General features: G+C 44.2%; 6 protein-coding genes, 9 non-coding genes and 1 pseudogene across 15 annotated transcripts in view; 8 read left to right on the top strand and 8 right to left on the bottom strand.

Annotated features, from left to right (window-relative positions):
* Nucleotides 1-3,497: 3,497 nt before the first annotated feature.
* Nucleotides 3,498-3,690, top strand: LOC137146381 (U2 spliceosomal RNA). Its single transcript, XR_010917919.1, has one exon. It is a non-coding gene; the product is annotated as a U2 spliceosomal RNA (small nuclear RNA).
* A 986-nt stretch (nucleotides 3,691-4,676) lies between these two features.
* TRNAT-UGU (transfer RNA threonine (anticodon UGU)) lies at nucleotides 4,677-4,749 on the top strand. The gene has a single exon. It is a non-coding gene; the product is annotated as a tRNA-Thr (tRNA).
* A 747-nt stretch (nucleotides 4,750-5,496) lies between these two features.
* TRNAP-UGG (transfer RNA proline (anticodon UGG)) lies at nucleotides 5,497-5,568 on the top strand. The gene has a single exon. It is a non-coding gene; the product is annotated as a tRNA-Pro (tRNA).
* A 2,278-nt stretch (nucleotides 5,569-7,846) lies between these two features.
* Nucleotides 7,847-7,919, top strand: TRNAV-AAC (transfer RNA valine (anticodon AAC)). Its single transcript has one exon. It is a non-coding gene; the product is annotated as a tRNA-Val (tRNA).
* An 823-nt stretch (nucleotides 7,920-8,742) lies between these two features.
* On the bottom strand, nucleotides 8,743-8,824 carry TRNAL-AAG (transfer RNA leucine (anticodon AAG)). Its single transcript has one exon. It is a non-coding gene; the product is annotated as a tRNA-Leu (tRNA).
* A 4,952-nt stretch (nucleotides 8,825-13,776) lies between these two features.
* Nucleotides 13,777-13,848, top strand: TRNAP-UGG (transfer RNA proline (anticodon UGG)). Its single transcript has one exon. It is a non-coding gene; the product is annotated as a tRNA-Pro (tRNA).
* A 14,209-nt stretch (nucleotides 13,849-28,057) lies between these two features.
* TRNAR-UCU (transfer RNA arginine (anticodon UCU)) lies at nucleotides 28,058-28,162 on the top strand. Its single transcript has 2 exons — nucleotides 28,058-28,094; nucleotides 28,127-28,162. It is a non-coding gene; the product is annotated as a tRNA-Arg (tRNA).
* A 3,456-nt stretch (nucleotides 28,163-31,618) lies between these two features.
* TRNAR-UCU (transfer RNA arginine (anticodon UCU)) lies at nucleotides 31,619-31,723 on the top strand. The gene is made up of 2 exons: nucleotides 31,619-31,655; nucleotides 31,688-31,723. It is a non-coding gene; the product is annotated as a tRNA-Arg (tRNA).
* A 383-nt stretch (nucleotides 31,724-32,106) lies between these two features.
* Nucleotides 32,107-32,213, top strand: TRNAR-UCU (transfer RNA arginine (anticodon UCU)). Its single transcript has 2 exons — nucleotides 32,107-32,143; nucleotides 32,178-32,213. It is a non-coding gene; the product is annotated as a tRNA-Arg (tRNA).
* A 10,099-nt stretch (nucleotides 32,214-42,312) lies between these two features.
* On the bottom strand, nucleotides 42,313-68,884 carry LOC137146380 (olfactory receptor 2AG2-like; the record flags this gene model as incomplete). Its single annotated transcript, XM_067537638.1, has 3 exons — nucleotides 68,856-68,884; nucleotides 65,851-66,228; nucleotides 42,313-42,900 (listed from the first exon to the last, which is right to left on the bottom strand). Coding segments are annotated over exons 1-3 (995 nt in total), but the record flags the coding sequence as incomplete, so codon positions are not given.
* Nucleotides 50,256-58,858, bottom strand: LOC137146373 (L-amino-acid oxidase-like). Its single transcript, XM_067537629.1, has 7 exons — nucleotides 58,846-58,858; nucleotides 57,655-57,878; nucleotides 56,486-56,592; nucleotides 53,721-53,922; nucleotides 52,432-52,485; nucleotides 51,313-51,443; nucleotides 50,256-51,100 (listed from the first exon to the last, which is right to left on the bottom strand). The coding sequence occupies exons 1-7, from the start codon at nucleotides 58,856-58,858 to the stop codon at nucleotides 50,287-50,289; spliced, it is 1,545 nt and encodes a 514-aa protein (XP_067393730.1). The 3' UTR covers nucleotides 50,256-50,286.
* Nucleotides 68,885-69,725: 841 nt separating the features above from the next.
* Nucleotides 69,726-80,002, bottom strand: LOC137146374 (L-amino-acid oxidase-like). The gene is made up of 7 exons (XM_067537631.1): nucleotides 79,990-80,002; nucleotides 78,690-78,913; nucleotides 77,651-77,763; nucleotides 73,237-73,438; nucleotides 72,217-72,270; nucleotides 71,244-71,377; nucleotides 69,726-70,539 (listed from the first exon to the last, which is right to left on the bottom strand). The coding sequence occupies exons 1-7, from the start codon at nucleotides 80,000-80,002 to the stop codon at nucleotides 69,726-69,728; spliced, it is 1,554 nt and encodes a 517-aa protein (XP_067393732.1).
* A 7,104-nt stretch (nucleotides 80,003-87,106) lies between these two features.
* Nucleotides 87,107-100,350, bottom strand: LOC137146375 (L-amino-acid oxidase-like). Its single transcript, XM_067537632.1, has 7 exons — nucleotides 100,338-100,350; nucleotides 94,230-94,453; nucleotides 93,123-93,229; nucleotides 91,406-91,607; nucleotides 90,350-90,403; nucleotides 89,355-89,488; nucleotides 87,107-87,920 (listed from the first exon to the last, which is right to left on the bottom strand). Exons 1-7 carry the CDS (start codon nucleotides 100,348-100,350, stop codon nucleotides 87,107-87,109), a joined length of 1,548 nt encoding a protein of 515 aa, XP_067393733.1.
* Nucleotides 100,351-106,961: 6,611 nt separating this feature from the next.
* LOC137146378 (olfactory receptor 5A2-like) lies at nucleotides 106,962-112,002 on the bottom strand (annotated as a pseudogene).
* Nucleotides 112,003-112,589: 587 nt separating this feature from the next.
* LOC137146376 (L-amino-acid oxidase-like) lies at nucleotides 112,590-127,407 on the bottom strand. Its single transcript, XM_067537633.1, has 7 exons — nucleotides 127,395-127,407; nucleotides 121,852-122,075; nucleotides 120,709-120,815; nucleotides 118,164-118,365; nucleotides 115,120-115,173; nucleotides 114,122-114,255; nucleotides 112,590-113,403 (listed from the first exon to the last, which is right to left on the bottom strand). Exons 1-7 carry the CDS (start codon nucleotides 127,405-127,407, stop codon nucleotides 112,590-112,592), a joined length of 1,548 nt encoding a protein of 515 aa, XP_067393734.1.
* Nucleotides 127,408-141,163: 13,756 nt separating this feature from the next.
* LOC137146379 (olfactory receptor 2D2-like) overlaps nucleotides 141,164-142,913 on the bottom strand; it is a 5,111-nt gene continuing 3,361 nt past the window's right edge. Inside the window, exon 2 of the mRNA XM_067537637.1 lies at nucleotides 141,164-142,135. Coding sequence (XP_067393738.1) covers nucleotides 141,164-142,135 — 972 coding nt within the window. The remainder of the gene's footprint in view (nucleotides 142,136-142,913) is intronic.

The raw sequence follows: 142,913 nt of genomic DNA on the forward strand, positions 1-142,913 counted from the left end.
TGTTTGCTGAGCTGGAGCCAGTTCACTGGTAACATTGCAGGGCTGGAGGCTTTCTTAAAAATGTACCACTAGGGCCCTTTTGCTTGTGTGCAGCATCACCCAGAGGAACTGCGAAGCTGGGATCATTTCAACCCTGGTGATGTGGGCAGATGAATCTTCTCTTAAAGAAACAATCACATTCCAGCTAAAATAGAAGTGTCAGTGCCAGCAGATGAAAATATTCATAAGAACGGCCATACTTGGTCAGACCAATGGTCCATCTAGCCCGGTATAATGTCTTCCGACAGTGGCCAATGCCAGGTGCTTCAGAGGGAATGAACAGAAAAGGCAATCATCATGTCATCCATCGACTCTTACCCAATCCCAGCTTCTGGTAAGCAGCAATCTCTGCCTGTCATAGTCATTGACAGGGCCCAAGCATAATTTTTTCAGGCCCATACAAACTTGTTACATGGCTCCCCTCCGACAGACATGCCACAATCCCTCATCCCATACGTACAATCTCATGAGCCCTGAAAAAAGTTTGAATTCTGCAATGGGGGTTGCAGTTTGGGCCGGGCCCACAGGGCCTCTGGGGCCCTGGTAAAGGGTACCCTTTTGTGGGCTCTGGCCATTGATACCCCTGATCACAATACTTATCATTCATAAAACCCCACCTCCCAACCTCAGAAAGCAGAGAAATATTAGATGCTTTCTTCCCCAGTTGACGAGGTCATTGAGAGACTGCACAAGGTCACTTCAGGTGGAACTGGGAAGAGAATCAAGATCTCTAATATGGAATGCTCAGGCACTAGCCACTCATTTCTACTGCCTTTGGGGATGAATACATACAATAGATACGACCTGGTTATCTGTCACCACCCACCACTGCACAATGGAGCCAGGAAGAGAACACGAGAGTCGTGCTCTCTAATATTCTAATCTGTCCAGTAAGCATTTGTGCCTGCTGGCAAAGCATGTGACGAGTCCCCCTCTGTTGTCCATCGGAAGCGGAGTCCAAAATTCAGGCCGCACCAATGTGGCTTCAATCCTCTGTCATCCCCCAACCCAGCTTGCCCTGACACCAGAGGCAGTGCCAGCCTCTTGCCGGGGGACCCAGCTCTGGAGCCAGCAGGGGGGCAGTGACTGCAGGAGGTGGGATCCAAGAGCCCGGACCGGAGCCAGTCACTTCAAGCCACTGTGGGGAGCCTGGGACCTTTCACCTCTCCTGGGCAGCACAGCCCCAGTGACTCAGGAGGTGGGATCCAAGAGCCCGGACCGGAGCCAGTCACTTCAAGCCACTGTGGGGAGCCTGGGGGGGAACAGAGGCCAGGGGTTACTCTCGGGTGCCCCAGGCCCTCCGCCTGGGCTTGCTGCTGTGCTGCTGCTGGTGGCGGCGATGCCTGCAGAGCTGGGCGGCCGGAGAGCGGCGGCTGGTGGCCAGACACCAAACTCCAAAGGCAGCACCACCCCCTGCAGCAGTGCTGAAGTTAGAACGGTGTAACGTCTGACCTGGGCACTGAGAAGGGCGATTGCAGAGGGGATAAGGCAAACTTCGGGGTGTCTCTAGCCCCCTCAAGTCCCGCCCCAGCGAGAGACTGGTATCGGTGGCCTCCCTTTTGGTCCTATGTCTTATGTCCAAAATCTCCTAGTTCAGGGATCCAGCTGGTGTCCTGCAGGGCCAGGAAAGAAATACCCCTTCCCTGCTGCATTCCGGGATTTATTTTTTCTCCTTCCTCTGAAGCGTGCAAGATTGGCCGTGGCAGGAGATGGGACACCCACCGGGACGGCTCTACAAATGATCTTTTTCAGATGCTTGGCTGGTGTGTCTTGCTCATGTACTAGGGAACAAACATTACGATTTTTGGGGCCAGGAAGGAATTTTACTCTAGAGACTTTGGGGTTTTTTCCACCTTCTCTCCAAGCCTGGGGTGTGGGTCGCTTGCTAGAATTATCTGGGTGTAGCTCACCCAATCAATTCCCTGCCATTGCAGGGTCTCAGGCATTGGTGCACCTCAGACCCTCCGTCTCTCCACCTGCGGCAGACAATAGTTTAGAATCCAGATGATTGAACTCTGTGCAGCAGTAACTGGGTGAGGTGTAGTGGCCTGGGATGTGTAGGAGATCAGATCAGATGATCTGGTGGCTCCTTCCGGCCTTAAACTCTATGAATCTGGCTCAAACAGCCTCTTCTGCTCCTATACAGTATTCCTAATCTGGGCAAAACCCAGAGACTGTTTCCTAAATTAAAACAGTGGTGGTTTTCTCAAGGTGAAAGGGAGGAAATAATTCTCTCCGGTTGAGAAAAGCAGGAAATCAACATCAAATAGAGTAAGCAGCTACTTAACTAAGAACCCACAAAGAACAATAAAGCAGAATCTGCAAGTACTCTCACAATATTTAACTAACGTTAAAAAAAACTCACAGAAGAAATCTAAACTAATCAAAAGCACATCCCTATTAGAAACACTCCACTGTTTTTTTTTTTTGACCAGAGTATTTCTCCCAAGAGGAGAGATGCACCATTCCTGGAAAAATTGTCATTAATGTCTGGGCCAAATCAAGTGTAGTTTTGACAAACACAGTGTATATGTATAGAATCCTCTTACGGAGATGGAGGATGCATCAATTCAGACTAAGATGATGGTGGAGGGGGTGTGGGAGGTTACAAAAGTTTTATCAGATTAAACTGACAAGAACAGATTTAAAAAAAATTATTGAAGATAATGTTTTTAAAATGATCAGGTACAGAGTTTAAACAAAGAGATTCTGGACATCCAAGCATAATGTACAGATTATCAGTGGGTATAGATCCAGAGGGGTAGCCGTGTTAGTCTGTATACAGCAAAAACAACAAGAGATCTGTGGCACTTTAAAGACTAACACATTTAATATTTGCAGACATAAGCTTTCGAGAGTTTAGTGGGTATAGAGTTTGGTTGGACCTTGGAGAGTGCAAGGAAAGCATAATCTGCACACAGGCCAAGAATCAGAAGGATTGAGGTGCACCAATGCCCGAGGCCTAGCAATGGCAAATGGCAGGGAATTGAGTTGGTGAGCTCTCTACACCCAGATGATTCCAGCAAGCGACCCACACCCCATGCTGATTGCATGTGTCGGCTGGCTCTGCCAGAGCTGAAGCGCACAGGGACTGCGGCAGGGCACCGGGACACAGTTTCCTGAGCTGTGTCGCTGTAAGAGTTAAGGGTGACAGATGACGTACATGGACATGGGCGGGTATATGCACATTAGGAGCATCTGGTGGCAGCTGCAGGGAAACCAGCGAGAGGAACCAGACTAAGGAGGCTGACAGAATTCTCTGTCTTTGAGCTGAACTCGGTGTGAAGAGTTCTTGCTTTCAGTGAGTGCAGGGGAGTCACTTGGGGGCAGCAATTGCCACTGAGTTACGTCACTGTCAAAGTCTTGTTCACGGTGTCCGGTGCCGGTCTGCCAGCTCTTCATTGTGATGTGGAAAACAGTGGAAGCAGGAGGGCTGCATAGTGCTGCCATCTAAAAGTATCGCTTCTCGGCCTTCAGTGGCTAAGATCAAGCGTAGTATCTGTTCTTATCAGTTTAATATCTGATATGTTCTCTATTTGAGAACTCTATATTAAATGGATTTTTGGAACAGGGAAATGGAATAGGAGCTTGCTCCATCCACTCCACGCATCAACCTGGTATTGCAGTTTTTCCAGGAATGGTGCATCTCCCCTTGGGGATGATTGTTTGGTTTAAAAGAAGACAGAAACTTGATTGTTTTATTTAGGAAGAGTTTGTGTTTCTGAATAATTTATAATACTTCAGTGAAGTATTTAGCTTTTCAAGCCTAGTTAAGCATCTACTTAATTATGTTTTGTTGTTGTTGTTGTTGTTGTTGCAGGTGGTGTGTTTTTTAATTGGAGAGAGTTATTCTCTTCCTTTCATCTTGAGAAAACTTCACTGTTTTAGTTTAGGAAACAGTTTTTAAAAAATGTTTTGTCTGAATTAGGAGTGGTTTATAGGAGCGGAAGTGGAGCACGGGATGTAGAAATGAGGCTGCATTCCATGCTGGATGGCATTAATAAACCGTGCCTATGCAGTAAACATCTTGGGGAGGCAGTAATGCCTATGGGTTGGAAAAGGGGCTTGGGAAACAGGCATCGTGGATTCTCTTCCTCGCTATCATGACATAATCTCTCTGTTACCAATTGAATACATTCTTTAATCGAAAACTAGTGAGTTCTTTGAGGAAAAAAAGTGCCTATCAAGTCACATGATGATCTATGATCTACTCTGTTTGTTGTATGCGAATAAAGCCCAGTGAACCCAGAAGAAGACTGCAAACTCTTATTTTCCACTTCTGGGGAGCAGTATTTCATTTAGCCAACCTTCAGGGTGCAATACCCGATCCGCACAGCAGGTGGGAGCGTTCGCATTTATTTATTTTTTTCCAGGCAGGGAAAGAGTCAGCTGGACAGAAAGTTGAGTTACTTTTCCGGTTTCTTTCTCTGAGCTGCCTGAAGGGCTTGGAGGACGATCCCAAGGAGGCTTTTAAATGCAAATCTGGCAGCAAAGATCACTCTCCTTGCATTCCCATCGACTGCTGGTGCATAGGAACACTGTTCACTGGGAGCAGAGCACCGGTCAGAATCTGCGGTAAGCCCAGGTCAGGCGATCCTCCTCACTCTATGCAAAGCAGCCGGCACTTAAACAGAGGCGGCTCTATAGCTCAGGGGTTAGAGCACTGGTCTTGTAAACCAGGGGTCGCGAGTTCAAATCTCGCTGGGGCCTTGTGTCACTTTTCTTGCTTCATTTGTAGTTTTTTTTTTAATTTATTTATTTATTTCAACGCAAGCTCCTGTCTCGCTTTGCAGGAGATCGGTCACATTCCTCGACTCTTTCAAATGTCAACCACTTTCTTGAGGAGCCACCACTAAATTATATGAGACACAAAATAAGCTGTGAAGCAGACCTATTCTGCAGGTCCCTTTCCCTCACAGAAGCTGATCCAGCATGGGACGTTCAGACTCCCCCACCCTGGCTGGGTGATGTCCTCGGGGTACCCCTGCAAGCGGTAAATGATCTGTTACACATGCAGGGCGTTGGATCAGCTAAGCACCTGCAAGGATGGATTTTAAAATGTTGGTCTGTCTTTCTCTACAGTCCCTTTTTCTCAGAAAGAAGGTTTTTAACTGGAAGCAGTTCCTGCCTCAGTTTATAATTATAAAAAGAATGGGGGGGGAATCTGCCAATGTTATCAGACGTTTAGGAACTGGCAGATCAGATTAGTCTGTATGTTTGTGTCTATTGCAGTAGTTTATGTTGTTAGAAAGGAAGAATGGGGGGAGGGATTAAAGGAAAAAAGAAATTAAAGTTAATTCTCTGTGATTGGAAGCTCAGTCACTGAGCAGAAATGGGCACTGAAACGTCGGCAGAGGAAGAGGAAAGTGTAAATAATTCTGGAAAAGTATAATCCGAATTCACCACTTTACCTACATACAGTATTCAAGTAGTTCTTCAGTTGGTGTTATGCTAAGCGGCTCGTTGGTCTAGGGGTATGATTCTCGCTTTGGGTGCGAGAGGTCCCGGGTTCAAATCCCGGACGAGCCCAATTTTGGTTTTTCTTTTTAATATTTCTCAATTCAAAAAAAATAGGCACGATTTGCCTCTGGGCATCCCAAAAGCGGCGTGGTTTAATTCCACCGTGCAGGAGATCTTGTCTGGGGGTGTACAGCTGTGTAATGGCGAAAGGAAATCAGCTGCACGCCTTCTTTCACTGTGTTTATAAGGCAGTGTGCAGCGTGTGACATCCTCGGGTGTGAACGTGGATTTTTTTTTTAATAAACAGCCCCCCTCCAGTCCCCCCCTCCAAATACACAGGGCCAGGGCAGTGATGGTCTTAGCCTGTGCTTTCGCATTTGCTGTTTCTCGCCGATGCTGGAGACTTGCCACATTTTCTGAGTTTGTGCAGCTCCAGGCAGTGCAGAGAGGGACTGTGCGACCGAGCGAGAGGCTTGCAGGCTGGGGAAGAAAACAAAGCAGATGGGGCAGGGGGTGCAGTTAAAGAGGGAGAACCAAGCTGAGGGGGAAGTGGGGAGCAGAGAGCAGTAGGATCAGGAGTGGGGCTGGGAGTGGCTCAGGAAGATAGATCAGGCGGCTGTAGATAATACGTTCCCTATAGGTATCAGGTAACCCAGATAACCTAAGGGGCTCCTGGTTCCCCATAGCTAGAAGTAGCATAGGACCAGGGAATGCAAGAATCGGGGGGGCTGAGGGATGTTCCTGGGGGCAAGCCGCCCAGGGCGGTGATCAGCTGGGATTTCCTGGGGGTAAACCCTGCAAGAGGGGAATCGCGGGCGGGGGGGAAATGTTTCCAGGGGTCGTAGCAAAGAGCGCCCCAGGGGAGGAGGAAATTAGGGTGTTTAAAGGGGGAGCAGGGTTATTTTCAGAAATGGGGGGGCGAGGTGCCCTATGGCGAACGGGCTGCTTAGTACACGGAGCGGGGGGGTTGAGTTGCTTGAATGGAGACATGCACAGAACAAATGGGGGGGGGGTGTTTTGCTGCGGGAGATGTTGGGGGGTGGCTGAGTGGAAGCAAGACTGATGATTTCTGCTGTAGTTGGAGGAACCCGGACAAAGCATAGCAGGGGGCTAGAGAGAGAGAAGGAGAGCTAAAGGGGGAAATCACTTAAAGGGGGGGGGCACCAAAATTACGAAGGGGGGGATGATGCGTTACTCACTTTAATCACAGTCATGCCCAGCTGAACACGTGCGGATGGAGAAACAAACTTCACAATCACACTGTCACACACACAACGTGAAAGGGAACACGCACACAGCCACAATAACGCCCCACCACGCACGCAGTCACAAGAACGCACACACACACACAATCATTGCTACATCTAAAAACATGGGGAAATCACTTTCCTGTGCCAACACCTCTCATAGGCGCATGCACACAAATCACACCAGGCGGATTATAGGCAAATGCAAAAAAAAATCACACTCCTCTATTCACATGCAGAGCATGCACGGTCTTGGTAGGCAAAGCAATTCCGTGCAAAACTGCAGGCTAAAGTGCACGCCGAATTACTGGGGTTTCTCTTTTCCACCCTATCAATTCTACATATAAATTGCCAGGATTTTGGTCAGTGCAGTGGAATTTATGTGTAATGCAACGCACACAATCAAACACATTCGCACGCATAAAAGTACAAGTGCACATAAACCACACAATCTAGTCACACTATTGTGCACGCGCGCACAGAGCAGTATTCTTGGGCATACAACCTATTAATCTGACTAGCACAATGATCTTGCTCAGGCTCTAGATATTAGCATAGTACAAAGGTATAATAGACTAATGAAACTGTCATATTAATCTACATACATGCAAATACAAAAAACACACCTGCATACAGAAATCTCACATAGGTGTGTATACACAGCCAGCACATACCTAGAGCCATAGACATCACAATCACTCAGAAACACACAGGATGGTACAAGCCACAGGTTAAGGATCACAACCAAGCACAGACGTATTTTTTTAAGCGAAATCATACATATGCACAGGCACATACGCATGCATGCACACGTTTAAAATGATCACACCTACACAAACAAAAGCATTGCAATTTGCAGACATGCACAAAGCGTCCCCTGTGTGCTCATTCACAAACAACAGCAGCATGCGCTCTCAGCCACACACATTTACAAATATCACACCAGTTACTCATGGGACGTTGATGGACACGGTGTCACCATACACAAACACTCATGGAGACCAATATGACAATCACAACCATTTGCAAACACAAAAACTCAATATACAGCTGATTGAGGAGAAATATCTAGACCTCCAGGGGATGACTCTTTCAGGTGGGTTTCTGTAGTGTAGTGGTTATCACGTTCGCCTAACACGCGAAAGGTCCCCGGTTCGAGACCGGGCAGAAACAACGGTAACAATTTTGATTAAAAGCATTGGGTTTATGGGGGATCAACAAAGACGGGTTTTGGAACATTAAAGCTAAATACGTGTGGCACCGTTGCTAAATCTTGTCTGCTACAGTGAGATAAATCCTGGTAATTGGATCAATTTCTGTCAGCAAGAGACACAAGCTTTCTAGGTAACCAGATTCCTCTTCTTCCAGTCTGGGCTGAAGGATCTGTGTGTGGGTTATTTCTATCACCAACAGAAGTTGGTCATCTAAAAGTTTTTAACCTGACCCTCCTGGTCGCTCCAAGAGTCTGTGGATACAACTACAATTCTACCACACACACAGGAGAAATCCTGGCAATTTATATTTAGATATTTTGCGGTGAAAAGGGAAAAAGACAGTCAGCTGTGGTGCATTTAGCTTTCAGGGAATTGTTTGCCTATAGTGCCAAAGAGAGGGAGCATTGGTTAGGCTGAAATCCACATTCTCCTAATTTGCAAGCCCCTTTTCAAGTGAGACCCTAACAGACAGAACGCTTTGCAAGGATCCACAGACCTCCTTCTGCTAATGACCTGTCTAGTTGCTGTGCTGCAGAGTAAATCAAGTGAATCCACAGCTGTCCTGCACAGTTGTTTCCCAGCAGCTATGTGTAGCTCTGTGCAAACCATCTACAAAGAGGACCCTCCTTAAAACTGACCCTCTCTTCAATTAATGCACAGTCCCCCCCCGGGAGGGGACGTCAGGCAAGTGCAAATGCAGAGCTGCACATTAGGACTGTGAAATTAAAAATCGCTATTTAAAAGGATGGCCCTTGGAGGAAAGGCAGAGTGTAAAATGAACCTGGCAGCGGTGGGATTCGAACCCACGCCCCCGAAGAGACTGGAGCCTTAATCCAGCGCCTTAGACCGCTCGGCCACGCTACCTTTCTGGTTTACTACTTAATGAGGTTACTCCTTTCCTTCATATAGGGTCTTTGACCTGTTGACAGCATTGTAGTTTGAGTGTCAAATGCAATCCGACCCAGCGTGCTGCATCATACTTGATGCACCATGGAAAAAATACAACTCTATGTTGTACAGACATTTCTTATGCTTATTTCACTGTCAAATCTCTGCTGCATTTATCTCTGCCTTAGGCTCGTGTGCAAGGTAGATTCACGCAAAAATTGGCACACAGAAAACTAAACAATTGAAGTAATAAAGATTTTTTGCTAACCCATGGTTAGATTCCTACAGCTGGGGGAGCTTGTTATTGAACCAGAAGAGCAGTGGTCTATCTTTTGACATAATTATTACCTGGATGTATTTAAAAGAAGAAGAAGAAGGAGAGAGAGGGGGGAGAAATAAATTAGTAGTAGTAGAAGTAGTGAAGGTTTTCCTCCAGAACTGAGTGATATCCATGTCGTACTGGGTCACTCTTTTCCCCCTCCAGTAGAAATTATCTGAGATGTCAATGGCAAACTATTTTAATAGCTGGATTATATTACTGAAAGATAACTGAAACAAAAATAGGGAAGAATTCCACCAAGTTCACTGCTTTTCACCATTACCTGCAGCTGAGCCATTCACATTCTGCCCCAATCTACACTGACCATGTAGGTCGACGTAGTGCAACTTATATCGACCACATAAAGTCTGTGTCTCCACTGGCATATCAATTCCACCGACCTAAATCGAGGCAAAATTCGACTTAATAAAACCACCTCCGCAAGTGGCGTAGCGCTGAAGTCGAATTCTATGGGTCGAATGAGTGTCAGTGTAGGCAGAGCGCAATGTAAATCGACGTCATTGGCCTCCGGGAGGTATCCCATAATGCTCTGTTGTGACCGCTCTGGACATTTGCCCTCTGCTGCACCAAGATCATGTGCACAGGAAACAGCCTCTCCCCTGAAGGCCTGGGGAATTTTGAATGACCATTTCCTGTTTGGTCAGCGTGGAGAGAGCTTTGTAGCTGGACTGCTGATGGCAACTGCACGCCCCAAACGTGCTCCAGCATGGAGTCGACCTGAGGTCTTGGATTTTATCAGCCTGTGGGGCGAAGAGTCTGTTCTGGCTCAGCTCCGAGCCAGGAAAAGAAATGTAAATATCTATGAGAAGATATCGCGTGGTATGGTGGAGAAGGGCCACAACAGGGACATGCAGTAGTGTCACATTAAAATCAAAGAGCTGAGGCAGGTATATCAGAAAACTAGGAAGGTGAATAGTCGTTCTGGCTCCTCACTGAAGACTTGCCACTTTTATGAGGTGCTGCATGCGATTCTCGGTGGTGACCCCACAATTGTGCCACCACGCAGCATTGGTACCTCCAAAGAATCCCAGTCCAAGATGAATGAGGAGGATTCTGTGGATGAGGAGAACAGGGGCAGGAGAGAGGAGTATCCATTCTCCCTGAGAGCCAGGATCTGTTTGTTACCCCAGAGGAGCCCAGCCAGACACAGGACAGTGTTACTGACTGAGACGCCAAAGAAGGCACATCTGGTGAGTGTGTCTAGCAAATCACATTTCTCTGGTTATGTCCCCAGTCCAGCTTCTTATCTGTGGGGAAAAAAAGGAGTCTGTGTTTTTGTGGGGATGGGCTTCCTGGGTGTTGGTCCACTAAAGCAGAGAGTTATCCCCGGAACAGACTATTTATGTGCAGAGGTATGCTCCAAGAATCCTCTGTGGATATCTCCAGGAAACTTTCATGTAGGTACTCTGCAATCCTTTGCAGAAGGTTTCTGGGGAGGGCAGCCTTATTTCTTCTGCCATGGTAGGACACTTTTCCCCGCCACTCTGCTATTAAATGAGCAGTCATCATTGCGGAACACAGCATAGCCACATAAAGGCCAGGTCTGCACCCCGATGCTTGCAGAAAATCTTCCCTTTCTGCCTGCGTTACCCTCAGGAGGCTGATATCGCACATGGTCACCTAGGGAAGATGGTGCAAGTTTACAGTACCTGACCAATATGGATGGGGGGGGGGGGGAGCACATTGCATCATGGGAGGAAGACAACTTTCCCAAAAGGCACTGCGGGTAACTGCACTATGGGATAGTTACCCACGGTGCACTGCTCTGATTATCAATGCAAGCACGGCTGGTGGGGACACAGACCCCCGACGCAATGCACGTGGTGTGATCACGCGCCTCCAACTTCGTAAGTTCGGCGGGTGAAAGTCGATAGAAATTAAATCGACTTCACTCTGCAGTGTAGACATACCCTCCGTGTTTCACATGCCCCTTCCCCTACTCGACCCACTGTCCTTCACTCACTCACATTCTGAAGAGTGTCCTTCCCGTACATACACTTTCTTCTTTACTCCCTCCAATCTATTATTGTTATTTTTTAGTCTCCTTTTCTTATGCCCCCTTCATTCCTTTGCTTACAGCTAAGCACAGCTGTAAGCACATATGCTGAAGTAGCTGTCTGCTGGCAAGTGCCCTAGCGGTTATCATGTTACGCTATCTTTAGCTGAGAGATTACTTCTATAGTTCACTGTATTGGACTAGACCCAGCTCCTTAGTGTGAATGACAGATGTTATTTGACCTGGATTTTTTTTTTTAAATTGTCAAGAAGCCTAACATATTTTATTCCGTCCTGGGAATCCTCTGATTGATGATGGATTGATTTAATGATGGTTGATTGATTGATGATCTGATTGATGAGATCGGGACACCAATGGCCAAGAGTTTGAGTAATGTCTGCTTCAATTTATGGAATCTTTTTTTCACTTGGACCAGTTTGGTACCTATTAAAGCACACTGCTAGCTTAGGACTTGAGGCAAAGGTATTCAATAATCTGCTCTTCCAGGGGCTTCATGAGGAACCTGGGAAAGTCTTTTTCAGAATTCCTCCTCTGTAGCAGGGAGATAACAGTATTTCCTCACTTCACAGAACAAAGGAATCTACCAGGACTTCAGTAAAGCATTTAACATAGTTCCATATGGGAAATTACTAGTTCAATTGGCACAGTAGGGGATAAAGGTACAGAGAAGGGCAACAAAAATGGTTAGAGGTATGGAATAGCTTCCATATGAGGAGAGATTAAAATAACTCAGACTGTTAAACTTGGAAAAGAGACATCTAAGGGGAAGGATATGATAGAGGTCTATAAAATCAGGAATGAAGAAAGTGAACAGGGAAGTGACGTTTACCCCTTCGCCTGACACAAGACCTAGGTGTCACTGAATGAAATTAATAGGCAGCAGTTTTAAAATTAACAAAAGGAAGTGGTTCTTCACACAACACACAGTCAATGGGTGGAATTGATTGCCAGGGGATGTTGTGAAGGCTAAAAGTATAACGGGGTTAGAAAAAGAGTAGATAAATTAATGGAGGAGAGAGCCATCAATGGCTATTAGTCAATATGGTCAGGGACGCAACCCCACACTTTGGGTTCTCTAAATCTTCATCGGCCTGAAAATGGAACTGGACAACATGGAATGAATCATTCAAAATTGCCCTGTTGTCTTCAGAGACAGGACACTGAGCTAGATGGACCACTGGTCTAACCCAATATGGATGTTCTTATGAATATTTTATTTTGCAGCAAGTGGGAAAAAAGTGATGGAGATGTTGTGCTAAGACCGCCGCCTATAATACTGGCAAATATTGTCTCATTGTTTCCTTGTGCCTCCCAGTCTGGCTATAGTCACTTGTTGTTTTCTGTCTTATACACACAGTGGAAGTTCCTTGGGGGCAGGGACCATCTTTTTGTTCTGTGTTTGTAAGAGCCTAGCAGTGATCTACGATTAGAGCTCCTAGATGCTATACAAAATTAAATTATTATTGTTATTATTATTACTACTACTACTAATACTACTAATAAATATTTTTTCAATTTTCCTTTATCAGGATAAGATTATTTTCTTTATTCTTATTTTCCTAGGAACAGAGGTGGCTTAGTGTACATGTGTTTACTGAGTCAATGATAAAAATTACCAGTCAAATGAGCTTTGGCTCTGAAGTTAGCAATTATGTTTTCTAAATACCTTCCGAACAGTTTGTTCTTAGATTATGAAAATCATTGCCAGAAGATAGCTATGAGGCCGAAAAACACATTGACATTTCTGTGAAGAATGTTCCAGGTGAAGATAAACAAAACAAAACAATATCTGGAAATGTTAGATGAAAGGCTCTCAATTAATTGCAGTTAATGCATGCGATTAATGCTAAACAAATTAACTAGATTAAAAAAATGAGTCACGATCAATCACAGTTTTAATTGCTCTGTTAAACAATAATAGACTTTTGGATGTTTTTCTACATTTTCAGCTATATTGATTTCAATTACAACACAGAATACAAAGTATACAGTGCTCACTTTATATTATTTTTGTTACAAATATTTGCACTGTAAAAAAGATAAACAAAAGAAATAGTATTTTTCAATTCATCTCAGACAAGTCACCTTAGTCCTACTTCTTGTTCAGCCAATCACTAAGACAAACAAATTTGTTTACTTTTACCGGAGATACTGCTGCCTACTTCTTATTTAAATGTCAGCTGATAGTGAGAACAGGCATTCACATGGCACTGTTGAAGCCAGCACTGCAGGTATTTACATGCCAGATATGCTAAACATTTTTTGCCACTTCATGCTTTGACTCGTAGGCGCTATAGTTTTACAATGTTTTGGTTTTGAGTGCAGTTATGTAAAAAACAATAAAAATTCTGCATTTGTAAATTGTACTTTCACGATAAAGATAAAGATAAAGATAACTTCTGTTGGTGAAAGAGAGACCCTTTCAAGTTCCATAGAGCTCTTCTTCAGGTCTTTCACCAAAGGAAGTTAGATACCATTTGAATCACCTTATAATTTTTGCATTCTAGAAGCAAGAAAACTACAACAGTAATAAGAGACAAGAAGTCTGTGATGGACCCCTTTTAGCCAGTTGGCTTGTTGGTCTAGGGGTATGATTCTCGCTTTGGGTGCGAGAGGTCCCGGGTTCAAATCCCGGACAAGCCCAACTCTTTAGAATAAATCTTTCGGTGTTTTATTCTATCATCTTCAGAACAATTTTTCTGTTGCTGACTGATTATCTCAGCTTTCGACAACTTTTGCTACCAACTACCTAGTGGTCTGATTGTGACATTACAGGAACTGTGAGTCTGTCCAGTGCAATTTACGTGATCCCTGATTTGGGGTTTTAAAAAGCTAAATCTTCCCAGCGTGCACACAGTTAACTGACTGGGGTTTCAAGTCCTGTGGGGAAAAATGAGCAGCTGTTTGTTCTTGTGGTTGAGTTTTCTGGTGCTTTCCCATATCCTGTTTTGCTGAGTTGCTGGCCATTTGCCCTGCTTGCTAGTCATCTGCCAGTCCCACTGCCAAAAAGGGAGATTGTAAAATAGACTGGGGTGAGGTGATTGCTTGTTCTGTTAATTCCTTCTAAAGAACTTCACATCCACCGCTGTTGGAAGACAGGATACGGGGATAGATGGACCATTGATCCGACCCAGTATGGCTGTTTTTATCGATGCCAGCGGCCTGCTGGTGTGACCTGGTGATTCCTTTTCATTTCAGAGCCTGAGGGATTGAGGATGGGCTTCCCCCCACCGTAAAATGCATAGGGAGAGGAAAGCGGGTTAGAACAGGAAAAGAACAGGTGGGAGAAGGTGGCCTCAGCCAAAACCCATTGCAATGAATGGGGATGCTTTAGGGCAGGACCTTGCGGAAGAGGAAGTACAGGGGTGCAATGCTGTGGAGGAATTCTGCAAGCTGGCTGTAGAGGAAGGTCACAGCAGAGGTGGGGGGAGAAGAAGCGGAGCGTTTTGGGGTGTTGGAGGGAGTGGGTGGGCATAGGGGTGGTGTATCATCCCAGCACAGCAGATGAGGCCTATGAAGGGTGAATAGAAGGGGCTGCTGGATCACTTCAGGGTGCTTCAGATAAAGAGGTGCAGCAGTGAGGAAAGGATGGGCTTTTGGGGAGCGGAGAAGCAGGGGTCTTCAGGGGGAACACGTTACCAAGCACTGCAAGGGGCAAAGGAGCAGATGATTAAGGGGTGCAGCAGGGAGCATAGGAGAAAATTTCAGGCTGATGCAGAGACTGGGGGAGGGAGGGCTTAGGGCTGTTGGAGGCTGGGGTGCTGTCAGAAGCAGAGGAACCATGGGGGCTTTTTAGGGGTTGTGAGAATGGGGGTGGGTGGGTGCTGCTGGGAGCAAGGCAGTGGCCGTGTGTAACGTGATGCGGGCAGTATTGAAGTGGGGTGCCATAGGGTGGGCTGCATGGGAGTTGATGGTGGAAGGAAAGCCACGCGCTGAGGTGTTCTGGATGTAGACAGGAGCACAGATTAGAAGAGAGGCGCCTGGGCGGGTCGGGTGGGGGCTGGCAGAGCGGTTAAGGGATTATGGGACTCCGGAGACCAGTGCAGATCAGGTGGCTGCTGTTGCTGGGGTTATAGGGAATTGTGCAGAACAGTTCAGGGGAGGCAAAAAGCAAGTAACTGAAGTGGGGACGGGATGTCACTGAGGCCTAGCGTGGGCTTGGCTAGCTAAACAGGCAAAGAAGAGGGCTCTCCTCAGGCGAGCACAGCCTGGAGGACTAAATCTCAGGAAAAACTTCCTAACTGTAAGAAGAGTAGGACACTGGGACAGACGGCCTAGGGAGGTCATGGAAGCTCCCTCACTGGAGGTTTTCAAAAGGAGGATGTGTAGCCATCTCTCTTGGATGGTGTAGACACAACAAATCCAGCATCTTGGCAGGGGTTTAGACTAGATGACCCTTGCGGTCCCTTCTAATTCTATGATTGTACCGGGAGTGCAAAAAGGGGGGATTTGTTGAGACCATAGGAGATACAGGTGGAAGCACAGGAGTTTGGGGAGCTGAGCAGAGGGGTGCCGGAGAGAGTTCAGGGCTGGAAAGTTAAGGATGACACAGGCTGGGAAGTTGGACTGAGCGGGTGGGTAAGGGGGGGTGTTGATGCAGATGGGAATACAGGAGAGATTTTGGAGAGCCGGGCTGTGTTGTGTGGAAGGGAGGTGTTTAGGGGGCACAGGTTGGGGTTTGGGGAGAAGAGACATTTCTAGGAGTGGGAAGTGGGGAACGAAGGTGGAGGAGTCAGTGGGGGCGCTGCAGGGAACTTGAGAAAACTGATGGGAGTTGTGAAGAATATGGGGGCAGTTCCTGAGTGAATGAGTACAGTGTGCTCCAGGGATTTGGGGGATTTTCCAAGGAGGAGTCAGGTGAGGAGATGCCCTAGGGAACAAAGCAGCAGGTGACCAAGGTGTTCAGCAGGGGACAACAGGGGAGGGAAACATGGGATGGGGGAGTTCTGGACCAGCAGTGAGTGTGTGCTGCAGGGAATAAAGGCCATGAGGTATAGGGGGTTTTCCCAGGGCGCAGAGGATTAGGGGGCTGGGTAGGGTATAGGAGACAGGATGCTGAAGGGATCCTGGGGGATCCGATGGGGTCCAGGAGCGGGATGGGAGAGCAGAGGAATGGAGGGGATGTGGGGGTAGAGGCACATCAGCAGGACTGAGCGGATTTTGTGGGTGTGGGTGGACAAGGAGGGTTGCATTAGAGCAAATGACCCAAGGTTATGAAGGCAGATTTGTGAGTCATCCACGGGTGCTGCAGCCAAACGGGCGGTTTGGGAGACACACAATTTAAGGAGATTTCTTTGGGGAGCATGGTCCAGAAGGTGGGGGCAGTTAAGGAGCAGAGAGTGAGTTGTTGTGCTCCTGGGAACCTACAGGGGGCACTAGAGCAGGATTTAGATTGAGGTGCAGAGAGCCCAGGGAGGGCTGGTGAGGGGATGCTGCACACAACACCAGGAGAGGAGCACATCAGTGAGTTTAGTGATGCGCCCTTGAAGGGTGAGAGGTTATGGTGCTCCACGAGGCACAGGGATAGGGTGGGTGATAGGTTAGGAGGCCTGGGAACAGGGTATGCAACGAGATTTCAGGGAGCGAAGCTTCCTGTCGCAGAAAATGATAGAGTAAGAAATGCTGGGATTAAATGTGATTACCAAAGGGACGAGGAGATCCCAAACCCATTCCTGTTATGAGACAACCACTGATCAGGGAATTCATCAAAGGAACCTCCATCTCGCAGTGGGAGCGAAATATAATCTGACAGTCATGCGTGAGTGTTCAGAAAACACACCAAAAATACAAAGCACACACACACACACACACACACAGTCTGCACGTGCAAAACACTCCACCCATACAAACACACACACACACACACACACACCCAGCACAGATACACAGGAAAATACACAAGCAGAGCGCATGCAAAACCCAAAAAAGAGAGGGCCACACAATTTCACATACTTCCTGACACACAGCCCCTCTGCAGCTGGATAGATGCAACCACCACAGATATGCGAGGTCTAAATTCAGCCAGAAGGGGGCAGTACACACAGATAAAGTTTTTTATTGAGTGAATGTTTCAAAAAATAACAAACAGGTAACCCATAAAGTTAAAGGGGCAAAGTTATAAAAACATCCAGGGACAATATGCAGGTTATCAGGGGGCACGGGGTGTGATTGGAAGTCAGGGGAGAACAACAAGGGATAAGCTGTGGGACCCTGGATGCGGGGTGATAGTGTGGGCGCTAAGAGATACAAGGGGATATATGGGAATGGGGGAACGTTACTAAGTATGTGGGTTACGTTAGGGGTGTTTAACAAAGAGAGTAAATAAGTCCATACAAAGTGGTGCGTCCCTCATTAAGTCCGATGGTTTATCGCCTGCTGTGACCGTTGGTGTGTCCCCCGCCGCGTTTAAACTGTTCCTAGTCCATTACCAAATGTTAGATTACAAGGGGGGAAAAAAAACACATTGATTTCTGTAAGGTAGTGATTATCATGTTTGCCTAACACACACAACCGCTCCCTGGTTCAAAACCAGGCAGAAGCACCCACCATGCCTTTTTGCAGTGGTTACTTTACTTGTGTATCTTAAACTAACAACATTTAAGCGCCTACATAATATTCTTCTATTTTATGGAATGTCAAGAACCTGTTTGAACCTGTAAAACAGGCTCAATCAAGTTACAACAGATGAGTCAAAGGTATCTTGCCACAGAGGTCTACAAGGAAATTGTTAAAATATATATTTAGATTACATTGTTTGAAAAGAAAAATGTGGCTATGAAATGCATTTTACAATAAAAAAAGGACCACTTGACCTCATTTTGATATTATTTACACTGGGCTAAATTATTAGGAGCTCCATTTATTATTATTAGTAGTAGTAGTAGTAATCATCATCAAGGTCATCATCCATATAGCATCTAGTAACCCCCGTCATGGACTGGGGCTAGGTATGGTATAAACACAGAACAAATAGTGGTGTTGTGTCCATGCTGGTTCCAGAATATTAGAGACAAGGTGGGTGAAATAATATCATTTATTGGACCAACTTGTTGTGAGAGAGCTTGTCACCCACAGAGGTTGGTCTAATAAAAGATTACCTCACCCACCTTGTCTCTCACAGAACAAATAGACAGTTCTCGGCCCCCCCCCCCCCCCCCAACACTTTACAATCCAGAAGTCAATGTGCAAAATCAGTGTGAGAGGAAAAATCAATCCCAATGATTGAGGGGAGAACTAAACGATGAGTTTCCCTTCTTAAATAAGGATGATTACTTCTTTTGGGGATGGGGAAATATAGGAATGAAACCAAGAGATTTTTTTTTTAAACTAGATATTAAATAAGATTCTAGCAAAATTACACTAAAAACCTACCAAAGTTAACAGAGAATGCGGCTGTTATGTCTTTGGAGCATGGACTGGCTCTTACTATGTGTTTACATAGGGCCTAGCATAACAGGGCTCTGAGCTGGATTGGGGCCTTTGTCATCACCCTTACCTAGGAATCCCTACAGCCACCTCCATTTGATACACAGATACAGAGATTGTCTCCTATCACTCTAATTTTGGTGGGAAAGCTTTGCTTGATGGATCTTATCCAAAGTCCATTCAAGATAATGGGAGGCTTCCTCTGACTCCACCGAGTTTTGGATTAGTCCCTAAAAGAGGTCAGATTTAGATTTAGGTCTTGGCTACACTAGAATGGGTTTGCCAACCCATGATAGCTATACTAGCAACCTTTTTAGTGGAGACACAGCTTATCCCAGCAAAATCATTCTTTTACAGTAAACTGTGAAGCAGTTCCCCAAACAGAATAAGCTATGCAGGCAAAAAATCTTTCTCTCTTTACCCAGTTTAACTGAGTCTACAGTCAGGCTCTTGCCAGCACAGCTTTGTTGGTTACAATTGTGATTTTTTTTCCCCACAGGTGGGGGGAAAAAGTCACCTTACTTTCTCTGCTATCTGGCTACCACATTAGCCCTCTACTCACTACACATCCTCATTCTCTAAAGCTTAATGTTCTAAAAATCTATCCACCTCAGTAATTTCACTTATTAGAGATTGTTATTTCTTAGTAGAGAAACCTCACGGCTAAAAGTAGATAGAAAGTGCTATCATATAGTAGATGAGTTCAGCTTTAACAAGCACCTAATCAAAGAAAAAACTCTTAGCAGAACCTTAATTAGATCTATCAATAAACAGAAAAAATAAAATTTTAAACAAAGCTCTAAAATGCTCAGGTAGACACCATCCTCCTAGACAAAAGGTTCTATTCCCCCTTCCTGTTAACCTATGTAGGGTGCTGGCATCCAAGCCCCTTGCTTAGCCAGTTCTGTTCAGATGATAGTGACCCATCAATCAGGACAGGCTAAGCACAGTTCTGCTGCCCTTTGCTCATACAGTAAGGGGAATAACATTTCCTTATCTCTGCCTTTAAAGTAATTTTAACCCAACACCAGCCAAAGGGATCATTTGGGCAAAGCAATCCCATCATGCTGAGCACCTAATCAGGGTGGGTGAGCCCTTGTAAATACCAGCTCGGCAGGGAGAGTCCATTCAGACCCTGCCTTGGAAAGAAAGAAAAGAGATAAATAAATTATGTGTTTGATTTCTGGCAGAATTCTTTCCTCTGGTCTGTAGCAATACCTATAGTCCCCTTCCCATCGTAGGTTGCATTTCAAAATATATGCACAGACTGAAAACAGCTCACAGTGAATCACAGCACAGCCTCAAGGGTTAGCTTGTGACTTTTTGGTATTATTGTTTTGTAAGAGTTGAACTCTGTGGAAAGTATTGCATCAGAGGGGTGTATTTGTTTGGGCTTTTTAAATTGTCATTCATTGGTGCATTAAAATCTTTTTGTGGAGAGAATCTTTATCTCCATATCTATTTCTTAACAGGGGTATTAGTTATGATACAAACTCACTTTGTTAATTACCACTATGTTTAAGGTTATCAGGGTTTTCGTTTTAATGACAGATTTATGGTAACTCATAGAATGAATACTTTTCAGAAAGATTAATTGTAAGTGGAGATTATATTACATTTCCCTAGTCATCTGTTCCTTTTCTCACTCTCTTTCCCTCCCTGAATTTCTTTCCTTTTTTCTTTCTTGTTCTTATTCTATCCCTTTCTCTCCTCTGTTCCATCCCATGACATTTTTTTATAACTGAGTTAATGTTTCTGGATTTCTTCTCCATTTTCTTCAGAACAAACGGTGTCAGGAGGGAACTAGAGAGGGTGTTTTCATCCTTAATATCAAAGAAATCTCATTTCTATGCTATCACCTTCTCTAACCTAAGAAAAGAATATGAGTCCATTGGAAATATTAAAATCAATGAAATGCGCAAATTCATTACCAATATATATATATTTTTTAAACCACGAATAAAACAGGGTGAAAGGATAGACTGATCTGCATGGAGTGGGGCTTAATGTCCTAAAAGAATGATAATAAATAAAAATAAAATGAATAACAAAATTAATCCTCAACTCTGTCATTATTCACCCCTGTGAAGAAGTGACGGCGCAAAGACTATTCACTGCTAAAAATCTCAAGCTAGAGTTTATGTGGGACCTAAGTGGTTGCTTAGGCCTCTTCACTGGGGTCCAGCTCACCCAAACTGAGCATCACCTAGTATTTTCTATAACGTCTCTGTTCAGGAGAGTACTTCAGCGGGTACTCGAGAGGGAATGTGAACTGGTGGACAGAGCACAGGCATGGGAATCTGGAAATCTGGATTTTATACCCAGCTCTGCAACTGATCTACAGGATGACCTTGGGCAAGCCACTTCCCCTTTCTGTGCTTCAATTTCCTCACCTATAAAATGGGGATAATGATAGTGTTCCATCTTGGTAAAGGGCTTTGAGATCTACAGTTGTTAAGGGCTTTAAAAGAGCTGGGTACTTTTAAGTCTCATTGACTCCAGTTAAGTTGAGCACATGCTTATCTGCTTTCCTCAGTAACGGTGCTTGCCTTAATCAGCTTTGGAAAGTTCTACCTGTGACTTCTGTATATTTGTAGCCAACAATTCAGCTGAGTTAGCACGTTCTGAAAAGTGTCCTTGGAAGCAAAAATAGTCTTGTGCCATTTTTATTTGTATATTTGGTGCTTTGTTATGATGTAAACTTTTTGACTTTCTGAGAAAAGTCTGATTTTAAAAAACAAAACAAACAAACAAACAACAAATTAGGAGTATCAAACTGTGAAGTGAGGCTAGCTCTCTGTCCCACCTCTTTCACTCATGGCCCCGTCCACACTCCACCCCGAGCCCTGTCCCGTCCCCACTCAGCTCCCCGACCACCGGAGGGATGTGGTGAGCCATGGGCGGGGGTCTCGCAGGGGAGAGGGATGAGGGATGCAGCAGGCACAGGGTCAGGAGGCATGTGGGAGGGGAGGAGGGACGTGTGAGGCAAATGGCGGGGACCTCCGGAGAGGGAGGATGGGGTGGAGGAGAGGAGCAGCCAATCAGTGGGGGCCTCGGGGAAGGGACGGAGCAGGGACATGAAGAGGTGGCGCCACCACGGCCCAGGTGTCCAGTGGCAGGTCAGTGGCAGCTGTGCCAAGGGAGGTTTAGACTCCCCTGGCTTATTATACCATCTGATGGGCAGTGGTCTAAATTTAATTAAAAGTGAGATCATTATTTTCCCACCCCCCATTTATTTTTCAGTTGTCCAGTTTGAAATTTCATCAACATTCATAAAACTCTGAACTGCCTCCGTTCTTGACTATCCAGCCAGTCTCGCTGATGTCGAGGGCAGTCTCAAGTGTCGAGCATCTAACAGACTCGGTCCTAAGAAAAAATGATCTTGTTGGCAGCTTATAAAATTCTGGCGTTATTTCTAGATCCGAACCAGAGCCCAGGCATAGAATTGTGTGCATTATGGATTTTTGGTTCACTGACAGTTCTGAAAAACCAGGGAACACGAATTGTTCTGGTCTGAACAAAATTTTTCAAAAATTTCAGTGGATCAAAAGGTGAAAAAAAAAAAAACCAAAAAACCCAGAGTTTAATTTTGTAGCAAAGAAAATGTTTTGTTTGACCCCAAAATGAAACATTTTGTTTCAGTGCTCAGCATTTTTAAATGTTTTTAATTTAAAAAAATAAATTAAAGGACATTTTTAAACAAAAAATCCTTTCAAATAAAAAACCCCCCAAGATCTTGCATTTAGAAAATGACAAATTGAAATATTTCATTTTTTCAGATTTTTTTTTTTAGGGATTCTTTTTCTGACCATTCAAGAAGGAGGCTGATAAATAGGAGAGGGTTCAGAGAAGAGCTATGAGAATGATTTAAAGATTAGAAAACATGCCTTAGTGATCAACTCAAGGAGTTCAATCTGTTTAGTTTAACAAAGACAAGGTTGTGGGGTTACTTGATTGCCGCCTATAAATACCTACATGGGGAACAATTATTTAATAATGAGCTCATCAGTCTAGCAGAGAAAAGTATAATACAATCCAATGGCTGGAAGCGGAAGCTGGACAAATTCAGATCAGAAAAAAATCATAGATTTTCAACTGCAAGAATAATTAACCATTGGATTCTCCATTGCTCATAATTTTTAAATCAAGACTGGATGTTCTTCTAAAAGGTCTGCTCTAGGAATTATTTTGGGGAAGTTCTTTGGCCTGCGTCATGTGGGAGGTCAGACTAGATGATCACAATGATCCCCTCTGGCCTTTGAATCTATGAAGATAAGGATAATGAACTCAATCCAGCCGACCATGGGGAACCTACCTTGTAGCAGGCTGAGTTCCATATTGTGTACTGCTAACTGGCAGGGGGTCATCTTGGGGGAACTGTGAACCAGGAATCTGCTACACACTACACAGAGGCCTTTCTGCTCCTGGTGCTCACTGCCCAGGCTCTTCTCTTGTTTGGTTTCCCATCAATTCTTTTGCCAGCCCCAACACTTTCTCCAGCTGGGTACTGTGTTGGATGGCCAGCTTTTTCATGCATCGTGGCATCACAAGATACTTCCTTGCTGTGATCACAGTAGTACGTGACACAGGCCTGGTAGAAGGTGTGCCTGCAGTCTGTGGTTCCTGCCCCTGTAGATAACCTTTTTTTTCCCCCAGCCTCATCTGAGTGACAGATGCCATGGCTCTGGGCTGAGGCTGAGAGGTTCAGTCCTCCCTGTGCATATCTCTTTGTTCCTTGTTGAAGGAGAGGCTGGTTCGGTTGCATTCCTGTGGGACGATCCCTTCACCATGGCCTCCAGTCATTTTTACTGGGTGCAGTTTAAAGGCAAGGCAAATTATTTCATAAGCACTGCATCTTTGCATCACTATTTCACTTTGTCACAAGCCTTTACTCAGCTCTTTTGAAAATCAATCAGATTATTGAGATTCCTACATACACCATTAGTGTGGGATTTTCAGAAGCACCTAAGGGAGTTAGGAGCATAAGGATTTGCGCTCCTAACTCACTCAAGTTGCTTCTGAAAATCCCACCCTTTATGTGTCTTTCTTTAGGCAGCTCAGGTTTTGGTCAAGCTTTTCCAAAAGTGACTATTAATTTTCGGTGCCTCAGTTTCCACTAATCACAATTGAAACTCTTGTCTTTTCTTTGGTTGTAAGTGGCTAAGATCACAAGGCAATGTCATAAAAAGAGCTGCATGAACACTTTTCAATGAAGAATTTCTTTGGTGAAATTATCCCATTTTTCTATTGCAAGTTACCCCTGGACAGACCTTGTTTGCTTCGATCAGGTCTTGTTCTTGACTTTAATGTTTTTTTTTTTTTAAAGGATCCTTAATGCCACTAATGCTTTTGTGCTCAAAATATAATTTGAAGGATCTTCCATGATTGGTACTACAGTAGTACCTAGATGGCTCAAATAAAAACAAAGAACTCACTGTTTTAGGTACTGCACGCACACGTAGATTGACACTATCCCTGCCCTGGAAAGTTTGCAATCTAAATATATGAACAAAAGGTAGAGGAGGAAAGAATGGCCCAGTGACTTGCCAAAGGTTAACAGCAGAGCTTAGAGAGAACCCTGGTTTACTGATTTGCATTCCGTGGCCTTCTCTACTAGCCCACAGTACTTCTTGCAAGACCGGGTGGGCTAGAGATCTTGAGCTTAAGAGTTGCGGAATCAGGGTGGTTGCCCTTTGAGTGGTGGTTCGACCTGTCAGAATGCTGATTGGGCTGATTTTTGGTTGGGTGAGGGATCTGCCACTCCAAAGATAGCTGTTCTCCACCCGTCTCCCGGGCACAGGATTTCCCACCCTTCCAGTCCAAATGACTGAGGATGCTGCCAACCAAAGTCCTCGATGACAAGAATTCAGGTGACCCTGATTCTATCAGACCACCAGCATCACACTACGACAGAGTGGGTCTAGTTAAGGGAGTTGCTGGGAAGTGGCTGGAAGAGGTGTTTGGAGTGTGATGTTTGCTCTCAGCAGGGATAGATGGAAAAGTGGGACAGGACAGCACTTAGGTGTGGGTGTGTGTGCATGTAGGGAGACACGGAGGGGTGTATTAGAGAGCACAGGCTGGCTAGAGACAGACACCATGAGTTTCATCCAGCTATTCTCTCAACGCTCTTCTGCCAGGATCACTTTCTATGGATGACAGGCCCAACTTTATAAAGGGTCTATTGCATTTTCAGGAAACGACTTAAAGTGTTGTCCATTATTTATGTGCCAGGGACTAGCCAGCTACCCATTGCTTCGGGTGGTAGGAAGGAGTCCTTCTCTTCCACATGTCCCCTCCCCCAATTCACTATGCATTTTTCCCATGGAAGGAATTTTCTCTCTCATCCCGATTTCAGTGGGAGGTAGGCACTGGTGTCTATCTGCATCTCTAGGGGACTAAATAGTGTTAAAAATCTGGTTTGTGGTCACTGGTTAAATGGTTTCCAAAAGGTCCCTGGAGTTAGTGTAGTAAACTTGTCTAATTTAGGCTTGAGCTGAGATTCCTGTTAAGGCCGCCAAATTTGTATGTTGGACCTACTCAATATGTGGCTGGGTGCTCTGACATATTAGAAATCTGGCTTAAATGTGCTCCCTCCAAGGAGTTATATTCTCCCTTCCACTCCCTTCCAACTATGTAAATTGAGGCCTCTGTCAATTAACACAACAGAGCATCTAAAGATGTTTGTCCCTTGCTTTGTATAAAAGCCAATAGTAGAAAACTTCACTTGTCAGGCTCATACATATGGATCTTCTGCTAATGTCTGTAAGGAGATGCCTACGCTTCAAGCTAATGGGATGGTTCCCAGTTCGAAGAGACATACTCACACTAGATCTGATCAAGTTAGTGTGCTAAAAAGAGAGTGCAGGCTAGTTACCTGCAGTACGTACCCATCCAAAACCCTAGGCACGTATTCCAGGCAATTATTGCATCCTGCCACTTGGGCTGCAAAATGTGCAGCTCCCTCAGCGCTAGTATAGGTTGGTCTCGAGCTGGAAATGGCACCTCCAGCTCCAAGTGTAGCCACACACTGATATACAGACACCCTGAGCGATTCAATTTTACATTGTTTGCCAAAAAAAAAGTAGCATATGTAGGCGAGAAATAGTCTCTTAAGAGTCAAATAGCTCTCCAGGGCCCTTTTACGTTTTCTTCAGACCTACACTGCAACGGTTCTGTGGTGCCCTTCATTGGTGTGCTTGGCTGTTAAATGAAAAGTTGGTAGTTTGTCCTTTGAGGATTTTTACAATGACTATCAATTCATAAATAGGTATAAGAGTGACACACTGCACCCTCACGTGCACTCTTATGGTGTGATTGCGTATCATTCATGTTCATCCTTCTAGTCTAATTGTGTACTGTTTAATGCAAAGAATGTCACGTAAGACGTTTTTGGAATGCTCATGGTGCGCTAAACATTATTGTTGTAGTGGTGTGTCTGTTCCAGTGTCATGTGTATGGTTATGAGGCTTTGCGATATAATCTTCCCAAATATGTGTCTCATGGCTTGAGACATATCTAGGCAAAACTCTACAGAGCTGAGAAACCATTCACACCTCACTGAGACTTGTACAGAACAATCCAGCTCAGCATTCCAAGAACAAAGGACCAGCCCAGGCATCAACAAGTGAATCCACAGTGTCTTAGGACAGTGTTTCTCAACCTTTTAGGTAGCAAGTACCCCCTAACTTCTGAAAATAGTAATAAGTACCCAACACTCAATTTTCCACTCTGAGAAATACAATCTTTTCTCCCTTTACTGCTGGACGACTGTATTTCTCGTAAAGAAGGAGTGTTCTGAGTTCTGCAGTGCTGTGTGGCTGTGGCAGATCACAAAACCCCCTTCTGTTTCTCCCCTCCTTCCTCCTCCCCTTCCTTCATAGAGGAGCAAAGGTCAACACCAGCCAATCACTATGGCCTGATGGCGGGGTCACGTGGTGTTCTCCTCACACAGGTGGGAATTTGTGAAGTATGAACAGGCACAAGCGGCCCACTAGAGTGGATAGCAGTGTTCCCCATGGCCGTCCCTAGGGGGGTGCGGACTTGGGGCAAATCACACTGTGTGGGCCGCCTGCCTCCCACGTGGGAGCTGGTGGCTGACTTTTATTTACTTTTGATCAAATCTGACCTGCTTTCCTCTGACTTATAATCACTTAAAATCTTTCTGTACTTAATAAATGTGTTTGCTTGTTTTACCTAAAGTAATACATGTGGTTTAAGGTGTGTGGAGACTCTATTTGAAGTAACAAGGCAGGTGCATATCAATTTTTTTGATCAATTGACGAACGGAATATGAGCTTGCATTATTCAGTGGGTAGCACTAAACATTGTAAAACAGAAGTTCCTAGGGTTGCATCTGGGACTGGGGATATTGGCAGGGGTCATACTATTGCATGGATCAGGGGAGCTCCATTTGAAGAGGAAACCTCCACCACTAACAATTCCAGCCAGCCGGTCAATCTCTTGCGTCCAAATGGTTGAGCTGGCGGGCCTGCAATTAGTTCCCAGCCACCCAGCAGCTCATACCAGGGCTCCCACAAGTGTGGGAGGCAGCTGTGGAGGGTGGCAGGACTGTTGGCCCGTGCTCGATTGGCCCTGGGCTCTTCCCAAGACCCCAGAGATGGGAAGAGAGGAAGTGGCCAGACACCTGTCCTGCCAGGTTTGCCTCGCCTGCCGCCTCCACCAGCTGGACCCTCCTCCTGCCATGCCTGCCTTTGGACCCTTCCTCCAGGGTCACCCTCCCCACCTCCTGCTGGGAACCCGAGGAGGGCCAGGCGCTGCGGTGCACTTTCACATCCTGCTGGTGCGTCCCTCTGGAGCGCAGGGTCCTGGGAGAAAAGGCAAAGGCTTGTCTCAAAGGCTGATTTTCAGGAAATGGCAGCCAGGCAGCTGCTTTGCGTGGAACCAAGGCCCAGATTTCCCCTTCTCTATTCAGAGTGAAGATCAATATGAAGCCACCTTTAGCCTTCATGGAAGGTTTCTGTCCTCTCTGCGCTGGAATTATGATACCTGTGTTAAGATTTGGCTTGTGTAGTGCTCCAGTCAAAGCGGCAACCTGACTGTGTTCCCAGAGCAGGCAGCAACCGGCCTGCAACGGACACTTGAAACCAGCCACCAGAGACCCTCGGGCTTGCCCCCGGCCTTGGGGGAAGTGAAAAAAACAGCAGAGTTGATGACGTCCCACCCTTCTTTATCAGAGTCACTTTGGCTGCCCTCTGGCTTCAGTCAGCAATACATACTCTTGGATGTTGAGGCCTTTGGTAACTCACTGCTAGTGCACTAGTGGTTAATATAATTGCTTTCTAAGTAGTCGTTCTGGGTTCAACTACCAGCCAACGCAGAGCTTTCTTCCAGTCTCTCTTCTGTTTTACTACAGCAATTGCAATGTTGTAAAGTACAGAGAGGAGAGGAAGCTAAGCCCACAGTGAAAGGCTCTGTGGCGCAATGGATAGCGTGTTGGACTTCTAGGAAATTGCTCATAAAGTGTAAAAAGTCAGCTATTCAAAGGTTGTGGGTTCAAATCCCACCAGAGTCATTTTAGCTGCTCCCTGGGTCCGATTGAAGCTGTTACAGAAGAGGGAGCCACTTAAGGGTGGCCAAATGGGGCCCAGATAATGGCAGTAAGGCGTGTCAGGCTTCCAGGAGGTAGAAGTCTCTGCCTCTGTCCTGGCAGCATGGGGACATGTGCTTTCAGCACTAGAGAATTAAGGAAAAATGGGGAGCAGAAAAAGTAATCATCCTACTTCTCGTGGCTGAGACAAGATGCAAGCCTTCTGGAGTCACAGAGCCCGCCTCACACGTGTGGCTACTCAGCCAGGGACTCACAGCATCTTTCTGCAGCCGCCAGTCAATGAATGGTTGTATTGACGTGGCCTGCCAAGATCAGTGGAAAGCGCCTCCTTCGCTGAAGGGGCTCTTGACATCAGCTCTGCCATGAGTGGTAAAACGTAATGACATTGATGAGGCATGGTGGCTTCTGCTGGCCTTTTCCCTAACCCCTTAGCATGCTCCCCTTTGTTCGGGAGCAAGCTGAAGACCAGCTGTATATAATCCTGGCTGAGCAAGTCTGGCAGCTTCCATCTGGTGGCTACAAGCCTCCATACCTGTCGGGAAAAAAGACAGTCCACCAAAAGGTGGTCCATTGTCTCCTGCGGTGCCAAAGTCCAGTACAGCGCCTGTGGGCAGACCCTGGTCAGCAAATGACGGCCATGCAATTTAGCCTGATCAGGCAGTTTCTTGGGGAAGATGTGCTACCATACATCCCGGTACCTAAAGGACATTCGTCTCATTTGCAAATATTTTAAGACTCCTGTCATCAGGTGCTGGAGACAGTTGCTCACCTTCAGAGGGACCTCTCTAAAATGGGTCTGCCTCACCCACTGGTATAAAAAGTGCCATGCTGACCAAGCCGAAGGGGGGCCTCGCTACTGCATCCGGTGCTGCTGGTGTGTGTGGGAGGAGCACTGTTGTGGCTTGAACCAATCCGCAAGCACTTCCCACCTAGCCACCCACTGAAAAGCCTGTAGGATGTAAGCTGGAAGTGGATTGGACATGTGGGCCTGATGGTGGCCCTTCTGATCTGCTACCCCTTCTGACATCACTGATCACCCCAGACCCGATGCGTCACCCAGTGGGCCTAGAAAATGCACGGCAGATGCAAGCTGTCAGTTGCGGTCTATGTGACGGCACCACCTTTTCCCTCCAGACTGTCCTGCCCTCCACCTCAGCCACCCGCTGAAAATTAAAAAACAAACTCATGGAGCCAGAAAAGGTTTCAAAGCCCACCTGGATCAACCCCTCCCCTGTCTATTGCTGGCAGAAAAGCCACACTTCTCCTAATTAACACCAGCCCACTGCCCACGGAAAGTGGAAGGCCATCGTGTTCAGTCTCTGCAGAATTCATGTTTCTGGGGGAAATATGGGGCTGAGGAAATTTCCCACATCCAAAAGATAGGTCTTGAGCATTACAACCTTCTGGGCCAGTCTCAAGATCCACTTACTCCACCGGCCGAGACAGTCCAACAGCTGCCACTACCAGGGCATGCTCCCTACATCGTCACTGACCCCACACTGTACCACCACGGTGCCCATTACCCTCAGGGAATTCCTGGTGCGGCTGGTTACTGACTGCAAATCCCTGATAGAATCATTGAATCATTGAAGATTAGGGCTGGAAGGGACTTTAGGAGGTCATCTAGTCCAACCACCTGCTCAAAGCAGGACCAACCCAATGGGAAAATGAAAATCCCCATCAGGGCCCAATTCTACCCACAGGGCACTGCTCTATTCAAGGTTCACCACAGCTCCACTGCAGCTGAATACCTCGCCAATAGTGCCTCCAAAGGCTGACAGACACTCAGGGAGCTTACTGTCACGGTCACGTCATCTGCATGAGCGACCGCCTTCAATGCATCAACTCCCAGACCCCCTAGGCCCTGGGCAGGGCAAACAATGCCGTGCATTGCCCTGCTGCTGTAGAGTTCTCACAGAAAAGGGTCCAAAGAGAGCACGCACAGAAGGGGACTCAAGGGAAAACCCTGTCGTATGGCCGAGCGCACTGGGATTTTGTTCCCTAGCCAATCGTTTACCAACAGGCAAACTGTGGCCCATTTATACAGCACCTGCAGCCAGCCAATAAAGTTCCCAGGAGTTCCATACTGTCTGAGCACTCACCAGAAATAGTCCAGGTTAACTCGATCAAAGGCCTTGGATTCTTCCAGAGCTAACAAATAACCTTCCCACTGCTTCCAACATGCAAATTCGCAGACCTCCTGCATGCTGCATAGAGAGTCCAAGACAGTCCAACCTCGCACTGTGCTGGACTGGGTACAGTGCACCAGTCGGTCTGCTACCCCTCCCAACTTCCGCTCGAGTACTCGGGCCAAGATCTTGTAGCTGGTTTTCTACACAGCAACAGGCCTCCAGTTTCAGATCTTGTTCAGGTCTCCTGTCTTGGCAAGTAATTCCAGTACAGTGTCGTGTTGCAATGGACTCAGTGGCCCCTGTTGGAAGGAGCTGTTGAAGACATTCGTCAATACTGGCGTCAAAGGCTCCAGCAGTTCCCAGTAGAACTCTGGGGACAGCCCATCTGGAGCTGAAGATGTGCCGGTTTTCAGGGATAAAATCGCTTCCCTCACCTCACCTTCCTGGATTGGCTTGATCAAAGTCCTCTGGTTGTCTACTGACAGTAGCCATGAGCAATCCCTGGCTGGGGAGAAAAACAGCTCCTGTGCCTGTTTAGCAAGGTCTCGGCTCTGGAACAGCTCCCTATAATAGGCTTTGACAATGGCCAGCGTTCCTCTGTGGTGCTGCTCTACCAGGCCTGAGGGTAAACCACGCATGAGTCCCCGCACCTCCCTGCTTCATCTCTGTTCCCTGCAGGCCGCAAAGATGTCTGGGGAGGCCACCGCTCCCTTCACGCAATGGTCCTGCTCATATCTCCCTCTGCTCGTGTGCTCTGCGCTGTCGCCAGCGGGTCTCCTTTCGGATGTGCCACGCTTCTGGATAGTGCGGAACACGTGTCCCTGCCTCCCACACAAATTACAGCGGATCCCCCGCCGACAGTCCTCGGTACCCCGTGGACTCACAGCTCAGACAGTGCAAGCTAGAGTACCCATAACTGAAGTGCTCGTATGAGCTGCAGTTGAAGCAAGCCTTTGGCTGTCCTGCGTACCGGCAATAGCCCCACTCTGAACTAATATCGAACATATTAAAAACATGTTGTGACACTTTGTAGTCACCCCTCCCTACGGTCATTTGTCTGCCATGTGGGTGAAGACCGGTTCTAGGTAATGCATATTTTTGGGTCTTCAGACCTTCTCGTAATGCAGCGCTGGTGGTACAGTGGTTATCATGGCTGCCTTCTACGCGATCAGTCTGGCTCCAATTCCCAACCAACACAGAGGTTTACTTAGCTACCCTTCGTCTTCCATTACAGCAGCTGCAGTGTTGTAAAGTAGAGAGAGAAGAGGAATTGTAAGCTTTCAGCAAAGGCTCTGTGGCGCAAAGGATAGCGTGTTGGACTTCTAAGCAAGTGTGTCTAGCATGCAATGGTTGGGCTATTCAAAGGTTGTGGGTTCGAGTCCCACCAGAGTCATTTTAGCTGTTCCCTGCCTAGTAAAGAGTGTGTTATGCAATTGGGAGCCACTTGAATATCGCCAAATGAGGTAGCCCCGCTCTGAACTAATATCGAACATATTAGAAACATGTTGTGACTCTTTGTAGTCACCCCTCCCTACGGTCATTTGTCTGCCATGTGGGTGAAGACCGGTTCTAGGTAATGCATATTTTTGGGTCTTCAGACCTTCTCGTAATGCAGCGCTGGTGGTACAGTGGTTATCATGGCTGCCTTCTATGCGATCAGTCTGGCTCCAATTCCCAACCAACACAGAGGTTTACTTAGCTACCCTTCTTCTTCCATTACAGCAGCTGCAGTGTTGTAAAGTAGAGAGAGAAGAGGAATTGCAAGCTTTCACCAGAGGCTCTGTGGCGCAAAGGATAGCGTGTTGGACTTCTAAGCAAGTGCGTGACTAGCGTGCAATGGTTGGGCTATTCAAAGGTTGTGGGTTCGAGTCCCACCAGAGTCATTTTAGCTGTTCCCTGCCTAGTAAAGAGTGTGTTATGCAATTGGGAGCCACTTGAATATCGCCAAATGAGGTAGCCCCGCTCTGAACTAATATCGAACATATTAGAAACATGTTGTGACTCTTTGTAGTCACCCCTCCCTACGGTCATTTGTCTGCCATGTGGGTGAAGACCGGTTCTAGGTAATGCATATTTTTGGGTCTTCAGACCTTCTCGTAATGCAGCGCTGGTGGTACAGTGGTTATCATGGCTGCCTTCTATGCGATCAGTCTGGCTCCAATTCCCAACCAACACAGAGGTTTACTTAGCTACCCTTCTTCTTCCATTACAGCAGCTGCAGTGTTGTAAAGTAGAGAGAGAAGGTTGGGTTATTCAAAGGTTGTGGGTTCAAGTCCCACCAGAGTCATTTTAGCTTTCACCACAATTGGGAGGAATTCTGTGGAACTAATATCGCAAAGGATCATTTGTCTGCCATGTGGGTGTTGGGCATATTTTTAAGCAAGCTGTGTCTAGCTGTGCAATAAAGGTTGGGCTATTCAAAGGTTGTGGGTTTGAATCCCGCCAGAGTCATTTTAGCTGCTCCCTGATTATGATTGAGGCTGCTAGGGAAGGGTGAGGGCCTTAAATGTGGCCAAGATAATGGCTGTAAAGGCATGTCAGGCTTCAAGGAGATAGATTCCTCTCCCTATGTCTTGGCAGCCTGGGGACCTGGGTTTTCAGCCCTAGAGAATTAAGGAAAAATGGGGAGCAGAAAAAGTAACCAGTCCTTTTTGTGGCTCAGACAACATTCAAGCCTTCTGGAATCCCAGATCCCTCTTCTAACTAATGGCTTCTCAGCCGGGCACTCACAACATCTTTCCTCTGCAGCCAACCAATGAACGGTTGTATCGATGTGGTCTACCACGATCAGTGGAAAGCACCTCCTTCGCTGTAGGGGTTCTTGACATCAGCTCTGCCATGGAAGGTATTTGACGACATTAATGAGGTGCAGGATGTCACACACCATTCGCCCACTAATCTGTGGCTGCTGCTGAGAATGTCCGTGCAGTGACTTACACTGGCCCTGCCCTTGACCCTTGGTGCATGCCCATGTTTGTCCGAGAACAAGCCGAAGACCAGCTGTATATAACCTGGGCCGAGCAAGTCTGGCAGCTTCCATCAGGCGGCTACAAGCCTCCATACCTGTGGGGGAAAAAGATAGTCCACCAAAAGGTGGTCCGTTGTCTCCTGCAGTACCAAAGTCTAGCAGAACGCCGGTGGGCAGACTCTGGTCTGCAAATGCTGGCCAGTTTCTCGGGGAAGTTGTGCTACCGCACGTCCTGGTACTTAAAGGGCATTTGTGTCATTTGAAAACATTTTAAGGCTCCTGTCAGTAAGTGCTGGGGACAGTTGCTCACCTTCAGTGGGACCTCCCTAAAATTGGTCCACCTCAGCCACTGGTACAAAGAGCACCGTGTGGACTGAGCTGAAGGCTGCCCTCGCTACTGCAGCTGGCATTGCTGGTGTGTGTGAGTGGGGAGCACTGATGTGGCTAGAACCGATCTGTAAGCACTTTCCACCTAGCCACCCACTGAATAGCCTGTACAATGTAAGCCAGAATTGGATTGGACATGAGACCCGGCAGGGGACCTTCTGATCTGCTACCCCTCCCACCACCACTGACCACCTCAAACCCGATGTGTTACCCAGTGGCCTAGAAATTGGACTGCAGATGCGAACGGGCGGTTTTGGTTATGTGGTGGCCCCAGTGTTTCCCTCTGGCCTTTCCTGCCCTCCAGCTCATCCACCCGCTGAAAATTAAAAAAATAAAGTGGTGGAGCCATAAAAGGCTTCAAAGCCCACCAGGCGCAACCCACTTGTCTGTTGCTGGCGGAAAAGCCACCGTTCTCCTAACTAATGCCAGCCCATTGCCCCACGGAAAGTGGAAGGCCATCGTGTTCAAGTCTCTGCAGCATTCATGGTGAAATATGGGGCCGAGGAAACTTCTTTCCACAGCCAAAAGCTAGGTCTTGAGCATTAAGACCTTTTGGGCCGGTGTCAAGGTTCGCTTACTCCACCTGGTGAGCTGGTCTGCACTGGAGAGGGAGAAAGCCTAAGGAGCGGAGCAGCAATGTGCCCACCAGAAAGTCTTGCTTGGGGCACCCAGTGGAGACCCCTCTCTACTGTAGCCAAACTGTGCCGCTGCCAATTAGTGGACGGCTGCAGTCCCGCAATCGTCGCCAAACATGCTGTGATCGCTGGAAAAGAAGCTGCTGTTGCTGCCGCATAGAACTTCCTCTTTGAGGTGGGGGACCCTCTGGATGGGACCCCACCCCTGGCCCCAGTCCAGAACACTGTTCTGCATCCCTGCCTTCCAGATCTGCCATCCCATGACCTCTGCTGTCTGCTGCTCAAGCCAGCAGGTACAGTGCTCAGCGCTGAGTCAGTTCTCTTCTACTAGGATGTTTCCTTGCTTGGGCAAACTAGCCCCCGACTGTTGCACCCCAGCACCCGGGGTTCCACCCCTGCCCCTTCCCAAGGGCAGCTCAGTCCCCATAAGCACTCCCAAGTCTGGGTGAGTGGCTCCTGGTGCTTCATTCCCCAGCTTCACCAATTCCACTCTCTCCTCCCTCTGGTCTGCTGACAATGCTGGCCCCAACGCCGGGCTGGACCCAAGCTCCCCAGGAACTGGCAACACACAAATCTCTTCCGCATTCAGAAGAGACCAGTGCTTTGATCTACCCCAAGCAGAGCCAGGGGCAGGCCCAGCTCAGAGCTCACACGGGCTTCCTGGCACAGCATACAGCAAAGCAGACCTCCCTCCGCCTGGAGAGACACTCACAGGTTCATTGCCCCACGCCAACACAGCCCTTCCCCGCTGTGGCTCAGCAAAGCTCTCTGTGCACCCCGGTCCGGGGCTAGCAAGCTGGGCTAGCTCAGGAGACTGTGTGGTTTACGTGGTCTCAGCTGTGCTAGCATCACAGCCCCCACACACCTCCCAGCCCATCTGCTCATTCACTCAATGCATCCCAGGTATGTGGGTAATTCTGTATTTGAGTGGCACTCCTTCCCAGCCAATCAGCTTTGTGCGGAGCAGCAAGGGAGAGGGAAAGGGACAGCGCTCTGCCACCAGCTCAGCAAAAAGGGGCAAGTCCCCCATGATAGCAAAGCAGGCTGGAGAAAGTGGGCATTGGTCTCCGGCTCACTCTCCATTTGAGCTAATTCCCTCAGTCTGTGCCCAGCGTTTCAGCCACCACAAGGAGGGCTGGGGATGACCAGCTTCCCAGCACACATGGGCTGGCTTTTTGGAAGTCCAAATGGGGTGAGGCACGAAGGCCACTGGAGATGTTCAGCCCTTGGGTTGGCAATGCCTTCTAAAACAAGAACAAGGGCAGCTACTCCCCTGCCCCAGCAGAATGCGGGCATGATCCCCCTACTTCTCGGAAGCAAAGTGAGCACTCTACCACTTGAGCTAATTCCCCTCCTGGGGCTTGAGCCTCCTCATCCACCCATGTCATTACGGAGGCCACAAAGTCTCTGACAGCCAGTGCCTCCTTTCTAAAGGGCCATGCTAGAGCCTTTGCTGCATGGGCCTACTGGCTCTGCAAGTTAAGTATGGGGTTATTAAAGCCAGGATTGTGGGTTTGAGCCCTGTACTGTCCACTCAGTGAGCTGGGGAAAAGTGCCTGTAGCACTCTTGGCTGACGGTTACTGGTGAGGAGCCTCAATGGGGAAGAACAGATGGGCTGAGGAAATTTGCAGAGAAGAGGCAAGAGTCCTCATGGGAGGAGGATCCAGCCAGAGCAAATGCTGGGTGGGGGAGCTGGGTTTGGGGTCACCTCTCCAGCCAGTAAGGACTTCTAGTTTAACCAGGTAGCTGAAAGTACATGGGTTGGGGGAAGGGTAGCCTGGCCAGCTGCTGTCTCCCCTCCCCTTGTAGGAGAAAAGGGTTCAGGTAGATTCTCTGGCCCAGTGGGGCAGGCAGCTGTGGTCTTGGGCATGAAGTCTGTTTGGCTCTGCCCAGGACTTCAGGCAGGGGAAGAAAGGAGGTGGTTAGACACTCCTGATGCCATGCCTGCCTTTGCACTGTTCTGCCTTGTGCAGAGGGCCAGGTGTTGCATGGCCCTTTCACATCCTGCTGGAGCATCCTGGTGAAGCACAGGTCTTGGGAGAAAAGGCATTTTCAGGAGATGGCAGCTGCTCTGCTTGACACCAAGACCCAGCTTTCTCCCCTCTCTGTTCAGAGTGAGGATCAAGATGAAGCCACCTTTGGTCTCCCTGGAAGAATTCTGTCCCTCCGAGCTGGCCTTAAGACACTCACATTAGGATTTGGCCAGTGTAACACTCCAGCCAGAGTCACAATCTGATGGTGTCTGATGGTGTCCTTGGACTGGGTGGCAACTTGCCTGCGCCGCACACTTGGAACCAGCTGCCAGAGCCCTTGCCCCTGGCCTCAAGAAGGAAGCGAAAAAGGCAGCAGAGTTGACCACTCGCCCCTCCCTAAAGTCATTGTGCTGCCATGTGGGTGAAGACAGGCTCTAGGAAATGCATATTTTTGGGTCCTCAGGCCTTCTGGCAATGCGGAGTTGGGGGTGTAGTGGTTAGGATAGCTGTCTTTCAAGCGATCAGTCTGGATGCAACTCCCAGCCAACACAGTGCTGGGTCCTGGTCCCAGCTCCTGGCCATGGCCTACTCCCAAGCCCCAGGCCCTGGGCCCCGCTCCTGGCCAGCCCAGGCTCCCAGCCACAGCCCGGGCCTCGGCCCCATTCCTCACCCCAGGCCCTGGCTCCTAGCCCCATTCATGGCCCTGGCCCCAGGACATGTGGCTGAAGCTCCATCCCGCAACCCAGCCTCAGTCACAGCTTGGGCCCTGGCTCCCGGTCCTGCCCAACCGCGGCTTTGTCCCCACTCTCGGCCCTGATTCACGATTGCAGACCAGGTGGGGGGGGCACAATCCCAAACATTTGGGGACCACTGCTTTAGAGACACTAATAAATAGACACTAAAGAGATACTGTCGTTGCTTCGTCACCACTCGTCTGGCTGGTCAGCACTTCCTCTGCTTTACTCTCATTTACTCACGAGCTGCCACAATGAAAGTCAGTCAAATTAATTTATTGTACGGCAATGCTACTTTAATCCTGTTTGCCATTCTGTGCTGTAATAGCAGGGATTATGGGTGTAACAGATTACATAAACAACTCCAGGGGGAAACAAGCAAGCTGCTACAGAGAGAATTAAGGTGTAACATGTTTATGTTCATAGATCTTGCCAGAAGTCTTAGCACCTCTTTGCTGAAAGTTAGCCATATATGCCTATGGCTAAACTGAGATATGGCATAAAACGGCACAACCCTGCTGATTTCAGAATATTTTTGTTCCCAGCCCCGCAGCAAGGACTGTGGCCTTTATTAATGTCCCTGAAAAAGAAATGATCTAGAAAATACAGGAAAATATGAGCATTAGTGACACAGACACGGTATCAGATATGATCATGAGTCCCATGGGCACAGACGATGATTTTGTTCTGTGTTTGTACCGCGCCCAGCACAACAGGTTTTCCCTAGGCCCCCTAGGCACTATGGCAATACAAATTATTGACCAATATATGCTGGCCATGAGCCAATGAGCACAAATATTATAGCAGTTATCTAGCCTAAATCAGCTTATACTTGTACTACAGTTCTGTGTACTTATGCTAAGTATCCCATAACACCTTGCATTAGCCGAAGTAAGCTTTGGCTTAAGTAGATATGTGAGCTGTCAGGATCAGGACATAGGAGTAATTTATCATAGCGACAGATAGGGAGTTTCTCTCATAGGCTAGTACTAGCGGTTCCAAAGGAAGAGAAAAAGATATATGATTGTTCTACCTTAGTACAAACCTAGGAACATGGGCAGCAGATATAATAGGCCAGGGGAGGCTTAGTTGAGGTGTCCTAGGAAAATTTATCTAATTATTGCAGATGGTTCCAAAACATAGTCAAGGAACATTGGAGGCTATCCACATCTATCATTGGCGTTGACTCAACCAAACCCCACATCATTAATCAGTGCAAAAGGAAAATGTATAATCTAATTAAAGTTAAACGAATCACCATCTGGCTTCAGTTTATTCACAAATATGCAAATTTAGATTTACATATATTAACCTAAAAATGGAATATGATCCTCAGACTCCTGAGCATATGTGTGTGTACTTGTTGTTTAATATGCTGCCATTCTCATGTGTCTAGACTTGAAGTCCATCAGGCTGGTGCAGAGCTGGTCAGGAACAGTCTGGCGGTAATATTGCATGGTGAGTGATTTTTATGTTTAAGTAGATAGCGTCACTCAAGGCTTAGTCAGAGCACAGGGTCTTAGTTAGCTTGATGCATACAGCCAAGGCGCACATTACATAGCACCGCTCTAAGTGATCAACAGCTTGCAACTGGTGCATCAGGGATGATGTTACCAGGATGAATCTGGCCCTACCTTGTTCTCAGTGGCCTGCCTTGTCCCTGCTGCTCCAAGCGCTAGGCACTGGTGGGTGATTTCAGTGGCACTAGGAGCTTACTTATTTAGCCCCAGGTATCAGCTCTCAGCCTCTGGGCTCACCTTCTGCTGATATCTTCTCAGCAGACAGTCCCTCTCATAATCCTCTCCTCTCTGCATCGCCAGCCCAAACTGCTGTCTCAGGAGGGAGCTGCATCTTATATTGCCACCAGGAGGACCTGGTTGGGAACTGACTGTTTGGGTAGGCGGAAACATCCCATTTTTCCTGATTGGTCAGAATTCCTGACTTTGATTAGTTTTAAGTGAGCCTTGCTGATTGGTCATCTTTTTTCCACCAATCTGGGGCATTCCTTTTCAATCCTGGGTTCCCGCCCTAACAACTAGTACTCACATAGTGAGGAGTAACAACTGGGGGCTGTCACTGATATTTAGAGAAGAATCATCTCCAAGGAACCCCACACCCTCTAAAGTTGCTATCAAAACACAACCCCTTCTTACTCAATAACCTAAAGATCTGTAGGTGAAAATCAACCTGTTGCAGTGAACATATCTGGGAACAAACTGAACCCTGATGAAAGCCAGAACAGCTCCAATGAATTCTTTGTGGATTATACTCTATTGTTAATTTACTAATTGGAAGAAAGTTGCAATGGGCATTGTTAGTTATGACTTTTGAGCCCTGTATTAATTGGTTCCCCAGGTAAATTTCACTGGGGGATGCTAATGTTATGAAGACACAGAAGTGAAAAAAAAAATCAAAACTTTTTCAAAAAAGACTTTTAGAGTCAATGGGAGAATGTGTGAGTGAATTTCTCTTCTGTGCAAAAGACCAGCCAAGAGCTTATGAACCACTTGAGAGCTATTGGAGGGAGTCGCACTGATTTTCAGTGCGTGTAAGCTCTTCAGTCTTTTACGTGCTTTTGAAAAATTACCAATCTTTTTAGGAAACCCTGTGTGTGGCCTCATAGGCAGTAATCAAACCTAAGAGAACAGAGTAAATTAAAGATACAAGTCACATAGGGCAACAGTCAGGGACTCTGAATGAAATCCAGATTCTGCCCTCTGTGAAAAACAAATAAACAAACAAACAAACCCAGCCATTCTGCTTAAACAACACAACACTTCCTGGAACGATTTAATTATTTAGGTTAAACCTTTGAAGGATGATCTCTGATTTTGGGTGTCTTCATGTTTCATGTCCAGCATGAGACACTTTTAGCTTGAATTTCACTTCTGACAGGCACCCGTCAATGCAAATGAAGTCACTGGAAAGTACAGGCACTCAGCGTTGCTGAGAATATGTATACATGGTCAAGATTATGCACAATGTTTCATGATTTTTGGTGCCCAATTTGAATCCCATGTCCTTCTCCTACTTTTCCTCCTCCTCGCCATCATAACCATCATTATCCATATCAATTACTTCATTATTTATTTATTTAAATTGCTGCCCCGTTGCCAACCAGAAGCAGAATTTTTAGTCCTGAAGATCATTTTTCCATTTGGAGCAGAAGCCAGCAATGCAAAGTCAGGGATTTTCTTCGTGTATGTTGTTTGTTTAAAAGATGAACAAATTTTTTTTTTCACAGCAGTGGTAATGAACTTCGCACAAAAGCTAAGTATGCAGAAATTTCAGGTCAGGCACCGGTACCTTGTTCCGAGGAATGGCTGTCTTTAGCCCTTGCCCTCGCCCTCGCCCTCTCTCTCTCTCTCTCGGGTTTTGTTCACATCTGAAAACTTCTCAAAACTATTTTCTTTTCTTACCCTCGCCAATGACCTTTACATCTAGGACCAAGTGCTATTCCAGTGGCACACAGGCCTGTTCCTGACACTCTGCAGAGAGGTGACATTCACATTTGTTTAACTTTTCTCACGACCCATTGTCCCATTGAAGTAAATGGGACTAGTCTGGACTAAAGTTACGCCACAAAGAAGAGCAATTTAGGGGCAAAAACATCTTGAACTAATTTCAGTCTTGATGAAAGCAGGCAAAAATTCCACTGACCTCCATTTGGTCCAAGTTCTATTGTGAACTCTGACCTGTTACCAACTGGAGGAGAGTTGCACGAGGGCTTCATTGCTTTTGAGACCTGTAGTAACTGGTTGCTCCATTAAGTTTCACTAGGTGAAGTTACAGCCAGGCCCACCAGTGGGGGTGGGCTTAGATGTTGCAATGAGGAGCATTCCACCAGCTAACTTCCAGCTGCCCTGCCACCTAGCAGAATTCAGAACTCCGAGCGACATGAATGAGGTGCTTAAAAAGTGATCCACCAAAGGCAGCACTTGGAGAAGGCAGCTGCCTAGGATAGCCCATGGGAAATGTCTCCTAGCCCTGTCCCTCGAAAAGATCTAGATGTCTACCTCTGGGCTGGAGGGATGCACCATCCCTGTTGGGGATTCAGAGCCATGAACTCTCCCCTGGAGTTAGGTGCCTAGGGCAGATTGAGTCTTTCTCATGACAAACCAAGGAGGGGCAAGGGGATGATTATACTCAACAGCCCAGTGGTTAGAGTGCTCACCTGGGATGTGGGGAGCCCCGTGTACAAATCATTATTCTGCTTGATTTGGAGCAGGGACTGGAATCCAGGCCTCCCACATCCCAGGTGAGTGCACTAAACAATGAACTGTTGGGTATAAGTGGGGGAACACCCTCCTCCTGGTTGTCTTTTGGGCTGAATCGGTGTGCTCAGAGAATCCCCACCAGACTGGACTCTGCAGGAAAGATAGCTGGGGGGATGCCAATATTGTGAATCCCACTGGGGCTTAGGTGTGAACTAGATGCTGAGGTGCTCTCTGCCATTAGGATGTAGGTGCATGCACAAGTGCGAAACTGCTTAGGGGACTATATCAGCAGAAAATCAGGTACTTAGGGCCAGATTTTTAAAGGTATTTAGCCATCGCTGTTCTCAGTCTTGCAATACCTAACTGATTTATGGAGCCTAAATCCCATCAGCTGTCCATGGGATTTTGGCTCCTAAGGGTACATCTCAATGGTCCATGGGATCTTGGCTTCTAAGGGCATATCTTAACTTTAAATGGGATTTTGGCTCTGAAGGTCATAGGCCTTTAAGAACCAAAATCCCATGGACAGTTGATGGGATTTAGGCTCCTCAATCAATTAGGCCCAAATTTGAAAAGGTATTTAAGAGTCCCTGTGCTCAGCACTGCAGTGCCGAACTGATTTTGCAGTCTCAATCTCATTTTCAAAGATCTTTCCCTTTTGTAGATGGGATTTAGGCTCCTACGTCAGTTAAGGCTTGCAACGCTTAGTGCAACAACACCCAAACACCTTTACACATCTGAGACTTAGGGGATTCAGGTGCTGCTGGGGGGGGGGAGAAGGGCAACAGCTAAGCGGTGGTTTTGTGAATTAGGTGGTGCCTAAATGTCGGACTCAGGCACCTAAAGGGCCAATCAGGCACCTACGTCCCTCTTGTGAAACTAGCCCCAGGAGCAAAAAATGTCAAAAAGTGCCATAGAAACGTAGGAGCCTAAGACACATTGATTTTCAGTGGCACTTGGGCTGGTAAGGAATTCTGAAAAGTTCACCCTACAACTAAATCTTTAAGGAAACCCTATCCCTAGTTGAGTAGGAAGTGATCAGACCTGGGACGCAAGCCGTCAGTTACCTTTCATATCCACGTTTCTGACAGACTATGCATTTCCCAACCAATGTTCTTAGCGTTGCTAAGACATCCCTGTTTCTCAAGGTGTAGATGAGAGGATTCAGCACTGGGGTGACAATGGTGTAAAACATAGACACCATCTTGTCCTCCTCCGGTGTGTGGTAGGAACTGGGTCTCATGTACATGAAGATGGCTGCTCCGTAGAACAGCACCACCACGGTCAGATGTGAGGAGCAGGTGGCCAGTGCCTTTTGCATTCCTTTGACGGAGCTCATCCTCAGGACTGAAGAGAGGATGCAAGTATAAGAAGACAGTATGATGGTGGAAGGGATGAGGAGCAGTACAATGCCGCTCACAAAAATCACAGTCTCGTAAGTGGAGATGTCAGAGCAGGACAATTTCATCAGGGTCGGGATCTCACAGAAGAAGTGGTTGATCTCTTTCACGTTACAGTAGGGCAGTCGCATAACAAAAACAGTATGAATCAAGGAATGTAAAGATGCACCAAACCAGATGCCAGCTGCCATTCTTACGCAGGCTCTCTTGTTCATGAGGCTATGATATAGCAAGGGATTGCATATCGCCACATACCTGTCATAAGACATGACCGCCAGAAGGAGGCATACTGCTCCTCCCATGGTTATTGTGAGAAATATCTGGGCCCCACATCCAGCTAGTGAAATGGAGTTCCCTGGGGTCAGGGAGTCCATTGTCATTTTGGGGACAACGCTCAGGATTTGACAGATATCCATAAAGGCCAATTGACTGAGGAAAAAATACATGGGGCTGTGAAGGCTGGACTCCCTTTGGATTAGAAATATGAGGAGACCATTCGCTGACAAGGCAGTAGTGAAGGCAAGTAAAATCACAGCCGTGAGGAAGGGGTGTGTCTCCGCTTGGTTAAAGAGTCCCAGCAAAATAAATTCTGTTGGCAACGTTGCATTATTCCTCTCCTTTTCCTCTTCATGTGGTTTGGCCTGGAGGCACAAGAACAGAGATCAGAACAAAAAAAAAATGTGTGGAATATGCTCACATTGTACATAGGGTAAGCCTGATGAAGTCTTATATACTAGTTAGCATCTCCCTTCATCTGAAGAAATGCCAAATATCTTGGTTAACATGAATATTCTCTCACAGATTTTTTCTGTCCGTGTAGGAGCACCACATCCCTGATTAAGTTGACGGAAGCATTCTCCCATCAAGTTAGCTGTGTCTATGCGATGGCTTAGGTTGGCGTAGCTACGTTGTTCAGGGTGTGGACTTTTCACACCTCTGAATTCCATAGCTATGCCATTTACATGTAGACCAGGCCTACGGCTCCAGTTTGCTTTCTATTTTTTAATTTTTTTTTAAATAACATGTAATTTTGGAAATCTCATCACTTGGGTATACAGCTTCAGGCCTTGTCTATATTTAGTGTTGCTGTGGTTGAACTAAAGGTGTGATTTTAAAATGCTCTTAATAAAATGGCACAAAACACAATTTTAATCTCCCAGTATGAGCTTAGTTTAAATCGAATGATTCAATCATTCAAATGAATTCATTAAATCGTATGGTTCATTAAAATTTGTCTGGGTACGGCTTTTGTTTTGTTTTGATTTGGCTTTGTTTGGTTTGGTTTTTTTGGGGGGGAAAAAGTCCAAACCCCAAAACAGCACACTTTAGATTCAAATGGGATTTTTCCTTTACTCAAAAAGCCATTTTCCACTAGAAAAAAAAAAATCTTTCAACAGATAATTTTTGACTATTTTTGGTCCACACTGTGTTTTTGTCCCAGTTCAACCAAACCAGGTTTTAAATCAAGTTAAATTTAAACAGTGCAACTTTTAAATAAGACCAGAGGCTCTTTTGAGCTTGACTTTAGCATGTTTTAAGCATTCATTAATCCAGCTGAAGTCACTGGGAAATAAGGGTGCTCAAAATGTCTGAGAAACAGCATGATTTTATAAAGTAACCAATGATTGTAGTCACCTTCTATAATAACGAGAACAAGAATAAATTATCTATCTATTTACAGCAGTACCTAGACACTCAACTAAAATCATGGCCCTTTTGTGCTAGGCAATGCACTACACAGGAATGAAACAACCCTGCAGCCTGAGCCCCGTGAGCCCAAATCAGCTGGCATGGGCCAGCTGCTGGTGCTTCACTGCTGTGTAGACAGAGCCATAGAGGCCCGAAAACCATGGTCACTTCTCACTGTAGACTGACATACAGCCTGTGCCATGGAGAGATGACAATCCCCCTCCGAGTCAATTCCTTTTACACAGAAGTTGTAAATATTGCAGATCCTGCTCTGAGCTCTTTCCCACTGTTTGAGCTTTTCTCTAACAAAATATACCTTAAGCTGTGAGTACAGGAAAAGGGCTTGCACAGTGACAATTGCAACTTTGTGAGCAAGACTTTAAGGCAGAAGCTTTCAAAAGGGACGTGTGACTTCAGGTGCATCAGTTTCCTAATGCCCAATTTGAGACACCTCTAAAAATACCTGAATTTCAGAAGGTCAGTGATCAGCACCTTCGGAAAGTCAGGCCTCTGTTGGATGCATTACACCGGGCATGCAAACCTGGAAGCACCCAATATTACAGGTAAAGTTAGTAAATGTTGGCTATAGACTATTGAAAACAAGAAGAGAAACTTTACATGTGCCAGTCGACCCATTGAAGTCAGTGGGACTTCTCACGATGTGTAAAGCATAGTATGTGCATAACCCTTTGCAGAATCAGGGTTTTACACAGCCCCTCCTTCAACACAGGCAGATCCTAATAGCACAAGCTGGGTAGAAGATGTGAGGCACACAAAGTCTATGGTGTTTCCTTCATCAGGATCAGATTCCAAATGAATGAGAAATTAAAATTGATTATATGATATCATAAAAAACAGTCTCTATCTATTTAATATATATTTTAAGACCCTAAAAGTGTCTTATATGTAATCAGTTGCTACCATGATTAATGGTAATTATAATGATTAATTATTTCTATGTAGCATTTCTAATTGTAATGAATGTTCAAAAAGATAATGGGATTATCTGTGAGGTTACGTGTATGATACGTTGTCGTCATCATCATCATCATCGTGACAAAAATTAACTTGAATGTATATATATACTGATAGAAAAAATTATATACTCATGTCTCTGCTATTTTTCTGTAAGGAATTTTATGGACAAGAATGGTGCTTTTCAAAAGACAAAAACAACTACCAAAGCCTCGAGAGTTTGAACACATATAGTCTAGAAACAGAAGAAACCAGTAAGTGCTTACCTCCATCTTCCCATCTTGTTCTGTGAGTAATTGAGAAAGGAGAGAATTTTTCACCTCTTTTGGAAAAATGCTGCTATTTGTTTCAAATCAAACTGTTGTTCTATTGTACTGCACTCTATTATATTCTTAGAATCTATTTGTCTCCCCATTATTCTGGGATCTGGTCATTCATAACCAACACACATTGATGAGCTGAAAATGATTGCAACAAGTAAATAAATAAGCAATCCACTTAAAGTTCTTCTTTGTTACCTTTACTTTTACTGTTGAAGTGTGAAAATACTGCCTTGTAACAGGCACAGGTAATGACTGTTTTAATTAACATTGTATTCTTTTAATATAGAGCAATAATATTCTCTAAGAGAGAAAATTAGTTAAAAATCTTGAAGACATCTATTCCATTTATTCTGAAAAAATAAATAATACCATAAATATTCATGCCTGCACTCTCAAAAAAACAAACAAACCCACAATGATTTAAAAAAACAAACAAACTCCAATCTGTAGGAACTGCAGTCTGTAATCAGTAATCAGAAATATAGCACGAGACCTTTTATATCTGACTCTCTAACATATTTCTAAAGCTACCCCAGTCAATTCCTTGATGATGAAAAATGAACAATAAGTGGTGGAAGGAAATACAGTATTTAAATAGTTTGAGTCAAGGTTGGGACCATTACATCACTCCAGCAGCTCAAAATTAACTATCTAAGGGGAAATATGTATCTAAAATTTACCAGGGGAATATTCTCCCAAGTCTTTAATTAATTTGCAGTTACAGGAGCAAATGTTGCCCTGAAATTTCTTCCCCCTCAGGCACATGCTTTGAAACAGCAAGTTTCTGCTTGTGGTTCTTTGCATTCTTCTGTCGTGAGATCAGACTGAGTTCACAGACCCCCAAAGTGGTGTTGGCCTTCATTTTCAGAGTCAGTAGAGGGTTCTGCGCTCACCCAGCAACACACTCACCCACCCAAATCACAGATCTCTGGAGATTCACAGAGATCTGGGAGATGGGTGGAGTTCAGGAACATCCATTTAGCTGTTTCTTGCTTGGACATTAGCTAGTCTATAGAGTCAGGGTCATCCATTCTGACATCTTCTGACTTCACACTGCTTCTCAGCCTTATATTCTTACCGTGCTTCATGGGCTATCACTAGCTCCCGCATTACCTGGTGCCTCCACTATCCTCTCTATCCCTTCCCCCTAACAGTCTTAGAAGATATCCTGATAGGTTTTGCAAGGGGATGCTGCTTTGGAGAGTTTTGTATTCCAGTCTCCAGTCCTCCCCATCTGTAGAACCCAATCTCTGCAGACCAGAAATTCACTCCTGCACAAGGCTCACTGTTATGTACCCCTTAAGCTCTGATTTGCGGGACCCAGAGCTATTGCAGTGGTGCACAGACCTGTTCTTGACACTCTGCAGAGAGGTAATGTACATGCTTGTTTGGCTTTGCTCATATGACTAGTCCCATTGAAGTGAATGGATCTAATCTTGGCATTTACTTCATAAAAAAAGAGCTCTTGAAGAGCAAAAACAGCAGGAACTAAATTCAGTTCTGATCAAAACAGGCACAGGTCCATTGACTTCAGTTTTTCCCCTATTCTATTGCCAAATGCTGCTAACTGGAAGAAAGTTGCACCGGGCATCCTTAGTCATTGTTTTGAGATCTGTAGTAACTCGTTGCCCTGGAAAGTTTCGCTGAGTAAAGTTAAAGCTCTGGAGACACAGAAAAGAAGAAATAGAAAAACTTCCAGGAACGACTTTGATGGTCAACGTGGTCACTTGTGATCGAAATTCATCTCTGGCCACAGGATCATCCACCGCACAGGAAACCCTCTCATAGTTCAGAGACACCTTAGCAGCATCCACTGCTTCTTTCCTCCCCCTACTGGCCTGGACAGCATTGCTGGGGAAAAAGGGGATGAGCTCTACACCCCAGAGGTCTTTGGGTGCCGCTGTAGGTCATTGGCAGCTGGGATAAGGAATAGCAGGTGTGATTCTCCTCTAGTTTACACCATAACAGGTCTGGGAGAGACAGGTCCCTCAGATTAGGGAGACAAAAAGCCACTTGTCCCACACTCCTTCCAAACTAAACTCAGCGCTTGTCTACACCAATGCAGCTGAGGCGCTTCAGTGAAGATGCTACCTACGCCCCTCCCACTTTTTATCTGTGTTAAGGGCCAGTGATAGGGGATGGGATAGGGGAGAGGAGCGAGCGGGAGGCAGTGTCTCTGGGGAGAGGTGGAGCGAGGGCAGGGCCTTGGAAGAAGAGGCGGGGTGCGGGCAGGGCCTTGGGGAAAAGGGGTGTGGATGGGAGGGGAGGGCAGGAGGGTCAGGGCCTCAGGGATGAGGGGAAGAATGGGGTCAGAGGCCACAATATGGGTACTGGTGGTCCCCCCACTTTTATGGAGCTTCTGGCTGCATCACTCAGGGGTGTAGATTTTACACACCCTTGTGCGATATAATTATACTGACGCAATTTCCTAGTGAAGACCAGGCCTCAGTCCAAACTCAGACACAGCCCAAGATCTGCCTTTCAATAGGTGAGGGCCTACATTTCAAGGTTGGGAACTGTGCATTAGGAACAGCCCAAGGGCAGAGGACAAGGGGGTCCCCAGATAGCTGGCAATGAATTGCAGCTGGCTTAGCCAGTTCAAGTGTATTCCAATTCTATAAAGTCATGAAAGATATCTGATAAGCATCACGAGAGTCGTCATTGTAGAGCTCATGACTCGCAGGTTATAAAGATCATTGCGTAAGGTAGGTACAAACAACCGATGCAAAGTTATGGACATAAACTGAAATTATAATTCATCAAATGTTTTCGCCAGCCATTCAGGATTCATCCCACCCAAGACAAAGGGATGTAGTTTCCCCTTCTGAGAGTTACTTCCAAAATACTTTGAAAGACAATGAAAATGTATTGATCTATCATGTAAACAGATCCATCAAACTAACAAGTGGTGGAGGCAAATTTCACACGATCACAGAGGGAAGAAAATTGACAATCACATGTCTAATGTCCATTCAATTACACAGGGAGTTGAAGCAGGAGGAGACTGGATCTAAATAGTTTTCATTTCATCAGACAACCCCAGCAGGGGAAGAAACAGCAGGGCAATTTCCTTCAAGACAGACTCCATGTTGTCTACTTCACAGCTGGAAATAGGCTTTTAAGTGGAGGTATCCTTTTAGAAGAATCCATTTAAAAGATTCAGTGATTATTCAAGGACCTTGAGAAGTCTTTCAGTCCAGTCCCCTGCACTCAAGGCAGGATAAAGTATTGTCTAGACCATCCCTGGCAGGTTTTTGTTTAACCTGCTCTTAAAACCCTCCAGTAATGGAGATTCCACAACCTCCATAGGTAATTTATTCCAGTGCTTAACTATCCTGACAGTTAGGAAGCTTTTTCTAATGCCAACCTAAACCACCCTTGCCACAATTTAAACCCATTGCTTCTTGTCCTATCCTCAGAAGTTAAAGACAACAATTTTTCTCTCACCTCTTTGTAACAACTTTTTATGTACTTGAAAACTGTTATCATGGCCCCCCCCCCAGTCTTCTCTCTTCTCCAGATGACGCAAACCCAATTTTTTCAATATTCCATCATGTCATGTTTTCTAGACCTTTAATCATTTTTGTTGCTCTCCTTTGGACTTTCTCCAATTTGTCCACATCTTTCCTGAAATGTGGCACCCAGAACTAGAAACAATGTTCCAGATGAGGTCAAATCAGTGCAGAGACGAGCAGAAGAATTACGTCTCGTGCTTACAGCACTCCTGCTAAAACATCCCAGAATGATGTTTGCTTTTTTTTCGCAATAGTGTTATACTGTTGATTCATATTTAGCTTGTGACCCACTATGACCCCCAGATCCCTTTCCGCAGTACTCCTTCCTAGACAGTCATTTCCCATTTTGTATGTGTGCAGCTGATTGTTCCTTCCTAAGTGGAGTACTTTGCATTTGTCCTTATTAAATTTCATCCTATTTACTTCAGACCATTTCTGCAGTGTATCCAGATCATTTTGAATTTTAATTCTATCCTCTAAAGCACATATAAATAAACTGGACTGATATTAAATGCCCTAAGACTTTGTTGATGCAAAGTAAAAGGTTGCCCAGGGATACCTTGTAGAGTTCTAGTATGTGTTAAAACAAAAGAGGATTAAGCTAAAATGAACTAATGCCACTCTACTTCTGAATGAGAGTGTCCACAGAGCTTTCTAATGTGCATTAATGGGCTTTAACATCATATCTGTAGTTATTTTGTCTTAACTTTCCTGAGTGTCCCCATGTGGATGGGCCTGAGATAATGTTAATGAGCTGAGGAAAAAGCCAAAAGAATCCTAGGCTACAGTGTGAGCGTAGCAGTCTACTACTGGCATAGGCAGTTTCTGAACCATAAAGCTTCACCTAAAGCAAAATTAGTGCTGCACTATTTCATTGTGCTTCCCTGTCTGTCTGTATCCATCTATTGTCTTTTGTTATATACTTATATTATAAGCTCTGTGGGGCAGGCACTGCCTTATTTGTTCTGTGTTTTTAGAGTGACACACACAATGGGATCTTGGTCATGACTGAGATACCCAGGTGCTACCACCAACATAACCACAACAACAATAAAGGTGCTTGATGATTAGCAGTGTAAATTTTAATTCCCCAGGCAGTACCCAGTATATTTCTACCTTCACCAAACACCCTAAATCCATTAAAGTTGATTTTCCTTCAGCTCGTTCTGATGCCAGCCGGGTGATATGTTGATAGCGCCATGGATGTTCCTTGCCGCTCTCACAGCAGCTTTCATAGCAGTTTCAATCCAGGCATGAGGGTGGGCTGTGTATTCTCCTGCAAAATAGATCCTCCCTTCATTCTGAAACAAAGCTTTGGAGTAGTCTGTAAACTGGTATGGGGTTAATGAAACATATGATCCCATTGCATATTTGTCCTGGCCCCATTTCTTTACCACATGTTTATCACAGACCTTCTGGATATAATTCTTGGGCAACTGGTGGATTTCTGCCAGGTCCTCCAGCACCACATCAACACACTTTTCATCACTGAGGGGAACGAAGAATTCAGCATCATCATCCCAGGTGTAGGAAGCCAAGATCACCCCCACGCCACTGGAGAAATTGTGGCTGGGATAGTAGATGAATCTCGATGGGCGATCAGTGATTGACCTACCACCATGGATTCCATCCTTCTCCCAAAACTTTTCAGTGCAGGCCAAAAAGATCTTAACGTCCTTTGAGTAGTGGAGGGAGCGCAAGGCATGGGTCTTGTTAGTTGAAAGAGGTGGAGAAAATTTAATATGCCGTGTGGCTTTTGCCGTGGCTGTGACAAGAACATAGTCGGCTGTCACTGAGAAGGGGACCAATGTGCGTGGCCTTTGATATAACACTCTCACTTGGTCATTGTTGTTTAGTATCTTCACTACATTGGAGTGAAATAGAACATTCCTATCCATGTCCTTGTAGAAAGCCTCTGGAAGCTGATCAAATCCCCCAGTGATCTCATCAAAACTGAAAGAAAGGTGGGGATGGGAAAGATGATGGTAAAAGAATTACGTCATCTGGCAACAGTTGTCTGAGTGAATATCACAAAAACACTTAGCTGAAGATGCAATTTACAACAGATAGATGTACTGGAAGATGGATGGATAGATAGAAGATCAACCATAGATACATGTTCTTCCCCATATAAAGCAAGAGATTAAAGATACATTTTTCCTTACCCTTCTTGGAATGCAACATAGTCCATGACAGAATAAAGAAAAGCCAGGTGGAAACTGCCATCTTCATTCAGCAAGTCACCAATCATGTCAATGGCTCCCCTACTTAATTTTCCTTCTTTAATCAAATATTCCTGGGTGGGGAAGAGAGGAGGGGCAGAAATGATGGCTGAAGAGATATTTCATTTCAGATTAACATTGGAATTATTCCGTACCCACAAGTGATAAGCAGATGTCACACCCATTGAGATACAGAGACCCCTTGGCAAAGGCTCCCCTGTTCTTTGCAAACATCTCTCAGCTCAGACCTGACAAACTAACTCCGCCAGACACATCTTACAGGCTGTTTATCCATGAAAAGTAACATGTGAGGTATCTGCAGAAATCTCATAACTTGCCAAGAAGACTCATAATCCTGGCAAGATATTTGTATGGGTAATATTTAAGGAATAATGTATTTATACTGAAAAGATGCTTGATGGACTTGGAGTAAAAATTAGTCACCAGGGGTAAAGTGTCTAGGTGACGACTCATTCAAATAAGAGGGACTTGTCCCCTTCTCCCAGTCAGCCAGGATGGAGAGCAAGGTTTTATTATTCCCTTCCCTGGCCACATCTTGGAACAGATACTTGCAAATGATCAAAATCATGTGGAAGTGCAAAGGACCGTTATAGCAGGCAGGAGATCGCCTGGCTATGAATCAAGACAACAGACTGTTTCAGTATAATAAAATGCGGGGAAAGACACTCTGGATTCATTCACTGTGGAAACTCCTTAAGGCGTGGGGTCCTTTCATGAACAGTTGCATGCTGGTTCTCCAGCCATCTCTGCAACAGACTGAGCTTTGCCGGGGAAGCCTGCTTTGGTATATTGGAAAGGTAACTGCTGATAAGTGTATGCCCAGGTTTGCGTTTTATGCTTTTTTTGTGTTGTAACCATTTGGCCCCAAGAAGATCCACAAGGCAAGCGTGCTGGCTGCACAAGCCAGGAGGTTTAGGAGGATTTGGATGTAATACCTCCTCCCATGCACTGTGTGTACATAGAAGACCAATCCCACAAGGAGTCCCATTTGCTAATGGGAGGGAAGCTTTAGGAACTCAGGCTTACTAGCACGCCAATTACCTTGATGGAAAAGGAGTCATATTTCTCTTTCAAAACTCTGCAGTCTGTTGTCACCTGTGGAACAACCAAGAAAAAAGTCATTTGTTTCATGAGCATGGCTCTTCCTTTGCAGATTGGTTATTTTCCCTGCTTGTGATCATGTACTTTCAGATGTTAACCTAGTGCCTACGCACAAAGAGGCAGAATATGAAATGACTGATTAGATGAAAGAGCTGTTAACAAGATCTTTTTAATGGAGATAAGGAGGGATAGTTTTTGTTTTCCAGTCCTGCAGTTCTCCATCTGACTGAGTTGCTTTTGCTCAGACTTTCAGAACAATAAAATAAATAAACTAAAGGTACAATTTTCAACTCCCATTTTCAGAAATTTTCAGAAATATCTTGAGTATTTAGTATCTTGAGTATTTAGCATCTTGAGTATCTTGAGTATTGAAAGTATTTAGTATCTTGAGTATTTAGGGAACCAGATTGTCAAAGGTATTTAGATGTCTAAAGATGCAGCTAGGCAGCTTTGGGATTTTCAAAAGCACCTAAGTGTCTTTAATCCCACTGAAATCAATGGGAGTTAGGTTGCCAGGAAAAGCTACTGGTGTCATTGTGAATACTCACTGAGAGCATTGCTGGATTTGTTGCATGGAGCCAGAGATAGCTGGTGCTGAAGGCCCAGTCTCAGGGTCTTGGAGACCTCTGTCCCGCCCTGGTAGAATGGTGTGGGTCATTGGAACCCAGCACAGTAAAAGAGTCACTGCCAGGAGACTGGTTACAGGCTGGGCATAGACCAGATCCAGTGACTCAAGTTAGCCTTCCACAAGTGTAATCAGCCATACTACAAAGCCAGACCCAAGGTATTGTGCCCTCCCTGGTGATCCATTCACCCATGTGTCTATTGCGAGGACTTCTGGGGACTTTTTCCATGGGTCTCTGTACTTCAGTAAGCTGAGCCACTCTGTGGTTCTTTCCCTGAGCTTGACTGTATTTCTAGGCACCTGGGGGGAATTGTGGGAAGGCATTGGAGGACTATCAGAACTTGAGGGGTTTAGCCTGCATCTTCACTGCACAGTGCATTGGTTACCAGCTCAAGTGAAAGCAGACACTGGGCTCTAACCCATGCTCTCAGCTATGCCAGCTAGCCTGTGTTGGAAGGACTACTAAATCTTGAATTGGAGGGTTTTGTGTGTGGATGTGAGGGAGAGAGGTGAGGTTTAAGGCCAACATCCAAGTAAAAGCCCAGGCTCACTCTTTAGTGAAGACATATCTACAGTGCACAAGTCCTTTCCACAACACACTTACTTTATCCAGTGTCTGATCATAAAGTTTACTGGCAGATTTCCCCTTCTCAGAGGGATGCACAGGGTATTGCAAGATATCAGGGTTGCGTTCAACATCTCCAGATCTTGCCCTGACATTGTTAACTAAATACCAGCCATTGTCATCCGTATTATAGAATGGGTTCAGTTTAAGTTTAAATTTGGTAATAAATTCACGCACAATCCTAAAGAAAAAAGAGAGAGGAAAAAGAGAAAATTGCCAAAATGAGAAAGAACATTATACGTTTGTTCATGATTCTAAGCACGAATTGCCCAATACTACCTAAGTAAAGGGCATTATTTGTGTGTCATATGACCCCAAATCCATATTTTACCAAATCCACATTGAACCATGCTTTGCAGGCAATTTCATTGCTTTGTGATAAAAATGTTGATAACCATGTCAATCACATTTTAAAAATATGTTCCAAATAAAAATTTTAGTTAAATGTGTCATAAATAATTTTGCTAAAAACTGAAACAAAAATATTCACTAAACATTTGTTTTCATCCCAAAGTGGGATTAAAGGTTCTGAACAATGTATATTTGGAAATGTCAAAACCTTTTGACATTCTCAAATCAAAAATTTTCATACTGGTTGGTCGACATGAAATTAAATGTTTATCTGCAACTGCTTGAGCAGCCAGAGTGACTTATGGGAATCGTAGTTCAGATGCTTTGTGCCCCTATGGGTTAGACTCCATGGTCAGACTACATCTCCCATGATGCACAATGATTTCTCCCTCTGGCTGAGCCACCAAAGTGCACGTCGGGAGTCCCAGCCCCCTAAGGGAGACATGACGAACCTAAACTGCAACTTCTGTGAGGTTCTGGGGCAACTCATGAAGACAGAAATTAATGTTGACTGAACCCAAATAAAAATGAAATGTGTTCTTTTGATTGTCCCAACGGAAAATATAAAAAAATTCTGTAAAATAAACATGTTCCTGTGGAAAATTTCAATTTTGCAGAAACCACATTTTCCATAGAAAACAGCATTTCAACAAACATTCCTGACCAGCTCTGCTCATCGTAGCCACTAGAGAGGGATAAAGAATATGTTATCAAAGTTACACACAGGCACAAAACACTGCAGCTAATAGGCCCACAGTGCACAATGAAGAATTGAATTGTCCCCAAATTTATGAATAGATCATCCCATCATAGTCTTTTCTTCCTACAGATCCTCAATTCAAAGGGACAGAATATCTGCTGCTTCACTCCTGAAGTAAACTCCCCTGATGTGCACTGTCCCTGCATAGCCGTCCAGTACCACAAGCCAATGCAGGAATGATGAAAACACATCCCTGACCCCTTTGGATTGGCCGGTGTCACACTAGACACTAATAGGGAACAATCTTTGCACTCAGGTTAATTCAGGGAATGCAGCTTTTGTGCAAGGGTGCATAGGGAGGGAAAACGACCAGGTAATATTTCTCTTGCATCATGACATCTAATATATACCATAACAATGTGAAACATGTTCTATATACAACTATATCACTAAAATATGTGTCCACACAATTTTTTTTCTTCCCATTCACTCTTCAGTCCTTCCTCCATTCCTCACTTTTTTATGAGTGAAATAACCTTCAGTTTTGCAGCTAGATTCAAATAATAGATTTTAATTGCGTTGGTTTAATTCTTGACATGGAGTTTATAATCAAAATGGGCAGCCCCTTTCTTTAGAAATGTGAAGGACTAATTATTTTTTATATTCATTTGATAATTTAAATCCAATCCAAAATTGAACTTGTTGGATTTGTTGATCTGATACTGAGTTCATTTAAATTTGATAGCTGTAATTTTTTACTGTTAGATTAGTTTACTATCGTTAATGATACTGTTGGTGACATTCTGTTGATTGGATTTTAGTTTGTTTAAAAAAAATGTCTCCCAAAAAATTATTAAACTGATGCTAAGTCATGTTTTTTTCAATAAGCAACATGGATCCAAAACCTTTGAGGACCTGGCTGGTTACCAGCGGGTCAGTCTAAAAGCTGCACAGCTCCCCCTAATAAGTCCTCAGAAAGCCCTTTAAAAAGTCCATAATCCTAAACCAGCACATTTTACAAAGAAGGTATGAAAGGAATCCTGGCTGGAAGATTGCAGGCTGGGGTCTCTGTGGAGCCAGAACAGTGGTAGTTTGGTCTTTTATATGCTAAATTCCAAACCTTCAGATATTTTGGGTTTCTTATAAATTCTTATTGATTTCCTGGGTTGTTAATTGTTTTAGTTTATTCCTGTTCTAGCCAGATTTTTCCCTTCTTTTACTGATATGCGAGCCCAACCTTAATGTTTACTTTACAGCTCAGTTGTGATGTGGTTCTGCAGTCCAAGAGCATACCAGGGACTTGATTGTGATTCTAATCTCTGGTTCCACTTTGTTTCAGTGAGAATGAACCTGGGCCAATCCTAGGCCCTGGGCCCTCAGTGCTGTTTTTATCTGCAGTGGCTGGTGGAATAGATTGCCAGAACTCAATCCACTCCCTACCTCCACCCGCTTCGTCCCATCCCATCTATGCAGGAAGAGATAAAGATCCATAGAGATTTTTCTCCTTGCACACAAACTGACTACTTGATGCAATGCAATTAATCCAAACAAGGAGGCGAGGAAGCATTTTAACCAATTCAAATTTGAGCCTTCAAAGATGTTTTTTTCTAGGAATTATCATAAAAGTATTAAAAATAGGGCTTCCGCTGTTCTGAACAAGGTTGGTGGCTGAGGAGAGAAAACTGTATATTACCTGTGGTCTCTTGGCAAACGCATGGCTCCCAGCTCTGCGTACCAATCTCGGTCCCTATAGGTCAAGATGCGTCCTCCCACACGCTCACTGGCTTCTAGAATAAGGACCTAGGAGCAAAACACCGGTCATGATTTTCAATCCCTTGCTGGTTACTAGGGGCTGTACATTTCTTTCTTAAACGATAGGGGTTGATTTATCCCATGTCCTTTCTTTTGCCAATGGCCATCAAAGAAAGAAAATTAATATTTTATAAAAGTAATTTCAGGCAGTATGTAAGCACTCAGGACTTGATGCAGGAAAGCAAGTATGCATATGCTTATCTTGAATTTGAACTCCATAGGACTTCAGCATGTACTTAAAATTAAGCATGTATTCAAGCACATTTTCAGAATTGGGCTGTATTCTTGAACTGGGTACTCAAGGAATACATTCCGATATGGAAGTTTTCATAGTAATAGTAACCTTTTCCATTTATTGTTATACTGGATTTTCAAACAGCGAGGTTTTAAACCAATTAAGCACTTAAAATTTAAATATACAAGCTATATCCATTGGCTTTCCCAGCCTTTGGGGCCGTAGTTATGGGTAGTTTTGAGAGGGGCAGTAATGGACACATAGGCAATCTATAGGGATAAATGAATTTCAGTCTTTCCCATGGCCCACAAGAGAGCCAAGACAGTAGTTCCTTCTATGAAAAAAACAAACCAAAACTAACAAAACAAACAAACAAACAAAAAAACCAAGGGTGAAAATTAAAGTTGCTATGGGATACTAACATCAGTTTTCAGAGGTAAAGAATTTTGTCAAAAATATGTGAACTATTGAATCTTTTAGAACATTTCCTTAACTAATAACTATTTCCATAAATTGTAGTGACTGGAATTTTTTTACTTGCAGCATTCCCTTTCATATAGCTATGTTATTACTTCCCTAATAAGCTTAACTTCAAGTAAATGAACATTTTGTCTGGAAATCAAAATAATAGAAAGAAATTATCTTTCTTTCTTTCTTTCTTTCTTTCTTTCTTTCTTTCTTTCGCAATTCACCTAGTTTACTTAAATTCCCCTTCTTTTGCTCTTCAGCTACTGCTTACTCTATAAAAAAAGAAATGATAAAAACTATTTCAGAAGAGCATTGACTCCCTGGCTTCTCTTGGTCATTATAATTACCTTGCAACCAGCATCTCTCAGCAGTTTGGCAGCAGTGAGTCCACTTATTCCTGCCCCAACGATTACCACCTTCTTTGAATAACATCTTTTTTCCAGTCCATTTTTGGCAATAGCCACCAGTTCTTCATAGTCAGGGTCAATAAAGCATTTTTCCCACTCCTTCAGCTTGTTAGGGAAACTCTCCAAACTTGGGATTGCCACAAGGAGGAAGAGCTGAAGAAATACTAGAAAGAGTTACGCAAAAAAAGAAAAAAAAAACAAAAACGAACAGATGACACATATGGTGAAGCAACTCACTCTCTGAGACCATGCAGCTCAGCAACATCACTGACATGACTTTCTTCACTTCTAGGGAGAGGCTAACAGCTTCAAATGCAGAGTTTTGTTATACTAACAAACAAGGACTGTTGTTACGATCAAATACAATGAGCGTACAAAGCCAGGGAAAGGAACATAACATACATAAGAACAGCCATCCTGGGTTAGAACAGTGAACCGTCTAACCCAGTATCCTATTTTCCGACAGTAACAAATGCCAGATGCTTCAGTGGGAATGAACAGAACAAGTGGATCAATTGATTCATCCCCTGGTGTCCATTCCCAGCTTCTGGCACACAGAGGCTAGGGACACCTCAGAGCATGGCTTTGCACCCTTGCCATGGTGACTCAAAGGAACAGTTCCAAAGAATCCCAACAAGAACTTCAGTAGCATCAGGACCTTGATTTTGAGTAAATTTATTTCAAATCTCAAAAGCTATTCTTCTCTGTACAAATAAATATGTTTAGCACTGAATTACATATAACCTTATTGTCCCTTCACTTGATGAAAATATAATTGTTCTATTCACATTTCTAACTGAATCTAAGCACCATGCCACATCCCTGGAAAGAGCAAATATATTATACCCATGTCCCACAGTAAAATTGATTTACTGTGTAATTGAGACCAAATGCAACCTGCCATACTGGTACTTTTTTTCTCTCCTAAATTCACACTGGCACATTTAAAGAGGAGTAGAAGATTTTTCCGGGAGAAAATCAATTGAAATCAAGGAATTAAAAAACAGAAAAAGGATGGTGATAAGAGAGAGAAAGATGTGAAACACGAAAGCCAACTGAGAAAGTAAGATGTGCCCAAAAGAACAATATATCCCATCAGTCTGAAAAAGCTCAAAGAGAAGTTTCACTCACAGAACCTGTCCATTTCAAATGGTGGAGGAAGTCATCAAGTCAGCTCTCTCATTTCATGAACACTTTTATGTAGGCTGGCTGATAAATATCGTAGTGGGAACTGCCCACTGTGTCTAATGAAACTGTGGCACAGCTGTCACATGGTCATGTAAGGCCTCCAACTGTGATGTGCTCAGTATAGCCTATGGGTTATTCTGAGCTGAGTCAGCTCCTTGTAGATACATGAGACTTTGGAACAAAGGAACTGTGATAGGCACTGTTCCTTATGTCTTCCTCCACACCCCTTTGAATCTGGCAGCCTCCCATTCTTTCCTGAAAACCACGCCACAATTTCTTCATGAACCCATAACCCTCTGTCATTAATGTTGCACTGCTTACCTGAATAGTGATTGCAGTGCTTTATGGCCTTCTTCATAGTGACGCATTGGACACATCATACAAACTATTGCTTAGACTAATGGCACAACAAAGACACAACTTCTCCAGACCTTATTAAGGATCCTGCCCCCCAAAGCGATCAGGACACTCAGTACCTCACTGGATCACTGGTTCTGTGGAGCACCCAGTTCTCTAAATGCCATATGACAAACAGCTAGGGCATCTCCACATACAAACTTTTGTACACCGAGGTCATGTAAATAACTAGGATTAGGACAGTGAACATGCAGTGCTCATTATCGGAGGCAGATATATATGAAACAAGCAGCAAAGCCAATTTTCTGTGATGCATTTTTGCTATAGTCTATGTGATAGGGGCTACCGGAAGGTAGTAGAAGGACGCTATGTTAGCCTAAGAATGGCCAAGGCCCTGTTCCCCTAGCACAGTGGTTCTTAACCTTTCCAAATTACTGTGCCCCTGAAGCCTGAGTCCCACCCCCACGGGGCTGAGGTATGTAACATAGTTTCATGGCGCCCTGTGGCTCCAGGCAATTGCCTTTCTTGCCACCCCCAATACCAGCTCTACACTTGCAACCCCTCTAAACCCCCAGGTTGAGAAACACTGCCCTAGCAGCTGCCCAAGGTTTCCCTCAGGCTGATTAGGGCCAGCTGAGGCCAGGGTCAGCTGAAACCAATTAGGGTCAGCTGAGCCCAGGATTAGCTGAGACCAATTAAGGGCCGCCTGGGAGCAGATAAAAGCTCCCTGCCAGGCAGGCAGGGTGCTTTTGGAGTTTGGAGATCTGGAGCTTTGGAGAGAAGGGACAGGGGTCATAGGGAAGCAGGGGCTTGCCTGTTGGAGTGGCCACTTAGCCCCAACGGATACCAGGGTAGGGAAGCAGCCCAGAGAAAAGACTTATACAGTGCCTTATAGCAGCAGCCAGCCACTGCTGTCAGCCAGGGTCTCTGGGCTGGTGTCTGAAGAAGAGGGTGGGATCGGACCCCCTACCCCAACCTTAGAAACTAAGGTCCCGAGGGCACTGCTCGGCCTGTGAAGGCTTGTAGGAAGATGGGGCAGAAGTGAGATGGCTGCCATCTTAAGACTGGTGGGAGCCCCAGGTGGCCATTTTATACCCACCGCATTTGAAAAAGCGCTCTGCCCATGGGAGCACGAAAGCCACCCTAGCACATCTACAAAGAAGAGAAGGGACAAAATTCACATAGAAACAGTCATGATGATACTCAGCACTGCCAAGCCTAACTTTTATGAGCCTAGAAAATCCCAGGATTTCACAAAGCCTGAGTTTGGTGTCTAGGCTTCCTATACAACAAATGAGGAGAATAAGGCACCTCAGAATGGGGTTCAACAAACCCAGTGCATTAGGCAGCACCTCACCTAAACTAGTTAATGGGAGATGCAAAGCCCAGGGGTGCATGCTGTCTCAGAGACAGGCACCTGGAAAGAAAGATGGAGGCACTTCCATCTATCTGGGATTTTCATCTGCAAACCTGATCTCCGCATTAGACACTTGCAGCACGTATGGGGTTTTCACAAGAAGCCCTGGGGGCAGTTGAGGGAGAGGAAAGAAGGAACAGCAGCAGCCTCACAATTTCTGACAGTCCAGTTACACAAAATGGCATTAACTGTATGTAATGTGCTTTCAGAGGCAATGTGGGAACTCCTTGCGTAATCAGGAAGGGATGAGTCAAAGCCATTCATATTCCTAATAGTTACTCATTCTTCTTACTTTGCAATCATATACCTTCTTGCATAACTTTGTACGTGAAATGCCAAGACTGCCAAGGGGATGACTGGGCTGTAGAGAGGAATTGCATGCCTGCTCTCCTTTGCAATTGTACTGCAAAACAGGAAATTTTCTGTTTGTTAATGTAAAGGGTTTCCATTCATTGCAGGTGAGCCACCTTGTAGCTGGGTCTGGGAATTAGTCCTCACCCCTTCTGGCACCCCCGTCTATTGGTTGCTCATGATGTGAGTGACCTGTCTATGCCTAGGGCGGCTCATTGAAAATGCCCAGGTCAGGGCAAGCTGCAAAACAGAGAGCAGATTCTCCCAAAGTGGGGGTTAAAACTGCAGTCAGATTCACTAATCAGTCACAAAGCGTGCTCCTGATTCCCCACACTGGTTATTAAGAAGTTACAAGAAATACACAGCCCCCTGTATTGCATTTCAGTCTCTGGCCTCCAATTAGCAACTAGATCAAATAAAGTGAGGAGTTTTTAAATAACTCTATTCACTTTTACCAGAATATTCTCCTGATCCCCAAAGGGTCAGCCACATTACCAGATCAATATGAGTTTGGATCTTACTCAAAATACCATGCTGCCAGCCAATCCTTTAGTTTATTATACAAGGAAAGAAACAAACAAGATGAGAGATGTTAAATGATCAAAGCAATCAGATACATACAACTGACTTCAAAGTCCATCTTTATTAGATTCTTAGCAGTATGGGAGTTTGCAGTCTTGTACAGGTCCTCTGGTGTACATCCAGTACCTGGATGGGTCTCAGTCCTTTGTTCAGAGCTTCAGTTGTAGATGAATTGATCCAGAGGTAGGAAGCAGAAATGAAGACAAAATGGAGATGGTGCAGAAGCCTTTTATAATTTCTCTCATAAGACTTGTACTTCCTTTGTCTCAAACACAGCCACATGGCATGGAAAAGCCTCAGAATCCCCTGTTCATTCTTTCACTGGATTCATTGTACATTTGAGATCCCTTAATGGGCCATCAAGCAGGGTGTGTCACCCAGAAACACAGCACAAGTTTGAAATACAAATATACCAGACATCTTTAGAACTCATAATACAAAAATGATACATACATACAAACGTGCGTATCAATCTTAGCGAATCATGACTTTTCCATCGGTACCTTGCAAGGCATATCCTATATGATATCTATTGCAATTCTGTAATATTGGTATCAGTAATATCATGAAAGGTCAGACATATTCCACACAGAATCACAATGTGGTTCTCTGTGCTTGGGGTGCTCCCTGTTTGTGACTCTGGCCAGGTCTCTAATTTGTTCCCCCTATCAGGGTAACAAAGTCCACCAGAATAGCTGTCCAGACACTGTCTCAGACAGTTTTCTGTTCCAACTCTCCCAGTCCTGTGTCATTTCCCAGTGGCTGGTAGGGGAACCCAGGTCCACCCACTACCCTGGATTCCAGCCAAGGGACCCTAAGACTAGCAATCTAGGTCTGCTCAGTCTCAGATCTTATTGGGGTCCTTCCTATCCCACCTCTTTATCTCCTTGTCGATCTCTGGTTTAACACTGGAGATACCTCTGGCTCCCCATGGATACCTCACCCCTCTGTGCTCTTGTAAATCTCCCTAATTTAGGGCATGACCCCAGGACTTACTCTCCCCCTGGATATCCTCTTTCTCCCTGGCCAACTCCCTTTCCCTCTAAGTCAAAGAAGTCCTTGAGCCTCCGCTCAGTGGGCATATCTTCAAGATGGCCACTGGGATGAAAATGTAAAAGACCAAGATCTGGGATGATCTCAAATGCATCCACACAGGCCAGCTTCAAAAAGCACCTCATAGAAGCGGTGGTTGGTCTTATCCTGGCTGCAATAGGACAGAGTCATGGTGAAGCTGGTGTATGTTGTGACATATAGAAGCTTGCAGGCCTAGGACCCCATTGCCATCCTGACGCAGATCAGGAAGGAGTACTCTGGAACCGGATCTAGGGGTCATAGTGATCAAAAGCTAAATATGAGTCAAGAGTGTAAACACGGTTGCAAAAAAAAAGCAAACATCATTCTGGGATGTGTTAGCAGGAGTGTTGTAAGCAAGACACTAGAAGTAATTCTTCTGCTCTGCTCCACACTGATTAGGCCTCAGCTGGAGTATTGTGTTCAGTTCTGGGTGCCACATTTCAGGAAAGATGTGGACAAATTGGAGAAAGTCCAGAGAAGAGCAACAAAAATGATTAAAGGTCTAGAACACATGACCAATGAGGGAAGATTGAAAAAATTAGATTTGTTTAGTCTGGAGACGAGAAGGCTGAGTGGGGACATGATAACAGTTTTCAAGAACAAAAAAGGTTCTAACAAGGATGTAACCTTTCTGCCAATTGAAGTCAGCAGCAATGAGGGCTGGGTTCAACATCTAGGGGTTCCTTTCAACAATACAACAAAAAATGAGCTTGAGCCCCCACCCAGTCATGTGGGAAATTATACACCACCCCTATGGGTGCCTTTAAAAGGTGATACTTCCCCTCTCTCAAGCACAGAGTCTGAGTGTAGAAAGAAGACTGTTTATTACAAGGAGGGAAGTAACTCGGCATTAATTTGGAAAAAAAACGCAAGCAGGTTTCATAAATATAAAACCATGAGCAAAACCCCCACCCCATGTTGGGTGGGGTCCTTTGTCTCTCCTAACGGCTGAGCGAGGTTATATTTTGGCCTTGGTCACTTTTATAGCCCTTTAGTGTTTCTTTCTCATGCCTCTCTTTACCCCCCTTGCTCCTCCCATCCGGTTGCTTGACATTGCTCTGGCGTCTGTCTTGAAGAGGAGTCAGAGTTATCCTTCATTAGTACGTTATTCATATATCAAACCCTCACTACACCTCAAAACATTTTAACTACCTCCCTTATCTCTTCTCACAGTAATAAAGAAAACCCATCTGGTTGTGGGTAGGTGTAAAAAGTCCCCTGTTGTGGGCGGCAATGGTGGCCCTCCCTCGCCATCAATCTCTGAGGGAAGCCACACCTCCCGGTGCCTGCGCCCTGTGGGGAGTCCGAGCAAAAAGGTGACAGTCTCCAGCCCTTAGTAGGCCAATCCCCGGTTCCAGGCCCCGGCCTTTAGGCAGGGCAAGCCATGCAAACGGGGAAGTAGTCTCGGGCCCTTGGCAGGGCGAGCATACAGTTCCAGGGCCCAGCCCTTAGCCAGGGCAGGCCAAGCAAACGAGAGAGTCTCTAGCCCTCTGTAGGGCAAGCAAGCAGTTCAAGGCCCTGGCCCTTAGGCAGGGCGGGCAAAGCACACGAGAAAGTCTCTAGCCCTCAGTAGGGCCAGCACCCACCCTTATGGCTTGGTCCTTAGGCAGAGCAGGCCAAGCTGAAGGGAAGCAGTCTCTAGACCTCTGTGGGGCAAGGAGCTAGTCCAAAGCCCAGCCCTCTGGCAGGGTGGGACAGGCAGTGAGGAAACAGTCTGTAGGCCTTAGCAGGGCAAGTAAGCAGTTCTGAGCCCCGGCCCTTAGGCAGGTCGGGCAGGCCGAAAGGAAGCAGTCTCAAGCCCTCAGGAGGGTGAGGAGATAGTCCAAAGCTTGGCCCTCAGCCAGGGTGGGCAAGCAGTGGGGAACAGGCTCTGGCCCTTCGTGGGTGATCACCCCTAGGTCGGTGTAGGAAGGGGGGAGGGGGACGCAGGCCTACCCGACTCCACTGCATCCCAGCCCAGGGCCCTGGTAGTGATGGGTTGTCCCGTCACTGGGTCAGCGGGGCTCCAGCCGAAACGCGCCAAGTTGGGGCAAGAGCAAGCTCAGCCGGACTGTAGTCGGATGCCTCTGGGCTACTTCCTCCCACTCTCTCCCTAGAATACCTGGTCCCTTGAGTCACTCCCTGTCTCCTCGGGGCGCTCTGCCTGAGGATAGTTCTACAATCCTGTGGCCTCATCGCTCAACGGCAGCCCCGGGAACTCTTTGGAATCATCCGTGGAGGGCAGCTCCTCTAGGTCGCAGGGTCCTGGGGTCTCATCTGGCTCACACGGGGTTGGCAGCTCAGGTAGCATCTCCAGGTCGCAAGGCCCAGGTAGCTCCTCCAGGTACTCAAGGCCCCAGGCAGTGGACAGCTCCGGCAGCCTCTCTTCCGTGTAACAGTCGGGTGCAGGCCCAGGCACCAAGGGAGAGACGTCTTTCTCCCTTGGCCGCTTTGCCCTTACTGAGTGGGAAGGCCGGCCTTTTATACTTTCCGTCCACCTACCTGCTTCTAGTCCGGTGGTGCTGTACTCCCGGGCTCCGCCCCCCAGAGAGAGTTTGGCTCTCCCTCACTGTCAATCTCCGAGAAAGGCCACACCTCCCATCTACAGTAGGCAAAAGTAACACACAGGGTCTTTGTTCTGTTCTTTGTTTATATATGTATCCCAAAAAAACTCAGATTTCAAGCAGGCCCAAAATTCTATACACAGGCCTTGGTACTTATACAAATCTAAATTTTATACTACCATTCCTAACAGGTGGGTGTGCTCATGCAAATACAGTCTGGCCCTGATTCCTGTTCCCCTCCCCCTAGCGAGCTCAGCGGAGGAGAGCTCATTCAGATCCTGCTTACAAGAAAGAGGGAGAAAAATTGTTCTCCTTAATCTCTGAGAATAGGACAAGAAGCAATGGGTTTAGATTGCAGCAAGGGCAGTTTAGATTGGACATTAGGAAAAACTTCCTAACTATCAGGGTAATTAAGCACTGGAATAAATTGCCTAGGGAGGTGGTGGAATCTCCATCAACTGATATTTTTAAGATCAGGTTAGACAAACACCTGTCAGGGATGGTCAAGATAATGCTTGGGCCTGCCCATAAGTGCAGGGGACTGAACTAGATGACCTTCCAGTCCTGCGTTTCTATGATTCTGTGATGAGGGTGCAGCACAATAGGTGTCAATTGGCCAAGTACCGGTGATAGGCCGTCATGGCATAGAGGATGCACTTGGTTATCCCCAGGAAGAGAAAGATGTACATCTGGGTGAGGCTGCCAGCGTAGGAGAGCCTCTTCTTCCTGGAGAGGAAGTGGAACAGCAACTGGGGCATGGTAGTGTTGGCACAGCCGATGTCCAGGAAGGAGAGGTTAGCCAGGAAGAAGTACATGGGCATGTGGAGTTGGGAGTCAGTCCCAACAAGGACATTGAGGAGACTGCTCCCAAGGAGGGCCTCCAGGATGATGACCTGGAAGTCCACAAGGAGCAGCAGCTCCATTCTCTGCCCACTGGAAAATCCCAGCAGGATGAAATCTGACACTGAGCTCCTGCATCTGGAGCTGTCATCCAAGCAGGGTCTACATGGACATACAGGAGGAAGTGGAAGCATTACTCAGGTGTAGGGGCAGTCTGGATGTTTTACTCTGGTTAAGGCTGAATTTCTTTTGTGTGGGAATACCAGGAGATGAGATGAATAAGCACATACCTGGCCTCTCTGGCCAAAAACCTCTCTTTAGGGCTTCCCAGAGTAGGTTGGCGGAGGGACGGGGGGACGGAAACTTGCAAGAACCTATTGATAAATTCCATCCACCTATTTCCCCAGGGTCCTTTTGCAAAGGTCTCTACTGGTATGAGCATAAATGCAGCTCAACTTAACAATTTGTCAGAGTGCCAGTTAGATTTTCAAGCCCAAATGTAACAAATAAGATTAACCTATTTTAGAAAATATTATAGTCGATATTTGTATGAAATTTAATAAGGCCATCCCTCTGCAGTTAGTCCAGGGAGTCTTACCTTACTAATTTTAATGTGAAGATCTTCTCAGGTCAACTTTTACCTTGGACAATTCTTCTCAAATCAGAACATGTTGTTATTCTTAACCAATCAAACAGTTTTATTAATTCACCAAGAAGCATATGTGTATACAATCAAGAGTTTAAAGAAGATTTGTAGATTGTCTGGATACCAGATGTTCCAGGCATGTACCGAGCACAACATACTGTCTTGCAAGCAATTGACATAGCCTAATGTTGGGGCCAAGCATAGAACAATCAAATCACCGAGATTTCTCACTACATTTACTTACAATCATCAATTATCAAATCTTTAGGACTTCTAATACAATTAATACACATTAAAAAACTCTCAAGGGAAGGGAATAAAAGTTGCATTTTGTCTCATGGACTCTGTGACTGTACTCCGGCTTAATTCCTGCCGCTTAGTTTGAGAGGGACTAGTTTCAAATAGCAAAAGCAATTGCTTAAAAATAGAGGTGTGTGGGAATGGAATTTTCCATTCTGTGACAAATCTCAGAAGGAAGAAGGTACCCGGGCTGCACAGACAAGGATCCTGTCCACTCAAGATGCCATGCAGGCTGCCTCATGTCCAGGACCCCTTATAGATTGCATACCAGCTAGCTAGCTGGCAGGTAGGTGGGTGGGCTGGCTGGCTGCCCGCTTGGCATCATAGAAAATTTTGTTGGAAATAACATTTTCTGACAGAACATTTCAGTTCCCTCAAACCAGCATTATCCGACAGAACTCTGTGCTGTCAGAAAATTTTTCAGCCGGCCCTTCTTAAAGGTATTCTTTGAGATTCCCCTTAGGCCAACCAATGTGGAGTTTTAAAGGAGAAACCGGCATATGGCATTATTTAGTAAAACCCTAAAATTCAGTTCTTTAAGGGGTAAGTAGAGAACACAGACTAATGTAGCTAAATTACAGATATTTATATTAAATAAAACAAAGAGAAATACAGTCTCTGAAATGATGTCTCACCATTGCCTCTTAGTCCTGGTAACCTTGGGAGGAGGGGAGAGATGTCCTCATTGGCTGGTCCAAAGTATCCAGTCTCCCCTTCAACTTTTCAATGGATACAATGACTGTGAGGTTCCCATTCCCTGGCCTTTTCTGGGAGTTAGTGGAGAATGGTTATCTTCTTAGTTTCTATGGCACATTTGTCAACAGTCTCTAAGATTCCAACTGTTGTAGTTTCTCTTCTACTTCTGTCGATGTCCAGTAGTAGACACTGGCGTATAACATTGTATTTTTTTTCATGTTGGAAGGTTTTTTGTTTTTTTTTAGCTTCGACTCATTTCACAGACTGTATTTTTGTATTAACCCACTCTATTAATTACAATTTCCCATTTAATCAATTCCTCTTAATATTCAAAACTATACACATTAAGTGCTTATTCCTTCCACTATTTCCCTTTTTTTCTGCTATGCAATTCATAATTATTTCAGAGTACAACAACCATTCAAAAGAAAAATATATATAGTTCCTCTATATCTTAGATTCTTTGATTATATCTGATACGTTTCATTTAACATTCTTTTGGGGTTGACAACAGAATAAGAGACATCCTATTGGTGGAACGAGACAGGATATCCACATGTAGAGAGATAGTGTATCAGATTCTTAAGGCAGACTAGAGTATAGTTTTATTTTTTTTCTTTTGTTTGACTTTTTTTAATTTGTGGTGAAAGGAATGTGGTTCGTATTCTGGGATATCAGGACATTTGACCTCTTCATCCTTCAGTTTCTTGGAGTTAAACAATGAGTTATTTCTAGTCAATTCAATCCTTTAGCTTCCTCACACATGTCAGGAATTTAGTGAACTCAGAGGAGATAACGGGCCAGTCTACTCAGGAAATAAGGCTTTTACCCTTACTTGTCCATTTTCCAGAAAGGTGTTTCAGTAACAACAGAAGAGAAAAAGGATTCCCCTATATTTCTGAGAGATTTTTGCCTCAGTATCTAGCAGTAGTTTGACGATCTTATTTACACATCCAAGAGTTTATTCCTTTACAGGGATGAGCGAGAGAGAACATAGGAACTATTTTGTGGTAAACAGAGTTGGGTGCAAGTTTTTGATGTGTCAATGAGAGAAGACTGGCTTGAGATTTTAACCTTGCAATATTAGAAATGACTATAGTAATTAACGATATATTCAAGGGATAGTCGACATCTGCACACATCATACATGATTCCATCCATGTTGACCATGACCATGACCATAAACAGGCTCAAAGATGAGGTTATCGGTTTCCTGCTACAAAACAAACATTTCACATGGGACAGATTGTGTCACGCAGGCACAGCCCTGAACAGGGTGGGATGGAGAGCTACTTATCCCATCCCAGGAGAAGCCTCCTGAGAAATTTTGCCTCTGGGGGACTGCAAAAGCATTGCTGCCAGATGAGAGATCAAGGCATGTGCTGTTTTCTGCAGCCTTTCAGTTCTGCCCCTCCTCCTCTTTGGCGAGTGCTAGTATAGCTGATGGGATCTGCAAGGGCTGGACTTCTGGTTGGCTCTGGAAGTGGGAGCTAGAACCGTCACTGTTTACCTGCAATCTGGGAATGCAGCTAGATTGTGAATCAGATTATTTGCCTGATTAGGGAAGTGAGAATCCCCTTTAAACCCTTACATGAGCTAGCCGGACCTTGAGAGTAGGGCACCTTGGCATTACTGGGGCTACTCACTCACGTATTCCCTTCCAGGAGCATATGGGTGTGCGTGGATTGGGCTCAGCCTCGGCTTGACCCTCTGGTGGCTGAACAGAATGACTGCATGTGAGGATTTGCAGTGCTGTTGTCACTGGGTTGGTCCCAGCATTCTAAAGAGACAAGGTGGGTGAGGTAATACCTTTTATTGGACCAACTTCTATTGGTAAAAGAGAAGCTCTGTATAAGCTCAAAATCTTGTCTTTGAGTGTGAGGAACAGTCTGATGCTAGTGCAGACAGTTTGTGCATCACCCCTTCAGGGCTGAATCCAAAGTAACAATCTAGTAATGCCCTCTGATTAGCGGTGCAATTTCTAATTCCCCAATCACCCTTATTATTATATCATCACTTATATTTTATTTTCCTTCAGCACTTGCTGCTGCTGCCTGGGAGATGCATTGATAGCGCCAAGGATGTTCCTCGATGCTCTCACAGCAGATTTCATAGCAGTGTCGATCCAAGCGTGAGGCTGAGCTGTAAGTTCTCCTGAAAAATGGACCCTCCCTTCATTCTGAAACAAAGCTTTGGAGTAGTCAACAAACTGATATGGGGTGAATGAAACATACGCTCCCATTGAATATTTGTCCAGGCTCCATTTCTTTATCACATGTTTATCACAGACCTTCTGGATATAATTCTTGGGCAACTGGTGGATTTCTGCCAGGTCCTCCAGTACCACATCAACACACTTTTCATCACTAAGAGAAACGAAGTATTCAGCATCATCATCCGAGGTGTAGGAAGCCAGGATCACCCCCACGCCACTGGAGAAATTGTGGCTGGGATAGTAGACGAATCTCGATGGGCGATCAGTGATTGACCTACCACCATGGATTCCATCCTTCTCCCAAAACTTTTCAGTACAGACCAAAACGATCTTTGTGGCTTCTGAGTAGTGAATGGAGCGCAGGGCATGAGTCTTGTTAGTCGAAAGAGGTGGTGAAAATTTAATATGCCGCATGGCTTTTGCCGTGGCTGTGACAAGGACGTAGTCAGCTGTCACTGAGAAGGGGACCAGTGTGTCTGGCCTATGGTAAAACACTCTCACTTGGTCTTCCTCGTTTAGTATCTTCACTACCATAGAGTGAAATTGAACTTCCCCAGTAATATTTTTATAGAAAGTATCAGGAAGCTGATCGAATCCCCCAGTGATCTCATCATAACTGAAAGAAAAGGGGGAGGGGGGAAGATGATGGTAAGACAACGACGTCATTGGATGACTATTATTTGAGAGACTGTCGCAAGAACAAGAAGGAGAGCTGTGAGGAGCCACGTAGCTGACGACACAATTTCACCCGTACTGATTGCCAGCTCCAGCCTCTATTACACTAGTGTGACAGGTCTGCTGTTGTTAAGGTGAGGATCAGCTGTCGGTTTAAAGCTTGACTCTGCTAAGGGCTCTAAAATCTGCATTGTTACTCAAATTGCCTTGAAATTAGGTCTGCTTCATGGGGGGCACGGGAGAGAATTAATTATCCTAATTTAGGGTCATTTGACCTAGGGGGTTGTGAGATACAAGAGAAGAATACCCCAGTAGGCCCATCACACATACATTCCGGAGTTAATTACTGAATTCCATAGGATCTGACCCAATTAGAAGCCATGGAGACTTTCAGTAATGTCCAGCTCATCGCCTGTGGCAGTGGTCCTGGCCTTACATGGTTAGGGATCTATAGTAATAAACGTTTACCCTCTATTATGACTCAGACCATGAGTGCATACTTCAAAGTAGGCAACCAGCTGCACTGATAAAATGAGGTTGATGGACAATTAGATGTATTGATGGTTGGATTCACAGACCGATCCTACTGTAGCTACATGAAATTCCACATATACAGCAACTGGATAAAGATTCCTTTTTCCTTACCTGTTCTCAGAGAATGTAACATGGTCCATGACAGAGCGAAGAAATGACATCTGGAATTTACCATCTTCATTCAGCAAGTCACCAATCATGTCGATGGCTCCTCTACTTAAATTTCCCTCTTTAATCAAATACTCCTGGGTGGGAAAGAGTGGAAATGGGGGAAGGTGCATGTATATTATATCCCCATTGAGAAATGACAGCCAAAGAGATATTTCATTTCAGTTGAACATAGGAGTTATTCAATATCCATAAGGGATGGGCAGAAGTCAAACCCATTCACTATCCTACTGGGTGATTTGTCTGCTTCCTCATAACCAATCATTGATGTAAGGTTGATGTTCACTTTCAAGACAAAATCCCTCACCCCGTTTTGATTCACCATGTCCTGACCCCTCAGTGAAGTCAATGGTGTCCATACCAAGATTTTATTGCCTTTGATTAAAGACCCATGGTTCAGTCCACACCTCCTACGTGTAAAAATAATGGTGGGACATGGAACATGGAGGAAGGCTATCTCATTGAATAGCTGTGGATGAGCATACATAGCTGGACGTCACAGAGAAAATCAGGGTGGGAAGAAGAGATGCCAGGTTGGTTGCACAGGAGTGGAGGAGGGTCCTGTCTTCATTACACAAACACTGAGAATATGGGAGCACTGAAATTGGTCTCTTTCTACAGACTAGCGTTTCGGGAAGGGAGAGGCAGAGGAGGTATGGCCCTGGCTCTTTTCCATAAAGCTGAGCCAGCAGGACACTGGGGGAAAGCAGGCTGTGCTCCATGAAGCCTCATGCGATGAATGTGCCTCCACACAACCAGGAGCTTTAGGAGAATCCTGATGAGTTATCTCCTCCCATGGACTGTATGCACATGGCAAGATCTATTCCACGAGGCGTTCCACTGGCGAACGTGAGGAAAACTTTAGGAAATCAGGCATATTTAGACTGACAGATACTGGAATGTCAACTTCAATTACCTTGATGGAAAAGGAGTCATATTTCTCTTTCAAAACTCTGCAGTCTGTGGTCACCTGGGTAGCAACCAAGAAAACAGTCGTTTAGTTTCATGATAATGGCTCTACCTTTAAAGGTTTGTTATTTTCCCTCTTTGTGATCATGTATTTATAGGCAATATCCTATTGCATACGTACGAGGGGGCAGCACATGAAATGACTGATCAGGGGAAAGAGCTGTTAACAAAATCTTTTTAATGGGGATACAAGGGACAGCTTTTGTTTTCCACTCCTACAGTTCTCCAAATGACTGAACTACTTTCACTCAGACTTTCTAAACAATACAAACAAATTGGCAAAAGAGAAAATGTTCAAATGTGGCTCAGTGAATCTGGGGTCTGGCTCCAACTTTCAGAAATATCTTAGGTACTTCGGGGGGTGGGGAGGGCAGATTTTCAAAGGTATTTAGATATCTAAACATGCAGACAAGCAACTACTGGGATTTTCAAAAGCATGTGAGTACCTAACTCCCATTGAAATCCCATTGGAGTATGGCACTGAAGTCTTTGAAAATACCACTGGGGCTAGATTCACAAAAGAAATTATGCATTGCAATGCTCGGCATCACAATGCCTAACTTTTAGGTGCCTAGAAAATCAGTGGGATTCACATAGGTTGAGTTAGGCATTCAGGGTATGTCTACCCTGCAAACAAACCTAACAACACCACCACCAAAACTACAACCCTGGAGTGCCAAGTCTCAGTGCCTGGTCAATTGATATAGGAATGCAGGGCTAAAAATAGTAGTGTGTGTGGAAATGAGCGGCCTTTAGTACCAACAAGTATATAAGAACAGAAGAATGGCTATCCTGGATCAGACCAATGGTCCAGCTAGCCCAATATCCTGTCTTCTGACAATGGCCAATGCCAGGTGCTTCAGAGGGCATGAACAGAACAGGTAATCATCAAATGGTTCAGACTAAATCTTTAGTGAAGACAAACCCACAGTGCACAAACACACATGCCTTTCCACAATGCACATACCTTATCCAGTGTCTGACCATAAAGCTCACTAGCAGATTTTCCTCTCTCTGTAGGGTGCACAGGGTATTGCAAAATATCAGGCTTTAGTTTTACATCTCCAGCTCTTGCCCTGATGTTGTGAACTAAGTACCAAGTGTTGTCATCTGTATTATAGAATGGGTTCAGTTTAAGTTTAAATTTGGTAATAAATTCACGTACAACCCTAAAGAGAAAGGAAAGAGGAAAAAAGAGAAAAATGTTGTTAAACCTGAAAAACAAATCACTTTTGGAAAAATGGCAAAAAATCCCAACAAACAACCTGTTTGCCTGAGACAGTTTGACCACCTCTCCTAGCAACGTCCTCTCCCGCTCAACATATGTTCCTGACCCCTCTCATCTTTGGGCTACAGACACAGCTGTGCTATGGTGACATGTTCATCTGCCTCTGCAGCTGGGAGTTAATCTTCAGTGACTGAGGTTCCCATGTAAGGAAGAGAAATAACATAGGATACATCTGACAAAGTGGGTTACAGCCCACGAAAGCTTATGCTTGTAGAATTTAAATTTGTTAGCCTTTAAAGTGCTACAGGACTCTCGTTGTTTTTACTGATATAATGGAATGTTAAATGTTTTATAATGTTTAGCCACTAGGTGGTGAGGTGTGCGCCATACTTTATGTGAACTGAGACCAGATATAGCAGGCAGTGTATTAAAGAGGTCTTAAAGGCAGCACATCAGTCAGAGCTCTCTGAAACGGAAGCTGTCAGGTACATGATATGGGTCAGAAGTTAAGGCAGTCTAACTGATGACAGAGGAAAACGAGAAACAGAGGAAAAGCAGAAACAAAAGTTTCAAGAAGAAAGAAAGAAAGAAAGAAAGAAAGAAAGAAAGAAAGAAAAGTTGTGGGATCACTCACATCAACTCAATGCTTTGGCCAACTTCAGCTTTTACAGACTTTCAGAATGGACAGACTGGAAGCAAGGTTTTGCTTTGCAACCAAACTCCACAAGGAAACTGGCGATGTTCATGGTTCCTTTTAAATTTATGCTATGAGGAAGCTGGCACAGCGTAGTCTTAAATCTTTTTTCTTTGCTGAAGACAGATGCAAAGTTGTGAAATGGTTCTGGCTACGATTGATGCATACTTTATATGTCAGAGAAATTTGATTTATGAGAGGGCATATTTTCCCCAAAGAATTCAAGGACCAGGGGAAAATGTTGAATCTCTTATCAGAGTTTTTCATGTATTGGCAGAAAACTTGATTTGGGGACTGTAAAACATGAACATATTGGAGACAGATTAGCCACAGGGCTTAGAGAGGAGAGTCATTCACAGCAGCTACAGTTAAAAACAGATTTAACCCTATGCACAGCTATTCAAATAGAAAAACAGTCTGACTCTGGCCTTGTGAAACAGCAAAACAAATATGTTACACTAGAAAAACCAGAAACTAGTTTAGAAGCAGTAGTAAACAGAAGTAGTAAACAGACACAGCATAAGCGCTACAAGTCATTATCCTAAGGATATGAGGGACAAATTCCAGATGAATACAGTGCTGCATACACAAGATGTGGAAAATTTCATAGCCCAAGAGATGTATGTCCTGCCAAAGCAGTAAGCCACACAAAATATGGACATTCTGCTGCTGTTTGCTCCACCAAAGCAGTCAGGGAGTTGACTCATATTGCAAACAATCAAGAACCATTGTTTCTGGGGATCTATCATGAGTGAGGACACAGAGCCTGCCTGGAGAGTGAAAATGAATATTCATGAAAAGACTATTGACTTTTAAATTGACTCAGGAAAACATGTGATAGTCACATCAGAAGGGACATGCAGTCACCTTCAACCCCTCAGAGCTGAAATCACCTGATAGAGCTCTGACTAGCCCTGGAGGTATTCTGAACTGCATGGGTCAGTTCACCACAGAAACAAGTTACAAAGACAAAAGCTATGCATTCAGGGTGCTTGTAATCAAAGGGTCAAAGATCTACACCCTTCTCAGCCACAGCGTGGCAGCCATGATGGACTTAGTGAGAGAGATGGAACAACTCAATGGAGTATTTGATGATATTGGACTTTTGCAATGAGATCCAGTACAAATAACCTCAAGAGAGAATGGTGAATTATACAGAATAACAACACTTCTACCAGTTCCAGAGAGGTCGCCGTGTTAGTCTGTATACAGCAAAAACAACGAGAGTTCTGTGGCAGACCTTGGAAGAGACTAGCTGCATACTTATGCAAATCCACAGGACATCATTACCTGTTTGTACTGAACTATTCTTCCAGGTACATAGAAATAATGTAGTTGAACAGCATAACATGTTGCAGTGTCATTGAGGAACTGAAGTGCACTTTTACACATTGCGGTATTCCCGTAGTGATGGACAATGGGCCACAATTCACTGCTGTGAAATTTAAGTACTTGGAATTTCAAACAAAATATGATTTTGATCATATTAGTAGCATCTCACATTACCCACAAGTGAATGGAGAGGCTGAGATAGCCATACAGAGAGCCAAGGAAATTCCACAGCAAGAAGATCCATTCCTTGCACTTCTGAGCTACAGATCAATACTGATAACAGATACTAGATGTAGTCCAGCAAAAATCTTGATGGTAAGACAACTCACTACAACTGTTTTGACTTCGATAAAGTACCTGTCTCCAAAGTGGCCAGACATGTAGAGAGTAGCCAACTCTGATAACGAAAAGAGGGGAAAAAAAGTTTATAAACACTTTTACAAAAGGTGTCACTCACTTAGAAAACTGCCAGATCTAGAATTGGGTGACTGTATTTGGATAGAGAAAAAGGATGGAGAACTCCAGCTGTCATAAAGAAAAAGAATGAATCACCCAGATCATGTATGATCGAAGCCAACCATGGAGGGAAACCATTGAAACCATTGAAATGTACAGTTTCTCTCACACAAAGAACAAACAATGGAGCAAACTCGGCAGACTCAGAAGAAGAAGACTCAAAGAGTCCTAACCAACCCAGCCAGGTGTGGCAAGCAATGGACAGCCAGATGACCAGGTTGTCGTGCTTTTGGATTGTGTAATTAGAAAACCGGTATGATTCAGAGATACTTAACAGACTGATCTGTGCCAAACTTTAAACGTAGCGTGATAATGTTAATTTTGCTAACGGTAGGAATGTAAAACTTGAAGAGGGAGATGTGATGGAAGGATAAACTTTACCAAAATGTTTAGCCCGTACATGAGGTGGTGTGTAACATACCTCATCTGAGCTGAGAACAGCCATAGCTGGCAGTGTATTAAATATGTCTTAAAGCAGTAGTTCCTAACCTCTGGCCTGGGGGCCAAAAGTGGCCCACGGGGGCTTTCAAAGTGGCCCATGGCTCCCCTCCTGCTGGCTGCAGAAGGGAGCCGCTGCCTAAAGACCAGGCGTAATGTATTTCCCCAGGGCTAAAAGACCGATGCAGGCTTCTTGCTGCAGGCAGGGGGACAAGAGATCTGCTCTCCCTTCCACCTGGCTGTAACAGAGACTACAGCAAAGTGCTCGACTTAGGTCTATGGGTGTTGGGGTCCCTTCTGGAGTCAGAGGGAGAGGAAATCAGTGCTCCCCTCTCCCTGCTCCAGCAGAGAGCAAAGCACTCTGCCTGGTTCCCTAGGTGCTGGCGTCCCTGCTGGAGCCAGAGGGAGGTGAGCACTGATCTTCCGTCCCCCTGGTCGCAGAAGGGAGACACTGCCTCGGGTCCCAGGTGGAGTGCACAGGGCTACAGGACATGTGCGGTTTCCCTGCTGCAGCCAGGAGGATTGGAGATCAGCGAGGAGGCTGTCTCCTCGCTGAACTCCTTCCAACTGGCTGCTGTGGGGGGCAGCTGCTGTGGCCCTTCAGGGTTGTAAATATTATATCTGTGGCCCTCGAGCCAAAAAGATTGGGAACCACTGCCTTAAAGGGACCGCGTCTCTTGGAGCTCTCTGGGGTGGAAGCTATGTAACCAGTCCATAGCTGGTACACGATAGCTGGGTACTCCACGAGCATACCAGGAACCCAACTCTAACTCTAATTTCTGGTTCCCTTTTTGCCTAAGGGGAAATTAATTATGGTTCCCCCTTTGCTTCAGAGAGAATGAATCTGCCCTGCCCTTCTAAGCTGGGTTAGCTGTACTGGCTGGCAGAGTAGACAGCCATAGTGCAAGCCCACACTCTGCTTCTCTTCACCCATTTGCAGCCCACCTGTTCTGGAAGAGTAACAGCCTCTGGGAGATCTCTCTTCCTCCTGCATACAGACTGACAATGTAAGGCAATGCAGGTGGTCTACCCAAGGTAGTAAGGGGGCACCTTAAACTCATCAGATACAAGCCCTTCATTATTTTTTCCCCAGGAATTATCATGGGAGTCTTAAAACTTGGGCTTCTCCTTTTCTGAACAGTTTTGGTGCCTGAGGAGGGGTAAATGTATTACCTGTGGCGTCTTGGCAAACGCATGGGTCCGAGGTCCACATACCAGCCTTCGTCCATGTCGTGGTAGGTCACGATGCGTCCCCCCACACGATCACTGGCTTCCACAATCAGAACCTAGGGAAGAAAAACACAGGCCGTGATTTTCTATCACTTCCTGGTACCTAGTGACTAGATTCACAAAGGGACTTAGGCGTCTAAGTCCCAAATTTAGGTGCCACAGGCATGCACAAAACCCTTGCCCATCTGCCACTGAATCTTACTGCCATCAAAAGTCACTCAGTGCCTACATTTTCACTGTAACAGTTCCTATGTACCTAAAATTCGACTCTGGGGATAAGTACTACTGGCTCGCTCTCGCTGTCTGAACAGTTAAGCCCCAGAGTGGTCTATGAACTGGGGAAAGATAGGTGTATTTCTATGCATCTCATCAGCAGGGCTCAACCCAGCAACCATGCTCAGAGAAACAGAGACCTACATCTATCCTATTACCCAGTGGTTAGACACTCTTCTGAGAGATGGCAGATCCCTGTTCAAATGCCCGCACAGGCACGGGGGGAATTGAATCAGAGTTTCCCACCTTCCAGGTGAAGGCCCTAATCATTGGGCTAAAAGTGGGGGAGGTCCTCCTTTTCCTACCAACCCTGGCTTTTTTGTGTCAACTTACCTGTGGGGCCTGATCTAACACGTGTGCTCTGAGCACGCTTACCGGATCAGATCCCTTCGGGGGAGGAATGATGACCTTTCCTGGTTCCTGGCGGCTAGGTGCCTAGAGGGAGGCAGCAGATTGCATGCTGACAGACAGAAACGTAGGTGCCCTAAACTTAGGCATCACTTGAGTTTCAGCATCTCGAGGGTTCAGGGACAACCGAGCAGGGGTTTTGAGAATCCCAGTGGGGCCTGATTCTGGGATTTAAGGTTAGGCTTCCAAGTCCTTTTGTGAATCTAGCCCCCCGACTTTAAGTCGATGAACTTTGTGTCTGGAAAAGAGGGTAATAATATACTGCTTGTATATTGAATTGACTCTCAGTCTTTATAAGTACCTTGCAACCAGCATCTTTCAGCAGTTTGGCAGCTGTGAGTCCACTTATTCCTGCCCCAACGATCACCACCTTCTTTGAATGACACCCTTTTTCCAACCCATTTTTGGCAACATACACCAGTTCTTCATAGTCGGGGTCCGTAAAGCATTTTTCCCATGCCTTCAATTTGCTAGGGAAACTCTCCAAGCCTGGTGCTACCACAAGGACGAAGAGCTGAAGAAGTACTAGAGGCAGATATACAAAGTAAACAGATGATATAAATGAGGAAGGAAACTCATTCTTTGGGATCATGGAGCTCACTAACATCACTGAAGTGATACACCTGAGGTCTAAGAAGAGGTTAACAGTCTCAGTTCTGGAGCTCGATTACATTAACAGAGAGGAAATGGTCTTCAGAAGAAGACAGTTGTGTGATAGTATTGTCTTTATATTTTTACAGTATTTTTCCCCAATGCAGCAGTAAAATGAACAGGAGCTAACAGGAAAGTAATCTTTTCCTTGAAAATATTTCAAAAGAAGTATATAGGGTTGGGTTTTTTTAAATCTCGTGGAAATTTTGTGGGTTTCTTCTTTGACTAAAATGTTTTTTCAGCTGTTTCCAAAGTGTTTCAGTTTTTGAAGGAAAAAACAAACAAAGAAACTGACCACATTCAGTTTTTCATTACAAATGATTTGTTAATAATAAATTCAACTTTGCACCTGTTTTTCCCCCCCAAACTATATATTTTGAACAGCTCTAAAATTAACTTAGTTTTCCAGAAATGCATCCCTCAGTGGTGGCCAAAAGGAGCTCTTACAAAGAACGCTTAGCAGAAGTTTCTCAGGATCAGGATCTTGGTTTTGAGTAAATGTATATAAAACATAGAGGGCTTTCCGATCCCTATTGCAGGACTGATTTCCAACATTGTTGTCTGTTGATCTGGGGAAAATACAGTCCAGACTTTTAACCTTTCAACTGAGTCCGAGTCTTGGACAGAGCAGAACTATTCTGCTCATGATAAGATTGATCTTGCTGTGTAACTGAGGCACAGTGCAACCAAAAACACATCATTTGTGCTGTTTTACCCAAATTCACATTGCCATGCTTAAGAAGGAGTAAAGGATTCTGGGAGAAAATCAAGAGAAAGAGAGAGAGAACAAGAGAAAAGAAAAGAGAGAGAATAACAAGAAAGAGAAAGAGAGAGAATTGTCAAATATCAATATTGTCAAAGTTTAACCAATTGACAAAGTGAGATGTGCCCAAAAGGGCAAAGTATCCCATTCCCCCACAAAAAGCTTTAAGAAATGAAATTCCACTCACAGAACCTGTCCATGTTCCAACAGAACCTGTCCATGTTCCAACTAGCAGCTGAAGTCATCCAGTGAGCCATGTCCTTTTGTCACAGAACTAGGTTGGCTGATAAATATCCTAGGGGGAAACTGCTGGCTGTGTGTCTAATGAAACTGGGAGAATTGGCTGTCACATGGAATCACAGGACCACATCCTAAGAGCTGATCAGCACTGTTTCTGGCTTACTCTGGGTAAGTCAATGTTTTCCGGGGATGTGGGACTCGGAAACAAAGGAGGTGTGGGTGATGGGAAGCTCTGCCCCTTCAATCTTATGCCAGACACCTCTGAATCAGGCAGCTCCCCATTCTTCCTTGAAAAGCACCACTTTTCCCTCCAACTCCTCCTGCCCCTGTAACCTTTCTGTCTTCCAAGCCCTATCTGCTCAAATGAATAGTGGTTTTGGTGCTTTACATCCCTCTTCATAGCCATTCATTGTACGCACTTGTGGGAAAGCTGCTGTCCCAACACACCCCATCTTAGTGGGCTGTGGCATGGCAGAACCTTTCGCCTCCATTTCCCTCACCTTCTTTTGGCCTACGCCGGCCATAGAAGTGACCTGGCCCTGGAGCCGGACAACTTTGTAGAGTTCTGCCCCTTCTGGAGCCACAGCATCCTTTCCCAAAAGCCTAAAGTAATGTATACAAACCCCAAACCTTCCCCACGCCTCATCGTAGGCTTCTGTGACTCAACCACCCTAGTCTTCAGGGGCTGGCATGTTCTTTCCCTCACTCAGGTGTTCAGGCATGCTGTAGCTTGTCAGGATTACTGGCTCAGTCAGGCTTCCTGATCCTCTGGGAAGATCCTGTCTGCTCGTCTCTTCCTACTTTCAGGCTGCTTTGAAGAGAGAGAATGCTTCCCTCCTCCTCTCTTCTGGGTCTCCTTTCTCCAGCTGAGCTCACCCACCTCTTTATGGCAACTAGCCGTGCTCTTCCCTACCTGGGATTTATTTCTAATTAGGCCTGGCCCACCCTCCAGCAGGGTGGTTAATTAGCCTTTCATGGACTAGGTGAGATAAACACCCCTGATGGGCTCTACAAAGGGAACTAGGTGTTGCAACACCGATCATCATAGTGGCTAAGTTTTAGGTGCCTAGAAAATCCCTGGAAGAACAATGAGATCCACCCAGCCAGGGTCAGGCGCCCAGGCTCCTATACGAAGAATGGGGAGAGATAGGTGCTTTAGACTTCGATTCGCAAAAGCCAGCCTGCCTAGCCTCAGCTAGCCAATGGGAGATGCTGATGAGAGGGGTGTGGGCTAAGCCCCACCCCTCTCATGTAGATAGGTGCTGAAGTACGGTCTGCAGGGAGGTGGCTAACTGTTCAGTGATCCACAAATGGGAATCTAGCTCCTTAAGTCAGGCAGCTTAGAAAGTTGGGAATTTTGGAAACCAAAAACCTTTTGCTGTCCTGTTTCTATTTCTGGATTTTCATTTTCTCCTTGCTGTATTTGCCTTTTTTTTTTACTCTTTCAAAAAGCAGGAGCAGCCTTCCAAGGAGAACGGTGAGGGCAAAAAACCTAACTGGCTTCAAGACTGAGCTTGATAAGTTTATGGAGGGGATGGCATGATGAGGCTGCCTACAATGGCATGCATCCAATCTGTGACTGCTAATAGCAACTATTCCTAATGGCCGGAGATGGGACACTAGATGGCATGGGCTCTGAGTTACTACAGAGAATTCTTTCACAGGAGTCTGGCTGGTGGGTCTTGTCCACATGCTCAGGATCTAACTGATCACCAGATTTGGGGTGGGGAAGGAATTTTCCCTTGGGTCAGATTGGCAGAGACCCTGCGGGTTTTTCACCTTCCTCTGCAACATGGGACCCGGGTAACTTGCAGGTTTAAACTAATGTAAATGGTGGATTCTCTGTAACTTGAAGTCTTTAAACCATAATTTGAGGACTTCAGTAACTTAGTAAGAGATTAGGGATCTATTAAAGGAGTGGATGGGTGAGGTTCTGTGGCCTGCATTGTGCAGGAGGTTTGACTAGAATGATCACCATGGTCCCTTCTGACCTTAAAGTCTATGAGTTTATGAAATGTAAAAAAGCTATAAAAAAGCAGGTTGAAAAATTTTCTCTCACACTTTTCTTTTTTTTATGGTAATTTGTGAAAACATGTTTTAATTAGTTGTGCTTATGTTTTTAGATAATTTTATTAACATAAAAGTTTTATTCTTTATATTTCAGTTCATAAAATGTGTTCAGTATCTTCCCCGCTTTCTCATACTTTTCGAAACTTTTTTTTCCCAAACATTGGGATTTTCACGACTTTTTCCTCATTTTTGTACCTTTCCCAAGTTTCCCCATTGGAAAGAAAGTGACAAAGGCAGAGAAATGGTGGGGAAATATATTTAAAATATCCATTAATACCAAGGTGGAAAACTGAAATTTTTCAGTTTCCAAAAACAGAGAGATTTTTGGAGCCCAGTGTCAGGGCGGGTAGCCATAGCTGAGCTGGATACCTCCCAGTGACAGCAGCTGGGGAGCTCTCAGTGACGTGGCATCATGGACCCCAGTAGGAGGGGAAAGCTCAGTGGGGAGGGAACCACAGCTGGGCTCGGCTCCCTCCCAGTGGGGCGGGGGGAGGCATGAAGCTCAGCTAAGGGGTTAGCTGTAGTTGGGCTGGCTCCTGGCCAGAGAGAGCAACTGGGCAGCTCTTGCTGGCAGGGAAGCACTGAGCCCAGCAGACGGGAGGGAAGGGGGTGAGCCACAACTGGACTTGGCTCAGCTCCCCACGAGTGAGAGCTGCCCAGCTACCACGGCCGGGGGTGGAGCCGCAGCTAGGCAGCTCTCACTTGGCTCCGCCCCAGCATTTAAACGTTCTGTTTTTAGAACCTGGGGGTGGTGACCTCCAGGGGGGTCACAAGTGCAAGGTTAGCATCAGGGGATGGCAAGCAGATACATATTATGCTGGAGCTAAAGCCCGAACCCTGTCACCCAGGCATGAAATCAGACTCCTGAAAGAGGTACAGTAGTCTGGAAAGGTAGAGGACCACTGAGATAATCGAACCTCTAAACAGTGTTTGAAATGTTGTCCAGCCATACGCAGTTGTGGATACTGATACTTAATAATTCCACTGGTTCGTTCCGCCAGTTTACCAATATAATATCTCTGTTGCCTGAAAATGATATTTATTGTGTATGTCCTGACCTGCTGCGAGCCCTGGATCATTAGTTCCACTCAGCTGTCAAGGATCAGATGGGAGGGCGACAAAACACGCTGTCCTCGGCGTGTTGAATTCATTGCAGCCCTTGCACTCTCGCTAAGTTCTCCCTCTCCTCCATAATCACATCTTGTGAGTCTCACTAGCTAACCATCCCCTCCATGTAAATCCACACAAGCAGAGTCTCAGGTCTGGTCTACAATGGCAATGGAGGTCGACGTAACGTCACTTACGTTGATCTCTGAAAGCCTACGTCTACACTGGCAGGGCAGTCCCATCGATTTAACACACGGCAAAAGTCAATGTAATAAAACCACCTCCGCAAGTGGAGTAGCACCTAATTTGATTTTATTGGTTCAATTTTGCGTCAGTGTAGACAAAGCGTAATGTAATTCGATGTTCATGGCCTCCGGGAGGTATCCCACAATGCCTTGTTGTGACTGCTCTGGACAGTCACACTCTGCTGTTACGTGGTCACGCTCACCAGAAATGGCCCCTCCCCTCATGCCCCGGGAAAATTTCAATTTTCATTTCCTATCCAGCCAGCGTGGAGGGAGCTTGTAGCTGTACTCCTCATGGCTACTGCAAAGCCCAAATGCGCTCCAGCATGGAGTCAGCCAGAGGTCTTAGATCTCATCGGTCTGTGGGGCGAGGAGTCCGTTATGGCTCAGCTCAGAGCCAGCAAAAGAAATTTGGACCTTTATGGGAAGATATCCCAGGGCATGTTGGAGAAGGGGCACAACAGGGACGTGCAGCAGTGCTGCGGGAAGATCAAGGAGCTACGGCAGGCATATCAAAAGGCCAGGGAAGCCAATAGACGTTCTGGCTCCTCACCCAAAAAATGCTGCTTCTACGAGGGGCTGCATGCCATTTTCGACACAGACCCCACCAAGGTGCCACCACGCAGCAGCGATACCTCTGCTCCATCCCACTCCAGGGACAACGATGAAGACTCCATGGATGAGGAGGAGGAGAGCAGGGTGCAGGAGAGTGGGTGTCCCTTCTCCCAGACAGTCAGGACCTATTCCTGACCCCAGAGAAGTCCTGCAGCATGCAGGACAGCACTAATGATCCCAGGGAAGGCACATCTGGTGAGTTTTTTTTTTCTTCTTAGCAGTTAAGTTCTTCTTTAAGGGTGGGTGGGGGGAAAGAAAGATGATTTCAGAGGTTTAGTGTACTGTCTTGGGCAGCTACTCCCGGAACAGATTATTTATGTGCAGACATATGCCCCGAGAAGCATCAGTTGATATCTCAAAGAAACTTTCATGTATGTAATCTGTTATCCTTTGCAAAAGGTTTCAGGGCAGGGCAGCCTTGTTCCTTCCTCCCTGGTAGGATACTTTGCTGCGCGACGCTGCAATCAAGGGAGCCGGAATCATGGCAGAACACAGCATAGCGGCATAAGGGCCAGGCCGGTACCCTACTGCGTGCAGCAAATCTTCCCTTTCCTCGTGCCTTACCCTCAGGAGACTGATATCACTCATGGTCACCTAGGGAAGACGGCATGTGTTTCTTCCCCATTGTATTGCCACAGTAAAGTTACTTTAATTATTTGGCTATGGTTTCAGACAACACTATTAACTTCCCCGCGCTGTCCCCAGATCCCCGGTTGCCGCTTCGTGATGAAATGGTCATCTTAAACCATGGCACCCAGGCACCCCTCTCATACAGGGCATTCGAAATGAGCTTTTTTAATCCTCTCTAAAGCAGAGTAAAGTGCCCCAGCACTGGTGGGTGACACTGAAGTCAGACTTTCCAACGAGCCACAAACAATGCTTCTGATTCCCTGCACTGGTAAACAAGAAGCTAAAACAAAATATACACAGCCCCCTTTACTGCATTTCAGCCTCAGGCTCCCAATCAGCCACTAGGTCCAGTAAAGAGAAGTTATTTAAAACTCTATGCTCTTTACCAAAGGGTCAGCCACAGCACCAGATCAATAGAAGTTTGGATTTTACTCAAAATACCACGCTGCCAGCCAATCCTTTAATAACTAAAACTAAAGGTTTATTATAAAAGGAAAGAAAAACTATAAGAGAAATATTAAATGACTGAAGCAATCAGACACATACAAATGATTTAAAAGTCCATACACATCAGGTTTTCAGTAGAATCGTGGAGTTTGCAGGCTTGTATAGTCCTTCTGGTATACATCCAGTACCTGGATAGGTCTCCATCCTTTGCTTCACAGCTTCAGTTGTAGATGAGTAGTTGATCCAGAGGTAGGTGAAGACTGAAGACTAAGACTGATTGAAGACAAAATGGATGTGGTTCAGCTGCCCTTTATGTCCCTTGGCCTTTCCCATGCTGCTTGTAGAAATTTACAGGAATAAGATGGAGTCCAGGGTCACATGAGTATGTCCTGGTGACTCATCAGGTGTATCCCTGGCTTCTCCCCCTGGGCCCCTTGTACCTGTGATTTTCCTTAATGGACCATTAAGCAGTTTATTGCTGCCGCCATCCTGTCCAGGGTGTCGCCCAGAAGCACAGCACAAGTTGAAATACAGACACATCAAACATATCCATAACTTCCATCACAAATATGACACATGCACATAAACAATATCATCCTACTTCGCAAATTATAACCTTTCTAATGGTACCTGACATGGCCTAGCTCATATAAATTATTGTAATTTTGACATATTGATGTTACATCACATTATAAATAGTCCCCCTAATCCAGCCAGCATCACATATAGGTTGTGCTCCCACCACCTTCTCCCATACACAACTTGCTTTTTTAGCATCAGCACCCAGGAGAGAAGAACCACTACTCTTCTTCCATTCCCAGGCTAACAGGGCTGGCAGCTGTCTTTGGTTCTCTAATTAGGTGTTGGTTTTCTCCAGCCAGTTCCATATTACCTCCCTAAATGGGAGTTGGCAGGACAGGGGGCTGATTTAGCTGTTCTTGCCCAACACTTCTATCACAGACTGGTTCACCCTGTTATTTCTTATGGAAGAATTTATACAGACTCTGTACATGGACTATTTGGTCTTCATTTCCTGCTTCACTTCTCTGGACTGGATTTCTAACAAGGAAGCTCTAAACAGGGCTTGGTGACCCCCCAAACTGTTTGTTTAATTTCCAGAGACTTCTTGCAAGTTAAAACTTTGCAGCTCAGTTATCAGCTCTAATTTGGAACGGACTTATGAACTTTTATTCTCATCTGTATGTATATGAACTTTTAACCAATACGCTCTCTTTTTTTTAAAATAAATATTAGTTTAATTAATAAGCATTGGCTTTAAGCATATATTTGGGCACACACAGCATTTCACCAATGGACAGATTGTGTCATTGAGACGCAGACCTGAACGGGGTGGGGTGCAAAAACTGCCTTCCAGGAGGAGCCCCAAGAGACATTTTTTCCACAGGGATCTCTGGGGGAGTGCAGAGACTTTGCCACAAATTTGGATACCAAGACATAAACTGTTCTATGCAGTCATCCACTTCTGCCCCTCCAGCCCTTTGGGGAGTGCTGGGGTGGCTGGCTCCAGAAGTGGAAGACAGAACAATCACAGTTTCCATGCAGCCTAGACATGAGGTTAGAATGTGGTTCAGGGAAATAAGAGGGAGTAGGAACCCCCTTTAAATTGCAAGATGGGACACCCAGACCTAGGACTAACTTGAGGCTACTTGCTCACTTGTTACCTTCCTAGAGCATGTGGGGTGAGGGGACTGGGCACAGCTTTGACTTCTGCCTCTGGGAGCTGAACAGTGACTGAGGCAGCTCAAGCAGTGTGAGTATCAGTCCAACGCTGGTGCAGGCAGCTTATGTACCACCCCTTCAGGGCTGAACGTAAAGTAACAATCTCGTAGTGTGTGGCGATTAGCGGTGCAATTTCTAATTCCCAAGTGATAGCAGGTGCATTTGTCCCTTCCCCAAACACCCTTATCATTATTACAATTATTCAGCTGATTAAAGTTCATTTTCCTGCAGCTCATGTGGCTGCTGCCCGGGTGATGCATTAATAACAGCATGGATGTTCCTTGCTGCTCTCAAAGCAGATTTCATAGCGGTGTCGATCCAAGCATGAGGCTGGGCTGTGAGTTCTCCTGAAAAATGGATCCTCCCTTCATTCTGAAACAGAGCCTTGGAGTAGTCGACAAATTGGTACTGCGTGAATGAAACATATGAGCCCATGGAATATTTGTCCAGGCCCCATTTCTTGATCACATATTTATCGCAGACCCTCTGGACATAATCTTTGGGCACTTGGTGGATTTCTGCAAGGTCCCCCAGTACCACATCTACGCACTTTTGATCACTAAGAGGAATGAAGAATTCAGCATCATCGCCCCAGGTGTAGGAAGCCAGGATCACCCCCACCCCACTGGGGAAATTATGACTGGGGTAGTAGACAAATCTGGATGGGAGATCAGTGATTGACCTTCCACCATGGATTCCATCCTTCTCCCAAAACTTTTTAGTACAGGCCAAAGCAATCTTAACGTCCTTTGTGTAGTGAATGGAGCGCAGGGCATGGGTCTTGATAGCGGAAAGAGGTGGTGAAAATTTAATGAGCCGTGCGGCTTTTGCTGTGGCTGTGACAAGGACATAGTCGGCCGTCACAGATAAGAGGGTCGATGTGTTTGAGCTATGGTAAAACACTCTGACTTTGTCACCCTTGGTTAGTATCTTCACTACTGTGGAGTGAAATTTAACTCCCCCTTGAATATACTGATAGAAAGCATCAGAAAGCCGATCGAATCCCCCAGTGATCTCATCATAACTGAAAGAAAGTGAGAAAAATAGATTATGGTAAAACATGACATCCTCTGACAAAAGTTATCTGAATGAATTTCACAAGATGAATAATTATGAGGACAGCTGTAAAGACCTGCATGGCTGAAGACATAAACTACCCCCAGTGATGGTCCAACTTTAGCTCCTTTTATTACAGTAAAGCACCAGGTTTGTCATAGTTAACGTTAGAACCAGCTCTTTGATTAACGCTCGACTCTTCCGAATGCTCCAGAATCCTCATGGTTACTCAGATTGCCTTGAGATTAGGTGTATCTCATGGGGTTGTGGGTAGGATTAGCAATCCTAATTTGGGGTCATTTGACCAAAGGGTTCCCGAGATACAACAGAGCACTGCCCCAATATGCCCCTAATACATACATTCTTGAGTTAGTTACTGAATTCCATAGGAACTCACCCAGTTAGAAACCATGGATTTTTTTTCAGTAATGGCTGGCTCACCCTGTGAGAAGGGACCCCTGTCTTTCAAAGCTAGTGAAGAATTGTAATAAACGCATATCCTTCTAAGACCAGCAGTGCCTTTGTGAAAGAAGGCAACTCACTGCATTGATAGAAGGGATAATAGATGGATGAGACAGGATGAGGTTACAGATGTACTGAAAAATGAATGGTTAGATGGACAGATCCTACCATAGGCACATGTTCTTCTAAATATAAAGCATAAACACAAAAGAATGGCCATACTGGGTGAGACCAATGGTCCATCTAACCCAGCATCCTGTCTTCTGACAGTAGGGAAGGAACCAGTAGGGAAGGATGTATCCTGTCTTCAGAGGGAAGGAACAGACCAGATAATCATCAAATGATCCATCCCCTGTTGCCCATTCCCAGTTTCTGGCAAACAAAGCGATAGGACAATTTAGAGCATGGTTTTGCATCCCTGCCTATCCTGGCTAATAGCCATTGATCCTCCAGGAACTTATCTGGTTCTTTTTTTAAACCCTGTTATAGTCTTGGCTTTCACAACATCCCCCGGCAAAGAGTTCCACAGGTTGACTCTGCGTTGTGTGAAGAAATACTTCCACATTCCACATTGTTCATTTTAAACATGCTGTCTATTAATTTCATTTCGTGACCCCCTAGTTCTTGTGTTATCAGAAGGAGTAAATAACACTTTCCTTATTTACTTTCTCCGCACTGGACAAGCTATTATAGAACTCTATCATATCCCCCTTAGTCATCTCTTTTCAAAGCTGAAAAGTCCCAGTCTTATTAATCTCTCCTAATACGGAAGCTGTTCCATACCCCTAATAATTTTGGTTGTCCTTTTCTGTACCTTTTCCTATACCAGTATATCTTTTTTGAGATGGTATGACCAGATCTGCATGCAGTATTCAAGATGTGGGCGTACCACGGATTTATAAAGAGGCAATATGATAAATAAAGATTAATTTCTACTCACCTCTTGTCAGCAAAGGTAACATGGGCCATGACCGAGTGAAGAAATGACATGTAGTGTCTACCATCTTCATTCAGCAAATCACCGATCATGTCAATGGCTCCTCTACTTAAATTTCCTTCTTTAATCAAATACTCCTGGTTGGGGAAGAGCGGAGAGGGTCGAAGGTGCACACATATTATATCCCCATTGAGAAATGACAGCCAAAGAGATACTTCATTTCAGATGAGCACAGAAATTTTTCAATATGCATGAGGGATGGGCCGGTGTCAAACCTGTCCACTCCCCTCCTGGGTGATTTGTCTGCTTCCTCGTTTCCAATCACTGAAGTATGGCTGATGCTCACTTTAAAGACACAATCCCTCATCCCTTTCGATTCACAGGATGAAATCCTGATCCCAGTGAAGTCAACGGGAGCTTTACCAATGACTTCAATAAGCACAGGATTTCACCAATAGCATCTATACTACAGTTTAATTTGCTTTGATTAGAGAACCACGGTCCAGGCAACACCTACTATAAGGTAAAAGTAACAGTGGAAGGAGATGGAGGAAGTCTAGCTCATTCAAATAACTGTGGATGAGGATACAAAACTGGATGTCAGCTGGGCGGAGGGGAAGAGATGTTAAATCCATTACACAGGAGTGGAGGAGGGTTATGTCTTCACTCCACAAACACTGGACAGATGGGAGTGCAGAGACTGTGTGTTTTCTCCAGGTGATATCTTGGATAGGGAGCAGCAGATGGATCCATGGCCCTGACCCCTTCCACCTTCTACAAAGCAGAGCTGGGGGGAAGTAGGCGGTGTCCCATGAGGTGAGCATGCTGACTCTGCCCAGCCAGGATGTTTAGGAGGATTCTGTTCCATTATCTCCCACCATGGACTGTGTGCACATGGCAAGATTTATCCCATAAGGAGTTCTATTGGCTAATGTAAAGAAAGGTTTAGGAAACAAGATTGACAATTTGACAGATACTAGCATGCCAACTTCAATTACCTTGGTGGAAAAGGAGTCATATTTCTCTTTCAGCATACTGCAGTCTGTTGTCTCCTGGGTAGCAACCAAGAAAACAGTCATTTGTTTCATGATCATGACTCTGTCTTTAAAGTGTCTCCTTCTCCCCCATGCTTAAAGATAATATCCTAGTGCATATCCACAGGGGGGGCAGGAGATGAAATGACTATTCAATTAAAAGAGCTGTTAACGATATCTTTTTAATGAGGGTAGCGCAACTTTTGTTTTTCACTGTTTTTCGCTGTTACAGCTGTCCAGCTCTCTCGATAGGGGTTTTTTGAAAGCACCTTGGGTTGGGATTCACAAAGGCATTTAGGCATCTAACTCCCGTTAAAATAAATGGGCGTTAGGCTCCTCAGTCGTGTGAAAATACCAAGGCCCACATTTTTAAAGGCTGTGCTCAGTGTCGCATTGATTTAGGAGTCTAAGTCTCATTTTAAAAAGGTGGGATGGACAAAGCTATTTAAGCGCCTAACTCCTTTTGTAATCAGTAGGAGTCAGGAGCCTAAATATCTTTGTGACTCCCACCCTTAAAAATCTCACTCCCATTGATTGTCCATGGGAATCCTAAGTGCCTAAATTCCTTTTGAATATGAGATGTGAGCTTCTAAATCAGTTATATTTAAATATCGGGGCCTAGATTCACAAAGGGACTTAGTCATTGCATGCTGAGCCTTGCAATGCCTATCAGTTAGGTGCTGCGAAAAGCACTGTGATTCACAAAGTCTGAGTTACCTTATGAATGGAAGGAGGTAACACCCAAGAATGGAATCCACAAAAGCCAAGCCACCTAAATGAGCCAATGGGGAAAGCCAAGAAGAGGGGTGTGTTCTAAGCCCCACCCTACTCAGGCAGTTCATCACCTAAAACCCAAGCTCTGCCTGCTAGCTGGGGTTGAAAGGACTATTCTATTTGATTGAGAGGGTTTTGTGTATGAATGAGACAGAGGTTTAGCACCAAAATCTGGCAAATAGTCCATGCTAACTCTTAAGTGAAGATGTATATACAGTACACAAGTCCCTTCCACAACACACATACCTTATCGAGCGTCTGTTCATAAAGTTCAGTAGCAGATTTTCCCTTCTCTGTGGGATCCACAGGGTACTGCAATATATCAGGGTTTCGTTCGACATCTCCATATCTTGCCCTGATGTTGTTCACTAAATACCAGGCGTTGTCATCGGTATTGTAGAATGTGTTCAGTTTAAGTTTAAATTGCTTAATAAATTCACGCACAATCCTAGAGGAAAAGGAAAGAGGAGGAACAAAAAGAAAATTTCAAAAATGCAAAAGAATGTTATATGCTTGATATGATCCTCTAACACAAATCAAATGGCTCCTACCTATGTAAATGAATTTATTTTTAGGTACCCGACCCCATATGTATATTTCACCTGAAACCAACCATGCAACTAGAGATGTTAACTTTTTTAAATTGTGAAAACCTTTGAAATATTGATGTTATTTCAATTTTGGAGGGCTCACATCACATCCACTTTCACAAGCTTTTTAATTAAAAACAATGGGGAAAAATTTACTACAAAACCAAGTTTTCAGTAAAGGAATAACATTGATAAGCATTTCAATAACGATTTACATTTCTGATAAAATTTTAGGTAAATGTGTCATGAAAAACATTAGTTCAAAACAGAAAATGCCACTTTTCAATGAAAAATTCTTTTTGCTTGAGCAATTTGGACCATCTCTCCCAAGCACAGCCACTCCCAGAACTGTCCCATTGACTTCAATGATTACAGATGATCAAGCCCCACCCCCCAGCCCCTCCCACAGGGCCACAGCCCATCCCCGATCACCCCCCATTCCCCCCCACTGCATATGATCCCCGGATGCTGTATTACTGTGCTTTTTGAACCTTGACTATCGCTTTATTGTTTTGTGCTTAAACATTTCCTCTAATAAAAAACGTTTTACTTCTGGTAATTGTAAAATCAGACTCTACCTCACTCATTACAAGACCCAAGATAGAAAAAGCTGCCCATTCCTAAAACTCTTCATAGCAAGAAAGGTCAGAGGTACGTGTAGTAATATTACTAGTAAATATAGTTGCAGGGATGGAATTTGAGACCTAAAGAATTGCAACAAAGCCCCACTTTGGTGGAGTCACAGGCTGAGACACACTTAAAAAAAGGTGGGAGCAGCCTCGTAAGAAGAGCTGATAGGAAAAAGAGACATTCCATCCTGTGAGACATGCTGGTATTTTCATGTTTGTTTTCAACCCAGAGTGTGACGAAAGGTTCTGAACATAAATGTCAAAACAAAGACATTCCCAAATCAAAATGTTTCATTGGGGTTGGTTGATTTGAAATGTTTATCTACACCTGCCTAAGCATCCACTATGTCTTGTAGGAGTTGTGATGCTCATATCTGGTTCCCCTTTGCTTCAGGGGGAATTAATCTATCGTCAGGCCTAGGCCCTGGCTCTGGCCCCGCCATGGTGGATTAGCTACATGGGCTGGTTTAGGACAGAGCCATTACTTAACCCACTCTGTGCTTCTGCCACCCACTCCCAGCCCCCCCAAAGAGGGTAACAGCTCTGTGAATATTTCTCTCCTTCCTACAGATAAACTGATGATTCAATATAGTGCTGGTAGTTCACGTAAGGGGGGCAATTTAACTATTCAAATATGAGCCTCTAAAGATTTTTTCCCTAGGTATTATCATAAAAATCTTTAAAATGGCATTTCCACTATTCTGAACATGGTTGGTGGTTCATGAGGGTGAATTGTACCATTACCTGTGATGTTTTGGAAGACGCATGGGTCCCAGATCTATGTACCAATCTCGTTCTCGATGGGTTATGATGCGCCCCCCCACACGGCCACTAGCTTCCAGAATCAGGACCTAGGAACATGGAACACAGGCCATCATTTTCAATCCCTTGTTGGTACATTTCTTTCTTGAATGATAAAGGTTGATTTAGCCCATGTCCTTTTTACTGCAAATGGTCATCACAGAAAGAAAATTAATATTTTATAAAAGCAATTTTGGACAGTATGTAAGCACTCCATCTTTGATTCAGGAAAGCAAGTAAGCATACGCCAAACTTGAATTTGAACTCCATATGATTTAAGCATGTGCTTAAAATTAAGTATGTGCTCAAGCACCCTTTCTAAACAGAGATGTATTCCTGAACAGGGACGTCAAGAATCAGATTCTAATATGGAAGTTTTTACAGTAATAATAGCCTTTCCCATGTATTGTAAATACCAGATTTTCAATCAGAAAATGTTCAGTACAACAACTAAACACTTAAAGTATAAATGCATAAGCAATCTCTGTTGACTTTTCCAGCCTTGGGGGCTGCAGTTCTTGCGTGGTCTCAAGAGGGAAAGTAGTGGATGTGTAGGCAGTGGATAAAGATAGTGGACTTCTGTCTTTCCCAAGGCCTACTGGAGAGCCAAGATAGTAGCACCTTCTATGGAAAAACAAACCAAACCAAAAAGACAAGGTTGCAAATGAAGGTTGTTATGGGAGGGCTAATATTGGTTTTCACACATAGAGAATTTTGTTAGAAATACGCAAACGGTGACAGGGTTAGGGTGAAGTGTTTGAGTCTTTTGGAACATTTCCTTAATTAATCTTCATAAAATATAGTGATTGGAGGGAGTTTTTTTTCTTCAGGTTATGTTATTATTACTCTAACAAGTTTAACTTTAAGTCAATTAACTTTTTGTCCGGAAATGAAAAAAAAAATATTCTGCAATCTTTCTTAGATCACTCAGCTTGCTTAAATTCACCTTCTTTGGTTCTTCTACATTGCTTACTCTGTGAAAAAGAAATAATGAGACTATTTCAAAATCTCCCTGGCCTTTCTCTGGCTCCTCTCAGCCAATAGAATTACCTCGCAACCAGCATCTCTCAACAGTTTGGCAGCCGTGAGTCCACTTATTCCTGCCCCAACGATCACCACCTTCTCTGATTGACACTTTTTTTCCAATCCGTTTTTGACAATATCCAAGAGTTCTTCATAGTCTGGGTCATCAAAGCATTGTTCCCACTGCTTCCATTTGCTAGGGAGACCCTCCAAGCTGGGGATGGCCACGAAGAGGAAGAGCTGAAGAAGTACTAGAGACAGATATACAAAGAAAACAAATGACACAAACAGTGAAGGCAACTCTTTCTCGGAGAACATGCAGCTCAGTAACATCACTGACATGATGCACCAGAGGTCTGGGAAGAAGCTAAGACCCTCAAATGTAGAACTCAGTTATATTATGATCAAATGCAGTGAGTGTATAAGCTAAGGGAAGGGAAGTTAATACTCAACTCTAACAGTTGATGCACTCTTCTAAACCAAAATATCATATGGTCCATTCAAAGCATTTTCTGCATTGAGGGTCCTGGCCTTCACAGATACATTTAAATGTTTGCATACCCATAGGGAACTAATGATTTGGGGAATGACTGGGGGAACAGTGCAGGACAAATTAATGTGCAGTGGATGATGCAACCCGTAATAAGGTCTTCAAGATTTGGCCTCCTGGACTGAATGGAGGAACGTAACCAGGGTCTTCTTCCTGGCATTTAAAAACTCAGTGCTTCTTTTCCTTTCCAAGATTCAAGACAATTTCTTGGTTTGTTTTTCAGCTTATACATCCTGATTCCCCCTCTCACAGAGCATAAAGGAGCTCCCACTCCTGCCGGGCACAACTATTTAAGTGTCAGACAGAGAACAATGTGGTTCATCACATAACCAGTTCCCATACCAGTTACAGCTTTAAAAGATCAAATCAACAATCTGAATCTTATTGTACAGTTTGGAGCAACCTTATCAGCACCTACACCACTTTTCCTTCCCATGCTAGTGTAGACAGCATTGTAGGGCAAAAAGGGGCTGATGGTCATACACCAGAGATCTCTGACTGTCCCTGTGGGCCACTGGCTGCTGAAATAAATATATCTTGCAAGACATGGCACGATATATCTTGACTTTTGTCAGGCTTTTGACACAATCCCATATGACAGTCTCATAAAAAAAACAAAACTAGAGAAACATGGTCTAGGTGAAATTAATATAAGGTGGGTGCAGACCTGGTTGGAAAACTGTACTCAAAGTGTAGTTATCAATGGTTTCCTGTCAAAATGGGAGGATATATCAAGCAGAATCCCACCAAAGGTCTATGTTTGGTACAGTACTATATGATATTTTCATCAGTGATTTGGATGATGGAGTAGAGACTATGCTTATGAAATTTACGGGTGACATCAAACTGGGAGGGGTTGCAAGCACTATGGAGGACTGGATTGGGAATAGAAAATGATCTTGGTAAATTGGAGAAGTGGTCTGTCAACAGAAAGAATTCAATAAAGAAAAGTGAAAAGTACTATACTTAGGAAGGAAAAATCAAATGTACAAATACAAACCAGGGAATGACTAGCTAGGTAACAACACTGCAGAACAGGATCACAAACTGAATATGAGTCAACTATATGAAAAAGCAAACGTCATTTTGTATTAACAAGAGTGTCGGATGTATGACATGGGAGGCGATTGTTCTGCTCTGCTTGGCAATGGTGAGGCCTCACCTGGAGTATTGTGAGCCGTTTTGGTCACCACATTTTAAGAAAGATTTGGATGAATGCAAGAGAGTCCAGAGCAGAGCAACAAGAATGATAAGAGGTTAAGAGAACATGAGCTATGAGGAAAGACTGAAAGAACTAGGCATATTTATTCTAGAGGAGAGAAGGCCGAGGGGAACATAGTAATAGTCTTCAAACATGTAAAAAGATTGTTATAAAGAAGATGATCAGTTGTTCTCATGTTCATTGAGAAAAGGACAAGAAATAATCAGCTTGATTGGTCACAACAGAGATTTAGGTTAGATATTAAGGAAAACTTTCTAACTGTAAGTATTGTTAAGCCTTGGAATACGTTACCAAGGAAAGTTGTTGAATCCCCATCACAGGAGGCTGTTAAGAACATATTGGACAAACAACCATCAGGGCTTGTCTAAATATACTTAGCCCTGTCTCAGCACAGAGGAGATGGACTTGAGGTCCCTTCCAGTTCTGCCATTCTATAATTCTATGATAAAGCAGAATATGTCTGAGTCTCCTTTTGGGTTTCTTTGGCAGTCGGCAATTCTGAACCCCCTTTAACTTACACCAGAGGCTGGTCTGGCAGACAGAGATCCCCCAGATCAGAGAGGCAAAAAGCTACTTTTTCTCACATCCCTACCAAGCTGCATTTAGTCCAAGCTTCAATTCAGTCCAAGAACTGAACCACTGAAGAGATGGGGGGGAGGGTATCTTCTATGTCTGGGGACATAGTTAGGGCTCCATTTATAGTACAAAATAGATCCATGTTACAAGTACGTCTGGGAATAAATCTGTTACAACTTAATTCCCATTATGGTAGGAACTGTCCTGTAGACACAGCCTTGAAGGTTGGGAGGAGGAATTCAATTTCCTAGAACCTTTCTTCTGAACTGAAATATAATTTAAAAAATGGAAAGTTTAATTTTTTTGTGGTGATGAAAGAATAAAACACCCTTTTCAATTTTCCTTGAAACCCAGTCTTGCCTGCCCTTTAAATACTCAACTCTGGGTGAGGATGGAGCCATACATCTCAGAATGACTGAGAGTAACCTGAGTGCAGCACCCATCCAACCCTTTGAACCCAGGAATTGTTAAGGCCCCCCACAGCTAGAAACACACTTACGTAATGTATTTCCAACAGCAGTGTGAGAACACAGAGCGAAACCAGGAAGAGCTGGATTGGAGGCACTGAACATTGTGTGTCACATTTGAGGTCAACTGCACCTGTATTTCCCCTTCTTCTACTCCTTCCCCTTCCCCACGCATAGGCTTTCAGCTTCCCAGCCATCACCTCTTTTGGGTGGATATCTGCATCTCCCTCTTTCCTGACTCAGGTATTTCCAGGCTGCACAGCTGCCTGCCTACACTGGGAATTCCCTAGCAAGTCAGACTACCTCCGTAAGCCTGCTCTGTTTTCTCCTCAGAAGTTATAAACAGCATAATGGTCCACTTGGATAAGTTACCACATAGCTCTTTCTAATCAAGTCATTTATCCTCAAGGTGAAAGCATTACAGAGAAAACACCTTGAAAACAATAAAAGAACCTACACGCATGCTGGTAAGCTTTCCAGAGACCACTCTAACTCCAACAAGGGCAGGGGAACAGTGCTTCAAACCAAGGGGGCTTTCTGTGATCACAAAAGCTGTTCCTCAGAACAAAGAACCCTCATTAAAAGGTTAGTCCCTCCTTTATACACCCAGATCTTTGATCTGGGAATAGGTAATTTGCAGGAAATGCTTTTCTCCTCAGGGCTTAGCTTCAAAAGGCTGGGTACTTGTCCAACTGGAGCTGTTACATTTGCATACTCCTTCCCCTCTGGATTTCCTGGGAAGCTCCCTCAACTTTAAAAATTCCCATTGTTTCAAATAGTCCTTTGAAATGCATAACACTTACCAGGCTTTCATTAGCCATTTCTCCTCCCTAGAAATGTTCCACACAATCACTCAATAACACATAAACATTTGCATTTTTAATACAATGAACTCCTAAAATATTGAAGCTTAATTCAATAAGGTTTAACTTAATTCCTTAAAGCTTGTCCTGGATATTGCAGGAAATTGCCATATCAGTCACACTATGTTCTTCTTACTCTGAAATTATGAACATCCTTTTTCTTATCTTTTGAACAGCAAAATCTCAGAGTTATGAACACCTCGGGAATGGAGGTTGTTCGTAACTCAGTAATGTTTGTAACTCTGAACAAAACATTACGTTTGTTCTTTCAAAAGTTTACAGATGAACATTGACTTAATCCAGCTTTCAAACTTTACCATGCAGAAGAAAAATTCTGCTTTTAACCTCCTTAATTTTAATTAAACAAGCCCAGAAACCATCTCCTTACCTTGTCAAATCTTTTTTTTTTTTTTTTAAATCTTTGCCCTCTTTTTAGTAGTTTACGTTTAACACAATACTCTACGTATTTACTTTTTTTTTTTTTTTTTGGGTCATCTCTGCTGTTGCCTGATTGTGTACTTCCAGTTCCAAACCAGGGGTATGGTTGACCGGTCAGTTCATAACTCTAGTTTTCATAACTCTGAGGTTCTACTGTTTGTGATAGGCCAGGACTGATATGGAGATGATTGGGGTGGAGAAAGAAATTCCTGTGCCAGATATATATTGGCTATTTATTACACTGCAGAACTAGAGATGTTCCCTGTAGGATAATTTCCCCAGATCTGAACACAAGGAGAGATTATTTTGCAGGGGTTATATCCAGCAAGCAGCAGTGCTTGCCTCCAGAGCCCAGCTGGGAACATAAAAACAATCTGGCATGGAATTCATGCTGGTGGAGAAGATGGTCCTACACACCACATGAGTTCCCTGTTCACTTGCTCCTGGGGTTGGTGTGGAGACCTCTTCACCATAGGGTATTCCTGAAGGAAGAGACATAAGGATGTGTGGGTCGGGAATGGTCACCATAATTTCATTTTTGCTTTATTGACGTATTTGAAATTAGTTTCCGTCAAGTGGAAGCACCTATCCGGAGAAGAAAGGGAAAAAAAATACCACGGCTATGTCTGACTGCTAAACATCCAGCAGCAATCCTTGATCTAAGCAAACACCTGCAATTTCTTTGATTATTATTTTTGCCAGCCATATCCAGCCCAACTCTGTTGTGGGTGGTGACATAAAGCAGAACAATTCCTATGTTTGCTTCCCCCAGCCTACCAATATTATTTCTTTCTTCTCTGTAATGAACCTCAAGCAACTAATCCTCATAAATATCCTGATCTCCCACAAGCATTTCACTGCATTATCAATGGCTTAATGAGATGGTGATACAGAAGACATTATCATCAGCCTGCTGAATACAATGCAGTCCTTACTAGTCCTTTATGTTCCCCTTCTCTTCTGTAACCAGACATCATAAGTCACTCATTCTCACAGGCTAATCATCTCCTCCAACTAAGTCTATAGAAATACTCTCACTCAAACTGTAGATCTGGCATCAGCCCATCCCAAGCTTCATGTCACCAAGTCAGACATCATGGATGATGGAGGAGCAACAGAAGAAGCCAGTTGACTGCTAGAAGGGAAGGCTTTGCAAGATAAAAATTTCCCAGTGCAGAAATAAAGTGAATTAGAACTAGACAGAAAATTGTATTTTCCTTTTTTTTTGGTGATTTGTTTGGGGTTTTTTTGTAATGGACTGTTTTCATTCCTCCCCCCCCCCCCCCCCAAATACTCATGGAAATGTTCTGTTTTACTGACCAAAACTCAGTCTAACAAGTTAAAAACCTTGAAAATTAATCATTTTTCAGTTTTTCTAAAATAATTCAATTTCTGAAAACAAACAAAAAGCCCACAACAAATCAGCATTCAGTTTTTATTAAAAATGACTTTTTAAACAAATAAAAACATTCCATGGAAAATTTTGTTTGGAAAGCAAATCAATTTTTCCCTGAATCATTCTTCATAGGATACATTTTCATCAGCTGCAAAATTAATTTAGATTTCCACATTCAAATTCTTAACTCCTTCCCCTCCATCAGTCAAAATCAAATCTAAAATAACTGCTCCCCCCACCCATCCAGTTACTTCCTCCATCTTCTAAAAATAAAAGTGGTTCTCAGATTATTCTCTGTGTAAAAACCTTGGACAGAGCAGTGCTATTACACCAGTCTCCCATAATAAAATAGATTTTGCTGTGTAATTGAGGCCAAGTGCAACCAAAAATAGGCCATTAGCGCTGTTATCCACCAAATTCACACTGCCACACTTAAAGAGAAGTAAGGAATAATGGGAGAAAAATGACTGAAAGAGAGAGAGAGAGAGAGACCATAATAAGAAAACGAGAAAGATGTGAAACAAGAAAGTTAATTGAATATCATTGATAAAGTAAGATGTGCCCAAAAGGACAACCTATCCCATCCCTCTGCAAAAGTTTGAAGAGAAGAAGTTTCAACTTACAGAACCTGTCCATGTTTTAACTGGAAGCTCAAGCCATCAAGTGAGCCCTCTCATTTTATACATACAACTAGACTGGCTGATAAATAGCCTCCAGGGAACTGCTAGTTCTGTGTTTAATAAAACTCGGAGATCAAAAGGCCTCCTCTTGTGATGCACTCAGCATGAGTTTGTGGGTTGAGTCAGCAAGTTCCAGGCACATGGGACTCAGGATCAAAGGATGTATGAGAGTTGGGAGGCTCTGACTTTTCAGTCATCTATCAGCTCCGTAGCCTTCCATTCTTACCTGGACAGCACCCTTTATTTCCTTTATCTCCTTATGGTCCCTCGATTCTCTGTGCTCCATATCATGCCTGCTGAATCGAATAGCGGTTTTGATACTTTATAGCCTTTTTTGTAGACATATACTTTAATCGCCATGCAAATTATTGCTTTAAGTAGTAGCATAACAAGGCCCACACTCCCCAATCTTTATCTAGGGCACAGTCCTGCAAGGTGCTCAAGGATCTCAGAACCTCAGTGGGTCAGACCTTATGATCCTGTGTAACACCCAGATCTCTAAACGTCAAACAGCTCAGGTGTCTCCATATTCCAATTTTACCATACACCTTGGTCATGGAACTGGAGCAAATACATGAAAATGACTGGGATTAGTACAAGGAATTTGCAGTACACTCAGTATCAGAGACATTTATATATGAAACAAGGTGCAAAGCCAATTTTCTGTGATGCATAATTGTTATATTCAACAGAGAAGGGAAGACGTTTGGCTGGCACTTCTACTGGGGCAGATCTAAAGTAGTTTTGGTGCCTTGTTTGAAAAGCACAACTTTTAATCTTCATTTCTTCAGTTTCACAGACTCATGGACTTTAAAGTCACAAGAGAACATCATAACCTCCTGCACATTGCAGGCACAGAACCTCACATGCCCACACCTGTAATAGACCCATAACCTCTGGCTGAGTTACTGAAGTCTAAAAAATAATGATTTAAAGACTTCAAATTACAGAGAATCCACCATTTATTCTAATTCAAACCAGGAAGTGAGCCAGGCCCCATGTGGAAGAGGAAAGTGGAAAGGAACCCCCAGGCTCTCTGCCAAACTGACCTGGAGGAAAATTTCTTCCTGACCCCAAATATGGTGTTCAGTTAGACCCTAAGCATGAGGGCTAAGCTGAGAAAGAATTCTTTATACTAACTGCGAGCCTTCCCTCTTTAGCATCCCATTTATAGCCATTGGAGATATTTGCTAATAGCAGCCAAGGATGGATCATATGCCACTATAAGCAATCTTATCGCCTCCATAAACTTATCTCAAGAGCCACAGAATGGGGGAGAGGGCGGGGGGCATGGCTCCATCACTTTTAAAAGTGGGCATTTCCAGCACTCCTGACTTATCAAGCTCAGTCTTGAAAAAAGTTAGTTTTTTGCCCCTACTACTTCCCTTGGAAGGCTGTTCTCGAACTTCACTCATCTGAGAGTTAAAAACCTTTGTCTAATTTTAGGCCTAAACTTGTTGATGGCAAGTTTATATCCATTTGTTCTTGTGTCCACATTGGCCCTTAACTTACAGAACTCCTCTCCATCCCTTGTGTTTATCAGTCTGATATTTTTATAGAGAGCAATCATTTCTCCTCTCAACTTTCATTATGTTAGGTTAAACAAGCCAAATTTCTTAAGTCTTCTCTCGTAAGGCCATCCTAGTAGCCCTTCTCTGCACCTGTTCTAATTTGAATTCATCTTTCTTAAACATGGGAGACCAGAATGGCCCACAGCATTACAGATGTAACATACAATGGAAATAACACTTCCTTTTCTCTACTGGAAGTACCTAGGATTGCATTAGCCTTTTTCATGACCACATCACATTGATGGCTCATAGTCATTTTATGATTGACTGATAGACTCAGGTCTTTCTCCTCCTCCATCACTTCCAACTGCTAAGTCTCCCACTTATAGTAAAAATTCTTGTTAGTCCCAAAGTGCTTTACACTATTAAATGTCATCCCATTTCTATTATTCCAGTTTTCAAGGTCATCCAATCTTCTTCTGTCCTTGTCCATATTGGCACTACTTCCCAACTCGGTGACATCAGCAAGTTTTATTAACACATTCCCACTTTTTGCCCCAACATCATTAAGCTAAGGTTAAATAAGATTGTTCCCAAGACTAATCCTCGAGGAACTGCACTTGTAACCTCCCTCCAGCCTGACAGTTCATCTTTCAGTATGACCAATTGCAGACTCCCCTTTATCCAACTCCTTACTCACTTTTCGATTCTAGTATTAATCCCCATCGTCTTCAAGTTAACAACTAATTTCCCATGTGTACCTGTATTAAATGCTTTCCTGAAATCAAGTTAAATTAGATCTACTGCATTTCCTTTGTCTAGAAAATCAATTATTTTCTGAAAGGAAGAGTTCAGGTCAGTCTACTATGATCTATATTTTGTAAAACTGTGTAAAACCATGTTGTATTTTCCCCAATTGCCATTTACCTTTTAAGTCTTTAATTACTCTCTCTTTCAAAAGTTGTGCTAAGACAGTTGTTCCCAAACATTTTCCCTGCATGACCAAATTTTCAAATATATTGCTTCCTGTGACCCCAGATAGCATGGAGGAAACCATTCCAAAAGAGCATCCTCCATGCAGCTTGACCTCACACACACTGTACATGCAAGGTCACGCCACATGGAGGACGCCATCTTGCTTTACAAAATGGCATCCTTTACACAGTGTGAGCTTGCCCAGGTCTGGTGTGTGCAAGGTCACGCTGCATTTTTTTAACCAAATGCATCTTCCTCACACTCAGGATTGCCGCAACCCCATCTCCTGATGGAATGACCCTCCCCCCATGGGGTTGTGACCCACAGTTTGGGAACCACTGTTCTAAGATTGTGCATACAACTGAGGTCAAACTAATTGGCCTGTAGTTTCCTGGATCGCTTTTTTAAAAAATTCTTAAATATAGTTACTATCATTTAAATTCTTCAGTCATAGGGTATGACACCAAATTTACATATTCATTAAAAATCCTTGCTATTGCACTTGCAATTTTATCTGCCAGTTCCTTTATTATTCTTGGATGGAGATTGTCACGCTGTCTGGAGCAGCCTTAGGGCAAATGGTCAGAAAACAGGGCAGATACCCTAAACTGGTGGTATGTTGTATAATTAGATTTTACCAACCAGTAACAAATGTAAACGCCTGGATCACTATAAGAGTCCAGCTATGGATTCACAGACAGTCCCCTTTGTGTCTCCAGTCTATCTTGCCACCCAGGCAAACTGGACTTAGTGATAAATGGTCATTTATACCAAGAATTACATAATATTCAGGTTGCTTCTGGTCCCAAGAGACCCATCACTTACTTCAGATTAATTGGTACTTTAACTCTTATACCAAAAACAACACCAGTAGCTAATCCTGTAATAAACTATCTAAAGGTTAATTAACCAGGAAAAAGAAATGAGTGAGTTATTTACAGGTTAAAGCAAGCAAATACATAACTTATGAGGAGAGGCTGAGAGAGCTTGTTTAGTTCGCAGAAGAGAAGAATGAGGGGGAATTTGATAGCAGCCTTCAACTATCTGAAGAGGGGTTCCAGGGAGGATGAAGGTAGGCTGTTCTCAGTGGTGGTAGACGGCAGAGTAAGGAGCAATGGTCTCAAGTTGCAGTGGGGGAGGTCTAGATTGGATATTAGGAAAATCTTTTTCATTAGGTGGGTGGTGAAGCACTGAAATGGGTTACCTAGGGAGGTGGTGGAACTTCCATCTTTAGAGGTATTTAAGGCCTGGATTGAGAGAGCCCTGGCTGGGATGATTTAGTTGTGGTTGGTCCTGCTTTGAGCAGGGGGTGGACCAGATGACCTCCTGGGATCCCTTCCAACCCTAATATTCTTTGATTCTATATACACAGATGAGCTACAATCTAAATCCTAAGAGTGACAGAGTTGTAGGGATCTGTAAATACAAAGTGTCTTTCAGGGTGGACCCAGGTAGCCCCTTGGGGATCTCTGGCTTCAGTTTGGTGTCTATGGCCCTGTGGGAGATCAAAGAGCAAAGGGATGGAACATTTTCCTGGGTCTTTGTTTTATTTCCTTCGTTCAGCCTCCAAATCCATAGGATGAGTTTCCTTCAACATGGACTTTTCCAAGGTGCAATAGAGCCATTAATCAGTCCTTTGTATTGCTATGTTCCTTGATGGCCCAACTGATTTTGATCATTACTCTGGATGGAGCGGGATGAACTCTTCCCATCTGGGTTCACAAGTTTAGAACAAACATTTTCAAAATAATAAAGCAAAACGTAAGTATTTCCTTGTAGCCTGGAATACGGACATTACAAGTAGGATTAATGCATGCAGCAATTTATAACATTATATAGAGTCTAAACACTAAGGCTTTGTCTACGCTAGCACTTTTGTCGGTAAAACATTTATTGGTCTGGGGAGTGAAAAAAACACCCCCGTGACTGACATAAGTTTCACCGACAAAAATGCTGGTGTGGACAGCACTATATTGACAGGACACGTTCTACATTTTGTAAAAGCATGTTGTACTTTATCCAGTTACCATTTACTTTTTAAGTCTTTAATTACTCTCTCTTTCAAAATTTGTTCTAAGACAACTTTAAGACACTGACAAAAGCGTCGGTGGAGACATCACTGTGTCGGCAGGAGACACTCTACATTTTGTAAAACCATGTAAAACCGTATTATATTTTATCCAATTACCATTTATCTTTTAAGGCTTTAATTACTTTCTCTTTCAAAAGTTGTTCTAAAACAGTTGTCTTACTTGCAGCTGCAGTGGTACAGCTGTGCCACTGTAAGGTCTGTAGTGTAGACATAACCTAAACACATTCTTATAAGACTAATACATATTTTAAGCAACACTAGCACACAAGTGAACTGGTCTGCTCTCCATCTATGAGTTTGTCCATTTTTAGCTAATGCCTATGCCTGCAGCCTTGGCAAGAGCTGGCATCTGGCCTGCCAGGGTCACAGAGATTATCTGGGTGTCCTACTTTGGTCATGTTAGGTTGCGTAAGTCTGGCTTTCACCCCAGATGTGGTAATTTCTATTTCCATATCCTTGTTCCCATGTGCCACTCTTCTATTGCCCCCAAGCTCCTCATTACCCTTATTAAAAACCGATGCAAAACATTTAGATGTTGAGCCATACCTAAATTATCTTTAATCTCCACCTGTCCTCAATCTTTAGCAATCCTACTTCTTATTTGTTGCTTTCTTTTTTATTTAGATAGCTAAAGAATCTTTCTTATTTGTTTTAATTTCCTTAGCGAGGTCCAGTTCTCCTTGGCTTTCCACAGTTCTCACTTTATCCATCTACTTTTTGACCTCCAAGAGATAGCGTTCCTTGCTGATCCCTCCCTTCTTCCATTCCTTGTAGGCTTTCCACTTTCTCTTAACACTTTTTTTGAGATGCTTGTTCATCCATTACAAAACATTTGAAATTTTATTTAATTTTTAGTTCTAATGTTCTTGAAAGGTAAGATGAACTCAACCATGAATGGAGAATTTTGCATAATATCTCACATTTTGAATTAAAATATCAATTTGGCTTGGATTTTGGAACTGAAAAAAAAAACTTACTCTCTTTCAGTTTTGGATTTTCATTATTCTCCTAATGAGCAAGAAGGTTGAGAATTATTCTTTGTTTTACATATCTTTACCTTTTTTCTAGTGATAAATTGTGAAAATGTCTCTTAAAGATTTGTCAAAATTAGGTACTGAAAAAATATTTTACACATTTTTGTTTTTCACCCTTTGCCAGTTGATAATATATATGTAAAAAAAATGTTGTTTCCCCCATTTTCCAATACTTTCTAAAACTCACCCTACCCACCCAGTTTGGGTTTTTCCCTACTTTCTTTCATTTTTGTACCTTTCCTACTGTTTTTTCTGTTGGAAAGGAGAGAGAAAGAAAAAAAAAGCACAGAGAAAAGTTGCAAAAGTACCAATAATGCAAAGAGAGCATACTGATATTATTCAATTTCTAAAACCAGGAAAAAAAAAAACCCTGACATTTGAAGTCAAATCCTTGAAAGATAAAAAATATTGAAAATCTCCATTTGCAATGAAATTTTTTCATCATTCCATTTTGTAAATTTTCTATGAGACGATGGCAATTATTTTCTAAAAATAAAGACATTTTCCCATTAAACATTGCGATCAGCAAACACCCTGTTTTCACTGGGTTAAGAGTTTGGTTGACACATTTTGTATGTACTTATGCAGTGTAATGAATTTTGGTGGTAGTGTGGGAACTCCTAGCATTACCAGGAAGGGCTGGGTTAAAGACATTGACATTCTTGATAATTACTCTGTTCATTTTGCTCTGCAATTATCTTCATCTCCTGGCATGTTTGTAAGTGATATGCTAAGACTGATGCGAGGATGATTGAGCTGGAGAGAGAAATTGCCACCACAGCTATTTTTCCAATTACACTGTGAATCTGGAAATGTCACCTGTAGACTGACATCCATGGAGCTGAACACGAAGCAGGGATTCAGTTGTAAAGGTTATGTCCAGCAACAGACAAGCAGGAGGGCTCAACTGGGAGCCGGGAGCATGAAAACAATCTAGGGTAAACTTAAGAGAATGTTATGGAGGAATTTTCATGCCTCCATCAGACTCTCTGGAGGCCAAGGGCATGAACATGTCAGAACCATAGAGAAGTGTCACCCTGGTGATGTGTGAGGGGCAGATGGAGAAGGCCTTGGACCTCCCCTCCACTGGACATATTCTCAAGATGGACACTAGGATGAAAACTTAAGAGATCAAGATCAAGGAGAAATGAGTCAGGAGCAGTATCACCCCCACAATGAAGTCTACCACCTTGCTAACCTGTGTGTCCCCACAGACCAACTTCAAAATGGCCAGCAGCTCACAGAAGGCTCAGAGACTCATGGTGAAGCTGGTGTACCTTGCGGTAAAGAGGAAGCCTCACGACCATGAGCCAGTTGCCGTCCTGGCATAGATTGGGCCTGCTTGCAATAAGGGTATAGCATAGAGGGTGGCAGTTGGCCATGTATCAGTTGGAGGCCATCATGGCTTGGAGGGCACACTTGGTTATCCCCGGGAAGAGGAAGATGTAATGTGGTTGATGCAACCAGCGTAGGACATGCTCTTCCTCCTGGACAGGAGGTAGAGCAATATCTGGAGCATGGTGGTAATGGTGTAGCTGATGTCCAAGAACAACTGGTTAGCCAGGAAGAAGAACATGGGCATGTGAAGATGGGCGTCGGTTCTGACCAGCATGATGAGGCCAGTCCCAAGGAAATTCTCCAGGATGACAGCCTGGAACTCTGCGAACAGCAGCAGCAGCTACATCCTCCTGGAACTGGAGAATCCCAAAAGGATAAAATCTGACATGGAACTTCTGCACTTGGAGCTGACATCCAGGCAATGTCTACACAGCCATGTGAAAGGATATGGGAAGCCATGCTTAGCTTCAGGGACAATATGGACCTATCTGATTACCCAGTTTAAGGTTAAGTTCTTTTGTCCAGGAACTCCAGGACATGGGATGAATAAGCACAACCAGGGGCCTCTCTAGCCAAGCACCTCTCTTTTGTATTCCCTGTCGTGCTGGGCACATTGGGGGGGCAGGGGGGAGGAGCGTTTGCCATGTAGGTTAACATCAGTGTGTCTAAATCACAAATATTTGCATAAGATGTGCCATGTCCAGTGCTGTTAGAAAGGTTGTAATGTGCCAAGTCAGATGATAATACTTATGTTCAGGTGTAATGGGTGAAAAGGAAGTTGGATATATTTGAGACATCTGTATTTCCACGTGTGCTGCCTGGGCAACATCTCAGACAGGATGGCTGCAAGACAATAGCCCGCTTAATGGCCCATTAAGACACTCACAGAGGCAAGTGGCCCAGGAAGAAACCCCAGTCACACCTGAAGAGTTACCAGGATTGGTCCACGTGGCTCTGGATTCCATTTTAACTCTTGTGACTTTCCCCAGGCCTCATGGTCAGGGACAAAGGGGGTTTATAAGATCAAACCAAAGGATCCATCTTGGTCTTTGGTCCTGTCCAGCTGCGGACACACACCTACCTCTGGATCAATTCATCTTGCAACTGAACTGAAGGACTCAGACCCATCCAGGTACTGGATGTGAACCAGAGGGAACTACACAAGCCTTCAACTCCACGATTCTTCCAGAAACCTGATGTGTGTGGACTTTTAATCATTTGTATATCTGGATTGCTCTAATCTTTTAACATTTCTCTTATGGTTTATTTCTTTCTTTTTGCAATAAACCTTTAGTTTAATTACTGAAGGATTGGCTGCCAGCGTGGTATTCTAGGTAAGATCCAAACTTATATTGAACTGGTGCTGTGGCTGACCCCTTGGGGTCAGAAGGAACCTTTTTAGTAAAGACCGCAGAGTTTAAATAACGGGTCCCTTTACTGGACCTAGTGCTGATTCGGGATCCTGGAGCTGGAATGCAGTAAAGGGGGCTGTGGGCATTTGCGGACTGGTTTCTTGATATCCAGTGTGGGGGGAAATCAGAAGCAGTTCGTGGCTGGTTGGGAAGCTGGGCTTCAGTGTCACCCACCAGTGCTGGGAGAATCTGCTCTCCTTTTGCAGCCTGCCCTGACGTTGGCATTAGAAGTTGGCTGCTCTGGGCACGGATGGGTCATACTCCCCAAAACAGATGGTGTGGGCATTTGCAAGAACCTATTGATAAATTCAATCTATTTATTTGTCAATAGGGCTTTTACAAGAGTCTCTGCTAGTGTAAGCATAAATGGACGTCAACTTTATAAATTTACCAGGGCACCTGTTCGTTTTTAAGCTCAAATGTAACAAATCAGATTTGCCTATTTGGGTAAATATTACAGCTGATATTTGTACAAAATGTAATAAAGCCAACCCCAAATCCAGGGTTTGTTACCTTACTAACTTTAGCGATCGGCTCTTCTCAGGTCAACTTTTACCTTGGACAACATCCCGAAGTGCGGAAGGAACGGGTCCAAGACTGTTTAGAAGGATTGGACATTCACAAGTCCATGGGGCCGGATGCAATGCACCCGAGGGTGCTGAGGGAGTTGGCTGAGGTGATTTCAGAGCCATTGGCTATTATCTTTGAAAGCTCGTGGCAACAGGGGGAGGTCCCTGAGGACTGGAAAAAAGCAAATATAGTGCCCATCTTCAAAAAAGGGAGGAAAGAGGATCCAGGGAACTACAGACCGGTCAGCCTCACCTCAATCCCTGGAAAAATCATGGAGCAGGTCCTTAAGGAATCCATTTTAAGGCACTTGGAGGAGAGGAAGGTGATCAGGAACAGTCAACACGGATTCACTAAGGGAAAGTCATGCCTGACCAACCTGATTGCTTTCTATGATGAGGTGACTGGCTCTGTGGATGTAGGGAAGGCGGTGGATGTGATATACCTTGACTTTAGCAAAGCTTTTGATACTGTCTCACACAGTATTCTTATCAGCAAGTTAAAGAAGTATGGGTTGGATGAATGGACTAAAAAATGGATAGATAACTGGCTAGAGCATAGGGCTCAACGAGTAGTGATCAATGGCTCCATGTCTAGCTGGCAACCGGTCACAAGCGGAGTTCCCCAGGGGTCGGTCCTGGGGCCGGTTTTGTTCAACATCTTTATTAATGATCTGGAGGATGGGGTAGATTGCATCCTCAGCAAGTTTGCGGACGACACTAAGCTGGGGGGAGTGCTAGATACCCCGGAGGGTAGGGATAGGATACAGAGTGACCTAAACAAACTGAGGCCAAAAGAAATCTAATGAGGTTCAACAAGGACAAGTGCAGAGTCCTCCACTTAGGAAGGAAGAATCCCATGCACAGCTATAGACTGGGGACCGACAAGCTGGGCAGCAGCTCTGCAGAAAAGGACCTGGGGGTAACAGTGGATAAAAAGCTGGATATGAGTCAGCAGTGTGCCCTGGTTGTCAAGAAGGCTAATAGCATATTGGGCTGCATTAGGAGGGGCATTGCCAGCAGGTCACGGGAAGTGATTATTCCCCTCTATTCGGCATTGGTGAAGCCGCATTTAGAATATTGTGTCCAGTTTTGGGCCCCCCACTACAAAAAGGATGTGGACAAGTTAGAGAGAGTGCAGTGGAGGGCAACCAAAATGATTAGGGGGCTGGAGCACAGGACTTATGAGGAGAGGCTAAGGGAACTGGGCTTGTTTAGTCTGCAAAAGAGAAGAGTGAGGGGGATTTGATAGCGGCCTTTAACTACCTGAAAGGGGGTTCCAGGGAGGATGGGGCTAGGCTGTTCTCGGTGGTGGCAGATGACAGAACAAGGAGCAACGGTCTCAAGTTGCAGGGCGGGAGGTCTAGGTTGGACATTAGGAAAAAGTTTTTTACTAGGAGGGTGGTGAAGCACTGGAATGGGTTACCTAGGGAGGTGGTGGAATCTCCATCCTTAGGGGTTTTTAAGCTGAGGCTTGACAAAGCCCTGGCTGGGATGATATAGCTGAGGTTAGTCCTGCTTTGAGCAGGGGGTTGGACTAGATGACCTCCTGAGGTCCCTTCCAACTCTAATATTCTATGATTCTATGACAATTCTTCTCAAGTCAGTTTTGTTATTCTTACGCAATCAAGCAGTTTTATTAATTCACCAAGAAGCACATGTATATACAATCAAAAGCTTAAAGAAGGTTTGTAGATGAAGCTTGGATGCCATATTCCAAGCTGAACTGAACACAACGTACAATCTTGAAAGCAATTGACATAGGCTAATGCTGGAGTCAAGCACAGAACAATCAAATTGCTTACAGTTCTTTCTTACGTAATTATCAATTCTTTACAATCTCTAACAAAATTAACGTATATAATATAACTCTCAAGGGAATAAAGTTATGCTTAATTCCTGCTGGTTCGTTTGAGAAGGACTTGTTTAAAACATCAAAAGCAACCACATAAAAGTAGACCTATATGGGAATGGAATTTTCCATATCATGATAAATCCCATGATTTCAGAAAAGGAAGGTGGATCCCAGGCAGCCAGCCACACACACTGCTGCAGAATCAGGAGCTTCTGGGACCCTAACAGTTCACTTACCATTTAGCTGGCTGGTGGGTGAGCTAGCAGCTTACCTATCTGCCTGGTATCATAGAAAATGATGCTGGGATGAACACATTCCTGCAGAACATTTTGATTCCTTCGAACCAGCATTTTATGACAGAACTCTCTTCTGACCCACCCTACCTAAAAGTTACTCTTTGAGATTTCCCTTCAGCTAACCAGTTTGGACATGTGAAGAATAAATCCTAAAACTCAGTTCTTTCAGCTTGAGAGCACAGACACCATGCAGCTAACTTACAGGTACTTATATTAAATAAAGCAAAGAGAAATACAGTCTCTTGCCACTTCCTCTTAGTCCTGGTAACCATGGTGAGGAGGGGAGAGGTTGCTCATATCGGTTGGTCTGAAGTATCCAGTCACATTTTGGGGGCAGAGCAGCTTTTTGATGGATTCAGGAACTCTGAGGTTCCACTCAGTGGTCTCATGTTTTATACCCCTTTTGTGGGGTCTTTGGAGAATGGTTATGGTATTATTTTTTATCTGAACACTCACCATCATTCCTCTCAGATTCCAGCTCCTCCAGTTTCTCTGCTACTTCCTTTAATAGCCAGCAGAAGTCACTCATGGCACCTATTAGATTTTTTCTTGTCAGCGGTTCTTTTTATTCATTTCAGAGACTGTTTTCTGTATTAAGCCCCATTTTTCATTAGAATTCCCCTTTATAAGTAATTCCTCTTAATAGTTGAAAGCTATACATCTTAGGAGCTTACCCTCTCACTACTTCTTTTTTTCTTCTTCTATACAATTCATAGACAAGCTTTGTACATTCTTTGATTTTATCAGATACATTTCATTTCCCCTTCTTTTGGGGTTTACAACAAAATAAGAGACATACTATTGGAGGAATAAAACAGGTTAAGTCACATGTAGCGAGCTGGTATATCAGATTCATAAGGCAGACAAGAGTACAAGTTTGGGGGATTTAATTTGTGGTGAAAGGCAGGTGGTTCATATTCTGAGGTATCAGGACATGAACACCTATTTTTTTGTTTGTTTGGTTTTTTTCTAGTTAGGTCAATCACACTGTTTCCACTCACAAATCTGGGACGTGATTAAATCAATGGATGCAATGGGCCAATCTGTTTAGGAAATAAGACGTTTACCCTTATTTTTCAGTCTTTGGGGAGGAAATTATTGCTATTAGTTAATCAATTAAAGCTCATTTTCCTTCAGCTTTTTCTGCTGTCCCATGGGTGATGCATTGATGGCGCTATGGATGTTCCTTGATGCTCTCATAGCAGCTTTCATAGCAGTTTCAATCCAGCCATGAGGATGAGCTGTGTATTCTCCTGCAAAATAGACCCTCCCTTCATTCTGAATCACAGTTTTGAAGTAGTCAGTAAACTGGTATGGGGTGAATGAAACATACGCTCCCATTGAATATTTGTCCAGGCTCCATTTCTTTACCACATGTTTATCACAGACCTTCTGGATATAATTCTTGGGTAACTGGTGGATTTCTGCGAGGTCGTCCAGCACCACATCAACACACTTTTCATCATCAAGGGGAACGAAGAATTGAGCATCATCAACCCAGGTGTAGGAAGCCAAGATTACCCCCACACCACTGGAGAAATTGTGGCTGGGGTAGTAGATGATTCTGGATGGGCGATCAGTGATTGACCTCCCATTATAGATTCCATCCTTCTCCCAAAACTTTTCAGTGCAGGCCAAAAAAATCTTAGTGGCACTTGCATAGTGGAGGGAGCGCAAGGCACGGGTCTTCTTAGCAGAAAGAGGTGGAGAAAATTTAATGAGCCGTGTGGCTTTTGCTGTGGCTGTGACAAGGACATAGTCGGCCGTCACAGCTAAGAGGGTCGATGTGTGTGGCCTACGGTAAAACACTCTCACTTGGTCATCCTCATTTAGTATCTTCACTACCGGGGACTGAAATTTAATGCCCCCATGGATATCCTGGTAGAAAGCATGAGGAAGCTGATCGAATCCCCCAGTGATCTCATCAAAACTGAAAGAAAGGTGGGGGAAAGATGATAGGAAATAGTTACAGAATCTGAGCACAGTTATCTGAAAGAACATCACAAGAATAATAAGGAGGGCTGTAAGGAGCTGCATAATGGAAGATAGAATCTAGCCTCCCGTGACTGTTCAACTCTGGTTTGTTTTATTATAGCAGAATGCTAGGTCTGCGTTAATTAAGGTTAAGGCCAGCTTTCTGTTTAAAGCTTGACTCCTCTAAATGCCTTTAAATCCTCATGGTTCTCAGATTGACTTGGAATTAGATGTGCCTCAGAGGGGCGCTGGACAGGATTAGTGAGCCATGATTCGCTGTTGTTTGACCAAAGGTTTCCTGAAATACAACACAGCTATGGCCCAATATGCCCATAACACAGACTCACACAACAGAGTTAATTACTGAATTCCATCAGAACTCACTCAGTTAGAAACTGTAGACACTTTCAGCAATACACAGCTTATCTCCTATGAAAGTGTCCCCTGCCTTTCGTGGCTATAAATCTATAGTAATGTAAACCTACCCTCTATGACAATTCAGACCGGCAGTGCCTACTTCAAAGAAGGCAGCCATCTGCACGGTAGATGGGATGACAAATGGATGAGATAGTAGGAAGTTGACGGAAAGATGGATGTATTGAATAATGGATGGATGGATAGACACGTGTGCTTCCCCATACAAAACAAGTAAATAAAGATTATTTTCTACTCACCTCTCCCCAGAGAAGGTAGCAAAGGACATGGCAGAGAAAAGAAATGACACGTGGAATAGAGCAGCTTCATTCATCACATCACCGATCATGTCAATAGCTCCTCTACTTAAATTTCCTTCTTTAATCAAATACTCCTGGATGGGGAAGAACAGAGGGGATGGAAGGTGAATGTATATTATATCCACATTATATCACACAGGAATTATTCAATATCCACGAGGCAGGGGGCAAGTGTCAAACCCATCCACTCCTCTCCAGTGTGATTTGTCTTCTTCCGCAAAACCAATCAGTGAAGTAAAGCTGATGCTCACATTCAAGACCCCATCCCTCATCCCTTTTGTTCACTGGGTTAAATCCTGACCCAAGTGAAGTCAATCAGAGCTTTGCCATTGACTTCCATGGGACCAAAATTTCCCTCATAGTGTCCCTACCAAGATACCATTGTCTTTGATGAAAGAACCATGGCCCAGACCACACCTCCTGCAGGGTAAAAATAATGGTGGGTGGAGACACGGAGGAAGAGTATCTCATTGAAATAACTGTGGATGAGGATACATAGCTGTACATCACACAGAGAGCTGGAGTGGGAAGAAGAGGTGCGAAGTTGGTTGCACAGGAGTGGAGGAAGGCTCTATCTTCCCCGCACAAACACTGGGAGTATAGGAGCGTCAAGACCACTCGCTTTCTATAGATTGGCATTTTGGGTTGGGAGAAGCAGAGATAACGTGGATCCATGTTCCTGCCCTCCCCCTGCCACAGAGTAGAGCCAGAAGACAGAAGAAGGCAGTAGGCGCTGCTTCAGGAAGACTTATGAGGTGACAAGGTATCTATGCCAGGCCAGGACCTTCAAGAGAATTATGATGCATTATCTCTTACCATGGATTGTGTGCACGTAGCAAGATGTATCCAACGAGGCATTCTATTAGTTAATGTGAGGACAGCTTTAGGAAATCAAGCACATTTAGATTGAAAGATACTGGAATACCAATTTCGATTACCTTGACGGAAAAGGAGTCATATTTCTCTTTCAAAACGTCACAGTCTGTTGTCACCTGGGTAGCAACCAAGAAAACAGTCATTTGTTTCAATCTTTAAAGGTTTATTCTTTTCTGTATGTGTGACAATGTACCTACAGGTGGTATCCTAGTGCATATGTGCAAGGGGGCAGGACATAAAATAACTGCTCGGATGAATCTTTTTAATTCAGGAGTGGGGGGACTGCTTTTGTTTTCCACTCCTACAATTCTCCAGCTGACTAAACCGCTTTCACTGAGACAGTCTAAACGATTAAAAACAAGCATATTGAAGGTAAAAAAGTGCTTAAGTGAATATGGGACCTACCTCCCATTTCCAGAAGTGACTTAGATCAGTGGTTCTCAACATTTCCAGACTACTGTACCCCTTTCAGTAGTTTGATATGTCTTGCATACCTCCAAGTTTCACCTTGCTTAAAAACTACTTGCTTACAAAATCAGAAATAAAAATATAAAAGTGTCACAGTACACTGTTATTGAAAAATTGCTTCCTTTCTCATTGTCTCTGGATGAAATTTTAATTTGTACTGACATAGCTAGTGCCTTTTATGTAGCTTGGTGTAAATGAGGCAAATATCTAGATGAGTTGATGTACCCCCTGAAAGACCTCTGCCTATCCCCAGGGGTGTGCATATCCCTGGTTGATAACCATTGACTTAGTTACTTAGGAGTGAGATTTTCAAAGGTATTGAGGCATCTAAAGATGCAGATAGACAGCTACTTAGATTTTCAAAAGCACCTAAGTGCCTAACTCTCATTTACTGCTGTGGGCTAGATTCAAAAAGGGACTTAAGTGTTGCAATACTCAGCCTCACAATGCCTAACATTCAGTTGCCTAGAAAATGGCTGGGATGCACAAAGCCGGAGTTATGGGCTCAGGCGCTATACAATGAACAGTGTGGCCTAGGCGCCGAAGAATGGAATCCACAAAAGCCAGCACACGGAACCGCCTAAACCAGCCAATGGGAGAGACTAAAGTGAGTGAAGTGTCTTAAGGCCCACCCCTTTTAGAGAGTTCAGCACCTGTCTCTGGTTGGGATTCAAAGCTGTGAATTCTCCCACCAACTGCATTTCTAGCAAGTAGCAGCAGTACCTCCCTCATAGCTTTTACCCCAGTGGTTACTGTACTTACATAACATGATAGACCACTGGTTCAATCCCCCTGTAGCTGATAAGGAGAAGGAGTCTCCCACTTCACAGATGAGTGCCCCAACCACTGGGTTATGGGATATTCTCATGGGGCTTCCCTTAGTCTCTCCCGTTAAAGCTGTTCTAGTTTGGTTAAGTAATCAGTGGAACAGGGCGATTGGATTCTGGATTCCCATGTGAATATCCTACCCAGTAGACCACAGAGTCATGCTCACTCTTGCTCTCTGGCATCTATGCCCTTTGTGAATCTAGCCCCAGGTGCCTCTCTGCATTCTTAAGAATGTAAATAGCTTTGAAAATCTGGCCTTTAAGAGCACGTCTTCACTGCAGTAAAACATCCGTGGCTGGTCCATGTCAGTTGACTCTGGCTCCCGGAGCACAGGCTGCAGGGCTATGAAAACTACAGTGTCAATTTTTGGTCTTGGACTGGAGACCCTCCCCCATCTCCAGCCTTAGCCCACACATCTCCACTGCAGTTTTATAGGCCCATGAGCCCACGTCATCTGACACGGCCAGCCACGGCTGTTTTATTGCGGTATAGACACCCTGAGAGCCCAAGTCACATGAGTTCAACTGTAATTTAGCAATTTTCTGTGTGTGTTGTAAATTGACAAAGAAAACTAGAAAAACTCCCAGAAATGAAAAGCCATCACCTGTTCAAATGAATAGATCTCTAACTACGGTTAACTTCAATTTTTCAACAGCAAAAAATATCTCCTAAGGGCCAGGACAGAAAGGTGGGTATGGATATGGGGAGTAAAACTGGGCTGACTTTGGAAACAGACTTAGCAACTTAATATAGGTTTGCTATCTTAGCTATGTAATGTCTGTAGGAGAACCATGTCTCTCATAGGTTTTTCCTTTCCTGACCATTTACTAAAGATGCTGAGCGTCTTCAACATCCTTGGAACTTAATGGAACCTGACGGTGTTCAGAACCTCTCAGATGTGCTCAGCACCTGGACGGATGAGCCTCACAGGATCCATCTTTACTGGAGAAGTAACTCAGTGATCAGCACTGGGTTAGCCTGCCACGCTGAGAAGCAGTAGCATACCGAGGAGGGCTGGTGGGGAGGTCCTCCAGTGTCAGCCCTTCACGATGCGTAGGGGGCGGGTGGTGCAGGAGGCTCTGGAGGCAGCCACCCCTCAGAGCTTCCTGCACCCCAACCCCTGCACATCATGAAGGGCTGGCCAGGGCCCCAGCCCAGGACGATGGGTGAGGCTGCCCCGTCTGAGCCAGTGCTAGGCTGAGGGACTGGCATGGGAGAGCGGACACCTTGTGGTGGGTAAGTGTGGGGGCGGCAGAGCCAAGCCTGCATTTGAACCCCCCCCAGGCCTAAGCCACCTCCCAGACCAGCTGGGGGTGGCACTGGGACCCCTCCTGTATGTGGTTTGGGGTGAGGCTTGGGCAGGGGGGCAAACGTAGGCTTGGTCCCTGGGTGCTGCAGACCCACAGTTTGCCACTGCTGAGAAGACGGTACTGTTCCCTCGATGGTGCTACATGTACCCATGTGTGTTGCTAGGATTTCCAGGGGCATGTTCCATGGTTCACTGTTGTACAGTAGGCAGAGCCTCTTGGTAATTATTTCCTGGAACTTGTTTGTCCTTCTGGGTAACTAGAGGGAATTATGGGGAAGGCATTTGAGGCCTATCAACACTCAAGGGTTTTATCTTGCATCTTCACTGCCCAGTGGGTGGGTTTCTAGTGCAAGTGGAAGCTGAGTCCTGGCTCCAGTGAGCCTGAGCTGAAAAGACCACTAAGCTTGAGAGGTTTAGGGCCAACACCCAAATGAGAACGCAGGCTAACTCTTTAGTGAAAACATAACCACAGTGCACGAGTGCTTTCCACAACACACATACCTTATCCAGTGTCTGATCATAAAGTATATCGGCAGTTTTTCCTCTTTCTGTTGGATCCACAGGGTACTTCAAAATATCAGGGTTTCGGTCTACATCTCCAATTCTTGCCCGGACATTGTTAACCAAATACCAGCCGTTTTCATTAGAATTATAGAATGGGTTCAGTTTCAGTTTAAATTTTTTAATAAATTCACGCACAATCCTAAAGAAAAAGGAAAAAAAGAGAAAATTTCAAAAATGTGAAAGTTATGTGCCATATATGGTCCTCTAATACAAATGTCCCAATCCAACCTATGTAACTGAAATTATTTGTGTGTAATATGACTCCAGATCCACACTTTACCAAAAGCCAATCACGCAACTAATGCTGGTTATCTTTTTTTAATTGTGAAAATTTTTGAAATATTGAAGTTATTTCAATTTTGCACATTCATCTCAGACCTATTTTTCACAAGCTTTTTAGCAAAAATTTTTAAAATGTATTTACTGCCAACCTTGTGTTGCAATAAATAAAGAATGTTGGTAACCATTTCAGTAACAATTTTAAGTATGTTTACAATAAAAATTTTAGTAACATGAAAAATGCCAATGGTAGTATTGCCAATGCCAATGGTAGTATGGTAGTATTGGCAAATGCCAATGGTAGTAGGCAGGAGGTGGAGAAAGAGAGAGACATGCCAGTCTTTTCTCACTTGCTTAAAGTTACTGTAACAACCATGTTATAAAACTGTCAAGATTTTCAGACATTAGCCATAGATGAGATTTCTCTCAAATTTCAAAGCATGTCCATTATCCCTATTTCACTGTAACAATATGAACAAGAGAGTGGAGGAGACCTGGGAAACTGGGTGGCTTAGTAGAAAGACACCTGATTAATACCTAGGCACAGGAGCCCATTAATCAAGTGCAAACTTAGGTGAGAACTACAACTATCAAAATGACCATGAACTCCTACCAAGAAAACATTTCTCCTGTTTAAAAAAACTAGGAGATTAAGTGGCAAAAAACTTCATTAACGCAGAGTTAAGGTTGCCCAGTGATAACTTTTCCCCTTCCAGAATGTAGAGTTCATCAGTATGTCTGAATGCCAGTAAATACAGAGTTAAGGTAAATGCTCACAAAAGCTTAACTCTGGCTTCTTACACCCATAATATGTTCCCACTCTGTCTTTTCACTTTAATGGACAGGCACTATCTGCACTTGCACTATTATCATATTGAGCCTCCTCCCACGACAGAATACCACACTGGTAAAATTTAACAACCACTTCATACCCTTACTTACACACATAACACCACTCTTTTACAACCCTTTTGCACCTGCACACATGATACCACCTAAGCCTATAGCTTTCCCTACCCATCATTAAATCCCCAGACTGTTTTCATAACCCACCTCACTACTGATAATATCCACGGCAAGATGACCCCAGATCCTGCTACTGACACAACTCAGGTCAAAATCACAGTTTTTCCAACCTGCTCCAACTTATTGCTCCACCATAACAATACAGCTACGCCTAACAGAGTGAATGCAGCTAGAATGCATGCAGATAATTCCCAGTGACAATTGCCAGCTCACGAGGGGCAGAGTTAAGTTTCTGTGGGCATTTACTTTAACGCTGTCTTTTCTGGTTTTTCAGATGGTTTGAGTTTTGTAGAACTCAACATTCTGGAAGGGCATGAGCTATCACGGGGCAACTTTAATGCCATGTTAACAACGTCTCTTGCCATTTAATTATAAAACTGATACTGAATCACATTTCTTTCAATAAGCAACATGGGTGTAGAAAATTCGAGGACTGAGATGGTTACCAGATGGTCAATCTAAAATCCTGACCAGCTCCAACTAATAAAGATTCAGAAAGCTCTTTGAAAAAAATCCATATTGCAAAAATAGCACAGCTAACAAAGAAGGTATGAAAGGAATCATGGCTGGAAGGTGACAGGCTGAGGGCTCTCTGGCCCCAGAGCAGTGAGTGTTTGGTATTTCATATGATAAGGTCCAAATCTTCCATTGTTTGGGTTTCTTGTAAATTCAACCTTAACTATTTATTTCCTGGGTTATAAACTGTTGTTGTTTTGCTGAATGAAGTGCTCTAGCGGGAGTTTTACCCTTCATGTACTGATAAGTCCCTGGTATGTTATTGGACTATACAACTACGGGTGGATATGTGCCCCCATCCGTAGTTGTATAGTCCAATAACATACCAGGGACTTAACTGTGACTCTAATTTCCAGTTCTCCATTTTTTTAGGGGGGAGAATTAATCTGGACCAACCCTTGGCCCTCATCTAGGCTGGTTTAGCTACTTCTGCCCACCTACCCTCAGCCCACCTCTGCAGGAAGAGTAACAACTCCAGGGAAATTTCTCTCCCACACTGATCACAGTCTGACAACTTGATGCCAGGGAGTAAGAGGGAATTTTAACCTATTCAAATTTGAGCCTTTAAAGATTATTCTCCCCGTGTCCAGGAATTATATAAAAGTCTTAAACATAAGGCTTCCCCTATTCTGAAGAAAGGTTGGTGGTTGAGGAGGGTTACCTGTGGTTTCTTGGCAAACGCATGGCTCCCAACTCCATATACCAATCTTGTTCTCTATGGGTCACGATGCGACCTCCTAAGTGATCACTGGCTTCTAGGATGAGAACCTGGGAATAAAATACAGGTTATGATTTCCAGTCCTTTGCCTGTACCTAGTGTCTGTACATGTCTCTCTTGAACAATAAAGATTCATTTATCCCATGCCATTTCTAGTGCAAATGGTCTTCACAGAAAGAAAATGATTATTTTATTAAAGTAATTTTGGACAACTCATGAAAGCCCTCTGTCCTTGATTCAGGAACCTATGCAAAGATATGCTTAAAATGAATTTGAACTCTATAAGACTTAAGGATGTGCTTAAAGTTAAGAATGTGCTTAACCACCCTTCTTGAACATAGCTATGTTCCTGAATTGTGATCTCAAGGAACAGATTCTAATACGGAAGATTTTATAATTATCGTATCCTTCCTATGTATTATAAAAATAGGTTTTCAATGAGAGAGTGTTTAACACAACAACTAAGCACTTAAAATATAAGTGCCCAAGTGCTCTCTGTTGATTTTTCCAGCCCTTGGGGCTGTAGTTCTTGGGTGGTCTTCAGATGGGGAGTAGTGAATGTCTAGGCATAATGGATTTCAGACTTTCTCAAGGGCCACAGGCAAGACAAGAGAGTAGCTCCTTCTACGGAAAAACAAAATAAAGCAAAACAAACAAGAAAGAGCAAAGGGCAAAGTTAAGGTTGTTTTCAAATAGCAAATATCAATTTTCACGCATATAGAATTTATTAGAAATATGAGAAACTTTTAGAACATTTCCTTAATTAATCATTGTTTCCATAAAATGTAGTGACTTGGTTTTTTTTACCTCCAACATTTTTGGTATTTCGGTTTTCTTATGGCAATGCTATTAATATTCTAACAACCTTAACTTTAAGTCAATTAACTTTTTTTTACTGAAAATGACAATAATATATATACTGTGCTATGCTTCCTTCCTTCCTTTTTTTCACAGTTAGTTTACTTAAGTTCACCTTTTTTTGTTCGTCAATATTGTTTAGTCTGTGAAAAAGAAATAAAAAAGACTATTTCAAGAAAGTACTGTCTCCCTGGGCTGTCTCTGGCTCATCTTAGTCAATAGAATTACCTTGCAACCAGCATCCTTCAGCAGTTTGGCAGCTGTGAGTCCACTTACTCCTGCCCCAATGATCACCACCTTCTTTGAATTACACCTTTTTTCCAGTCCATTTTTGGCAATGGCCACCAGTTCTTCGTAGTCAGGATCAGTAAAGCATTTTTCCCACTCCTGCTGTATGCCAGGGAGAATCTGCGAGCTTGGGACTACCACAAGGAGGAAGATCTGAAGGAGTACTGGAGACAGATATTCAAAGAAAACAGATGACACAAACGGTGAAGCAAACTCATTCTCTGATGTGCTTTTTGAGTGCGGTAACCTCACTGATATGATACACCTCAGATCTACGGAGAGGCTCAAATCTTCACAGTCTGATGCAGATTTATAAACTGTAAAATATCACATGGACTATTCAAACCACAATTTACCATTGCGGGTTCTGTCCCCCAGAGATACACTTAGATCTGTCTCGAATGGTGCAGAAGAAATGAATGTGCAGTGGACAATATGACTCTGAGTGAGGTCTTCAATACTTGGTCTCATGAGTGGAATTGAGGGATCTACCCAGAGTCTGCTTTATGTCATTTCATAACTCAGGTATGAAGTTCCTTTCAATTAGTCAAGATACATTTTTTCCCATGATTCTCCCCTCACTGAGTATGAAGGAGCTCCATCTTACGTTGAGCACAACCATAGAAGTGTCAGACATAGAATTATATGGTTCATCGTGTAATCAATTCCCAATCCACTTAGAGCTTTAAAAGATTAATTCAACCACTAAATTATATCTTGTAATTTAGAGCAACCTTATCAGTATCTAAATTACTGCTTGGCAAAAAGGGGGGTTAACTTTATATCCCAGAGATCTCTGACTGCCTCTATGGGACACTGGCTGCTGAAATAAATATATCTTGCAAGACATGGCACGATATATCTTAACTTTTGTCAGGCTTTTCACACAATGCTACATGACATTCTTATAAGAATCTAGGGAAATGTGGTCTAGGTGAAATGAATATAAGGTGGATGCACAACTGGTTAAAAAACCCTATTCAAAGAGTAGTTTATCAGTGGTTTGCTGTCAGACTGGGAGGACATATCTAGTGGGATCCCACAGAGGTCTAACCTGGTTCTGGTACTCTTATAATCTTTTCATCAATGATCTGGATGATGGAGTAGAATACGTAGTTATAGTTATGAAATTTACAGGTGACACTAATTTGGGAGGGGTTGCAAGCACTTTGGTGGACAGGATCAGAAACTGAAAATGATTTGGATAAATTTGGAGAACTGATCCAACATGAATAACAAGAATTTAATTAAGACAAATGCAAAGTACTACACTTAGGAAGAGAAAAATCAAATGCACAAATACAAAATGGGGAATAACTGACTAGGAAGTTCCGCTGAAAAGGATCAGGGGTCCTTGCATGAGTCAACCATAGCTGGTCACAAGCTCAGCTGCAAAAGGAGGAGGGTTGGTGTCAGGTTGGCAGCCGGCATTAAAAACTGACAAGAGGGAGAGGAGGACTCATAGAGCTGACCCTATTTGATGAGATTGTTGTAAGAAAGAAGAAGAATGTGATGCTGTTCTGAAAAGGCAAATGTCATTCTGGGGTGTATTAACAGCAGTGTTGTATGTGTGACCTGGGAGGCAATTGTTCTGCTCTATTTGGCACTGGTGAGCCTCAGTTGTATTCAGTCTGAGGCACCACACTTTAAAAAAAAAGATGTGGACATATTTGAGAGTCCAGAGGAAAGCAACAACAATGATAAGAGGTTTAGGAAACATGAATTATGAGGAAAGGTTGAAAGAATTGGGCATGTTTAACCTAGAAAAGAGAAGGCTGATGGGGGGATGTGATAAGTCTTCAAGTAAGTAAAAGATTGTTTTCAAGACGATGATGACCGCTTGTTCTCCATGTCCAACAAGGGAAGGACAAGAAGTAAATGGCTTAATTTGTAGCAACTGAAATTTAGCTTAGATATTTGGGAAAAATTTCTAACTGTAAGGATAGTTAAACACTGGAACATGTTATCTAGGGGAGCTGTGGAATCCCCCTCACTGGAAGTTTTTAAGAACAGGTTAGACTGACGCCTGTCAGGGATGGTCTAGGTTTACTTGTTCCTGCCTCAGCACCAGGGGATGGACTAGCAGACCTACTGTTCTATGATTTCTAGGATAAAGTACAGCATCTCTGTGAATCCTCTAATTTGCAGCAGTGACTGGTTTGGCAGACAGAGATTCCCCCAGACCAGGGAGGCAAAAAGCTACTTTTTTTTCATACCTCCAGTGAAGCTACATTCAGTCCAAGCTTTGTCTCAGTCCAAAAACTGAGCCACTGATGATATGGGGATGATATGGGTTCCTAGTTTGGGGACATAGTTAGCGTCCCATTTACAGTACAAAATGGACCCGTGTTCAAACACATCTGGGAACAAATTGATTCTATCTTTGTTCCCAACATGGTAATGACTGTATTGTAGACACAGTCTTGCAGGTTACGGGGAGAAATCCAAATTCCCAGAACCTTTCTGGAGAAGTGAAAAATAATGATAAAATGTAATTTTTACTGATGTTGGAAGAATAATACAAGTATTTTTATCTTAAAATCCAGTACTTTATGCTCTTTAAATTCCTGACTCTATGTGAGGACAAAGCCATATATTTCAGAATCACTGAAAGTAACTGGAGCGCAGCACCCATCCCATCCTGTGTAATCAGGAACTGTTTATAGTCATCACAATCAGAAACGCACATATGTAATGCATTTTCGGTGGTGAAACCTGGAAGGTTTGGATTGAAGGAACTGATGTTCCCAATAATTACTATGTTCTTCTTCCTCTTTAATTATCTACCTATTTTGTATATCCGTGTACGTGATATGCTAAGATTTACAAAGGGATGTGTGGGCTGGAGATAGGAGTTGCCATTCCAGCTGGTTATGCAATTAAACTACAGAGCAGGAAATATTCTCTGTGGGTTAATTTCCATGGAGCTGAATGACAAGAAGAGATTAAGCAGAGGGTAGGTCTAGCAAAAGGTAATCACTTCCAGCGCTCATCCAGCGGTATGAAAACAATTTAGGATGGAATTCATCCTGGGGCAGAAAAGATCCTACACACCATATGAGCTCCAAGTTCCTGAAAGCCACACCCACCCTGGGAAGGGTGTGGAATCCTCTGCACCTTAGGGACCTCCTGGAAGAATCATAGAGTGTAGGACTAGAAGGGACCTCAAAAAGTCAACTAGCTCAATCCCCTGAATTGAAGGAAGGACTAAATATTATCTATACCATCCCTGACAGGTGTTCGCCTGACCTTCTCTTAAAACTCTTCAATGTTGGAGATTCCACAACCTCCCTAGGCAATTTATTCCAGTGCTTAAATACCTTGACAGGAAGTTTTTCCTAAGGTCCAATCTAAACTGCCTTTGCTGCAATTTAAGCCCGCTGCTTCTTGTCCTATCCTAAGGGGTTAAGGAGAACAATTTTTCCCTCCTCCCTTGTAACACCCTTTTATGTACTTGGGACATAAGCTTTGAAATGGTCATTATACCTTCATTTGGGCTTTACTGATGGATTTGAAATTAATTTGTTGGCAAGTGGGAAGCCTCATCCAGAGATGACATATTTTTAAATTATGGCTATGACTATCTGGCAGTAATCTTGATCTAACCAAAACCCCTAAAATTTGTTTCAAATCATTTCCAGCCCCACCCAGTTGTGCTGGCTGATATACGGCTCAGTAATTCTTAAAGTTTCTTCCCCCAATCTACCAACATTATTTATCTCATCTGAAATGAACCTCAAGCAGCTAATCCTCATAAAATCCCTGATCTCCAGCCGGCATTGGATGATCAGTTCCACAACATTGCCGAGGGGCAAATCAGAATTTTGACAAAGAACAAAATACCAGTATGCAGCTCTTACTGCCTCCCTTTATTCTCCCTCTCTTCCATAACCACACACTATGAGTATCTCATTCTAACATGTTAACCAAGCCCTACAGATAAATCCATACACAGTCTCAAATGCAATGTGGGTCTGGCATCAGTCCAATCCAAACTTCATGCCACCAAGTCATATACCTTGGACTATGGAGGAGTAACAGAAAAAGTAATTTGACTGCTGGAATCTTCCATCCAACACAAATGAAGGCAAGATAAAAATTTCCCAGTGAAGAAATAAAATGAACTAAGCCTAGACAGAAAATGGTAATGTCTTTTGATTCTTTTTAAATGCGCAGATTTCATATTTTTCCCAGAAGTTCTCATTGAAATTTTTTGCTTTATTTACTAAAAAGCAAGCAAAACACAAAAAACTTCAAAGCTCTGCAAATAATCGTATTTCTGTTGTATCCAAAAATATTTCAGTTTTCGAAAAAAAATCAGTACTTGGTTTTTCATTAAAAATGATTTTTGTATAAAAATACAAACTTTCCATGAAAAAAATTTTATTTAGAAAGCAAATACATTTTTCCATGAATTATTTTTCCTATGATAAATTTCCATCAGCTTTTAAATTAACTTAGATTTCCACTTTCAGATTCTCAACCAATTCCTCTCTATTACTCTGAATCAAATCTAAAAAACCTCCAATAACTTCCTCCACATTCTGAAACCTGTAGGAGAGTAAAGAGTTAAAATCTGGACAAGTGGTCAGGCCTAAATTACAGGGAACGGGGTCAAGGCAAGGGCAAACCTTGTTTCTGTTAACTGGTGTGAATTTTAGTTAGTCTGTTATGTCTCTTCTTCTCTTCCCTTCCTGGCCATCTGCACAGGGGGTGAGTCTATCGCCATTTCTGTGCAAGGCCTTTTGGTGGGAAGAAAGCATTATCTTCCTTCTCCCCCTGGCATGTCTTTACTTCAAAGAAAGTTAGTGTAAAATTTATAGGTTTTAAGGTGATGTGCCTGACCTCTGTATGGTAATCCTGTAAACAACAAACAGGGGAAGGTATAATTATATTCATTATGTAGTTGTTAATATTGATTTTATGGGTGTCAGTGTAACCAAATAAGGATCTATGGGGAGTTGCTGGGAATGTATACACTTACATACTGTTATGGATAAAAGAATTGTAAAGTAACCCCCTCGTTGCTCACTCGCGGCATCGTGGTGGTACGAGCAGGCAATAAAGGATTCCATCTTCCCAATCCACCCCTGGGACAACCTGTTTGATTATTTCTAACAAAATCCAAATTTGTCCTTAACGCATTCTCTATATCAGAGCATTGGACAGTTAAATTGATCTTATTGTATAATTGAAGCCAAGTGCAAACAAAAATACACCATTGGTGCTATTTCCCCCCACATTCCACACTTAAAGAGGAGTAAAGGATTCTGGGAGAAAATCAATTGAAAGAGAGGGAAAAAAAGAAAAAGATGGTAACAAGAGAGAGAGAAAGATGTGAAACAATAAAGCTAATTGAACATCATCACTTAGTTGATAAAGTAAAAAGGGCCCCAAAAGGAACCTGTCCCATCCTTCTGTGGCCAGAATTACAACCTATCCCTCCCTGCTGCAAAAGTTCTAAGACAAGAAGTTTCACTCACAGAATCTGTCCATGTTTCAACTGGCAGCTCAAGTTATCAACTGAGCTTTCTTCCTTTATACACGCAACTAGACAGGTGGATAAATATCGTAGTGGAAACTGCTGACCTTGTGTTTAATGACACTGAGATAGCTATCACAGCGACTCATAGGGCCTCCTCCTGTGAGTTGTTCAGCACAGCCTGTGGGTTACTCTTTATTGCGTCACTTGCCTCAGGGAATAATAACAGGCGGGTGTTGGAAGGCTCTGCCCCTGAACTCTTTTGTTACAACCCTCTGAATCTGGTGAAGGCGGTCAAATGAGATCTATAGGTATCATAGAAACATGGTGTAATAGCAGTCATGACTGAAATACAGGTATTGAAGGGTGTGTGCTGTTTAGGAGAGATAGAAAATAAAGGGAGAATGTTTTACATCCATGAGGTGGGAAACTGTAAAGAAATACGAAGTGATAATGTGGAGAAAACAAAAACTGTTTGGATCAAAACCACTTGGCGAAGTATTGTAAAAGAGGTTCTGTTGGGATAATATTATGGGTCTGCTATAGAACCCCAGACCTGAAGAAAAGCTCTGAGTAGCCCAAAAGCTTGTCTCTTCCACCAACAGAAGTCGGTCCAATAAAAGATATCACCTCACCCACCTAAAGTCTTTTGTCTCTTTCATAGATCCCATGGGCCAGACTCCAATATAAATAGCCATCTCTTAAATATAATTAGAGAGAGAAATACTTTGGGGAATTGGGTCATAATGGGAGACATTAACTTCCTGGATATAGTTTGCAAAATACACCCTATTAATAATGGTGGGGCTCAGTTATTCTTGGATGTGACAGAGGACAGCTCTCTTCATCAAATCGTCACTGAACCAACAAGAGATGATGCAGTTTTAGTCTTTTTTCTGATGTATAGTGAGTACATCATAGAAGAGCTGGTCATTGGAAATAACCTTTGTTAGAGTGATCACAGGTTGATTGGGTTTAAATTAAATGGAAGATAAACAAAACCAGGTCATCAGCTATGGTTTATTTATTTGGAAAGGGTAGATTTGGGGAAACTGAGGGAATTAGTCAAAAAAGCCAACTGGACTAAAGAGCTCAAAGGCTTAATTGTGGAGGAAGCTTGAAATATCTTCAAATTAGCTATGCAAAAACTAACTGAAATTTGCATCCCAAAGAAGGGGAAAAACTTGTAAGGAAAGGCACTGTGACTAGACCCATATGGATGAATAACTATCTCAAAAAACTTACTAAGAGTAAGCAGGATGCCTCTAGGGAATGGGAAAAGGGGTTGACCAGAAAAGAAAGCCGCATCCTGGATCTTATAAAATGTAGGACTACAGTGAGAATTGCTAAAAGTCATGCTGAATTTGTTCTTGCCTAGGAATATAAAGTAAATAAGAAGAAGTGTTTTAGTTATGTAAATAAAAAGAGAATAAGGAAGGATGAAAGTAGGGATGTTATGCAATATGGATGCAAAGGGGATTAAAAATAATCTAGATATGTCCCAAAATAAAATGAATACTTTGCCTTGGTTTTCAATAATATGGAAAGTGTGCACGAAGGCAGTATGGCTAATGGAAATGAATGCCTACAAATGAAAATGGTCACATCTGTGATGGAAGAAAAATGTAAAAGAGCTTAATGTGCTCAAATTGAGGGCAAGATAATTTCCATCCTAGAATATTGAAAGAGCTGGCACATGAGTCTGGTAGCAAGGATTTTTAATAAATCTATTCATTCGAGGATAGTTCCTTATGACTGGAGAATCGCTAACACTATACCTATATTTAAGAAAAGTTAAAAATGATCTGGACAATTACAGACCTGTTAGTCTGAGCTGTTAGTCTGACCTCAGTAGCATGCAATAGTGCAAGCACAACTGTGAAGGAAAGAATAAATACATTCATAGAGATAAAGGAAATGTAATGCAACATGGGTTTACGAAAGGTAGATCATGCCAGTCTAATCTGATTTTTTTCTTTGAGAAAATAACTGGTTTTTTAGATAGGGATCTAAATATCAGTAGATCTAATATACTTGGACATCACAAAAGCATTTGACACGTACCACATATGAAATTATTATTTATATTAGGGAAGATGGGGACTAATATAAGAATTGTAAGTGGGATAAAGGGGAGAAGTCAATGGGTTGTGCTGAAAGGTGAATTATTGGACTGAAGGGAGGTTACTGGTGGAATTCTTCAAGGATCTATCTTGGACCCAATCTTAGTCAATACATTTGTTAATGACGTTGGCACAAAAAGTAGGAGTACGCTAAGGAAATTTGCAGATAATACGTGCTGAGAGGCATCAACAATACAGAGGAGGCTTGAAATAGTACACAGAAAGATCTGGATGATCCTGAAGACTGGAGTGACAGAAGTGGGATGAAATTCAATAGTACAAAGTGCAAGGTCACGCACTTAGGTCTAATAATAAGAATTTCTGCTCCAAGCTGGGGGGCTCATCAGCTGGACACAACAGCAGAGCAGAGACACTGGATGTGTGGGTCAAGCACAGGAGGTGGTTGTGAAAAGGCAAATGCAAGCCTAGGATGCATTAGGTGAGGCATTTCCGGTAGAGATAGGGAAGTATTAATGCCATTGTACAAGATATGGGCAAGACCTTATTTGGAATACCGTACACAGTTCTAGTCACCCATGTTTAATTTAAACTGGAACAGGTGCAGAGAAGAACTACTAGGATGATCAGGGGAATGGTGGACCTATCTTATGGGAGGAAACTGGAAGAGCTTGGCTTGTTTGGTCTAGCAAAAAGAGGCTGAGTGAGTATGATTGCTCTCTCTCTATATATTTTGGGGAGGTAAATAACAGGGATGGTGAAGGAGCTAAAGGATGAAGAACAAATGCATATAAATTGGTCATGAACAAATGGAGGCTTCTAACAGAAGAAGGCTTCTAACCATCAAAGGAATGAGCTTCTAGAACAACCTCCAAATAGGAGTTGTGAGGGCAAACAATTTAACTGGTTTTAAGAGAGCGCTGGACAAATGTACGAGTTCAGTTGTACGATAGGTCGCTTGTGATGATGGCGGGCAGGGCTGCATAGACCTGGGACTCCCTTCTGGTTTCTGTCTTCCGTTCCCAAAGCTCATGCTTCAGGATTTCAGCTGGCCACTGGCAGGCGTCAGGAAGGGACTTTTTAAAAAATCTCCTTCCTCTGAAGCATCAGCAATGGCCTTGGCTGCAGATGGGGCATTGAATGGGGTGGGTCAGGGATCTCAGCTGGCACTGAGTGTTCTCTCTCGCTCAGGCGCTTGGCTGGCTGGTTCCTGCTCAAGGTCTAACTGATCATCCTATGCAGGGTTGGAAATGAATTTTCCCTAAGGTCAGAGTGGCAGTTACCTTGGTGGTTTTCACCTTCTTCATTAGCATGTGGATGACACTCATAAATCAGGATCATCTGGGTGTACCTCACTTAATCATTTCGCTGCCTTTGCATGGGCTTCGGGCATTGGTGCCACCTATTCTCTGCCTGGAGCACATAATAATCTAGTCTCCTGAGGGCTGTAATACTTTGGTGTCATTTTGGTTGTTGCAGTTTAGTGTGTGGGTGCTGGATGGTGTTGGTGGCCTGTGATATAAAGGAGGTCAGACTTAGGGCTGCCAACATCATATCTCAGAAATAAGGGACTGTTTTATGAGCACCCCATGGGACCTGCTTGGCTACATTTCATAAACCCTGTACTGCACAGAGCTAATGGAGAGTCTCCTTCAACTCAAGGGCCAGGGGCAGGGGTTGAGAGGGCTGGATCTGACTGGGCAGAGGAGGGTTGGGCTGGGGAACTCCCATACTATCTGGGGAGGTTGAGCCAGGCCAAGGCGACTGTATCGTCTCTGGGAAGTACTCGTTGGCAGCTGGTTTGATGTGGGCGATGAAAGGGCTGTCCTTGATGCCCTCATCATTACAGAGGCTCCATCATCCAGTAGCATACATCGCACTACCTGTCCCCGTTGTCATCACACTTTATCTTGGCCTGAGACAGGCCCTCGATGGAGACGCCTGCCAAGGAAGCCACGGGCCGGTGTCCACAGCTGAAGCAGGGCTTTCCCCGGCACTAGCTAACAATCTGGCACTTTGGGCCTCCCTCCAGGCCCACGCCGCAGCTGGCACTGTAACAAGCCAATCTGCCGTGCCTGCTGCCCCCTGCGGCCCACGATGCACTGGGAGGATGGCTAAGGTAGTCTGAGCACACCGAAGGGGAGATACTCAGCAAATTCCTTCCATGCACCCTGGTCCCCCTGAAAACCCTCCCGCCCCCCCACAGACCCTGCAGCTCGGTTTCATACCCAGCATCCCAGCCACCAACCAGCAGCTATGGTCCTCTGCTGGGGACGCTGGCAGAGACTCTGTGAGCAGAGACCCTACTTCTTCCTGATTCTGACCCTTCAGCACAACTCCAGACAGAGCCTGCATAGGGAAATTAGACTGGGCTGTGCTCAAGAGATTAAGTCAGCATATTTAAATAAGGGACTTCCCTTGTAAGACCGGACTGTTGGCAACCAGATGATCTTCTGGTCCCTTCTGGCCTTAAACACTACAACTCTATGATTCTTCCCTGGAAACCACCCACATTTCCTGCCATCTCCTCCTGCACCCAGAGCCTCTCCGTCTTGCAAGTCATGCCTGCTTAACTGAATAGTGGTTTGTGGTTGCTTTGCACCCTTCTTCACAGACGTTCATGGTGCATACCATACAAATCAATGCTCAGCACGACAAAGGCACAAGTTACGTTTTATTTTGTTTTGTGTTGCACTCTAATGTTCTTGAAAGGTAATATGCAATAACCATGAATGATGAATTTTGGAATAATATACCACATTTTCACACATTTCTTATTAAAATATCATTTTGTTTTGGATTTTGAAAACTGACCCAAAAAATTCCCTGTCAGTTTTTAATTTTTTTTTTCTCTTTTCCACTCTTTCAAAAGAAAGGAAATGGTTTTCTTTAAAAAAGTAGGTCAAAAATACATTGACAGCTTTTTTTTTTTAAACCTTATTTAAATTTTTTTAAAATAATCTTTTTTAAATTTTTTTTCCAATTAGTAAAAAGAAGATGATAGATGGTATTTGGATTTTACCCTTCTTTTTGGTTTTCCACTTTAAAAAAAGAAAAAGAAAAAAAAGTAGGTCAAAAATACATTGACAGCTCTACTATTTTCCAAGTGGAAAGATGTGAAAACATTATTCTTTTTTGAATTTGTCAAGTCTTTTAAACCTTATTTAACTTATTTTTTTAAAATAATCTTTTTTAAATTTTTTTTCCAATTAGTAAAAAGAAGATGATAGATGTTATTTCCCCCACTTTCTTATACTTTTAAACACCTGTTTTCTGTACATTTGGATTTTCTCACTTTTTAGAAGGGAAACAGAGACCTGGGGAGGTGAGGTAGAGGGATAGGAGTTGGCCAAGCCTCCAGGAGGTCAGACGGATCTTTTTCTCCTGTTTGTATTTTTTCCACAATTTTTCCCTGGAGGGAGGAGGAAGTTAAAAAAAGAAAAAGAAAAGGAATGGAGAAATATAAAATCCAATCAAAACAAAGATGGAAAATGGTATAGCACCAACCTTGTGGACCCTTGACCACCCCCACCCTTGTGTCCTTTTCCTTGCCTGTCTCATTTCTTCTTTTTTTTCCTATCCATCTTTCGTCTTCTGTTTAATAAGTTGGCCGAGACAGCATCTGTTGCATCACTGCTGTAAGCCTATGGCCAGAAAAGCAGCTGAAACCAGTGATCGAAGCAGTCCTAGGGGTGCCAATTTGGGTGGGATGTATTCCTGTTGGTTTCATCACATGCCATGATCTTTCATTAAAGATTCATCTTTAATTCCTGGAGACTCCAGGACAAGCCTGGGCAACCCTACCCAACACTGGTAAAAGGCTGCCAGGCCTTGGAGTGGCTAATAAGACCATGTGCCAGGCCTGTGTTTTTCCAGCAGTCAGACGGCAGGTGAAAGTCAACACCAGAGATGGCAGTTGTATTTTTCATCTTTGCTGTTCTTTCTTTTCCCCTGGTGTGTACGTTTGTCCTGGTTTGCCTTCTAGGAAACGGGATCAAACTTTTAACAACAGCTCCAGCCCATCTCAATTAATTTTTTTCTCTCTTCCCCAAAAAACACAGCCATTGCCTTCTGCAACAGCACACAAAAAACTATCACACAAAGGGGTTTTCCTTATGAAATCTCCCTACAGCTAAAGGAAAAGGGAAAAATGGCTCTGGTTTAAACAAAAGCCTCATTTAATATTTTACATGTCAAATGTTTTAACTGTCCCCCCCCCCCCCCTTTCATCTTTAATAAAAAGTTTAAAGGATGTTTAATGGTGTGTTTGCCATGGTGCTAAGCAAACTGAGGGCTACATATACCAAATCCCAAACCTTGTTTAAAGCTGTTTGATGTTGGACAGTTTTAGCAGCATGTTAATTAACACCTTTGGCTTGTCAGGCCCATTTATTCCATCATCATTAATACAGGTGCAGCTTACGTGAGATTTGGGAACAAAGGTAGTGTGTGTTTTCTTACAAGGAAGTCCTAGTTCTGTCTGATGAAATATGATCCTATGAGGTACTGAGCACAATCCTTGGCTCGCTCTGGGTTGAGTCAACAATTTCCAGGCACTTGGGACTCAGGAACAATGGTGTGGTAATCGGTGTGTTGGTAACCGATGTTTATCAGTGTAGGCTGCGTGCGTGTGTCCCTGTGTAGATGCTGTCCCAGCTCTGATCAGAAAACTGAGACGGCTCTCACGATCGAATGAGTCGACACGACCACAGATTAGCTGAGCCACGAAGGCACCCAGGCCAGGTTTATTGCGTGCGGCACAATGAGAAATGACTTACAGAGTATTTCTGGGTCAATTTCGCATAGGCGGCGTTACAATGGTCTCGGCCCAACGGTGGGACTTTCTGTTATCCCCTAGACCGGACGCCGGTATTCCCTCTGACAACCTCTTTTATACATTGTTACAGACACTTTCGTTCTGCCCCCTTTGATGTAGGTAGTTGCCACCCTCCTGACGTAGTCTAATACCACCTTTTTCCATTGATTGGCTGATTTGGGCACCGCCACTCCATGTATCATTTCTATCCATAAAAGTGTCATTTCAGAGAGTTAGTATCTTGGTACCTCTTATACCTACTACATATTTTAGTAATATTTTGGCAATCTTACAATCTTGCAGAATCAGCACTTTCCTGTACCAGTCTCAGTTAACTTGAGTGACCCCTTAGACTTCTGTTCACTCGGCTTTTTCCATTTAGGCCTTAGCCTGTTTTACAGGCCTTAAGCTCTCACTTCTTACTACAAATGGAACTGTGGGTGTGTGATGAATGTGGAAATGTTGGAAATGTTTTTATGATTCATCTGCCTCACTTTCCTTCTGTGCTTGGTATGGCTATGCACTGAGCGTAAAGGGAAGGGACAAGGTTGGACACCTGGTTGGAGACCAAAATAAGTAATAGACTGAATAGAGCAGTGGTTCTCAAACTTTTGTGTTGGTGACCCCTTTCACATAGCAAGCGTCTGAGTGTGACCCCTCACCTCTGTGGGTGCCTGCCCTAGCCCCCATGGGCTCCCCACTCTCCCTTCACCCCTAACCTGCACTGTGCCCTCTTCACCTCTGACCCCTGCACTCCCACTCCTGGGGAAACAGATCTGTATGCACGGAACGGCTGGTATTTCTGCTTGCTCTCACCTGGAAAGGACTTTTTCCATGCACTCCTAGGGCCTCAGGGGCTGTGAGAGGGGGAGCGAGGAGTAACGTCAGGGCTCCCTGCATCCAGGCCATTTTCTCCACTTGGGCTGCGTAAGGGGAGGGTAGAAAGAAGCAGCTGCTGATGCTCGCCACACAGCACTGCCCTGACATTGCTTCTCGCTCCCCCACCCACAGTCCACTAAGAGGGTGCGGAGAAACGTTGGGCGGGTGGGGTGAGCAGTATCTGTATATAACCACTCGACCCCTCCTGCCAGGTTCCTCCTCCAGGCGGAAGCAGGGAGGCTTCCAGCCCCATGCCTGGTGGGGGTTGGGACTCGGAGCTCACAGCTCGTGACCCCCTGCATGACCATGTCGTTACAGGGGAAGTTCGTTTACCCTGGCTTCCGGATCTATCACCGGGGACAGGCTGTAAATCACACCGCTGGTGTTCAATCAAAGGACAATTTATTGTGGTGACTAATAATAAACACAAAACCACTGAAGTTAAGAATAAACAATGGGGATAAACCCCAGGTCCAAAACCAGCAACACAACCCTGGGTTCCCTCAGATTTAAATATTTACAATTGATCTTCGCTCCACCCAAGGGGTGCTGTTCACAATCTGGTCTTATTCGTCTGCTTCGGCTCCAGGTCCGCAGTCGTCAGCTTCTTGGCCTGGTCCGCAGTCGGCTGCTTCTCGTCCTCGATTCTTGATGCCCGCACAAACCAAGCGTGCCCTCACCACACTGCCATTCAGATGGACAGCGCCGAATTGTGGCACTGGCCTCCTTAAATCACTTTGGTTTGCTTCCTCATTAGCCAATCAGTGGCTAGAATCTTTCCCGCTCTCCGGGTGGTGCACACGGCACCAATATCGTGCACACAGCACTCTAATCTCGTGCACCCGGCACTCCAATCACAGGCTTCCTGCCTTTTTGCCCTGTCTCCAGACAGATTGGTCTTGCTGGCATCCTGCCAAGCATCAGTGTCTCCCTGTCTCAATATATGACCCCATTTTGGATTCAAGATCCCATATGGAGTCTGGCCTGGTCGCCTTCTATCTATTAACAGGGGACTATTTAAACCTATTTACAAACACATATGACAATCATAAACAACTCCCCCAACAATGTCATGACCCCCAGTTTGAGAACCAGTGGAACAGAGCTTACTCATGTGAATGGAGAATCTGGGAGATTCAATGGAAACCCCAGAGGACGGGATAGCCACATGTAGGGGCCAAAGCCAAGACTTGCAAGGAAGTAGAGAAAAGGCCCACAATGCAGAACAAAAGGGGAAGGTGTTTGTGATAAGAGCAGGGTATGCAGAGTTGCAAATTTCCAGCATTGTCCTGGAGTCTCCAAGAATTAAAAGATTAATCTTTAATTAAAGACTATGTCATCTGATGAAACCTGCAGGAATATGTCCAACCAAATTTGGCCATCCTAGGGCACACAGACACGGACAGGACTTTGTGGTCTGGGGGTATGTCTGCACTACAGCTGGGACCATACCTCCCTGGCTGAGTAGACAGACACACTACTTCTGATTGAGCTAATGTGCTGAAAGCAAGAGTGTGGCCATTGGGACATGGCCAGTGGCTTGGGTTAGTCACTTGAGCTTGGACGAAGGGGTTCGGTCAGGCAGCTGCCAGTGCTGTGACATCTCCGCTGGTCTTTTTAGAGTGCTGGTTGGAGCGGAGCTTGCACAAGTTTGCTCAGTCCTACTTTGGGTAGGAGGCATGTTCCCAGCTGCAATGTAGAAATCCCTCAGGAAACAAAGCCGGGTTGGATGAGTTCAGGAGAGGTAGGTCATGACAACACCCTGGCTTCCACCAACAGGAAATATATCCTGAGCCTGCCTCCCTCCAACTAATCCAGAACCTTTAGATTCTGTATGCCAAGAGACTAATAAATGATTACGTTGCGTAACCCATGCCTGCTTGTTGCGGCACTGTCTCCCTCTAGTAGTAGTAAGACCAGCTAGCAATTTATGAGCCTACTACAGCCTTGGCTAAGAGAGATGTCTTTTGGCTCACGCAGTGTAGGCGTACGCAGAGGCTCCAGAACTAGGGGGAACTGTGGCCTATGGCACCATCACTCTTAAAACTGTCCTCCCACTCTTTACCTGCCTTAATGGCAAGTGACGGGAGGGGAGGGGCGGAGAGGAGTGAGCGGAGAAGGGGTTTTGGGGGAAGATGTGGCCTGAGGGCGGGGCCTCAGGTGAAGAGATAGCATGAGGGGAGGCCCTCAAGGGGACGAAGTGGTGCAAGGGTGGGGTCTTTGGGGGAGAGACGGAAAGGGGCAGGGCCTCTGGGGGAAGAGGTGGAGTGGGGGTGGAGCCTCCAGGGGGAAGGGGAGGATTAGGGGCGGGGCCATGGTTCAGGCCCCAGTGGGCCCCCACACTTCTACGGAGCTTCCGAGGCACCTGGGCTCATGCCTTGAGCTCCCGAGGTCCGAGGTTTGATCCCGGCCGTTGCTGACTGGGATCTGTCGGTGTTACAAGTGGCGGCTTGAGCTGATTCTGTGTTGTATTGTTAAAAGATATTGAACCCCGGCCTTGTCTGAAAGGCTGCCTGCTGTCGCTGCAGATACTTACTGTCAGTATTTCACCCTCACGGGGCAGAACAAATCTCCTTCAGAAGCCTGACTTGGCTGGACTTCCTGCAAGGAGCCACCTGGTGAATCTGTGACAGGGCGTTAGGAGGCCCTGCCCCTTTAATCTTCCACTAGATCCCTCTGAATCTTCCTTGGAAAGCACTAACTTTCCCCATCATTTCCTCATGCCCTCTAGCCCCCCGTCCCCTCCTGGTTCTTTACACAATTTCTGCTTAATTGAATAACATTCACGGTGCTTTACAGCTTTCTTCTTAGTGCTGGTCTGTGCTACAAACTTATCTTGGTATAACTGCATTGCTCAGGGGTGTGGAAAACACTCTTGAGCAATGCAGTTACACCAACCAAACTCCCGGTGTAGACTGTGCTATGGTGCTATGTGGACAGGATAGGAGGGCTTCGCCCATCGACAATAGCTACCATCTCTAGCGGAGGTGTAGTGTCGCCAACCCGCCAGGATTGTCCTGGAGTCTTGATCGTCATGTGATGAAACCTCCAGGAACACATCCAATCAAAATTGGCAACCCTGGAGAGGTGGAGTACCTATGCCGATGGGTGAAGCTCTTCTGTCAACATAGGTAGTGTCTTCACTAAGCGTTACAGTGGCACAGCTGGACCAGTGCAGCACTGTAAGTGTAGACAGGCCCACAGACATTGACAGATGCAGCATACAAATGATTGTTTAGATGAGCAGCATAACAAAGGCACACACTACCCAGTCTTCATTAAGAATCAGTCCTTCAAGGTGCTCAGGGCACAAAGTACCTCACTGCATCACACTTGATGGGGCTCTGCCTGTCTAAATGTCATATGAGAAACAGCTAGGTTGGCTCTATATACCGCCTATATTTCAGATCATAAAATTGGAGCAAGTGTATGTAAATAACAAAGATTAGTCAGTGAACTTGCAGCATCCTCAGTAGATGGGACACGCAGACATTAAATAAGCAGCAAAGCCAATTTTCTGTCATTCACACATTTTATATTCTACCAAGAAGAGAATGTGATCAGTTAGTGAGGCAGAATTTAGGCACTGGTTGTTTGAGAAGCACAACTTTAAAACTGCCTTTCCTGAGTTTGTAAACGTTGACGTTTTGTGTTTTATTTTTAGTTCTAATATTCTTGAAAGGTACTATGTATTCAGTCATGAATTGTGAATTTTGAATAATGTCCTACATTCCATCATTTTGTTTTGGCTTTTGAAAAGTGACAAGCTTTTGTTTTCCATTTTCAGATTCTGAATTTTCATTTTTCCAAGCTCCTACGTCTCCTTTTTCACTTCTTCCAGAAGGATAGCTGGTAAAATATATAAGAAAGTAGGTCAAAAATCATAGAATCATAGGACTGGAAGGGAATTTGTGAGGTCATCTAGTCCAGTCCCCTGCATTTATGGAAGGACCATTCTGGACAGGAGTTTGTCTAACCTGCTCTTAAGAATTTCCACTGATGGAGATTCCACAACCTCCCTAGGCAATTTGTTCCAGTGCTTAATTACCCCAGCAGTTAGGAAGTTTTTCCTAATGTCCAGTCTAAAGCGTCCTTGCTGCAATTTAAGCCCGTTATTTCTTGTCTTGTCTTCAGACGTTAAGGAGAACAATTTTTCTCCCTCCTCCTTGTAACCACCTTTTACATACATGAAGACTGTCATCATGTCGCCCCTCAGTTTTCTTTTCTCCAGACTAAACAAATCCAATGTTTTCAATCTTTCTTCATTGCTCACGTTTTCTAGACCATTAATCATTTTGTTGCTCTTCTCTGGACTTTCTCCAACTTGTCCACATCTTTCCTGAAATGTGGCACCCAGAACTGGACACAGTACTCCAGCTGAGGCCTAATCAGTGTGGAATAGAGCAGAAGAATTACCTCTCGTGTCTTGCTTACAACACTCCTGCTAATACAACCCAGAATGATTTTTGCTTTTTTTGCAACAGTGTTATACTGTTGATTCATATTTAGCTTGTGATCCACTAAGACCTCCAGATCCTTTCTGCAGTACTCCTTCCTAGGAAGTCATTTCCCATTACTCCCAGATACTCTTTCACACTTATTTTCTTTGTTCCAAGTAGTAAATCATGAGAAAAAATGAGTCAGGTTTACATTTTTTAAACTTTATTTTACTTTTCAAGTTGTGCTCAGACCCAGGTGCCAATCACCCAGGTAACTGCAGCTATCCCTTGGGAGAGATCTCAAAGGAGATCAGCAATTTTGAAGAAAGGGTAACTGGAATTATTTGGTAAGTGTAGAGATAAATCAAGACTATTCAATCACTGGTAAATACTTGCAGAGTCACCCAATGGATTGGGCACTGAATTGAGACTCAAGAGTCATGGGTGCTATTCCTGGCTTTGCGACTAGTTGGTGGCGTTACCTAGAACTAGACACTGCAGCGCCCCGTGCCTCGGTTTACCCATCTGTAAAAGGGGATTAATAATAATTACCTGCTTTGACATTTAGGGGTAAAAAATTTATCTTTTGGAGCTAGATATTGATGTTAGTTAATTTATTTTATTTATATAATGTGTCTCTGTTTCTATATACATATTTAGCGAAAACGTACAAACCAACAAACATCAACTGGATTGGTACATCGTTAATGAATGTGTCCCTGCCCATGCAGTCCAGCCCTACTAATAATTGTCCCACTTTAACCCATAATCAACCTCTTCCCAAAGATTTGGGCTGAAAATCAGAGCTAAGCAAAAGACCAGGAAAATATCTATGCACCATTTCCATCCTATTTTGAGAGCTTAAGCACAATTAAGCACTGATTGGCACACAAAGTTAGCCTGATTTAATGAAACATTTACCTAAACTGCAGCAACTCTGCATTGACATCATTCTATTGGTATACACCTTCCTTATAAATCAATATAAATGCATCCACATAGGAGTTTTCACCAATTTTAAAACAATGCAAATTCTGTCCTTTCATGGTACATAGATCTTGTGCTGGATCTTTACACAGAAGTGAATTTCACCTTGGGGAAGAGATACGCCTTGTATTGCCTTAAACCAGCTAAGGATCAGTCCAAATGAGATGGATGGAACGGTGAATTCCATACTAAAGGAGCCTTCACTTAAAATGTGCTGTCACTAGCTCCCTGATGTAGAACTGGACATCTCTATTAACTTAAACAGCTCAAAACTGAGAGGCAGTATGGCAGTCAGTCTTACTTTCCCAATGTCTCACAGTTAGTCTGGACCACAGCCATGAATGGAAATTAGGAGTTGGGACATCCAGTGCTCACTGCTCTAACTCACTAGATCCTACTTCTCTCCTGGAATGGTGAATAGAACCCAGGAGTCCTGAGACCCAGCACCTACACTGCTCTAGTCACTGGACCCATCTCCCTTCCTACAGCTGGGAAAAGAACCCAGTAGTCCTGACTTCTCCTCCCACTGGCTGTAACCACTATACCTCATCCCGTACTAGAACTGGGATCAGAACCCAGGAGTCCTGTACCACAAAACAATTCTTCTTCCCCCTTGATTCAAAGGACATTTTTTACCCATCAGTTTGACCAGAGCTCCTTTGACATCTTTGTTTCTCAAGCTGTAGATGAGAGGATTCAGGATGGCAGACACCACATTGTAAAAGAAAGAGAAGTATTTGTCCCTCTCGGGTGAGTAGCTGGAGGCAGGACGCATGTACATGAACATGGCAGCCCCATAGAAGAGCGTCACCGTGATGATGTGCGCAGTGCATGTGGAGAAGGCCTTGAACCTCCCCTCCGCTGAGGAGATCCTCAAGATGGCTGTTAGGATGAAAATATAAGAAACCAGGATCAAAAAGACCGGGGTCATGAGCAGTATCACCCCCATTACGAAGACCACCGCCTCGGTGACCCGTGTGTCCGCACAAGCCAGCTTCAAAATGGCCGGCACCTCACAGAAGAAGTGATTGATCTCATTTGGACCACAGTAGGGCAGCCTCATGGTGACACCAGTGTGTACCATGGCAAAGAGGAAGCCACCCACCCAGGAGCTGGTGGCCATCTTGACACAGACCGACCTGCTCATGATGAGGGTGTAGTGTAGCGGGTGGCAAATGGCCACGTACCGGTCGTAGGCCATCACAGCATAAAGGATGCACTCGGTTATCCCCAGGGAGAGGAAGATATACATCTGGGCGATGCAGCCGGCGTAGGAGATGCTTTTCTTTTTGGAGAGGAGGTGGAGCAGCATCTGCGGCACAGTGGTGGTGGTGTAGCTGATGTCCAGGAAAGAGAGGTTGGCCAGGAAAAAGTACATGGGCGTGTGGAGACAGGAGTCGATCCTGATAAGGGAGAAGATGAGGCTATTCCCAAAGAGGATCACCAGGTAGATGGCCAGGAAGACCACAAAGAGCAGCAATTGCGTGTGGGGCTGGTTGGAGAATCCCAGCAGGATGAATTCCGACACGGAGCTTCTGTTCTGCCATATAAGATTTCTCATGGTGTCTTACATGAGAGGAGGGAAAAAGGAGGGCAGGGGAGAGACAAATTATAAAAACCACATTCAGGAGGATAAAACACAGAAGGCCCATAGATTCCAGCGATCTCCACACGTATGTGGCCTTCATCACAGCAGTATCTGAGCACCTCACAGTCAGGTTTTCAATTTTGCCATCTAAATCTGAACATTTTCAACAGAAACAGATTGTTTTCCACTAAAATTTCTGTTTTAGTCAAAGAAGCCATTTTCTGCTGAAAAAACTTTTTGACGGAACATTTTTTAGTAATCTTTCCACACTATTCCTAAACAGATTGTTCCCCAAGGAGATCACCACTTTCCCAGTTCTAAATGCCACTATTGTTAGGAATTCATTTAACCTAAAGCTGAAATCATAACATTATAGAACTGCAGGGCTGGAAGGAACTTTCAGAGGTCATCCAATCCTCCCTCCACATTGATGGGGAAATTAAATAAACCTAAACCATCCTGGACAGGTGTTTATCTAACCTGTTCTTCAAAACCTCTGTGGATGGAGACTCCACAACCTCCTTAGATAACCTGTTCCAGTGCTTAGCTAGTCTTACCCTTAAACTATGTCTACACTCCCACTTATGTCGGTAAAACATATGTCACCCAGGGGTGTGAATAAACCTAAGCGCCAGAGTGGACAGCGTTATATCAGCGGGAGACCTTCTCCTGCTGACGCAGCTGCCGTCCCTCTTTAGGGGTGGATTAATTAGGTTGATGGGAGAGCTCT

Source organism: Emydura macquarii, unplaced genomic scaffold (genome assembly GCF_026122565.2).
Source record: "Emydura macquarii macquarii isolate MOO-44397 ecotype Brisbane River unplaced genomic scaffold, CSIRO-AGI_Emac_v2 contig_440, whole genome shotgun sequence".
Taxonomy (NCBI): domain Eukaryota; kingdom Metazoa; phylum Chordata; order Testudines; family Chelidae; genus Emydura; species Emydura macquarii.

Coding starts and splice junctions, on each gene's coding strand:
- LOC137146373 (XM_067537629.1), bottom strand. Junction 53,923..56,485: donor CGTTTGCCAAGAGACCACAG/GTAATATACAGT, acceptor TTTTTTCTTTAG/GATTGTGCGTGAATTTATTA. Junction 52,486..53,720: donor ATGATCAGACACTGGATAAA/GTAAGTGTGTTG, acceptor GTTGTTCCACAG/GTGACAACAGACTGCAGAGT.
- LOC137146374 (XM_067537631.1), bottom strand. Junction 71,378..72,216: donor ATGACTCCTTTTCCATCAAG/GTAATTGAAGTT, acceptor TTTCCCACCCAG/GAGTATTTGATTAAAGAGGG. Junction 70,540..71,243: donor GTTACATTCTCTGAGAACAG/GTAAGGAAAAAG, acceptor CTTTTCTTTCAG/TTATGATGAGATCACTGGGG.
- LOC137146375 (XM_067537632.1), bottom strand. Junction 93,230..94,229: donor TGAGAGATGCTGGTTGCGAG/GTAATTCTATTG, acceptor CCATGTTCCTAG/GTCCTGATTCTGGAAGCTAG. Junction 89,489..90,349: donor ATGACTCCTTTTCCACCAAG/GTAATTGAAGTT, acceptor TTCCCCAACCAG/GAGTATTTGATTAAAGAAGG.
- LOC137146376 (XM_067537633.1), bottom strand. Junction 120,816..121,851: donor TGAAGGATGCTGGTTGCAAG/GTAATTCTATTG, acceptor TTTTATTCCCAG/GTTCTCATCCTAGAAGCCAG. Junction 118,366..120,708: donor CGTTTGCCAAGAAACCACAG/GTAACCCTCCTC, acceptor CTTTTTCTTTAG/GATTGTGCGTGAATTTATTA.